At 40.0% G+C, this 144,179-nt stretch overlaps 4 protein-coding genes across 11 annotated transcripts in view; 2 read left to right on the plus strand and 2 right to left on the minus strand.

The window, feature by feature from the left end:
- The first annotated feature begins 13,514 nt into the window (after positions 1-13,514).
- Positions 13,515-67,085, plus strand: APBB1IP (amyloid beta precursor protein binding family B member 1 interacting protein). Its single transcript, XM_081932267.1, has 14 exons — positions 13,515-13,927; positions 31,058-31,129; positions 36,772-36,859; positions 37,677-37,963; positions 39,176-39,250; positions 41,362-41,521; positions 41,895-42,016; positions 45,943-46,017; positions 49,338-49,481; positions 51,222-51,332; positions 59,561-59,659; positions 60,016-60,133; positions 63,521-63,624; positions 65,715-67,085. Exons 2-14 carry the CDS (start codon positions 31,058-31,060, stop codon positions 66,291-66,293), a joined length of 2,034 nt encoding a protein of 677 aa, XP_081788393.1. The 5' UTR covers positions 13,515-13,927; the 3' UTR covers positions 66,294-67,085.
- Positions 67,086-77,317: 10,232 nt separating this feature from the next.
- Positions 77,318-119,848, minus strand: LOC309381317 (protein adenylyltransferase SelO-like). Of its 3 annotated transcripts, none has more exons than XM_081932188.1 (22): positions 119,714-119,848; positions 118,730-118,788; positions 111,987-112,042; positions 111,429-111,676; positions 109,227-109,345; positions 105,109-105,237; positions 101,064-101,128; positions 100,670-100,726; positions 97,879-97,977; positions 94,845-94,912; positions 93,272-93,359; positions 92,023-92,092; positions 91,364-91,436; positions 88,670-88,753; positions 86,705-86,834; positions 84,164-84,208; positions 83,984-84,065; positions 83,805-83,897; positions 80,510-80,589; positions 79,642-79,685; positions 78,206-78,285; positions 77,318-78,071 (listed from the first exon to the last, which is right to left on the minus strand). In XM_081932188.1, exons 4-22 carry the CDS (start codon positions 111,637-111,639, stop codon positions 77,949-77,951), a joined length of 1,740 nt encoding a protein of 579 aa, XP_081788314.1. In that variant the 5' UTR covers positions 111,640-111,676; positions 111,987-112,042; positions 118,730-118,788; positions 119,714-119,848; the 3' UTR covers positions 77,318-77,948. The 3 variants fall into 3 exon arrangements, with proteins under 3 accessions (XP_081788314.1, XP_081788313.1, XP_081788315.1); XM_081932187.1 differs by lacking the exon at positions 119,714-119,848 and adding an exon at positions 119,223-119,441; XM_081932189.1 differs by lacking the exons at positions 118,730-118,788; positions 119,714-119,848 and having other exon boundaries at positions 111,987-112,044.
- On the plus strand, positions 119,742-136,632 carry PDSS1 (decaprenyl diphosphate synthase subunit 1). 4 transcript variants are annotated; one of them, XM_081932193.1, is made up of 11 exons: positions 119,742-120,051; positions 121,872-121,936; positions 123,203-123,332; positions 123,459-123,589; positions 124,390-124,535; positions 126,038-126,145; positions 126,240-126,349; positions 131,267-131,347; positions 131,501-131,614; positions 133,674-133,754; positions 135,633-136,632. In XM_081932193.1, the coding sequence occupies exons 1-11, from the start codon at positions 119,881-119,883 to the stop codon at positions 135,771-135,773; spliced, it is 1,278 nt and encodes a 425-aa protein (XP_081788319.1). In that variant the 5' UTR covers positions 119,742-119,880; the 3' UTR covers positions 135,774-136,632. The 4 variants fall into 4 exon arrangements, with proteins under 4 accessions (XP_081788319.1, XP_081788320.1, XP_081788322.1 ...); XM_081932194.1 differs by having other exon boundaries at positions 133,835-135,775; XM_081932196.1 differs by lacking the exons at positions 121,872-121,936; positions 123,459-123,589 and having other exon boundaries at positions 119,916-120,051.
- ABI1 (abl interactor 1) overlaps positions 136,174-144,179 on the minus strand; it is a 100,598-nt gene continuing 92,592 nt past the window's right edge. For all 3 annotated transcript variants that reach the window (XM_081932192.1, XM_081932191.1, XM_081932190.1), the window contains 2 exons: positions 140,868-141,053; positions 136,174-138,622 (listed from right to left, as the gene is read on the minus strand). In XM_081932192.1, the coding sequence (XP_081788318.1) occupies positions 138,447-138,622; positions 140,868-141,053 (362 nt within the window). In that variant the 3' untranslated portion in view covers positions 136,174-138,446. The remainder of the gene's footprint in view (positions 138,623-140,867; positions 141,054-144,179) is intronic.

Below are 144,179 nucleotides of genomic sequence, written 5' to 3' on the forward strand. Positions count from 1 at the left end.
AAAATTATTTCCTCCTTAATCCTAAACCATATTTCATTGGCACTAAATTCCATTAGCCAGCTATAGTGAGAAGATATCATACTAGTATCTTCCAAAGTATCAGAGGGACATGACCACAACTGACCATTGGGGCATGGCAAGCACACTGGCCTGGCAGGAGCAGCTGTGCTCTTATTAGCTCCCATGAAGCAATCAGACCTTCCTTTCTTGCATTTCCAATCTTCCCTCATCCACCATTTTGACAAGTGTCTCTCTCCTTGATAATCTCAAAAGATTATGTCAGATAGGCACATTGATGTTTTATGAGTACTCAAGAGGGAGATCACTGAAATCAAATCCTTAGAGCAGAAGATATGAGATGAGGAGGCACAATTATATATGGCAGGGCCATATCCACACTTTTCCCTCATGGATGCTACCTTCTATCACTGCTTAGAAATCCAGCTTGTGGCCATCCTTATGGCTTACTTACATGTGAATCATGGGAGAGACGGGTGGATTGCTTGGCCTAAGATATCCTGAGCTAGTGGTACTAATTGTCAGGAGACAATTGCAGTCTGCTGTTGCTTGTCAGAATCTGTTCCAAAACCCAGCCTGCATGCCACTCTTAGATGATAGAAGATTGTACCTACAGTTTTGATTGTTTATCCCAGATGCCAAGGGTAGAGCCTGAATTACTTGTGTGCTTTTCTTTTATAATCCTCTCTTTCCTTCCTGGGGTGCCTTATGCTTATTCACAGTTAGGGACAGCTGACTACTTTGCAGTCATTTTCTCCCTCTCTGAAAGCTTTTCCCCCCTTGCTAGTCATATGGTAAATAACACACGGTGTAAGTATTTTTCCATGGAGCAGTTGAAATGTTCACTTGTCAGTAAGAGTATTGAGGGAGGTTCATGCTGAGCAGGGATGCAGAAGTGAATGCAATGAAACAGCTCATTCTCCTTTACAGAGATCTGGAGAGATAAGATGGAATAGAATTGTAAATCTTCACCTAGACTTGGAGTGCTGTCACCTGGTCAGCTTTTCATTTCCATGTATTCATTCATCAACCTTGTTCTGTAGGGGCAGACAGGAACTGAGGCAAGGCAGGTTGAAGCTAACACAACCTTTATTAACAGTATAACACGGCAAAATATAAGGCAAACCTCAACCTGGCAAACAGCAACATTTGACAGCTGACAGCCCCTTTTATACTAGAGCTGTCAGATGCTGAACCAATAGAATGGCTGCATTCTCCTGCCAGCTGGCTGCTCGCATCTCAACCAATCAGGTGTCGGCAATGATAGTCAATGGTATCGTAGCCTCAAGGACTGAACACCCCTCTCCTCCCAGTTAGCACATGCGTAGTCAGCCAAATACACCGGCTGGCATCGGCTCCGCCCAGATCGCCCTAGTTCAGGGGCGGTGGCCAAAAATGGAGCTGCTGGTGGAGAGTCCTGTGGAATATCAGGAGACTGCACAGCTGAGTCAGCGGGAAACTTGACCGCTGTGGGACTGACTGGATTCTCAGATAAGCCTGGTGACAAGAACGCATCGGTGGGGGGTGTTGCATATGGCTCTGTCTGCGCTGGAGCAGCCTCTGTCGATATTAGTTCCCGGGGCAGGATTCGGCCTGCACCAGGTGTTGGTCTGCTATGGTGGTGGCTCGCCATCTGAGCTGGTTGATGTGTCGGCGCCACATTCACCCATCACTGAGCTGGACCTTATAAGAGTAGGATCCAGTTAGTTGCGTAATTTGTCCAGGAAGCCACCTTGGTTTGGCCCCATGGTTTTGGGCATAGACTGGGTCTCCCACACTAAAGGCCCATGTGGAGTTGCTTGCGAGGGGGATTTTCTCTGCTGCATAACCGGGGTGTAGCCAGTCCAGGGTTGTCTGGAGCCGATGACCCATAAGCCGTTCTGCAGGACTTTGCTTGGTGATTGGGCACGGGGTTGTATGCTGTGCTAGGAGGTATTGGGACAGTTTGTCATGCCAATTCCCTGGCCTCAGGCGGCCCATTGCCTCCTTAGCCGACCGGACAGTTCATTCTGCCAGGCCATTTCGGCTGGGTGGAACAGGGCCATCGGGGTGTTTCGTATGCCATGCTGGCCTAAAAACATCTGGAAGGTTGCCGATGTGAACTGGGGCCCATTGTCAGTCACCACCATGTCAGGCAACCCATGGGTTGCAAATAGCCTCCCCAGAACTCTAATTATGGCCTCCGAAGTGGTGGATGGCATGAATGCCAGCTCCACCCACTTTGAGTAGGCATCTACAAGGGCCAAGAAGTTCTGCCCTAAGAACGGGCCGGCAAAATCCAAATGGACTCGTACCCATGGGTCCCAGGGCATGTCCCTTCCCTGATGGGCACAGAAGGGGGAGCTGATCTAGATTGTTGGCACTGCTGGACCACTCCCTGCGCACCCAGTCCAAAACTTGAGCCAAAATGGAGTCTATGGCAGAGAGCCTAGCAATATCCTGGATGGATACTGGCATGGCCAACTCTTCAATTAAGAGAACCAAAACTGTCGGAACAGGGTCCAAAACAGGCGCTGGCAGAGGGCAGCGACTGAGGGCATCAGAGTGCCCCAAGTTTTTTCCTGGCCTATATTGTAGCTGATAATTATACGCCGCTAGAAAGACTGTTCACCTGGACATTCTTGGAGACAAAAGCTGAGGAGTGTGGCAATCCCCCGCCAGAAAACCCAAGAGAGGTTTATGGTCGGTCACTAAGTGAAAAAAATGACCATAAATGTAATCGTGAAACCGCTTTACCCCTGCTACAGCAGCTAGGGCCTCCTTATCCAGCTGACTGTAATTTCTTTCAGCTGCTGAGAGTGTGCGCGAATAATAGGCAATTGGGGCTTCTGAGCCATTAGGTAGGATGTGACCCAGAATGGCCCCAATGCCATAAGGCGATGCATCGCACACCAAAGTTAATGGGAGGCGATCACTGTATTGCACTAATAAAGATTTGGATGTAAAGACATCCTTAACTGCCCTAAAGGTTTGGGTTTCCTTAGACTCCCAATGCCGGGGAGTCTTAGAGTCCAAGAGCCTATGAAGAGGCTCTGCCAAAGACGCCTTATGGGTAAAAAAATGGAGTAAAAATTAAGCTGCCCCAGAAAGGCTTGCAATTCAGCCTTAGAGGAGGGCATGAGGGATTTCTTAATTGCCTCCACTTTGGACGGAGTAGGGTGGATGCCTTTGGAATCAACTAGATACCCCAAAAATTCTACACTGGGGACCCCTATCCTACACTTTTCTTGCTTGAGTTTCAGCCCCGCTTGGCAGAAACGGGTCAAGACTGCTCTTAATTTATCGACGAGCTCAGCTTGATCCAAAGCGGATATAAGCACGTCGTCAAAATAGGGTACCACCCCTGGCAGCACCTGGAGCATCCACTCCATTAGGCTCTGGAAAATACCCAGGGCTACACTAACCCCAAATTGCAAGCGTTTACATTTGAAAGCTCCCCGGTGTGTTACAATGGTTTGAGCCATGGCAGTGGCTTCGTCCACCGGGAGCTGCTGATACACTTGTGCCAAGTCTAACTTGGCAAAAATGTTTCCCTGGCCCAAGGAATGGAGCAGATGTTGAACCACTGGCACTGGGTAAGGGTTGGCTTGCAACCCTTTATTAATGGTGCATTTAAAATCCCCGCAAATTCTAATACTACCATCCTGCTTAATAGGTATTACTATGGGGGTCTCCCAGGGCGAGTGTTCTACTGCTTCAAGCACTCCTTGTGCTATTAATTTATCTAGCTCTAAATCTACTTTGGGCTGAAGAGCAAAAGGCACTCTCCTGGGTTTTAGACGTATTGGCACCACCTGGGGGTCCAAGTTAAAAGAAATGAAGGTCCCATTATATTTACCAAGCTTGTTGTCAAATACGTCCGCGAACTTGCTGGCCAGCGCAGCGAAGGAATCTAGAACAACAGAGTGGATGCCGGAGACATTGAGCCCCAATGCGGAGAACCAATCAAGCCCCAGGAGGCTGGGCAGATGGCCATCTACAATAATGAGGGGAAGAGGCCCCTGGAAGTTATTGCTGGCTAGGGTGAATGAGCTGCAACTCACAATGGGTATTGGCTGCCCTTGATAGTCTCTGAAGCAAAGTGGGCACTGCCTGAGTTGAGCTTTGGTCAGGCTGGGCACTATCAGTTTGATAGTAGCCCAAGAGACCAGGGATTTGGAAGAGCCAGTGTCCACTTCCATCTTGCAGGACTCTCCCTCTATGTGCACAGTCAGATGTATTGTATGGGTAGGCTTAGTTAGGGACGCATGGCTTATGGCCCAATCAGGGTGCTGCTGGTCACCTGCAATGGCAAAGCAGCCTTCGCAGTTTTTGGGAAGTCTTTTTATGAATTGTCTAGACAAGGTGTGCTCCAGAGGTGGGTCAGCGATTGGCATGGCCGCTCTGCAGACCTTGCCTAAATGTCCTTTCCTGTCACACCGACAGCATATTGTGGCTTTGAAACTGCAGACTGACCTTGCATGGTTCCCGCCACAACTCAGGCAACCCGCCTGAGGTAAAAAATCAGCCTGGGTCCGCTTTTTCCTGATGGCCAGTTTGAGGCGGCTAATCTCTTCTTCCTCATCTGAGAAGCCTTCTTCATCGTCTTCTTCCTGATGGACAGCATGGACCCTACTGACATGGGTGGCGGGTGGCAGAAATCTCTGAATTTCTGCGGTGGATTTGTCTGACATTTCATATGCCGTGGCTTCATCCACGGCTGCCTGAAGGCTCAGCTCTTTTCGGGCCAGCAAGCGTCACTGAAGTCTGAGGTCTTTGATACTACAGACCAGCTGTTCTAACAGGGCATCATCCAGCACAGGAAAGTCACAGTGCAGGGCCACTGTTCTGAGGGAAGCCATGTAATCGCTCACAGATTCCCCTTCTCTCTGGGTCCTCTGCCTAAATGCGTAACGTCTGGCTATGCACGAGGGAGCTGGAGAGTAATGATTTTTAAGTTTCTCGAAAAGAGTCTCCCAAGGCATCAAATGGACGGATTGAGGGGCTGCTAAAGCCCTGGCTGTTCCAAACATCTCGTGGCCACATGCGCTGAAAAAATATCCTCTTTTACGGCCACTGGACAAACAGGTGGTTGTTTGCCTCCAGGAAGCACTCGAACCGCTTGAGGTAGGCATCCCATGTTTCAGTGGCCGGGCTGAATGCCATGAATGCCGGTAGATTAGCCATCCTTAGAAAGACGGAACTCGAGGAATTAGCCTTGGAGTGACTTCTCGTTGCCTGTGACTTGAGGCAGCTCTTATTAGTGACTTGGCTTTTCCTTTACCTCAGTCCTGATCCCATCCTTGTTGCCAGTGTTCTGTAGGGAGAACAAGGCAGACAGGAACTGAGGCAAGGCAGGTTGAAGCTAACACAAACTTTATTAACAGTATAAAACGGCAAAATGTAAGGCAAACCTCAACCCGGCAAACAGCAACATTTGACAGCTGACATCTCTTTTTATACTAGACTGTCATACACGGAACCAATAGAATGGCTGCATTCTCCCGCCAGCTGGCTGCTCGCGTCTCAACCAATCAGGTGTCGGCAATGATAATCAATGGCGTCGTAGCCTCGAGGACTTAACAAACCTCTTTCTAATTCCATGCTGGGATGGGGGCGAATGTCATGAAACCTTACCAGTACTTACTCTCCAAGGGAAAATATTGTAAAGCTACCTCAAGTTCAGATAAATCTATTTTAAGTAATACCACAGAATTACACAAAACCTTAATGCTTTGCTACCATCTAATGGTCATTCAGATATTTGCAGTTTATGGGGTGCTACAAAACTGGCAAACTTAAGTATGATTGCCCGAACTACTGAAAAGGAGATATGACTGAGTTGGTTGCTGACTGGACATGTATATTGCAGGAACAGTGTGTTTATTGCAATCTTTTCCTCAAAATCAAAATGACTTGTCTTCTTTTAACTGTGCTTTGAATAATTATTGACATTCAAATATTACAGTATTGACTTCAGGATTGGGTTGATTCTTTGATAGTCTAGTAAAAGTGGCAATGTCCTATGAAGGCCTTAAGGGAAATTTGATGACTTAATCCATTGCTTATGACCCACAGTTGCTGGTTTTTTGCAATCCAGATATAGTATGATAGACTAAAATCTGACTCTGCGTAGAAGTTTTCTAATTATTTTATTTAGACGTTACGCTTTATTTTATAAAATGATTATACCGCTTTTCTGTTTTGAAAACAAAGCTGATATTATCATTAACTGATATATGTAGCTTCTAAGTGGGCTATACCAGCCATCCCCAGTCTAGATTCCCTTCTGATAGATGGACTTCAAGAGCCAACTTTTTCAGGCAGCATGGCAACTACTACAATTCTGGGAGTTGGGATCCATTCTGAAAATACCCAGATTAGGTTTAGGTCATATCTCCTCCAACAGAGACTCTGCAGGCTTTAACATCTGAATTTGGCTCAAACATGAATAATCCCTGAAGGGCGCTATGAGCAATAATAGTTCAGCCTGTTTCAGAAGATTGGAAACCTTTAGGCTGGAACAAGTCAGTTCTGAGAAATTAATTCCAGGAAAGGCTAGCTTATGATATCCTTGATAAGTTTGCTCAAATAGGGCAGTCTATTACATTACAGGCCAATTTATACGTTGATGACTGATTGGATAGTGCTTTGCCACAGGAAATATATTGAATCATGGTCTATGAAAATTCTCCATTGTTAGCATTCAGTCTCCAGAAAAGTTCATACAGTTGAGAGAATTCCAGCTACCCTAGTTAATCAATAGAAATTGAAATTTTTTCTAGTGCTTTAAGCTAGCACCTTTCTCTAAGACCACCATAATTGATTGTGGAGCCAGAAATAACTAAACTTGTGTCTCTTTTCCTAAAACTTACTTGAAGCTGCTTTTATCCTGGTTCATGAGATGGCCATAATGATAGTTAAACTGAAGAAAAAACTATTTTTTGTCAGTATCTCTTCTTCCTGATAAACGTGATGATCTGATTAACCTGTCATGATTCAAAGTTCAAATTTCTGGCAGCTGGATGCTGTTCTTTTTGTTTTGTTGTGAAGATTACTTATGCATATATCTACTCAATATGCTATTATCTCCTCTTCCAGACTTTAAAAACTAACTATGTAACCTCTTTTACCTTTGAAAGTATATCGGGACAAAAAGTTTGAAGTTACTGAAAGAAGCTCCTTTTAATGCTTCTAATGAATTTATCAACTCACTGATAAAGTCCACAAAAATGTTTACCATGTATTTCTGCTTTACTTTTGTCCAAAAGCCGCTGCAGTTGCATATCTGACACCCAGCTGAGGCAGGGATGGAGAAGGGAATGGGAGTGATTTTAGATCTTAAATTAATAGCATCTCCTAATACCCTCTACTTTTGTGCATAATTCTTTTAGCTACTTTTTGTTTACTTGAAGCCATATTGCAGTGGTGGGTTGCAGGCGGTATGCCCCGGTACAGGTGTACCGGAGCATGACCGGAGCACCGGATACCGCTCTGGTACGGGCTCCAGGGGGCCCACCCGCCCGAGCTCCTTACTCGTCTTTTAAGTCTTAGGCGCTTTTGCACATGCGCATGGCACATAGAGCACCTGTGCAATGGTCCTCTGAGCAGCTGGAGCATCACAGAGGGTCACGAAGGCGATGAGATGCATGAGGCATTGCACGTATGCACCTGCGCGCTGTGCATGTCCATGTGGATGCAGCCAGGCCCGTTCCAACCATACCGGTTGGAACAGGATCTGGAACGCACCACTGCCATATTGATGCTGCCTTTCTTCTTCATATTGAATATATTTATAAGAGATTAGAAATTCAGGTTCCATAATTAGATATGTACTTTCATTTTTGGAAAAAAAATACAAAATATAAAACAACTCACAAAAATAGTTGAAGACATTCAAGTTTTTAGCAAGGATTGAGGAGATTAAAATATAGCTCGTGATATGTTTGTACCAACTTGGAGACGGATTGAGGAGAACCAGAGGTAGGTTCGTACCGGTTCAAACCAGTGCGGCCAAACCAGTAGTAACTTGGTGGCCTGGGTCACTGGAACCGGCAGTGACCCAGGCCTGCCATGCCCCCAAACCAGTTCTCTCATTTTTCTTGCCATCTTGTTTTTGCCTTCTGTACATGCGCAGAGCAATTTTTGTTGTACTGCGCATGTGCACAGTAACATGTCCCTGAGCAAACTGGCAGTAACATCAGTCGGACACCCCCCCTCCGAGAGGAACATCTATAAATAACCCAAGAGCTTGCATATTCTAACTGTAGAAATTGCATTACAGTAGATTGTACCAATATTCCCCCAACCCCCAAACTGTTGGCGAAAATAATTGTCTGTTATTCTTCAATTAATCTTTTGCAATCAAATTGTTACGGTCAAAACTGCTCCCATAATTTCACAGGTCACTTACTAAAGAGAAAATAGTAGAGATGGTCAGTCAAGGAAGAATATGCTGAACAAACATTAGTACAGGGGTGTCAAGGCCAGCAGGCCAGATCTGGCCCACGGGCTGCTTAGATCAGGCCCACAGGGCCCCCTGGAAACAGTGAAGGATTAGCTCACAGTGCCTCTGCCAGCGAAAACAGGCACTTCCCAAGCTCCCTTTTCCCTGGCAGAGGGTTATAGGAGGCCATCCCAGCCAAAAACAGAGATTGTGAGCTCGTTTTCGGTGGCAGAGCACTCAGGCCACCACAGATGCCCCTGACACAAGTGATGTCAAGCTGGCCATGCCCCCTGGACATGCTCCCCCCTCCCCTCTGAGGTCAAACACAACCCTGATGCGGCCCTCAGTAAAATTGAGTTTGACATCCCTTTACTAGGAGAATATCCTAGGAAATATGTTTTTCCAGTGCTGGACACTGGTTCTTAGGCTAACCTTGGCTCAAGAGAATTCAGTTTGAGTTAAAGCTCAACTATAGAATACATGATATTCAAAGGATGTCCTTTAAGAATGTGTTTCCGCTAAGCAGTGGGTAACCACAACTAGTCGTGTATATCTGAGGTGTGATGTTTCTAAAAGATGACCTAATTATTTTACAAGCCTCGAGACAAAGTTCAAAAGAAATCCATTCATTTATTTGAATCAACATTTTGGCATGTTCTTCTGCGGAGCCAAAACTGACTTCTGCTTAATTGTGTTTGAATTTTACCGCTGTATCCCCACCCTTCTGTCTGTGTCACAAATCACATCCACCAACAAGGTGCTGTGGCAGGCTATGAACATGCGCATTTCACACGCCAGCTGTAGGAATATGAGATCTGACTCTGGCCAAAGGTATGCATGGAATTCTCCTTCCTTTTCCTATGTCAACAATAGTAGTCATGGAAACACTTTATAAGTTGACATTAGTTTTCAAGCAAACTTGATACTTCTTTCTTTAAAAAATAGCTATTTCTTCAGATGGCATTAAACATTTAACAACAATGTTCTAGTGTGGGGTACTAGAAACTAATATATGTATAGTGCTAGCCCACAAGAACGCTGTAAATGAAGTACATATGAAAATCACATGTTAAGATTCCCAGGTCTGATGTTTTCTTGTTGTTATTCTTTTGGTTCTATCTGGACATTCATGTTCTTTTTTATATTATCTATTATTTTAAAATGTATAAGATAGGCAGCCATGTGTTTTTTCAAAATAAAATAATCAAGAAATAACAAAAAAATTCAAAGCTGCCCAGACTCCTTTTGAAGTGGGAGCCTCACAACCAATCAATTTCTTCTCCTTTTCAACATGAAAGTATTTGATGCTTTTTTACATTTTTATTCATCTATATCAGGGGTGTCAAACTCATGGTCCCACATTGTCGTCACAGGACGTCTCATGACTCCCCCCCCCCCCCGCTAAAACAGGTGGGTGTGGCTAGCATGTGACGGATCCGGCCCATGGGCTGCAAGTTTGACATCCCAATCTATATTAATGAAAATTCTATTTGGGCAGAAAATTATAAAATTTACCATATCCTTGTGGATTTATATAATAATGTTACTGGGGAAAGGCCAACTGTTATATGCTAAAATGCTAAACAGGCATAAAATTATTTTTTTACTCAAAAGAAAAACAGAATTGATAGGGGAGGGGGGGAAACAGACACCTACAGATGTATAATATGCAGACATATTTTAAAACCTACCACCCTTTAGAAGTATTGGATTGCAACTCATATCACCAACTAACACAAGACAGTAAAGTGGAGACATTTATTTATTCAATTATCATTATTCATTGCAATCCATATCACAAAATGTGACTTTGAGTGAAACAAAATAATAGTAATAATAAATAAGACTACGGTATATAAACAATTAACAATAAAATATTAAAATTATGATTAAATGCAAGAAGAGAATGACAAATATTAATAGCAATAGAGCCATTTCAGCAACTCATTGCCTTGGGATCACCAGGCCTCATGACATAACAGTATTTTGAAGGATTTACAAAAATTAACAGGGATGGAGCCAGCTTCACCTTAGTGGATGGTCTTCCACAGGTTAGGCACCATGGCAAAAAAGATTTGTGAGTTAGAAGGACACATAGGTTTTCACTGAGGCTGTGAAGGGCAGTGCAGTCCCATCCAGCATCAAAAATGGCATATTCCCACATACAGTAGGCTGAAAAATCTTGCCAGGCTCAGGTGAATCCTGTTGTTCTGTGTCCAGACTATCATAGATTCCAGGCACTAGAGTGAGGTTAATAGCATTGCTTAATTTTCCAGAGACAGAAATATATATCTGGGTATGGTATGGTATCAGTGGTGGGTTGCAGGCAGTACGCCCTGGTACAGGCGTACCAGAGCCTGCCCGGAGCACCGGATACCATTCCGGTACAGTGCTACGGACCACCCACCCGCAAAGCTTCTTACCGGTCTTTTAAGTCTTCAGCGCTTCCACGCACACGCACGGTGCGTACAGCGCCTGCATGACACTCCACTGAGCAGCTGGAGTGTTGCGGAGGCTTTCAGGGGTGCTAAGACACATGAGTGTATGCTGCGCACATCCATGTGGACACTGCCGGGCCTGTTCCATCCGTACTGGATCCGGAACCCACCACTGCATGGTATGGTATGGTAAGGTAAGGTAATGCAATCCATTGTATTATTGTATTATTTATTTATTTTTAATTTTATTTATTAGCTAACTTTTATTATTTTTACACATAACTCAAGGCTGTGAACATATCCAACATAACATAAAAATCTTTGAGGTGACTTGAGCTGAGAAAGATTGACCGGCCCAAAGTCACACAGTTGATTTCCATGGCCTCCTAGTCTCTTGCTTTCTAGCCCGGTGTCTAACCCACTACACCAAACTGGTAGTCTGATGGTATCTCAGACCATGATGTCTGATTAATTCACCCAGCAACTTCAGTGAGATGTTGAATAGAAGCAAGGAGAGCACTGAATCTTACAGCACCTCACATAATAGGGGCTAAGACTTTAGTATTGACCCCACAGGAAAGAGGCAAACCAGCACAATACAGTACTGCCCACCTTTAATCTCTGAAACTGATTCAGAAGAATACTAAAGTTGATGGTACCAAAGCCTACTGAGAGGTCAAGCAGAGAAAGGTAGGATGCATAATCTCCATCCTGCTCCTGCTAGATACCATATAAAAGTGATCAAAGCCTTTTCCATTCCATATCAAAGCTTGAATCCTAATTTTTTGGGGTGTGTGTGTGGCGTCCAGGTAATCTGTTTAATCTGATGCTATTATGTGATCCCCCTTTTCAATCACCTTCCCCAGATAGGGAAGGTTATATACCAGATGAAAGTTGTTCAGTATGGTGGGATCCAGTGATAGTTTTTTGAAGAAAGTGTGAACCAAGGCCGCCTTGATGAAGCAACCACAACTCAAAAAAGCACTCAAAGAAGAATTCACCACTGCTACAACCCCTCACAAGACACCCCTGGGGCATTTTTATAAGTCAAGAGGGGCATGGATGAATGATAGAAAAATAGTTCCATGGGATACCTGAAATGGAGATATAAGGTATATCTTCAGAGGTATATATAAAACAATAATAGTATCTACGTGCAAGATTTATGACAATTGAAGCAACTGTGGCATTAATAAGATAATTATCACCTTATGAATCTAATAAATGCCATTTCATACACATATCAAAACTTATTTCTACTATTGAAGGATTGTTAAGCTTAGTTTTGCTGTGAAATATATTGTGGGATGGCTTAATAAGCCACATTCTGATCCATATTGACCATTCTGAATAATAAATAAGCAATAAGACAACATATTCATTCTATGTCTTTGGGATGCAGCAAACAAAAAAAAAAGTTGGTTTATTCCTTGTATTTACTAATGTCTTATTGTAATAGTAAATACTGGATTGTCCCAGTTTGATTAGTCTTGATATTTTAGGTTTAACCAAAAGTTGCATATACACATTGTATACAGATACTGAAGATTCAGTATTGTGACGGGATCATGCATAATTGAACACAATTATGTCAGGACTCTACAAAGCTCTAAATGCAGTCCAACGTATCCCTTAAGGCCTTCCACAATGCATTTGCCATCACTTCTGCAACTGGATAATTTCTGGTCGTCATCTTCAGTTTTTTCTTCTACTTTTCCCAGCATTATAGATTTTCAGGAAAGCTAAATTTTCACATATGTCCAAAATGTGACAATTTGAACCTGTTCATTAGTGCCTGGAGTTGTTCTAGGATCCATTTGGTTTTTATCCAAAGTGTTCTCATGAGTCTTGTCCAACACCAAAGTTCAAAAGTGTCAATATTCTCGTATGCTGCTTCTTCAAAATCCAACTTTTGCTTCCATAGAGTACCACAGGGAATACCATTCTTACACAATTCTGATCTAGTCACATCACAGCATCTGAATATCTTTTCCAAAGCATCTACTCTACCAAGATGCTAACCTGTGTTGTAATTATTGCTAGTTCCTGATTGATTCTAAAAAGGAGTAGGTACTCACTTTAATATCTTGCCAATTTGAAGTATAGTTGCATGCTTGATCTTCCTTATATTTAGTTGTAGCTGCATTTTTCATGGTATTCCTTTTCATTACTGGAAGATCAGCTGCTTTTTCAATTGTTGAAGTAGCGTCTAACTAGGTTATTTGGCTGTAAAAGGACATCAAGTGTATATACTCTTTGTACTGAGATGTATTAAGCAAAAAAGAAATCTGATTTTTATTATTTTATTAGCTTAATGGTGCACAAAAGGTCAGCATTAGACAATTAACTCTAGGGTGAGGTAAAGCTTGTACTTTTTGTTCAGAGACACATTAGAATGTCGCTGGCATTCAGGGTCTGAAGTAAACTACACATTTGAAAAGGCCATGGGAAGGAAATGAATGGCAAAAATTAAACCCTGTGGCTTCGCTGGTCTTAGGTTGGAATAAGTGAGGAAAACACTGCTCCTTAAAGAGCTGAGGACAATTAAAAGCTGTTTTGTCTCTAGGCTGGGAAGCCAAGGTCACGGAGAATACCATATTGCCCCGGCCCAGCTGTGGGAAGGTGCAACTAGGAAACGCCCTTTTAGCTTGACTGCAATCAAACGGAGCTTCTCGCTCCGAGAGATCAAATCTCGCTAAAGCAAAAAAAAGAGAGGCAAAGCAAAACAGGGGAGGGCGAAAAGTTTCTTCAAGGGCATTCTAGGAAACGCCTGTTGTTTTATCTCTGCCCACCCAGTCATCTTCGAGCACCCGCCACTCCCGCCCCATCGGCAGCCTGTATTCTCCGCTCGGTGTTAACTTCCTCTCTGGGAGCAGCGAGCCGAGCGGTCGGGCGTGGAAAGGAGCGCTCTGTCGCTGGGGCAGTAAGCCAGTCGCGGCCGAGCGCGCGCTCTCCACCCTTTGCCCATCGGCTTCGCCTCGGTTGCGCGGGTATTCCCTAGCGCTTGAATCCCCTGGAAGTTGGTGCCGCAGCAAAATCCGGCAAGGTAGGCTTTGGAAGAAGAACTGCTGGAGTTTGGGCCAGCAAAACAAAATAATAATAATAATAGTAATAATTAGGTCTGGCTCGGCTTTTATCTCCTCGTGGCGGGCGATGTTTGCCATAAGTGCCCCGAATAGAAGGAAGGGGAGAAAAGAATGCCTCTTTTGCTTGCAAAATTCGGTTCCCTTTCTTTTCCTGGCTGGGTAAAGTAGGTGGGGGAGAGGGGACCCATTAAGTGCAAAATGTATTTCTGTAACGAAAAACCTTCACAAGGGCAACTTGTAATGCCTCTTTTCGGGAATTCAGCCCAAGTTTGAACTAAAAGTAGAACTTGGCTCGGGAATTACTTGGTCAGTTTTGGAATGATTAAACAGCCGCAGCAACGCCACACTCGTTCCTGTTGCTGAGGCGAAGTAAAGATGGAGTAACTAGGTTTTGAGTTTTGTGAAAAGACTGGCGCAGTAAGCTCCTAGTTTCATTCATTTTAAGCATTAGCTTTTTGTACCAATTCCAGTTTAGTAAATCTCGGAGTTTTGCTAATAATCCCACAGACCTCTATTTTATACACTTTGACAAATACTCCATAGGATAGTACTTCTTCCTCGCCCCACACGTTTATGTTGTCTATATAAACATTCATCCTGATGTTCCTAAAAACCCCTCTCTCTATAATTAGTGTATTGCAGTTACTCCTGATAGTAACTGCAATACACTAATTAGATAGGATAGCAGTATTGTAATTAATTGAAAATGCAGTGTGAAAGGGTTGATATGATCTCTGAAGATATTTTGATGGAAGGTATTTCAGAAGGAGATGCAGCTCCTGAACATGAACAGAGCACCTTCACCTCAAGGAAGGTCACTGCTGGTTTTTTTTTTTAATAGTCATCTGGTGTAAAGAATGTGGCTTCCAGGTGGATCAGTTCTCACAACTCTTAGTTATTAAACTCTGCCTCAGGATCTTAGAAGATATGTGGCTGTGAAAATGGGGGAGGGAAGAAGTGTGAAAGCATGGCAGTTTCGTCACCAGTTCTCTTCTGGTGTTGATCTCTGATACCTATTTGCTCACTTCTCTATATGGCGGTTTTGTCAATTCTGCAAAACTTCCTGCCACAAAAAGTATACACAAGGTTATGTTGGCTGAACAGCAACTCTCTTGCAACACAGAGGAACTGCAGCACGAACTTTTAACAGCCACTGAGTCTTTTAAAGTTACAGCAAAATAATTTTGATTCTGATTTTTTTTTCAATTTAAGAATGGCTTGTAATGTATTATAATGTTGTATTTAATAATGTTTCTATCCCATTGTAAAAGACTCTGAACTTCTCTGACTAGGAGAAAGAGCAGTATAGAAATCAAGTATCTTTCTCTTTCCCTGTATCTGTGCATGTAAAAGAAAACAGGTCATAAAATATAACTGGGGATAAGGGAAATGTTTTCACCCTCTTCAGTTGAACGTTACTTTTGAAACATAGGTACATACACACATATATATCTATAGTAGCCAAACTCTACAGTGATAAACATAATGAATCAGACATTTTATCTTCTGTTTAAAAAAATTTGCATTTGCAGTTTCATACATACTTGAAGCACAGATTTTATTGGTTTTAAGAGTTACCGCTGTCAGCTAGGTACACCAGACAGGAAACATGACCAATGAGCTAATTGTAAGGCTGAGCAGATTTTTGCAAATCTAAAAGTGCAAATCTGCCGCCATCTTTTACTACCTGATAAATTTGGGAGGTTCCTTTCTGAATTTCTTTCTCTGCCCATTATTCAGTTATGGGCTCCCCCTCCCCACTCCTTCCCCCATATTCCAAGGTCATTCCTGCCTAACCCTAAAACATTCTTTTGCCCCAATACAGCTAGTTAAGCCTCAGTAAGAGGCCAGCTCTCTCTGAGATTGGCAGCTAAGTAGGTCTGGGCCTAGTTATGATTTGTATGGGTGGCTTCCAGGCTAGATTGAGAAATCTCCCAGGAGAAGCAGTGGCAAACTATTTCTGCAACATCATCAAGAAAACTATGGAGATGTCAGAAACAGCTTGTCCTTACACTTTGGTAAATTCATTACAGAGCCTACATTGCGTATTTCTAGTTAGCTGGTTAATATTATCCTAGAATGAAAAAAGGAATTGGTTTTTTTAAAAAAGTAAATATTAACAGAGGCTGTGTTGTATATTTCCAAGTTAGTCAGCAGCTAATATTATCTTGGAGGAGAAAGGAAGAAGTTAGATTCCATTTCCGTTCCCTGATTAACTGCTGTAACATCAAGGGCCTTTTGGAGCTGAGCAACTCTCAGATACGGAGAGCATGCTAAAATATATCTAGACACATGCAGCAATTTCACAATGCTAACTTTAGCACATATAGGAGTTTATCCAGAAAAGTTTATTTTCATTCTGAACTGCTTATGAACCCACATAAGTAGCATTCTTGAACCTAAGCAGTTTTATAATGGCTGTTAAAGCCCAGCTTGATCTGTTAGGGCAGCGGTGTCAAACTTTACTTCATTGAGGGCCGTATCAAGGTTGTGTTTGATCTCAGAGGGCTGGGGTGGGCATGGCCAGCTCAACGTCACTTGTGTCGGGGGGGGCGTTTTCTGCTAGCGAAAACGGGCTCCCAAGCTGTGTTTGCAGCTGCCACGGCCTCCTGCAACACTCTGCCAACGAAAACAAAGCTCGGGAGGGCTGCATGCGGCCCTCCCGAGCTCCATTTTTACTGACAGAAGCACTGAAGGCTAATCCTTGGCTGTTTCCACCAGCCTGATCTAAGTGCCCTGTGGGCCAGATCCGGCCCCCAGGCCTTGAGTTTGACACCCCTGTGTTAGGGAAACTGAAAATACAGGTGGTCCTTAACAAATAACAACAAGAGTTGGAAGGGACCTTGGATGTCTATTTGAACCTCTATTTTGGAGGTCTTCTAGTCCAAACCCCTGCTCCTTGACTTACAACCATTGGTTTAGTTACAAAGGCATTTTAAAAAATGACTTACCGCCATTCTGTTAGCATCCCCACAGTAACACGATCAAGGTTTGGGTGCTTGGCAACCGACATGTATTTTACAATTGTTGCAGAGTCATATGATCACCATTTGTAACCTTCCCAGGCATTTCCTTGACAAGGAAATGCCATGGGAGACACCAGATTCAGTTAATGATCGCATGATTCACTTAAGTGCAATAATTCAATTAACTGTAGCAAAAAAAGGTCATAAAATCAAGCACAACTCACTTAACAACCATCTTGTTTAGCAATGGAAATTCTGGTCCCAATTAGGGTCATAAGATTTGTATAACCTAGGTCAGTGATAGCTAACCTTTTTGTCGTCACGTGTCGAAAGTGTGCGAAGCAGCGTGTGCGCATGGCTGCACCCATAATGCAAAGCACACATGACACCCTCCCGTGCCCTGCCCCCCTGCACATGCACACATACGACACCCTCAGGCCTCGTTTTGGACCTAGTAGACCTCCCTGCAGCCTCCTGGGACCAAAATTGGACTGCGGGCACCCCACCGTAGCCCACCCACCGTGCATGCATGCAACCCCCCCTCAACCTCCGCACATGCATGGCAGAGACCTGAAAATCATCTGACTGGGGGGGAGGCATGCGTGTATGCACAGGGAAGCTGAGCTGGGGCAACAGCTCGTGCCATCAGAGAGGGCTCTGCATGCCACAGGTTCGCCATCATGGACCTAGGAAGGGGTATCTGCTTCTCCCACCCTTCTCCCCAAATCTCCTAAAAATTTATATTCTGTTTTCCAGGACCTCTGAGGGTTGTTTTCAGGGTGTGGTCAAACAGCTTAAGATGGCAGCTGCAGTAGCATCTTCAAAAGTCCACATATTTCCACATAAAAAACAGCTTTGGTCACAACATCATGACTGTCATACTTTTTGTGATCATATTCTGCATACCCCTCCGATGACCTCTTTTGTTCTGGCCGCACATGAAGTAGTTTGATATGGGGATCCCAATGGGTCATTCGTTTGTTATATAGACCAAGGTACCTGTCTCTCACCCCTTATATAAGCAAAAATCAAATAGGATGTGAGCCAGATCTTCTACCTCTTCCACTCCGCAAATGCAGAGACGCTCATTGTAGGATATAGAATGGAATCTCCCATATCTGACCATTGTGTCAAGCTGTTCGAATGTCGCTCGCGTAAATATCTCCCTAAGATGTTTTGGCAGTTGTAACTTCAAATTGCTGTCTACTTGAAAAGTATGTTTGTATTTGCTCAGCCATTTCAAGTTACCCACTTTACTAAGGATAGCTATATCATTTTGTGCTTCTATATCCTTAATTCTTTGGGCAGCTCTTTTTGGGAATTGTTCTCCTGTTACGCAAGAGATGGGAAGGGCACAGCTTACAAAATTTGTTAGTTTAGCGATCCTGGAGATTTGATTGTAATTTTATTTGTTCTAGTAGACATAATTTGGGGAGTCTTATCAGTCTCCATTGACTTTGCACTAGTATGCTCTAATTTTGGAGAGTGCATGAATTGTATGAATTCCCAATTTAGCTCTAACTGTGCCGCTGATGATCTTGGATCTACACCCAAAATACATCTCAAATGCTGGGACTTAGCAATAGGGTTTTTACTAGCCTCTGGAAGGTCAAGAGGGTGGCATGGTAGCAATAAGCATCAGACATATTTAATTAAGAGTACCAAACATTCTTTGAGCACACTCCTTTATTTAACTTATTTTAGAAGCTTTGCTAAATGAAGCTTTTAAAATAACCTTTATATCCACAGAGCATAGTTGCTAATATTATATTTTTATATTTAATTCATTTTAGTTCTACCTTCTGCCAAAAAGCTCAGGGTGACACCGATCACACTGTTTGTAGTCCTAGGATCCCTGGACCAAAAACCTCTCAGAAATCTTCAAAATCAAAATTATTATGTTGAAAAATAATACATTAAAATTTCATCACATAATCTTAAGGAGCAGTAGTCACAGCAAACGCATCAATTTTAATTTTTAATCTAGTAATTATCAATATATATATAATAAAAGGTCTTCGGGGACTGTCTGTACTAACAAGGGGCCCTGAGAGAAAAAAGTTTAAAAGCACTGATAAAGATCATTGGAACATATTTCTCCATAGATATGCAAAAAATCATATTCCCATTTATTTTTCTAACAAATGAGGAACACATGCAAGCTTTGTGACTGAATGGAGATAAGAATTCAATTTCTGATATTGTAATTAGCATCTGGCCAATCTTAGCTGATCTAAAAAACCCTAAACATTATTACTTGAATGGAAAGCCATAGATCATGGGTGTCAAACTCAAGGCTTATAAATGCAATACAATAGTAGAGTTGGAAGGGACCTTGGAGGTCTTCTAGTCCAACCCCCTGCCTAGGCAGGAAACCCTATACCGTTTCAGACAAATAACTATCCAACATCTTCTTAAAGACTTCCAGTGTTGGGGCATTCACAACTTCTGGAGGCAAGCTGTTCCACTGATTAATTGTTCTCACTGTCAGGAAATTTCTCCTCACTTCTAAGTTGCTTCTCTCCTTGATTAGTTTCCACCCATTGCTTCTTGTTCTACCCTCAGGTGCCTCGGAGAATAGTTTGACTCCCTCTTCTTTGTGGCAACCCCTGAGATATTGGAACAATGCTGTCATGTCTCCCCTAGTCCTTCTTTCTCTTAAGCTAAACATACCCAGTTCCTGCCTGCAGGCCGGCCTGCAGGGTGCTTGAATCTGACACGTGTGGCTGGCCTGGAAGTATCAAAAGACCGGGCTGCGGTGCCTCTACTGGCCAAAATGGGACATGTGTGGGAGGGGCTCTACGACCCATTTTTGGCCGCCTCAGCCTCCAGTACTCTGCTGGCCAAAAACAGGCTGTGTGGAGTAGGCCGTCACACAGCCTGTTTTTGCCCGGCAAAGTGCTGCTGGAGGCCAGGGAGGCCAAAAACACAACCCTGTTTTGACTGGCAGGGTGCTGCAGGAGGTGTCCGGCCTGTGGAGAAGAACTAAAATGCTACTCCAGCTCTCAAAGAAATCCAGTTTGATACCTTTGGCATAGATGATCCAAGAACAATTGAAAGTATTCACGAGGAAGGAAACTTAGTCCACATCAATATTGGTGCCAAGAAAGCTAATTATTGAATTGTTTTTATCTTCTTATAAATTAACACCACAATGCTCTGGGTAAGTAAAATCCTTGAAATAAATGCTCAGTTTAGGATAATTGAATAAAATATTTGAAAAACTTACAGTATTTAGATTTAACGACAGGAGGTCATCCAACTTACCATCATTTGTTTAGTAATGGTTCAAAATTACAACAGCACTGAAAAATGTGACTTATGACCATTTTTCCACATTTACGACCATTGTAGACTTTCTATGGTCACATGATAAAAATTTGGATGCTTGGCAACAGGCATGTATTTATGACGGTCCCTGAGTCATTTGATCACTTTTTGCGACCTTCAGAAGAGCAAAGTCAATGGGGAAGATAGATTCACTTAACAACCTTGCTACTAACTTAACTGCAATGATTCACTTAATTGTGGCAAAAAAGTCATGAAATGGGGGACAAAACTCAATTAAGAATTGCCTTGTTTAGCACGCAAACCTTGGTCTCAGTTGTCATAATTCAAGGACTTGCAGCCACATCCCAGAATCCCCAAGTATTAAAATGTTAATATTCAGCAGCAAAATAGCAATTTTAGGAAATAAAATTGACATAGTAAACTTACAATAAGCTTAATGGACTGCTTGAAAATGCATCACTGCCATACCTGCTGCACTTCTTGGAATAAAAGAAGGAAGACGGTAAGAACAAATTAGTTTAATTGGAAAAAAAAGTTCCCCAATCCCTTCTTCTTCGTTTTATGTGCTTGGTCTCCATTGTAAAATTCATTTTTTAAATTTGTCTTATCCCACACTTGGAAATACCCTAGGATAGTGATGGTGAACCATTTTTGGCTGCCGTTCCAAAAGCGGGGGGAGCATGGGGTTCGTGCATGCACGTGCCACACCAATAATGCTATGCACGCGACACCACCACACACACACTTTTGGCATAGGTTTTTTCACCCTCCCCAGGCTCCAGAGGCTTTCTAGGAGCCTGGGGAGGGCGAAAACAGCCTCCGCCGCCCCTTCAGGACATCCTCCAGAGACCTCAGGAGCTTCCCTGAAGGCTCCGGAGGGCAAAAAACAACCTCAAAAGAAGGCCGAAGTCAGCTGGTGCATGCTGGCTAGCTGATAGGGCAACGCCCTGCGTACCCTAACAAATAGCTCCGTGTGCCATAGGTTTGCCATCACGGCCCTAGGACTATACTAGTAGCAAAATCACACGTATTCGCTATATGTGTGCTTTTAGAGGATTAGCTTTTGTGAGTCTGCAGCCTGCATTGTATTTCTAGTCCAGGCATATCATACTTGAGATCTGGCCCTCAGGGCCGCCCTGGAAGAGGCCCGCGGTGCCTCTGACTGTAAAAACGGAGCTCTGTTTTCACTTGGAGAGGGCTGCAGGAGGCCATCGTAGTCAAAAACAGAGTCCAAGAGGGTTGCATGCAGCCCTCACGAGCTCAGTTTTCGCTTGCAGATTGTCAGCAAAACAAACTACTAGCAAAAGTGCCATTTAATCACACGATGTTGAGCTGGCCACACCCATCTTAGTCCCCCTTGCCCTCCCTCTAAGGTCAACCCTGAGGCCGCTCTCGATGAAATTGAGTTTGACACCCCTATTCTAGGCAGTAAGAAGACATTCAGAAGATAAATAATTTGATTAATGCCATTGACTTTGCTTGTTAACAGGTCGTAAAAGGGGATCACATGAACCTTGGGACACAGCAATGGTCATAAGTATCAACCAGCTGCCAAGCATCTGAATTTTGATCACATGTTCATAAGGATGCTGCAAAGGTCATAAATGTGAAAAATTATCAAATGTCAACTTTTGTCAGTGCCGTTGTAACTGAATAGTCACTAAAGTGTTATAAGTTGAGGACTACCTGCATTAAGGTGGTTCTATTTATAACAAAAGTACTCTCCAACTCTAGTGATTCTTCTTGGATGCAAATCATTTTGTCTTGGAGGATACTTAAATCAGACTGAAAATGTACTCTGGCATTTGGTTAAAAGGATGCTGTTACATCTGCTGTTCTTCCTCTTGAAAAATGTCAGCATACAAAGGCTGAATTGCAAGATTAATTCGTTTTCATTTCACAGGGGAGGAAAACTGTCCTTTTTGTTGAAAATTCTGATGGAGGAACTGATGAAAGAACAATTAACTAAGAATATTCCATAATAGCCTTTTATCAAATATCAAATTTAAATTCAAGATGTTGGTCATGTCTATAACAGTCAAGGAAAACCAGGCAATTTACACTTTAACTATCTTTCTGACTATAAGAACAGATCTGAACTTGTTAACATACAGTGGAGGGAGGATGATATGAATATCTATAAATCCAATCTGCGTGAAGAGTATGTGTTGATTTGATACCAGAAAACACAACTGATAGCCCATCAGTTTAAGGATAAGATTTTACAATGCGGTTTATGAGATAAGAAACAACATAGTGAATGTCAGAAAAAGCTTTGTTTCTGTTTTTTTCTTCTTTTGCATTGCTTCCCAATTCATGCAGTAACATTCTAGAATTGGAAACCTTGGTCTCCTGGATTCAAGTTATATATAATATTTTCCAATATTCCAATATTTCAGGGGTTGCCACAAAGAAAAGGGAGTCAAGCTATTTTCCAAAGCACCTTGGCGTAGAACAAGCAATGGGTGGAAACTAATCAAGGAGGGAAGCAACCTAAGACTAAGGAGAAATTTCCTGACAGTTAGAACAATTGATCAATGGAACAACTTGCCTCCAGAAGTTGTGAATGCTCCAACTAGAAGTTTTTAAGAAGATGTTGGATAACCATTTGTCTGAAATAGTGTAGGGTCTCCTGCCTGAGCAGGGTGTTGGACTAGAAGACCTCCAAGGTCCCTTCCAATTCTGTTATTCTATGACTTGAGTTAGTGAAAGACAGACAAACTGTATTTTCACATATTATTTCACATGTATAGTATAGCTCTAAATTCTTTCAAAATATAATTATTGAGGTGGGAGTAATTGCTAGGCACTGTGCTGTTGTACATCTTTCTTTAATTTGGCACCTAGATTGTATCTGACAAGAATTCACAGGTAACATGGCTTTTCAGAATTTAGTACACACATGAAGTTTACCGTTGCTGGAAAATTGCTGAAATGTGACTGCATAATGTGTGCCCGGTTTATATTGTAGTAGCTCTCTGCTATCCAACAAGAAAAGTTTTTTTAAAAAATCAATCCAATCAAAAGTGCCTCTGTGTGCTAAATTAGTGTTTTTGAACCTCAGTAATTTAAAGATGTGTGGGATTCAACTCCCAGAACTCCCCTGCCAGTAATACTATATTTACTAAAGAAGGTTGTTAAAACTGTTGGTACCTCAACACATTCAGCAAGGAGAACAATGCTTGCATGATGTATTTTTCTTAAGTCTAAGCAGAGGAGAGAGTATAAGATATGAATCAAATATCAGAACAAAGACCAAACTTAAATTTGTAGAACTATTAAAGGCAATGATTACCTTTCATGAAATGCTATCATGATTCAAGCAGAAGTAGCAACCTCACATCAGTGCAAAGAGATAGTCATTCCTTATAATCCAGAATCTGGACTCAACCCTGAATCCAACAAATAAAACTCTTCACCAACAATGATTTATTTTCTCACATGAGAAAAGAATGACTGAATGCTGTTGAAAGGATCTCAAGATTTTTTGAAAGTCTCTTAAACCAATTATCTAGGCAATGTGCATCATTTTTCCAGAATATGGAATATGATATTCATATCCAGAACTAATCTGTCAGTCCAGCCACCTAATAACAAAACTTTGCTTGTATCAATGAAATTCAGACCTCGGTGTGCACATGTATTACTTCTCCTGTGGGAGCTGCATTGGTTGCCTGTTTGCTTCCGCGTACACTTCAAGGTACTAGTTGTCACCTTTAAAGCCCTTCTTAGGCTCAGGACTAGGTTATCTGAGGGATGGTCCCTTGCCGGTCACAGCTACCTGACGCACTAGAGCGGGGAAGGAAGGAATGTTGCGGGTCCCATTCCTTAAGGAGATACACCATGTGGGACCCAGAAGGACATTCTCCATGGTAGCTCCCTCTCTCTGGAACATCATTCCCCCAGAGAGTAGAATGACCCCCACTCTCTTTTGAAAGGCGCTGAACACCTGGTTCTGCCAGTGGGCCTGGGGAACTCAGAGCAGGATGGAGCCCATTAAATAGCTGATGTGATGTGTTGTCGCTGGGGTGAGGGTTTTTTGGGGGGGAAAAACCAAGACACAGAACAGGACAATGGCATCGCCCGTCTCCCTTACATCAAAGGTACCACAGATAAAATCAGCAAAATTCTCCACAAGCACAATATCAAGACAGCCTTCACCACTGACCAACATCTTAAGAAACCCCAAAGACAAAATCCAGCTAGAAAACCAAGGAGTCTACGAAATACCATGCAAAATCTGCCCAGCAACATATATAGGACAAACAAACAGGAGAATAAATGCACGCATCACAGAACACAAGAACGCAGTAAGAAAAAAAGAAAAAACTTCCTCCCTTTTCCAGCACCTTAAAGCTACAGGACATGAAATCAACTTTGAAGGAGCCAGGTTAATCTCCCAAACAGAACACCTCAACAAGAGAATAATTATGGAAGCCATCGAAATAGAGAAACACCTCCACAACATGAATAAACGTGATGATACCTCCCGCCTACCAGACATCTGGAAACCAGCCCTAGTCAACAAACGAACACCACCCACAACTCAGGCTGTTACAATACAAAACAACAATGCACACACAGCCAGCACCAATCAGCACCAATGTACCAATCATGATACAACCACACAACCAATCATTCTACTTACTGAAACAAAGCCAGCACCCCATCCCCTCCCACCAAGATTTTCAGAAAGACGGCAGCTCCGATCGCATTTTAAGCCCAAGCCTGAAGATGGCAAGTGAGATCTTGCCGAAATGTTGCCAAGACAATCTCAATCCTACACGGGAAAAGACCCGAATACAACAAAACCAGCATATATATAGTGGCAATATAATTTTTTTAGTAAATAAATAAATTAAACCAGCCTCTTCAAACACAGCTACTGGCATCTCTCATAAATTTCCTGCTATTTTTTTTTTGTTATCATTTTTATTCAGCATTTTTAAATAATAAACATGAAACAAGGAGGTATATGTATGAAACAATAGGCCGTAGAATGGAAAAGTATAAATTAGAAAAAAGAATACCGATAGCGGAAAGCTGTAAAAGTGTGATTTTAATGTTTAAAAATGCTGAAATCTCCTGCTATTTGGCTGCACCCAGGGGCCATTGTTAATATTTCAGATGTTCAGATCATTGTTTGTAACTTTCACTGTTGTTCGTTTATGACATTCAGAAATTTGTGAGCCATGCTAGAATGTTGCAAACTTTATCTGCATATATGTATTCATAGCTGAAGGTTTTCTTTCCAACAGAGAATAGTTAATTCTGCTATCTTACTTATTCTAAGACTTCGTTATTTTTGTTATTTGATTGACAATATGTTAAAAAGCTGTTGGCCAGGAAAAATTAATTAGAAACATCAATGATAGGGTGCTGAATAAATAGTGACCATTTTATCAATTAGGGTTTTTTTTTGTTTTTTTTTGCTGCATGCAACATTTCTGTTATCATGTCATTATTGTGCTAATTTGAAGCTCCACTGATTTCCAAGGAATTTAATTCAAACGAAGTAGGCTAGAATTCTTCATAATTTTTTGTTTCTTGTTAAACAATCTCCAAGAATAAAACACATTGAAACAGAAAAAAGACCCCAAACTGTCTATTCTTTTGAAAAACATCAAATTATTAACGATGACAATTTTAAAAATATTTGCTATGAACTTTTCTGTACTGACAGCATGTATGCCTGCAGGCTTCAAAATAACCAATTAATGTCCCCAGCTCTCTACAATGGCTTTAGTTTTATGCATTCTCATTTTTCAAGCAGTTGTACCTATTATGGAAATTACATGTCAGGAAATAAATTATGATTGTATTGTTTGATTCTGCAATAAAAATAATAATTCGAATCTCCAATAGGGAGTAGGGAAAGAGAACAAATATAGAGAAGTTTTTAGTGTGCTGCATTTTATCATTAATAATGCCTGGGCCTGTCTCTAAAAACAATCTAGGAAGCTCAGTTGTTCCAAATTCAAGTGATTCAGCTATTGCTTCAGTCACTACAAGTTAGAAAGCTCTATATCAGTGATGGCTAACCTTTTTGCCATTGCATGCCAAAAGCGGGGGGAAGGTGCGAGGGGTCGTGCGTGTGCGAGCCCTCCCACATGCACATGATACCCCCCGGCATGTGTGCACGACCCCCTCCATGTCCCGCTTTTGGCACGCGATGGCACAATGAACCCATTTTTTACCCTCCCCAGGCTCCAGAGGCTTTCTAGGAGCCGGGAGGGTGAAAACGGCCTTCCCTGCCCCCTCAGGCCCTCTGGAGGCCAAAAAACCTCATTTTCTAACTTCCAGGTTGCCTGTAGGGCCGTTTTTCCCCCTCCGGAGATTTCAAGGAAGCCTTCTGAAGCCTCCGGAGAGCGAAAAATAGCCCAACATGCAAACCAGAAGTTTGGGAACAGACTTCTCTCTCCTGAAGCCTCCAGAGAGAGAAAAATGGCCAAAAATGAAGGCTGAAATCAGCTGGCAGGGAACTCCTTGCGTCCCCTAAGAAATGGCTACTCATGCACGCATGCCATAGGTTCGCCATCACAGCGCTATGTGGATGACTTCCTCTCCACTGGCAGAATGGTATGCACTGATGTTTCCACCCATCCTCTACAAATCTTGAGAAAGGATGGTTATGAAGAACCCAATGTCTCATAGGCCAAAGTCTAAATTGAAGAAGCAAGGCATGATAGGTTTTCACCTTGCAACTCAAGACCCAAGCAGTTGAAGGAAGAGCTTGGATATGTAGAGAAATCAGGAATCAATGCCTGTTATAGAAACACAACATCAAGCTCAGTCAGATGATGGAGACCCTGAGCAGGAAAAATGCCATAGCCTTCACAGGAAGAGAAAGATCAAGGGAGTATAGAGGCATTTTGAGAGGCTTCTCATTTGACAGCATCATGAGTCAGGAAAACAGGCATGATTGAATCACTACAATAAAGAAGAATTGGGAATCAGACTTCTATTGGCAGATGGTTTTCCATCCTTGGACCTGACTTCCTTAACATGGGTTACTTCTGATTTCCTAGTTAATCCTCAGACTGGTATGAGACTCCCTTCAAATTGGATGATTAGATTTTGGACTTATCGACATGAAATGAGACTACATTCAAATCGGATGATTAGATTTTGGGTTTATCTACATGGACTTTTGACTTCTGAAATAAGCTTGTTTGCTCTACCTGGGCTTTCCAATTCTTGCACTGGAGGGAGAGAGTGACACAGAAACCTCTGATCCACATCTCACCGCCTATTATTGTAACTGCTGGCACAGGATGCCTGGAAACAGTCCTCAATGGTGGCCCTTACATTGAATAGCTCACCTTCCCAGTTTCATTTATCTCCTGATTTTCTGGCTTTCCATTAAGCTGTGAAAAATTGTTCTAGAAATCACAGAACAGGCTGATTGCTGCCTTGAGAAAGCTTTTGTTGGGAAATGTGACATATAGATTCGTAATAGAGCAAAAGATATCCGAATCAAATGGATTGTACATAAGATCATTAATGCTCCTGCTGAATAGACTTTTTTCCCTTTGGATTTTTGACTCCTCAGATTTTGAAGGCATGTCTAAAGACTTTCTAGCTCAATGTTTCTCAAAATTATTTGCCAGCCCTATGTTGAAAAATAGGACAATATCATTAAACGTTTATGAATAGTGACAATGAATGCATACGTTTTAATTTCTAGTCCAGCAAATATTGATAAATATAAAGCACTTTTGGGGTCCTCCATAATTTTTAAAAGTGGGAAATGCTCTGGACAAAAAGAAAAGAGACACTGTTCTAGCCCAAGTATCTCTACGTATTGCTGATAGTGTTTTTTGTGCCCTATGAAATGATAAAGTGGCTGATTGCTTTAGCCAGATTCCTGACACTTCAGAAGAATAGTATGAATCATAGTAGCAGTAATGCATTTAGCTCTCGTGGATTCTTAGCCCTAATTCAGTTAACACATTCAACCATAATATAGTTTGTTTGGTTTGGGCTGGTACATTGTGTAAAACCAGCTAATTGTCATTCATTCCACAAACTAACATTTCATGGCCTTTCACAATGCACGAACAAGATATTCGACATTACTACGTCAGCTTCACAATGTTGTCTTCCCGAGATAGTCTTTATCAGCTGGGTCTTTCAAAGTCTGATGATTCTACATTTCAGAATTTCATGCTAGCCTATAGGGGTTGGCTTCTGGAAATTGCAAATGTTTGTTGGGTTCCAGGTTTGGGAAGGATATTCTATTCTCATTAGTATTAAGAAAACTGAATATTGTGATTTTACTTTTTTAACTGGGAGAGCTGTTTATCAATTCTGTAAAGCTACTCAACTCTATGATGACTCTGGTGATGTGCAAAATTAAAAACAGATTTAAACAAACATAAAGCAGAAATTATGAATATTTGAAATGGGCAAACAAACATTTTATCTAATATAATCACTTTTCCCCAATGAGTCCACTACCCGCTAACTTCCTATTACATTTGATCCTTGGTTTTGTGGCCTGGAAGGGAGGGATTGTGGTTTAGTTTATTTGATTAACACATTCAGGGAACCAATAAACAAATTTAACAAAGAAATATGCACTCCCCAAAAAGGCAGTAAATGTACTTTGTTTAGTTTAAGCCCGTGATGGCAAACCTATGGCATGCGAGCCCAAAGTGGTATGCAAAGCCATGTCGCCTGGCATGCATGGCCTTGCCTCTTTGTTTTCTGGGTTTCTGGCATGCATGCACGCCCCAAAATCAGCTGTCCTTGTGCAGATGGAAGTGCTGAAAACTGATGTGCACATGCACGTCATCCAGCTGATCATCAGGTGCGCATGTGTGCTAGAACCTGGAAGTTCGGCTTTTCCGGAGTGTGGCAACGACGAGTGTGCGCGCATGTGACGTTTCCGCACGTCAGGTTTGCCATCACTGGTATAAGCATTTGACAAATCCACAAACGATAAACATTTTTAAGAAACATTTCCTTCCTTCCTTCCTATATAATAATAACTATAACTATATATTACTATATATAATAAAAATTATTGAAAAATAAAAAAAAATATTCAATGAAATAACAGACATAATATAAAACAATATTGTTAATTTTGGATCCGATCAGTAACTTATGCTATCAGAACTAATTTTATGACACAAGTCATAATAACAAGAGATAATGATGGAGAGAAGGCTCTTCTCTTCCATAGAGAGGGAAAACTAATCAGTTTAATGATGTGTTTAATCCTTAATTTCTTTCATAAACTGACTCAGTTCCATATACAGCTAGTAGAAAGGTTATAAACGGTGCAGTCTTTCATCACAATCAATCTTCATCTTCATTCTGGTTGGACTATGCTTTCTTGGTTGCTATTCGGAAGCATTTCCTATGTGTTTCTTGCCTATTAGAAGTTAACCCTGCATGTTTCCAGTAAGATACATTAGTTTAGAAACAATTGTTCCATAAACTAAACCCTTGCAAATTGCATTTCTTAATTTGCATATTTTGCTGGGAAATTATACAGTTAGCCCTAGATTGAAAATAGAATCTCTTTGTAGTTGAAGTGCTCCCATTCCTTTCTTTATTGCAGTATTTCTTATTTCCTTGATAAAAATGAAACAAGATGCTTTGTTTAGCATTCTACATTATGTAGAGTTCGGTGTTTTTTTTAATGAAGGAATTACTGAAATATATCAGAAAATAAAGAAAGGCACTTCATGCAGCAGCTGCTTTGTGTAATTTTTTTTCTTGTGGCTTCAGTTAGGGACATAATTAGACCGTGTGGGCATCAAGGAATAAAATATCTGTGATGGAACCCCCATTGATAGGAGAGGCCAGGCTACAGCAATTGAGGGGAGCAGTAGAAGAGGAAGGTAATTTCCTTAGTTCTTTCCCTTTTCACCAGATGCCTGGAAAAGTCATCCCTCACCTCCTCACTCATTCAAGGTATTCCTGTGCTCTCCCCCATTCATATTTCCATTCAATGCCCATGCAGCGTCTGTGCCCCTTTCACCTCAGTGCCTAAAGCCGCCTTCTCTTAGGTATCTGAGCTAAGAACATCTGGATGATTGTGAAGTGGCAGCCAAGAAATATGCACTGTTTTTTCATACAGCAGGCATTCTTCACTCCAATGTCCTTGGAGAATTGATAGAACAATGTGGGAAATTTCTGGAGGCCTCTGTTTTACTGAAAACAAAAACTATTCACTTCGTAAAATAGGACATGATATGATCAATGGTTCGTATTGGAATGGTGCTGCTTGATAACAATAATCCCAAGAGCTTTTCGTTCTAAATAAAAATGAAACTGTTTACAAGTAGTCCTCAATTTACATTCCTAATTAAGCCTAAAATTGAGCTTGCAGCCATAGGTTGGGGCCTCACATGACCAGATTTGAAGTTACAACCATTTTTATGAGGGTCATTAAGCAAATGCTGCAGTTGCTAAGCAAATCCATTTTCTCTGTGGGTGTTTTTGTTTTTGTCAAACCCTGGAAGTATAATGCGAGAAACTGCAAACAGCTCTGGGGAGGAGGGATCATCTTAAGTTTGAATGATTACTAAGCAGATAGTTTTACATCCAAGAGTACCTTGAAAAAGAGTGGAAACCAATGGCAAGTCATTTTTATATTGATGGCAAGAAAATTAAATATTTTGTCTATAAAGTCAACAATCACATTTTATTAACATGAGGATTATCAATTACGTTTACTGCAGTGAAAATGGGGGGGGAAAGTTTTCTTTGAGATTCCATGCTAAAGACATCCATTTTTCCCACTATAGAACAGTTTACAAACTCTTTGTAGACCATAAAATATGATACTGAAACCCATTTCACATTTTTGTGTTTCAGATGGAGGAAGCCTGTGAAGACATAGATCAAATGTTCAGTGACTTATTGGGAGAAATGGATTTGCTAACACAGGTAAGTATGCCTGTGGGAAATAGGACAAATAATCCTATTTTTCTCCTCTTCAGTGTTCTGCTTTTTATATTTATTAAATTGTAAATGTTATTTTCTTTACAGGGAACTTTTTCCCTGTATGAGGCTTTTAAATTGATGGAGTAAATTAATGCAATACAATGCAATCGGTGGGATTCAAAAAATTTTACTACTGGTTCTGTGGGCATGGCATGGCTTGGTGGATGCGGCAGGGAAAGGATACTGCAAAATCCACATTCCCTCCCCACATCACTGACCTGTTTTCCAGCTCTGTTCTCCTGTCCAGGGCAACAGAAGAAGACTCCGCCGATCAGCTGGGACTCGGGAGGCAACAAAGATCGTGGGTGGGGCCAGCCAGAGGTGGTATTTGCCAGTTCTCCGAACTACTCAGAATTTCCACTACCGGTTCGCCAGTGCCGGCTGAATACCACCTTTGACTGCAATCAAAACATCAAAGTTTCTCTAGTTTGCACATTCAACAGCATCTAAATATAAAGGGGGGGAAAAAACTTGCACCCTCCTACCCACTGCATTTATTTTAGGCTGAAATTGGGGTTTGTACATGTATTGATTTTACATTTCTCTCCCAAGTTAGTTAATTAATCCCGATAACATGGCAGGTAGCAGTGATACTGGATATATGTACATCAGTGTTTCTCAAGTTTGGCAACTTTAAGGTATGTGGGCCTGGCTGGGAATTCTGGGAGTTGAAGTCCATGTAATCTTAAAAGTTGCCAAGGTTTAGAAACAATGATCTCCTGGTGCTGTCCAGCTACAGTGCATTCAGACCAGTAGTGGGATTCACTTACATTCCTACCGGTTCGCAAATGTGATCCCCCACAAGCTCTCACTTTGCTCACATGTGCTGTGTCTGCGCATACGCAGTGCTCGCACATTATGTCGGGGCAGGTAGGCAAAGCCTCCCGCAGCTGCCGCTACAGGTTCCCTGGAACTGGAGAGAACCAGCTGAATACCAACTCTGATTCAGACTCCCTTCACTTTTGTCAATTTTGTTGTGCTGCAGCTTGATTTTATAGTTGTTGAAATTCATTTTTTTGTTATTAATATACAACTTAGTACCCTATAATGCAGTGGTTCTCAACCTGTGGGTCGGGACCTCTTTGGGGGTCGAACAACCCTTTCACAGGGGTCATCTAAAACCATCGGAAAACAAATATTTTCGATGGTCTTAGGAACCAAGGCACCAGTTTTATGGTTCGGGGTCACCACAACATGAAGAACTGTATTAAAGAGTCGCAGCATTGGGAAGGTTGAGAACCATTGCTATAATGAGAAAGTAAAAACAGAATTTTAGAAATGTCTGTAAATTTATTAAAATTGATGTTCTGACGCTTATGATGATGAGGAGAAGAAAGACAAGCCAGGGACTTAACAGAATAGCAGAGCTGGCTATCTTTAACAGAATGGGGTTGTTGGCTTCAACACTGCTAAAATTGCTCCCTCCAGGACTACGATGCCTGGAAGCCAGAGGTGGGTTCCTACGGGTTCAGACCGGTTCGGTCAAATAGGTAGTAATTTGGCGGCCTGGGTCGCTGAAACCAGCAGCAACCTGGGCACCATCTTTATTTTCGGTTCTGCGTATGCACAGAACAATTTTCATTGCAGAAATGTATTTCCCCTCCCCCTTTTAATATTTTGTGCATGCACAGACATTTTTAGGTGCAAATGTGCATGCGTGCGGAACAAAGATTTTTGCACACCGAACTGGTAGAAATACCAGCAGCAACCCACCCCTGCTGGAAGCCCTGGTTCTACTTCTCCCTTCTCTCCTTCAGAAGCTGTGTCAATCAGGACCATAATATATTCTTTTATAGATTGTGGAAGAATTAAGGAAGATATTTTGGAAAAATGTCAAGTCTGGAGTTGATATAATATGCTCCTCCTCAGGAAGGACCTTCTCTATTTACCTTTAGTCATTTGTACTGCTGGTGAAAACATATTGGTCCTTTTGCACCTCACAAGATTTTTCTTGATTTATTTCTATCTAGTCTTGTTCCTTGTTTTTCCTTTCCTCCTCCGGACACCTCTGCTTTCCTCTTGCACAATTTTCATTATGTTTTTGTCTTCTTTTTTGCTGCTTCTGTTTGATGGAGAGCAGCAAAGCTTTTATGTGAGAAAGTGGTTTGCTTGTACCTATGTTAAAATTATGGTTGAAAAATTATTGATTAATTCCTGCTATAAATGGGAGGATTTATTTTACAGCCAAATGTTACTCTGTTTCCCTAAAAATGCCTCCTCGGATAATAAGCCCAATGAGGTTTTTGAGCTCATGCGCTAAAATAAGCCTTCCCCAAAAAATAAGTCTCCCAAAAAATATTGCAACACAGCAGTAGCCATGAGGTGATCACACTTGCCACCTCCTGCACCTCAAAAATAATAAGACCTCCCTGAAAATTATTTTGGGGGCCAAAAGAAAATAAGACCCGGTCTTATTTTCGGGAAAATACGTCTATCCCTCCCTCCCTCTCTCTCCCTCCCTCCCGTTCGTTGTTGGCTAGTAGACATATGCATGCACACTGGCTTCTTCCTTTTTTTTGCAGTGTGACTTCTGATAAGTATAAGGCACTTAGCCTATGCACGAAACTTGCACATGTTTTAGGGTAATGGAAAAGTAGGAAATTTGGATTAGTTGGAATTCACAATTTTAAAATGGCAAGATGGGAAATGGCATTAGACAAGAGTTTTGATCTGTTTGGGATTTTTTCCTGTCTTTAGTCTTCCTTTTTGATGCCTTAAATTTCAGATCACCTTTCCAATAAATCTAAAGCAGTGATCAACAGTTCATAAAAATGCCATCAAATCCTTTTTAATAAGATTGCTCTCTCATAAATACAAGGGAAACAGCTATAATGTCGTTGTCAGAGTAGGCTTTTGCCTCAGTTCCCCTTTTGTTCTATTTCTTTATTTGCATATTATTTTGTCTTTTAAGGCATCCTTCTCTATTTTCCCCAGTGTGTCTGCTATTTTCTTTCACAGAGTGGAGCAATTGTATATTTTTATCTTCTCAACAAAGCTTCCTCCATATTTGGAATACTTTCTACTTCTTGTTTTATATCTAACTTGCAAATAAGAAGTAAACTGCAGTACAATCCAAAATATACCTAGGAATTTGTGCTGGTTATCTATCTCCTTGGAACTGCTCCCCCATTTTCCACTGCTGTTCCTACCTTTCTCCTGTTCTTCCATTTTCCACCCTGCCCTGATTTGCGGAAGCAAATGATTAGAGCATTCTTTTTGGTCAACGCTCCTGATAAGGAAATATTTTGTCAGTACTGGGATTGATTAATTTACTGTGAGTGGAAGACTCCCATAGGCAAGCTTTTATTCTAATAGTTGGTTTTTTAAAATGTTCAGAACGAAAATAGATCTATGAAAACGTGATTGATTCTTGAAGGACATGAAGAACAATAAAAAAAAACCTGACAATGTTGAAAAATCTCATTTCATATCAGTGCTGGGAGAGGTTGCATTAGAATCCTTCTCCAAGTTTCAGGTTCTCCCTATGAATATTAGCATTGTTGGATATTTTGCTAGGATTGTGCAATGAAATAAATTCATGTGCAGGCACAGCATAGGGAAGTAGTTTTCCAAAGAAGTAGTTGTTACAGCATGGTACTACTTCTGCTATCTTACAAGGCTCTTGTAAGATGAATAGTAAGACATTTCAAGTTGGACAGTGGGTGAATTAGCATAATATGCTTATTTGTAGTTCACCTCACTGGGGTTTACTCAATTCAACCCATTTTCTGTATCTTAGTACACATTTAACCTAACTGAGCCTCCAGCTAGCTGACATTTTGTACAAATCCAACCAAAAGGAAGTAGTTTTTCATGTAGCACATGATTAAACTATGAAATTCATTATCCAAAAATGTAAATATAATTATCAACTGGGATAGTTATAGGAGAGGTGTACTAAGAGAAGAGATTATTATACTTTGGACACATTATGCAAAAACCTAGCTCTCTGGAGAAGGGTCTAATGATGGGAGAAGAAGAGGACAACTGACAGCAAGACTCAACTACAACGCACCATTGGTAGTACTGAAGAACGAGGTTAGGGATAGATCATCATAGAGAAAATATATATGGTTGCTAGTAGTTGAAAATAACTTGATGGCCCATTAAGCTCAGTTAACTTTAACAATGAATCTTGATCATCAGGTTTCCTCAGGGAGTGATCAAAAAGTCAAGTTGATGGTTAGGATTGTATGGTTGAAGACCCATCTATTTTTTTTAAGTGTAAGTGGCAAATACAGCATGATTATAAGAAAAGGCTCAACATTTTGTGAGATAAAAATTATTGGAATTTGAAAGCAATGTACTGATTGCCCAGAATTTAAACGTTGGCATTGACTTATAATAAAATTAAATAAATGAATTAACAGGATAACAAGTTATATTTTTTATGGTTTATTAAGTCAGTGTTCTTGTGTTAAAATAGTTCTATGCACTCTGCCCCAAATTAAGGGATTACTGAATCAGAAAAAGGGATTAATATAATGTAAATGTAATAAAATTTCAGATTTGTTGAGACGTTACCCAGAATCACTGAGAATGTGCATTCTGGGAATTATAACACCAGCATATCTAGAAAATACCAATACTAGCTGTTGGAAAAGAAAAGTGACACTTTTATATATGGTTGGGAGTTTCTTAGGAGTATCTGTTTGTCCACTTTGAGAATAGAATAGACCAATAATGGCGAACCTGCGCGGAAACATCGCATGCATATGTACTTGTCAGGGATACACTCTGGAAAAGCCAAACTTCCAGGTTCTAGCATGCATGCACACCTGACGATCAGCTGGCCGTCATGCATGTGCAGGCCATTTTTCGGCACTGCCGCATGCGCAAAGGGATTACATTCTGGAAAAGCCAAACTTCCAGGTTCTGGTACGCATGCATGCCCAGTGATCAGCTGGCTGGTGCGCATGTGCAGGCTGGTTTGCGGCACTGCCGTGCGAGCAAACAGATTGCACTCCGGAAAAGCTGAACTTCTGGGTTCTGGCGCATACGCACCCAACAATCAGCTGGACAGTGCGCATTAACAGGCCAGTTTTCAGCACTGCCGCATGTGCAAAAGACAGCTGATAGTCATGCGTGCCAGAAACCCGGAAGACAAATAGGGAAGGGACGTGTGCCGGACAACATGGCTTCGGGTGTCAAAGGTTCGCCATCACGGGAATAGACAGTCTTCTGGTATCGTTTTTCTTAAATTCCTATGTGCTCCCATTGCTCTGTGTAATGTTTCTGTAATAAACATTGTTCTTTTGAAGAAAGGAATTCTAGGGGATTATTATTAGCCAAGTTTCATGTGCTAATTTTTTATCTTCAAATGTGTTTATGTTGTTCATCATACAGACTACCAAAAAAAAAATTGTTCAAAAACTATTTTTCTTATAATATGCACTTACCGGTATGTATGATATGCGTGTGTGATAATTGTAGTTGAAGAAAATATACTGGAGAAAAAGATTGTAGGTTTCATAATTCTAAAGCAAAACATTTCCTATAGAGAAAAAAAGGCAATAGAAATACAAATATGCTTCCCATTATAGATTATAAAGGCTTTCAAATTTTAAAACTTTTTTTTAAATCAGAGCTTAGAAGTGGAAGCCATGCCTATTCCTCACCAAAAATCAACTGATGCTGAATTTAATTTTGCAGTTGGCTTTAAAGATTTAAATGGTAAGTACTAAAAAAAATCCATTGTGCATACTTTCTTATATAGATTGGAAGTATAAGAAGCATAAAATTACACTGTTTTGGTTCTTTTACAAAAGTATTTGTTAATTGACCTGTCTGTGTGTAGGTGTATGTCTGTTGCATCCAATGAATTCTATCTAGTCTTCAAAAGATAAAATATAGGTGGCTGACATTATAAAAATTAAAGTTTCAGAATGTTTCCCCAAATGTTCTATTGATTTGATTAGAACATTCATTCACTATAAAAAGATATAAAATGGAGCTGAAGAATAATAGAAGCTTTTTCAATATATTAGCAAGCTTTCCAAGATTTATAATCAGGCAAAATGCTAGGCGAGGGAAGGGAAGAAAAAAATGTGTCCTATTTTTGAGCCATCTCGGTACCAAATTATTTTCTAAAATGTAAGGTAATGTTAAACTGCATAGAACTACCTCGTACCTTGCCAGTTATCAAACCTTAATAAATCCTTCATTTTGAATATATTTTCCAGCCTAATCATTACTGCTTCCATTAAGAATAATAATTCATGTTGGGAACTGTAAAGCGGTAGACAATCCATCAGAAAAGCAACTAATAGGGATGCCTTCTTATGAGAGCAAGTTACCCTACCATATTTTCAAATGTGATAAATCACTTAATGAAAGGATATTTCTTCATTTTAGAAGAATCCTAAGAACCGTTGAGTCTATATGTGTTGCTTGTAGCTGCCTTGAAGACCATCTAATGATGTTTATGGAAGCACTGTTCCTTAATAACATTGAAGAAGATCTCTGATATGTTTGTCTTTTTTTGTAACAGAGTCCTTGACTACATTGGAAGATACTGATTTAGATACTTTAATGGCTGATCTTATAGCAGACATCAGTGAAGTAGAAAAGACCACATTACAAGAACCGAAGCATTCCTCTTACAATGAGCAAGATGCCATAATGCAGCCATCTGCAAAGGCTGCTCCTATTTGTGGAACTCAATCATTGCTAAATAATATTCCTCCACCTGATGAGGACACATTACCAGCCCCTCCTGCAGAAATGCTAATGCCACTGCCACCACCTCCAGCCATTCCTCTGAAACCACTCACTCAGGTCAGCAACCAGAAAATCCCTAAATAAGTTTTTATCTTAATATTCTCAAACTATTTGCACCCCAATATAAACTAGAGTATCAAAATGTCAGTTTCTGATGCATTAGAACAGAGATCTTCAGACATGGCAACTTTACAACTTGTGGACTTCAACAAGTTGTTCTCAGTTGTTCCCAGTTCTGCTGGCTGGAGTCTTCTGGGAGTTGAAGTCCACAAGTCTTAAAGTTGCCAAGTTTGGGGACCTCTGCATTAGAAGAACATCTAACTGTTGTAATGTTCGTTCTGGAAGATTATTAATCTTAGTACAATTTTGGAAGTTTTGTTAGTCAAAAAGGTTGAGGAAAGAATGTCATGTTTGTGGATTTTAGGCTCCTAGAGGTAAGGCAGGATATAAATCTTAACAAATAATTCAGGCTGAGGAAACTCTATTATGTGGAAACGGCCAGTGATTATTCTATGGAAGATTCTATGGAAGATGGAAGCTTTATTCTCTATGATTGCTGAAGACTATAATGAGTATGGTCAGTATACTGATATTTCCATTTACATTTTTTATCCTGAAGAGGCAAGATGTTTCCTGAATTAGTTGTCATGTTAAGCTGAGGAGAAAATAACCTGTTCAAATCTACAAGATGCTGCAGTTATAATTGCAGAAAATGGTAGGATGATGAGTGAAAGATGAAGAATGAATTCATGGAGACCTAATTTAAAAAGCGTCTTATCATAGTCATGGCTATTACCCACAATTTTATTTTTAGAAATTAGCCTTCTACAAGTATAACTGAAGTGATGATGTAACCATCATGAGGTGAATCACAACTATCCATCCATTGGGTGAGAAGAGAAAGGAATTAAAGCTTGTTTGTTGGACAAAAATTGGATTTAGCATCTTTTGTTTTAGCAAAGCAATAAAAACAGGGAAAATATACTGGCTATAAGATACAGTACAGTGATTGATAAAAGGAAAACGAGCAACACATTTAAGAACAACTCTCAAAAAATATTCAGATGAGGAGACTGTACTCTTGAAAGAAGGTGTGGGAGGGAAATCTTAATTTTTGGTCATTTTTAAATAGGATAATATGTTATTCCATACCTTTTTGGATAAACATTTACAAAATGCTGTAAAAAAACTTTTTTGGGGAAAAAATATGAAATGATGATGGACAAGCATATTATATAAGATCTTTACAATTTTATTTCCACCTTCTAGGAAGCACAAGAACAAGCAAAAGCTGACAAGATTAAACTAGCATTAGAAAAGCTAAAGGAAGCCAAGATTAAAAAGGTAGGATTTATATGGTTGTTATTCACTACCATTTCTTTAAATACCATGTTTCAGGCACAGGAATGGTGTTCTCTTTAAAGAAAGTTAAACCAAATTATGAATTCATCCAAACTGTTACTTTTAGATTTGTAACAGAAATAAGCGATTAAATGCCTTGTCATATTATATCATAAAGGATATTTAAATGCTGTGGTCATCTTTTTGACCATACCAGGAATACTTTTATGGTTTTATGATGTCCCCCTATAATTTTGGAGGTCTGAATGTGTTTCCCTCCTTCTCACTTTATCTTCATGCGAATTTGGATTTTTTTCAAATTAACTTCTTAGAATGGGCTCAAGTCCTACTTATCTGACCATCACCTAACCAGGTAGCCAGTTTTTTCCTATTCTTCAAGGCCATTCCCTATGCCCTTTAGATCTGCTTATCCAAAATCAGGAGCTCATGCCTAGCAAAAAATACTCCACCATACTGCTGAAGGAAAAAATGTAAAAGGTGTCAAACTCAAGGCTTGTGGCCCAGAATTGGCCCATGGGGTGCTTAGATCTGGCCCATGGGACCACCCTGGAAACAGAGAACAACTGGGCCATGGTGCCTCTGCCAGCGAAAATATAGCTCACAAAGGCCTCACGAACTTCATTTTTGCTTGGAGAGGATTTCAGGAAGCCATCACAGCCAAAAACGGAGTTTGGGAGCCCATTTTCGCTGCCCCTCCCTCCGAGGTCACCCTGTTGAGACCCTCAATGAAATCGAGTTTGACACCCCTGTTGTACACCATTGTAGGTATAGAAAATAAGCTATCAGTACTTCAAGTCATTAAGGCTAAACCAGCGATAAATAGGAGGATGCATTTATAAATATACCCTTACGTGGGTTTTCGAGATTCAATTGGTTGGCCACCATGAAAACATACTAATTTGCATATTGTTGGTCTTCAATCTGATCCAGCAAAACTCTTTATTTTATTTCTACTGGGAAGAAAGACCCTTTCCATTATCCCAGTTAATGGTTGGGAGATGGCATTCAACCCTTTCAGCCAATTTTGCCCCTGACTAAGACTCCCATCTAGATCTTATGTCCAATAAAGTGGGTACAGGTAGGGGGATGATGATATAAGTTGCTAACAGGCTGACGTATGTAGGAATGGTATAATTTCTTAAATTGCCGTAATTTTTAAAGTGCGCACATAAAATAAGCAGAGCAAATGCTTGTTCTTTCTTGATTTCCTTCTTCTGATTCTGAGATCATTATATTATTGATGCTTTAAAATGAGTCTTCAACAAGGAATTGTTATTCTATGTTCTGATTCCCAAATAGTCCTGATTCTTCTTGTCCTTATATGTCTGCTGTTATCTACCAATGGAGCTGCTTCTTCTGAGCATTCTTTTTTTTCATTTATGATGTTCATCAGATCATCCAATAAGAACAGGACCTTCCTAGTACTTAAAACAAGGAATAACAAGGCAACATCCTTGCAACTACTATCAGGACAAAAGAAAGACTTATTTGTGTCTCTCTGTATTTTTGCAAGTACAAATCTCAAAATTTACACACAGAGCAAGATTTTCGATAAAATGCTTTATAGTGATAGTTCATAATAAAAACAATGCTGAACTTTCCATTTTCAGTATGTCCAAATTATGATCACAGTTGCATTAAATTATTATTTCTTAGGGGGGGGGGGAATCCCATGGCATTAAAAAAATTCTCTGTTTTTTGTGTCTCTGGTTGGAGCCCCTTAAAATCAAAGAGAAATGTTAGAAATGACTAAATTGCATTCAATATAATAAGAGTCAAGGCCAAATAATTTCATTTGGATGCAAAGCCAGGTTTTACATGCTGGTTCTGGTGAACATATTGTCCAAAACCAAGTTCACAATTCATTTAAAAATCTTATTTAAGCAAAAACACACGTTAAGACAGGGGAGAACAAATGTGATGTGGTGATGAATGAGAGATGCATTATATTTCTCAATCCAATTTGTGATATTACAGGATGCATTTGAATCTGCAATAATCTTCAATTTTTATCACTCATGGCAGACTTTTGAGTATTCTGGCCTTTTCTTCCAGGCTGAAATTAAATGACTGATCTATTATTTTCTCCCCAGCTTGTTGTCAAGGTGCACATGAATGATAACAGCACAAAGTCTCTAATGGTGGATGAACGACAAGTGACACGTGATGTCTTAGACAATCTCTTTGAAAAAACCCACTGTGACTGCAATATAAACTGGTGCCTTTATGAAATATATCCTGAGCTACAAATTGGTAATTTTCAGATCATCGGGCTATATCTGCTGATATTTGTATGGTTTTTCCCCAAAAGCGGTGTCTGCAGCCACCCAGCCTGTGTCTGCATTACATGAGAAGTGTGCTGTTCTAAAGCTGTGAATTGGCTGGTGTATGTTTTTGTATTCATGCATATGTGACAGAGAGAGAAAAAACTGGCTAATCAGACAGATGCTTACTTTATGCAAAAAAGGTCCTTTATCCGCTAAAATTATCAATACTTTTAGGAAGCTTCTGTGTTTTGATGAAATCAATCTTGTTTCTGCTAAATCTAACAAAAAATATAAAGGCCTAAATATTAAGGTGGACAGTTTTAAATTGTATTTCTCTCTCCCCTTCCTTCCTTCTCTAGAAAGATTTTTTGAAGATCATGAAAATGTCGTTGAAGTCCTATCCCATTGGACTCGAGACAGTGAAAATAAAATACTGTTCTTGGAGAAAAATGAAAAATATGCTGTATTTAAAAACCCTCAGGTAAAGTAATATGACAGAGACCAAGGAGCAGCAGGCTTGAGTAGATAAAGACTAGAGCAAGTTTTGAGAAGCTAAATCTTTATCAAAACCATCTGTCAATCAGAGCAATTTTGTATATCATTTAGTTATTTATGAAGAGAGGGTATACCATAAATTCATTTATCATTTTAAAATGTCATGATACTGCAATTTAAGAGTGTCTGCTATAGCTACACCAGTGGAGGGCAGAATATAGATATGGATTTATTCACTTCTGCAATATAGAGATAATTTAATCAATAAAAGGTACAAATTCCTTATCCACATTCTTAATAATTCACACATTGCCTGCCTATGATTAAAAATAATACATATTTGATAACAAAGAACAGTTGTAGTGATAAAACCCCACAGATGTTTTGTGTGATCCTGGAAACAAATTATTCAAGACATAAATAATTGTGTAGAAAATCCCTGTCTTCCATTGAACATTCAAGTGTTCTCCAAAATGTTTGTTGTTCATTGTGATTCATCTCCTTCTAGAAGTAAATTTATTTTGGGTTGGTGAGGGAGGAAACCAAATGTGAATCAGAAAAATCATATTTTGGAAGTTGTATTTCTAATAAATGATTAACCACTCTTTTGAACAATTATATCACTGCCTTTTCAGGATTAAAAACAAAGAACCTATTGGGTCCACTATTGATTTGGCTTAGGTCATGTAATGCTACTGGTTATGTTGATTTTAAGGAACAATTCCAAAACAAGAAAAGTTGAGCAGAAATTTTCAAAGAAATATAAAATTGCCTTGCCTGGTTATCAAAACACTACCTATTTTGGCTCCTAAACTTATTTTCTAGAATAACCACAATGGGTGTTGATGTAGCTGTAACATCTATGCTTTCTAGAATTCCTGCCTTTGTTGGGTTGAAACAAAGGGTGAAATGCTACCGGCTCAGGCCACCCGAAATGCTACCAATTAGCCTGAACCGGTAGTAAAAAAATTATAGAAATCATGCAGCATAACTGATTGTCACACAGCTGATCATCGGAACTTTTTAAAAACTTTTTTTTAGCATTTTTTAGTACTGATTCGGGTGAACTGGTAGTTTCAACAATCAGCTGTATAACTATCAGCTGTGCCGCGTGATTTACATTTGCTAGAATGCTAGAAATCCTGCAAATCTAAATTGCGCGACACCGCTGTTCTCCCCCCCCCCCCCCGTTCTACTTACTTTTGCAGATTCAGAAAAGGCTTCTTAATCCTTTTTCAGTGCTGCGTGGTAGCGCCTACAAAGCAATCGGGTAGCAGACTTCAAAACATTTCATCCCTGGTTGAAACCCTATAGCCATCACTGTATTGAGTATGCTATTGACATGACTGTGTTTTGGGCATTCAGCAACTGGCCTGTATTTATAGCTGTTCCGTGCATTACATACTCTGATCCTACGATTCATGATGAAGTATATATCAGTTTAGCCTAAAACTGATATATACTTCTAGTTTTTGCCAAATATGCCCCGTAGTGAACAACAAATTCTCTTAATGACTGCCATTAAATTAGGTTGTTTGGTGTGGATAACCCTCTTTACAACACCACGGCTTACGACCGTAATGGGCGGGCTCCATTATGGTTGTAAGTCGAGGGAAATCTGTACATAGGGTTTATTTATTTATTTATGAAAGAGAAAGATTATTTCTTTCAAATAACTTTAAAATAAGAAGGGCATTTTAGATTTGGTGAAAATTCAGTAATGAAGGCAGACAACTTAATTTGTTTGTATCCTTTTTGGAAGGATGTTGCCTTCTATTCAGAGTCATTGTCCTTTTAGTTAAGTATTGTACATTTCTCTATCCGTATTTTTGTAATTGGTTTTCTCAGAGCAATCATATTAAGAGGTTGTGTTTCATGGAACTACTGCAGTGATTCAATAAGTGGAAGGTCAAAAGCTTTTTACCAAAAGCTTGCACTTCAAACAAATGTACATATTCCCAAATATCTTAATGGCGATAAATGAACCAATACAAATTACTTTTTAAGGTTATGACTGATTTTCAAGATAGCAAAATAAACCTGCTTTTTTGTTGGCATAATTGGAGTGTCTCAGTTCATGGAGCTTTACCTTAGGTTTATCCTTAGGTTTACTTTTGATTTATCCTAAACAGGATATATGCCGCGGGGAGATCTGGGGGAGTAGATACTCCTAAGTCTGAGGTGTGTTTTGTTTAGTGGGAAAGACATCATTTAGTGCAAGCCTCTGTGCCAGTGCAGTGCAGTGCAATGAGCCAGAGAATCTACTCCTTTTTCAGTTAATTAGCTGGATGTTGTATCCATAATAAGGAAGAGGCCAGGTGCAGTCATTCAACAGTGAAAATACAGATAATGACTATCCAGCTGCTTCATTCATTGCCTACCAGCTTTCCTGTGTACTGATGGATGAAGGGTGGCCTGGAAGAAATATTTTTAGTCCTATGGTGCTCTATTTTCTAAAAAAGAAAGAAATGAACAAGAAACACTTTCTGGGCTATTTTAATATTTGCATTGGGCCAGCTTGATTTTTCCTTCCATGTTTGTTAAATGTGGGACATGAGGAAAAACTGAGCAAAAAAGAATCTTTAGGTTTGTAGGATTGCAAGTTTCAGGTGCCCACCTCATTCTACAAGCAAGGTTCTTATCTTATTTCAACCGCTCGTGATAGTGTTGAGTTTGCTCAGTGGGCAAATAACAGCAAGAAGGTTGGACTTGTCTGTACAAAATACAAAAAAACCCACCCCAGCATTAGTAGACTTCCTAGTTGTAATGGCATATCTTTACTGTGCAAGCCTCATTGTAACTAATCTGGACTTCATAGAAAGAGATCCTCATACTATTAAATGAGTTTCTTTAGACTTTTAATTTTCTTGAATTTAGGAAGACTTTTCCTAGGAAATGCAGTAAACATTGGATTCTCAAATGTTATTTGAATAGAATAAAAGAGTTGCAAGGGACCTTAGAGGTCTTCTAGTCCAATCACCTGCTTAGGCAGGAAACCCTACACCTCTTTAGACAAATGGTTATGCAACATTGTCTTTAAAACTTCCAGTGTTGGGGCATTCACAACTTCTGGAGGCAAGCTGTTCCACTGATTAATTGTTCTAACTGTCAGGAAATTTCTCCTCAGTTCTAAGTTGCTTCTCTCCTTGATTAGTTTCCACCCATTGCTTCTTGTTCTACCCTCAGGTGCCTTGGAGAATAACTTGACTCCCTCTTCTTTGTGGCAGCTCCTGAGATATTGGAACACTTCTATCATGCCTCCCCTAGTCGTTCTTTTCATTAAACTAGACATACCCAGTGTCCTGCAACTTATCCATCACTAGTGCCCCAATTTAAAAGAGCCACAAGCCTCTTTCAGAAATGAATGTTTCCATTACTATTGGTAGCTAGATCCATTGAGACAGGAATTGGAATACTTAAAACTGCCTTTTTTCTATTGTTGATTTTCTCATCTGATGTGTGCCCCAGAGCATAAGAAAGGAGACAGTCCTGTTACAATGATTGAAGATAGTATTTCTCAATCCTAGCAAGTATAAGACATGTGGACTTCAACTTCTCAAATTCTCTTAAGATAATGGCTGGGGAATTTGGAGAGCTAAAGTCCACATGGATAAACACAGATCTAGGACAAGCAAAGTCTAGACCAGTTTAGTTAGAGGGGCCTTTGCTGGACTAGACAAAATCTCTATTATGCCTACCTTGGATGATAACTCTATTTTTTGCTGTGTACTTAGAGCTTTTTATTTGAATGAAAACTTGTTGTTTTCAAACTTCACTAAAATATGCAGCTGATGGGAAAGATAGCGTAAATGCAGTTTGAACTAATATCATCCTGTCTCAATCACATTCACGAGGCTTACTCAAGTAATAACTGGATATTTCATTGGTTCATTTGTCTTTTTTTTTTATTAGAATTTCTACTTGTCAAACAAAGGAAAAAATGAAGCCAAGGAAATGAATGAGAAAAGCAAAGAAGCATTATTGGAGGTAAATCAATGTTAACGAATGGCGCATTTGATTGTAAAACAACTTCTTAAGTTTTTTCTCGTTCCTGAAATAGAACTGAAATATTTCGGTTCTGCATTTGATGCAATACAAAAACAGGAAGTTCAGACTTCAGAGTTGTATTTTAAAATTCTAAAAAATTAAGTATCTTCATCATGTGTAACATGAGGAAACTAATTCTGACAATTTGGGTCCAGTTAGAATTGATTCACAGGACCATGGAAACCGGTCTTGACAGTTGTGTGAATTTAGGAAACAAATGGATTCTACGGCAGATCCATGGCAAAGGGCTGACGAGAGATACCTCAGCCACAGAAGGAATAGGAACAAAAGACATTTTGGAAGTGTCTCCCTAGTTCTCTGGGAAATAAAGACAAAAAGAGAGAAGATGTGATTTCATAACTTGCAGTGATTTGTTATTGTAACCTTGCAATACAAGTAGAATAGAATAACAGAGTTGGAAGGGACCTTGGAGGTCTTCTAGTCCAACCCCCTGCCTTGGCAGGAAAGCCTATACCACTTCAGACAAATGGCTATCTAACATCATCTTAAAAACTTCCAGTGCTGGAGCATTCACAACTTCTGGGTCCAAGTTGTTCCACTGATTAATTGTTCTAACTGTCAGGAAACTTCTCCTCAGTTCCAAGTTGCTTCTCTCTTTGAAATAGAGTTAGTATTCATGATTTTGGTTTCCTGCCTTCTTCTTCTTCTTGTGCCATATCCGTCATCAGACGTTGGCGATCATGTTGGCAATCCTATTTTTGTCAACAGCTGCATGAAAAAGTGCTGCTGAGTTTTGTCCAAACCAGTCCCTTAGGTTTTGAAGCCAAAATGTTCTTCTTCTGCCTGGACCTCTCTTGCCTTCAATCTTTCCCTGGAGGATTAAGTAAAGGATGCTATATTTTTCTGGGTGTCGCATCACATGTCCAAAATATTCTAACTTTTGCTTTTTAATGGCTTTGATGATTTCCCTTTGCTTTCCCAGGTGGCTTATCCCCTCCTCATTTGTGATTTTGTCAGCCCAGCTTATACATAACAGCCATCTGTAAATCCACATTTCAAATGCTTCTAGTTTCTCCAAGTGGTTGTCTGTCAGAGACCAGCTCTCCACTCTGTAGAGCAGGATAGAAAAGATGTAACGTCTGACAAGCCTGATTTTCAGACTTCGGCTTATGTCGTGACTGCAGAAGATCTTTTTCATTTTGAAGAATGCTGTTCAAGCTTTCTCTATCCTTGTCTTTACTTCACTGATCATGTCCCAGCTTTCATGTAAATTAAAACCGAGGTACATGATCCTAGGTTTCCTGCCTAGACTACCTTAAAGGAGTAACAGGCATATTCAAAGACATGAAAATTTGCCATCTCATTCCAAATATATAACGAAGACCCAGGCCTTCCTAAAGGGCTGGGTTTTTTGTGCTTGGCTTCACCAAATTAAAGGGGAACATTAGCTAATTACTGCGAGGCTGTACAAAATAATTATTTACCCTCTCACATATTTAAAGCAGGCTAACAGATCGAAATGCTCAACTTTACAGGCATATACATTTAATAAATAAATAAATATTCACTAACTCTGTTTAAAAGCTATCTATTAAATTTAACATTTATTGCCTCATTATAAGCTGTCTGTCTGTCAGTGTTTTAAATATGAGAGTGCTGTGAAAAGTTCCATGTACTCAAAAGCCCAAAGGAGTCCTTTCCAAGTTTGAGCTTGGGAGGTGGTAAGTGCATCTACTTGCCCTGCCAAAATGCATGGAGCACATATCTGTTTTTTATACTTGGGTCTGTGCTTTGTGTTAGGAAAATTTCTTCTTATTCCAGTTGTTTGCCCACCTGGTGATTGGCTGCTTTTGGACTCTGCACTCTACGCTATAGAAGCCTTGTTTGTCTTATAGAACAATGGTGCCCTCCAGTTGTTTCAGATTGTACCTACCATACTAGAAATTATTATCAGAACTGATGAGGGTTGGTTCAAAACAGAGAGGGCACTAGCTTTCAGGTCATTTCAGAAGGACCAGCACCAGAAGGTCCTTGGTATCTCTGTGTAAGTTTGGAAAATATTCCTGGAGGAAATATAGGCAATAATTTGGCAAATTAACTTGTATAGACTTTAATAGATGGTCTCTTTAAGCCTTCAGGATTTAGTCACGGTGATCTAGACCCATGATGGCAAACCTATGGCATGCATTCCCCACACGGCTCTGAGGCATGCAATCTATTGTCCCAGCTCAGCCCTACCCGGCATGCGCACGCGCCTCCCACTGGCCAGCTGATTTTTGGGTCTCTGTCACGTATGAATGAGAGTGTGGCGTATGCAGGAGACTTGGGGGGCGCGCACGTATGCATGGGTGGCAATGCCCCTCCATGGCGCGTTTTTACTCCCAGGAGGCTGAAGAGAAGCTATTAGGTCGAAAACGAGGCACAGGGCAGATCACGCGGGGGAGCAGAGGGTGCATGCACATGCATGGGGGAGCGTGGGGACAGTTGTGTGCGCGTGCACAGAGGGACGCACGTGAGGGGTCACACATGCATTGCATTATGGGTGAAGGCGTGCTGCATGCACGCGCTTTCAGCACACAACAACAAAAAGGTTAGACAATTTATGATCTAGACAATTTATTTCCTGATGTTTTGCCAGCAACAGAGGCTGGTATCTTCAGAGGCAAGGTGGTCACCAAACCCTGAAGTCCAAGCCAGCACAATTTTGCAATTATTCCTGAAGGAAATTTGGGAGAGCTGCCTGTTGTGTTCCTCGACTTACGACCGGGGAATCCCTGTCTGACAGCTAGCAACAGCCAAGCCGCGTCTGATTGGCCAAGACGCAGCTTGGCTGAAGAGCAGGCTGTTTCTCTTTCCCTATTGGTTCCCCTGCTTGACAGCTCCGTATAAATAGCTGTCAAGCAGGGGAACAGCGCTTCTCTCCTGTATTGCTGTTTCTGCTTGTTGCAATAAATCGTTTGCTGTTTACCTCAGCTGTGTCCAGCCTCGTCTTTCGCCCACCATTCAATACTGCCCTGATCAGTGTAAACCTTATCAGGGTTATCTTACAACTATGCCCCCTAAAGTTCTTTTCTCAAATTCAGGCACTGGTCAACGCCTGTTCAAGAGTTCAAGGAAGTTGTTCGCGTGTTTAGGGAATCAAGCATCACCCTGTTTTTGATGGTGGTGAATGAAGGAAAGTTCAAAGCTGATGGGTTGAGTGGAGACTCAGGCTTTTGGAAGCAAAACTGAACAAGCCATGTTGTAAGACGCTTGGCCTGTTCACTTCTGCTCTATCTCACCACTTTTTCCCTCTGCAGGAAAGCTTCTGTGGTACGTCTGTTATTGTGCCAGAGGTTGAAGGTGCCCTTTATTTAAAGGAAGATGGAAAGAAGTCCTGGAAGAGGCGCTATTTTCTTCTACGAGCTTCGGGCATTTATTATGTCCCCAAAGGGAAGACCAAGGTCAGGCATGTCAAAGAAAGGTTTTGAAGCATTAAAACAATTTGTAAAAGAGAAGGCAAAAAAGCCTCCGGGTAACTGTTGAGGAGGTGCCCCTGGGAGCTGCTGTTTGGGCTAATATGGAGAATGGGTGGCAGAATTCCTTTTAATACTCATTCCTTTTATAAACTACTCTTTTGTTTTTCAATAATAATGAATTGCATTCTTAAACATTTCATCATGAAAAGAAATGATATCTCTGAACTTCAGTTGGTCATCCACTGCAAAATAATGCCATCGTTTTTGCTTAATTTTAAAGAAATAGAATGAAACGGAATAGCTTTGCGTGTCAAAATGCAGACAAGAAAGCTGCCATTGTTTGGGCAAGGCCAAGGAGAGAATTAGCCCAGGAGCTGCTTCTGTTTAGCTCCTCCTCTTTTCTAGAAATCCTTCCAGAAAGCATTCTGGAATCCACTTACACAGATGCCTATTTTTCCTGAGTGCGTCATGTGACATATTGGGACTTCCCCCCCCTTCACTAAACCGGGCAGGGGCGGGGCCAGCACATGACGCATTTGGCCCACGGGCTGCGAGTTTGACACCCTTGGCCTAAATCATATAGTGGCATGTGTGTCCACAGCCCGGGATCAATCACGTCAAAATGGCTGCCATAACCATGATTCCCCCCCTCCCCCCCTATGGCTACATCTTGAGTTTTTCTGTTTTCCCCGTGGATACCCCTGCAGTTTTTAATTTGAAAGTGCTAAGTCAGAAGGATTCTTGGTGTTTTTTAAAAGGTATCTGCAGAGGGAAGAACCCTTTCTCAGCTTTTCTTGTGAATTAAGTTCTGAAAAGCTCCTAGTATTTAAAAAAAAGCAACTACAGTAGTCTTTGGCTTATAACAGTTCACTTAGCGACCGTTTAAAGTTACTATGGCTTTGACGTATGAACAGCTTTCACACTTACGACCATTGCAGGATCTTCATGGTCACGTGTTCAAAATTCAGGCACTTGGCATCTGACTCACATTTATGACGATTGTCCCGAGGTCATAGGATCCCCTTTTGTGACAAGCAGTGTCAATGGGGAAGCCAGATTCGCTTAATAACCGGAACAATTGCAGATATTCACTTAACAACGCTGGAAAGAAAGGTCGCAAAATCGAGCAAAACTCACTTAACAAATGTCTCACTGAACAATAGAAATGTTGGGTTCAATTGTGGTTGTAAGTTGAGGGCTACTTGTATTTGTACATGAGCCAGGAAGACTTTTTAGGCACTGTTCTATTTCCATTCAGATTGGTACTTCATCCACAGATCCTTCACTAGGAAACCTTGTTGCCATGGCAACCCATTAAGAACAGCCAATGTGCATTTTGTGATAGTAGAAACTTTGGCAGGAGTGCAAATTGGCACAGAATGACAGATGAAGTTTTCACCTATATACAAATAAACTTTCAGCATGAATTACTTAAAAGTCTCTTCCTCCTCCTGCCCCCATGAATTCTAGGCACCTTTATGAAACAGAATTGTAATATTTTTTTGTGGATTTATTTTTGCAAATGGTAGGTGAATCATTTGCTTCAAGTCCTCAGAAGAATAATGCTAGACATCTTTCCCATTGCTCCTAACTTAAAATGTGTTACAAAAGTTGCATTGCCATTAATTCTCAGATCAATAATTATCCAACATGGAAGTGGTGGCCTTCTTTTGAATAAATAGATAATTATTCTAATAACTAAAGTTTGTGTTTTTAATTTTTTAGACATCCCGAGACTTGGCTTGTTTCATACAGTTTGAGAACCTAAATGTTTATTATGGTATTCAATACAAAATGAAGTATAAGTCTCCTACTGATTATTGTTTTGTCCTAAAGGTATGTATTACAGAATATGCACTCTTAAGTTACTATATTGTGTACTGAGTTACATATGTTGATCATGTGTTCCTAGAATGTGTACTCAAAAATAATCCTTTCTGAGTTTAATAAGGTATAAGGGGTAACTGGAGAGAATAGTCAAAAAAGATTGCAGCTATAATAGTACAATCAAAGCTCCAGCCATTTTTAATGTGTAACACACACTAATAAAAAGCAAAGTTGTATAGACATCCTTGATAAGGGCTTTATATTATCTTATAATAAGAATGCAATGTTTAATTTTTCAGAAGAAAACTTTTTCAGTAGCCACATAAGGGTTTGATAAGGAGATTACATTATAATTTTAAGAAATGGGTTTGTGTTAAGACCACTGCTCGCTCATTCATAAATTATCTATTGTCAGGTTTGTGGATGATGCTAAGTTTTATGCAGGGTAGTGAAATACAAAAAGTAATTCATTTTCCAGATTGAATGAATGAACCATATTTTGGCATGCCATTCAAGCATGGTGGAGCAAATAATCTGCTTTAGGGTTGAGATGGACAGTTCAGTGGAAGTGTTATCCATGTGTGGCAGCTGTGAAAAAGTAGATTCCATGTCAGGGTTCATTAGGAAAGGAATGAAAATGGCAGGAGAACCAATTATTCAAGAACCAGTGGGTTCCTCTTCACTGAGTGCATTCACACACGAATTACATGGCCATTTAGAGGGGATATTTTAATTTGGATTCCTGCACTCATTGGGGCTTTGAGCTACAAAGAGTAAATGGTCCCTTCTAGTTCTGTGAGTCCATGGAAAGGATAACCCTTGGAAGAAAAGGTTCACATTGGACATTTTAGACTTTTAAATTGGGGGGGGGGGAGTGAGTAAGAGACAATGTGGTAGGAGTTATAAAACTTTATATGTATTGAGAAAAGGCAAGTATTTTCTCCCTCTCTCTTGCTCACCATATTTAAACCAAATATTACAAAATAATTCTGGGTAACAGTAATAAGCCAACGGAGCTACATCTTACATACTTAGTTACACAACAGCGGTTACTTCCCTAAGATGTGCTTAATAACCAATCACTTCGATAGTGTCAAAGTTATTTGAAAGCAATAACTCATGCATGGAAGAGAAAATCATAATAGTTACATGCTCTTTAGGTAACCTATAAGAAATGTAAGCCCTGAGCTATGTAAATTTGATTTTACGGAAGGGGATATATGAATGTAGCTGATACATGCAAACATTTGCTTACAAAAAGTGCTGCTGAAACAGAATCATCTAGGACAGTGTTTCTCAATGTCATGGTGTGGAATCCTGGGAATTGAAGTCCATCTTAAAAGTTGTTGAAGTTGATAACACTGAGCATCCCTTATGCTCATCAGCAGCCATATTTTCTATCATGGTTTCAAATTTTTAGTTTTAATCTTTAATCTAGAGCAGTGTTTCTCAATCTTGGCGACTTTAAGTCCCGTGGACTTCAACTCCCAGAATTCCCCAGCTGGCTGGGGGATTCTGGGAGTTGAAGTCCACGGGACTTAAAGTCGCCAAGATTGAGAAACACTGCTCTAGAGGGATGTTTAATCTACAGGCCGTTTGCCTGAGATCTTATCATGAACTTCCCAGTTTTAAGATTGTAAAGAGAGAATCCTTTTAAGTATTTTGCTGTTTTAGGGGCTGCTTGGTACAGATACATGGGAAAGGGCCTTTTTTATTTTAATTGTCAAACATGTACATGTAGATAACAGATATAAGTATAAACATGGACATGAGCAAGGAAATGAGTACAAATAAATGGGGAAAGTAAGACAGGGACAGTAGGCACGGTGGTGCACTTATGCACGCCCCCTTTACGGACCTCTTAGAAATGGGGTGAGGTCCACAGTAGACAGTTTAGGGTTGAAGCTGTGGGGGTTTTAGGATGTAACAACGGAGTCGGGTAGAGCATTCCAGGCATTGACTGCTCTGTTGTTGAAGTTGTATTTTCTGCAATCGAGTTTGGAGTGGATTACCTTGAGTTTGTATCTATTGCTTGCCCGTGTATTATTGAGGTTGAAGCTGAAGTAGTCATTGACAGGTAGGCCGTTGTAGCAGGTGATTTTGTGTACTATGCTTAAGTCCGACCACAGACAGCATAGTTCCAGGTTGTCCAAGCCCAAAGTTTCAGTCCTGGTGGCATAAGGTAGTCTATTATGAGTAGAGGAGTGGAGTACTCTTTTCATAAACTACATCTGGAGCCACTCGATTATATTAACGTCCAATATACAGTGTGGATTCCAGGTAGACGAGCTATATTCAAGAATTGGTCTGGCAAAAGTTTTGTATGCCTTGAGTTTGCAGTACAAAGTTACCGGAGAAGCTTCGCAAGATTAGGTTAACAACTCTTAGTGCCTTTTTAGCAATACTGTTACAGTGAGCTCTGGGGCTTAGATCATTTGAGATGAGTACTCATCTCAATATTTAATTTAATGTCATTAAATCCCAGGACATGATCCCTCTGAGGCTGTAATTGTTCCCTACTCCCTCCTTTCCGAAAGGGCATTAAAAGACATCTTTTTGATTTGATCTTCAGAGTTGTTTAAGTAATTTTCCCTTTGGTTTTCAGAAATTATATTCATCTTTTGATAATATTATGGTTTGCTTCATTCCCTATCTTGGGAGTTATCAGGAAGGTGCTAAAATGCTTTGAGTAAGGAAAGCTACTGTATTTTTCAGACTATAAGATGCACCACGATTTTGAAGAGGTAAATTTTAAAAAAAAGTTTTTGCACTTTGCAGCCTTCCCAAACCCACTGCACGCCTCGTTTTTTTGTTTTTGTTTTTAAAAGGAGGGGCATGCATAGCTTTGGGGGGCTTATAGAGTGCTCCTGGGGGTGCAAAAATGAGCCATTTTTCACAAAAATGGGCCATTTCCCCCCCAAAAAATAAAGGGGGATGCAGAGCTTTGGGAGGCTTGTAGAGTGATCCTGGGTGCTGGGGGGGGAGAAGCAAAATGCAGCCCTCCCCAGTCCTCAGGAGCAATTTGCAAGGCTCCCAAACCCTCTGCACATCCATTTTTACAAAGGGGGCTGGGTTTCAGTAGGCCAAAAATGCTGTGTTCAGTGTATAAGATGCACCCAGATTTTCACCCTCTTTTTTGAGGGAAAAAAGTGCATCTTATACTTCGAAAAATACGGTATCTTTTCCATATTGTGGGTAGCCAAAAGACAGGGGTCAGCCTGATGAAATGCTCGATCCTGCCAGCTATTTAAGAGTGTCAGATCTGTTGAATTAAAAAAATATAAATTTTGTTGCAATATAAAAACATGTTTTCAGCCATCATCATTTTATTGGTGTTAATTAATAACCAATTCTGGTTTGCCATCCTGGTTTAAATCAGAAAAGACTGCTCAAAATTTTGTCAACAGCATTTGCTTTTAGTCAAATTCAGGTTCCGGACACTATGTTATGTAGCATTTCTTCAGAAAATTTGAAAAGCCAACAACATTGCTCCTGATTATTATTATTGTTTTTTAAAAAAAAAAAAAAACCTTCACAGCTGGTGGTAGTAAGGTAATCTATATGTAAATTGGCTCTTTTAGTCAGTCTGTTGTGTCTTGGATACCAGGAGAATTTAATTATGCTTTATTGGCACAAGTTTTGCTTGAGTAACCTGAGAGTAATGGTGCATAATGTGGAATTAATCTAGGGTGAAAGAATTGGTACCCTGGGAGCAAACTGGCACAATAGCATCCTCTTATCCCATTTCCATTGCTTAGTGCTTCTCTTCAGAGCCCATGCATTTCGTCTTCCTAATTCTTTCAGATTTTGCTCTCTCTCAAATTGGGTTGCTGTATCCTTTAACAACAGTGTGGGTAGCAACACTGTTGTTTACTAATAGCATTTGCGGCTTTCCCTGAAATAAAATGGAAAAGATCATTCATCTGAATCTGGAATTTGTTTTGGTGGCTCCCTTGCCTGACTTCTTTAAAATAGCATAATAAAAAGGTAGCCATGCTGGAGTTTGGTTGAGTTGAGTTGAATAGAATAGAATAGAATAGAATGCCCCTGCTTAGGCAGGAAACCCTACACCACTTCAGACAAATGGTTATCCAACATCTTCTTAAAGACTTCCAGTGTTGGGGTATTTACAACTTCTGGAGGCAAGCTGTTCCACTGATTAATTGTTCTAACTGTCAGGAAGTTTCTCCTCAGTTCTAAGTTGCTTCTCTCCTTGATTAGTTTCCACCCATTGCTTCTTGTTCTACCCTCAGGTGCCTTGCAAAATAGTTTGACTCCCTCTTCTTTGTGGCAACCCCTGAGATATTGGAACACTATCATGTCTCCCCTAGTCCTTCTTTCTATTAAACTAGACATACCCAGTTCCTGCAACCGTTCTTCATATGTTTTAGTCTCCAGTCCCCTAATCATCTTTGTTGCTCTTCTCTGCACTCTTTCTAGAGTCTCCACATCTTTTTTACATCGTGGCGACCAAAACTGAATGCAGTATTCCAAGTGTGGCCTTACAAAGGCATTATAAAGTGATATTAACATTTCACGTGATCTTGATTCTATCCCTGTTTATGTAGCCTAGAACTGGGTTGGCTTTTTTGGCAGCTGCTGCACACTGCTGGCTCATATTTAAATGGTTGTCCACTAGGACTCCATGATCCTTCTCACAGTTGCTACTACTGAGCAAGATATCATCTATACTGTACCTGTGCATTCCATTTTTGTTGCCTAAATGTAGAACCTTACTCTTTTCACCATTGAATTTCATTTTGTTAGATAGTGCCCAAACAGAGTGTCCAAACTGTGTGTGCGGCGTGCATGCCCAAACTGAAAGGTGCGCAAATGTGCACGAATGTGCGTATGCATGAACATGCGTGAACACATGCATGCCCAAATGTGTGCAAATGCACGCATGTGTGCATGTGCACACACACATGCATGGACATGCGTGCATGTGCATCAGAGACTGAAGACCAGTTGGCCGGCGGGAGGCTGGGCATCCCAACACCGGCAGCGCAGCAAGAGGCAAGGTCTTTTTCTTTCATGAGCTTCTGTTTCATCATTTGCAGGGAAACAGAAGCTCACGAAAGAAACACCACAGAGATCTGACCTGGGGAGACAGTACACGTGCCAGCAGAGAAGATTCTGTGTGCAACCTCTGGCACTCGTGCCATAGGTTTGCCATCACGGTGTTAAGACAATGGTGATTAAAAATCAGTCCGATAGCACTTGTCAAACAAATAGATTTTATTAAAATGCTTTTTAAAATTCATTTAATCTTTAAAAGGTACTTCCAGCCACTTTCTGGTCTTTCTAAAATAGTGTGATAAGGAAAAGGGTCTGACATGTTTAGAGATCCCAGCATCTTCAAACATGGTGTTAGAAACATAATAGTGGTGTTTGGATTATACAGCTGACCCATTCTCGTGTTTTCTCGTGCATGCACAGAAAGCGGTGTGCGTGTGCAGAGGAAGCACGTACTTACATTTGCAAAGTGATAGGGAAGGTAAATGAATCCCTCCTCTGAGTCAACCTATTCTCCAAAGCACCAGAAGGCAAGACAAAAAGCAGTGGTTAGAAACTAATCAAGAAGAGAAACAACTTAGAATGAAGGAGAAAATTCCTGATAGTGAGAAAATTAATCAGAAGAATGGTTTCCTTCCAGAAATTGTGGGTCCTCCAACATTGGAGATTTTTAAAGTAGATATTGAACAGGTATTAGTGTGAAATGGTACAGAATCTCTGCTTGGGGAGTGTTGGACTAAAAAACCTCCAAGGTCTGTTCCAACTTTGGTATTCTGTTACTCTGTTAAGGTGACCAGGAAGGGAGTCACTTCCTGGTACTTCCTTTTTTTTAATCCCAATGGTGAGGTCATTCTGATTAAGATTAAATCAGACCTATCTACGACCTATCCGCTCTCACAGAGAGGGACTCCTCCAGGTGCCATCCGCCAAGCAGTGCCAGCGGGTGACGCCTAGGAGTAGAGCCTTCTCTGTGATGGGCCCAACCCTCTGGAATGACCTCCCCCCCCCTGATATTAGAACTACTAACGACCTCCGCTCCTTCCGACAGAAGCTTAAGACCCACCTGTTCCAATTAGCTGGCTTAGCCGATTTATAGCTCCATCTTCCACCTCCTGGCAAATATTTTATTGTGGAATTTTTAAGGGAATTTTAATTTTATTTGTATTTTAGCTAAATATTGTACAGTATATTTTCTACCTCCTCCGTCTACATCTATGTCTATGTTTATGTATATCTATATGGTTTTAACAATGACTGTACACCGCCCTGAGTCCTGTTTAGGAAAAGGCGCGGTCTAGAAATAAAAGATTATTATTATTATTATTATTATTATTATTATTATTATTATTATTATTATTATTATTATTATTATTATTATTATTATTATTATTATTAAATTCTGATTAAATTGACATAATCACAGAGAAACTGCCTACATCACCTGTTTTTTTTCCATATTTCTCCTCCCACCCTGGAGACTTTTAGTCTTTCTTGCAGTCAGGAAAAAAAAACCAACCCTAAAATGAGTTCCCAGTATTTATTCCTTATCTTAATGAGTTTTCAGAAAGGTGGTAAATTTGGTGCTATAACCAAGAAGCTTTTACTTAAAAAAAAAACTTCTGAGATGGTATTTGCCCACTATTTTGGGTAGCTGCCCAAGATTTTGTCCAGTGTACCATGCCACCCCACTTATGACAAACTATGATTTAAGATATTTTATATACAGTTCCATTTTGAATGTCTGAAATAGTTCTCCCTTCCTATCATGTCACAAATTAAAAGTATTTTGAAGGTGAAATGCACAAAATGAATTTATTGGAGCATTTGGCTCTGTAGCCCTGTGCCATGTTGAATTGTGGTATGTGAGAATCAAATATTACTCTCAAGTTTATTTAACAAAATCAAGTCAGACCTTGCCGCGCAAGACTTTTTTTTCTGAGAGAAAGAAAATTCTTCTTGAGGAGATGGTTTGAGTGATAGAAAAAGAATAGTTTATCTTTATTTTTTTAAAAAAAAAAATTGAGAAAATCTAGAATAATATTATTCAGAAAATGAAATATAAAAAAATAAACATTATTTTAAAATGCGTAATCTTCTGCTTGCATGTTTCTGTATATATTTCTGCAAGTTCATTTCATGATGAATTGATTCTACTCCACAAGAGATTATGCCCAATAAATATGTTGGCCTTTAAGATGCAATAAAACTATTTTTTATTGCGATAGAGATGAGAACAGCAAAAGTAAACATTTAAAAATAGAAAAGTATCTGATGCCATCTGCTGGATTTACCATGTCATTGCAAAACTATTAGCTATTTTTGTAAGACACACTAGCTACAGATTATTTAGTCAGTAGATTGGACCAGTGTTGGTACATCAGTGTCAGAAGAAAATTTACAGACTCTTTTGCATTGTTGATACTTGTCAATAATCACATAGAATTAATTTGACATGTAAATTAATCCTGGGAGTTTGATTGATGAAACCTAGTATCTTACTCATGGTGTTGAATAAATGTGATGCGTTGTCCTCAGATCCTAAGGTGATGAAAATGTAAAATGAGAGCAAAAATATTAGCAGAAAAGGATGGGAAATTATTTGCTTTTGGAAAATGCACATAGTAAATTTGTCTTCCTGTTTTAATTGCTTCCAGATCACAGTTAATAACTTTCCAAGTATTATGTTTAACTTCAGAATTCTGAAGTGCTTACAATTACTTTTAGCTAAATAATATTCTAAGCTGTTTCAAGTCAAATTTCCTTTGAATAGAGCATAAATATTTATAATCTGTGATGTTCTGAAAATGGCTTTGTGTGATTTATTTACAAATGCACATCCAATTAGTTTCCTGTTAATTTGACATTTCATTATTTAAAGCACATTTATCCCAATTCCTTTGTAATCAGTTAAAAATAAAGATAGCCCTTGCTTGAAAATTTGCAGTCTAAAATGACTATGAGAAAAAAGAAGAGATGGAAAGTGAAGAATTTTTTAAAGGTTTGACTATATTTTTAGATACCAATTACAATCACGTAACTCCCATTAATCTTTTGGAAGGACTGGTGAAAAATATTGCTTTCTTCTCAGTGGTTTGTGGTTTGAAGTAGCCAAGATATAGTGATAGAAGAAGAAACCTTGTTGGAAAGTTGGTTTGTCTACTTGGGTTATTTCAGCAGATTTTTAATGATTAAAAAAATACTATTGCTATTATTATTTATAGCATCCTCAAATACAGAAGGAATCACAGTACATCAAATACCTATGCTGTGATGACAAGCAGGCTCTACATCATTGGGTAACTGGTATCAGAATTGCAAAGGTAAGAAAAAAAAGAGATATTTCTCAGTAATAAAGGAGAAAGTAAATGGAATGATGAAAATCAAAAATGCATTACCCTCTTGTGAGTGATAAAACTCTAGTAAATAAACGTAGCCATAGAGTATGTAGAACAGAATTTGTATTGGGAAAATAAATTACTTTGTCAAACAAATAATAGGCTTTCAACCTATTAGTTTACAGTCCTGTTTAGTAGTTCATCGTTTTTATGGAAGGGATTTGAAATGAACCACTGAAGAAGGATTTCTGTTAAGAATTGATGGAACAAGCAGAGAAATGCATGTTCATTTTTTTTTATGATGGGAAATCTGTCAGATGTTTGTGGTGCTTATTTTTCAGTATGGAAAGGCCTTGTATGATAACTACATTGGTGCAGTACAAAAGGCTGAGTTAGCTTCACGTCTGGCAAAGCCAGGAAATACTAAATCCATAGCTTCTGGGGAATCATCTTCAAAAGGTATCCAAATTATTTATTTTTTTTAAAGAAATTATTGTGAGGTTTATAAGCTCAGCTTTTTTTCCCCCTACCATCTTGCCAATCGCTGTCATTGTCTTAACATGTTCAATAAAAGCTCATTTTAGGACGTGAAGTTTTAGTAACTGAAGACATTACAATCTGCAGCAGGACAGTAAAGTCATTTATAACTACTGGATGTAAACCTGAGAAATTTACCCAAGTCATCAGTGCTCATTTTATTAATAGTAATAGAGAATAACAATTCTGCAGTTCCAAAGTTTAGAGGGGGCCAAAATGGTAAAAGAGAAAAGTTCATTCAGTAACAATCGATGGATCTCTCCTGCAGGAGCAGATTCCACGGGATGGTTGCAGGACTTATAAATATGTTTCAGTGTAAGCTTTTGCCTCACACTGTCAAACTTTACATTTTGCACATACAGAAATGTTACTTCTCCATCCTAAAATATCCCGACAGGCCCACTAATTTGTTTCTTGGTTTCTTTGTAAATGACTGATCCATTTAGAGTTACGTTTGGCAGTTCGAATCTCACCAGGTTCAAGGTTGACTCAGCCTTCCATCCTTTCAAGGTGGATAAAATGAGGACCCAAATTACTGGGGGCAACACGCTGGTTCTGTAAACTGCTTAGAGAGGGCTATAAAAGCACCGAGAAGCGGTATATAAGTCTTAAGTGCTATTGCTAATGGGAAATGGCCTTTATTTGTCCCCATAACACGATCTCAATTAGCTTGCTAAGGTGTCGTTCTTGTTAAGTCCTAATCACCACAGTTCAGGCCAGATTTGCACTGTCGTGATCCATTGCCAGGGCAGCCACTCACCGTTTTCTGAGTACCGCACTGGTTGTTGTCATTCTCCATCATCTATCTTATCCTTTACTAAGGTATCCCTGCAGCCATGTTTAGAAGCTCTGCTGTTTTCTGTCCTGAATCACTTTAAGCCCTTTTGAGCAGTTCATCTACCAGGCTTTATTCCAGTCTAGGATATCCTCAGCTTTGATTAGCTATAATACTTGGTAGCCAAGGTGGCACAGTGGTTAGAGTGCAGTACTGCAGGTTACGTCAGCTGATTGCTAGCTGCAGTTCAGCAGATCAAATCTCACCAGGCTCAAGGCCTTCCATCCTGCCGAGGTGAGTAAAATGAGGACTCAGATTGTCGGGGGCAATATGCTGACTCTGTAAACCGCTTAGAGAGGGCTGTAAAAGCACTATGAAGCGGTATATAAGTGCAATTGCTATCCTATTCCCTTCCAATGACAGATCACTACCCTCTAAGGCTACTTCGTGCTGGGCTGCTATATCCTCTACTAGTCAGCTTGGTTATATTTTTCTTCTAGTTGATCTAACAGTGACCATAAAGACTAATTGTCCTGCCACTTTCATTACCTCTTATGCCAGAACACACTTGCTATACCTTTACATTTCTCAGTGGCCATTTTTAGAAGTTTTTTCCCAGTCCAGAAGAAGCACGTTTTGTTTTATTTCGTACCTCGTGGCTTCTCTCCTTCACTGGTTTCCTTTCTCTTTTTAAAAACTATAGGCACAGAATATATATTGAAGGAGTTCTACTTCTTTTGTTCAGTGAGTCTGATTCTTCATTGCTACAGAATTTCTATCCACTTGTAGCAGAATTTAGGAACGAAGGAACAACTGTTCCTTGTGTTCACTGTAGCACCCAGAGCAGTGATGCTACAACTAGAATGCCAAAAAAAATCCCATGTTAAAGGTCTGGAGAGGAAGAAATAATCCCTAAAATTTTGTGTTGGCAACTGCTAAAGTTCCCTGCATAGGAAGAAGATCAAATAATCAAGTGCTATGATAGCCATGTTGAACTTGATGGACCTTCTTTCTAGGGTCCTCTTTTGCTGTCACTTTTATATATTTCATTACCTCAGGTGTATTGCCAGAGCACTACAATCCAGAGTAGGATAGCTAAATTGGTTTCAGGCACAGCCAAAAGCAGCATACACTGTTTCCCTGAAAATAAGACCTCCCCGGATAATAAGCCCAATTGGGCTTTTGAATGCATGAACTAAAATAAGCCCTTTCCTGAAAATATTGCAACACAGCAGCAGCCATTAGGTGACCACGCTCGCCGCCTCCTGCACCTCAAAAATAATAAGACCTTCCCGAAAATAAGGCCAAGCACTTATTTTGGGTGTCAAAAGAAAATAAGACCCTGTCTTATTTTCAGGAAAACATGGTAGAAAAGAATGTGAAACTGCCTTCAGCATCAGTCAAAACTTTCTACATCATATTTCTTTTAAAGCAACTATATTTTGCTCTCCCATTTATTACACTGAGTTGATATTCCAGTGCAAGAACTGCTTTTTTCAAAAGATTCAGTTTTCAGATATTCTTGACTAAACGGGTGAATAATAGATCATTCTCCTAACCTACTAAGCTCTTAAAAATTGTACACATGGTAGTTAAAAACAGAAGTACATCTGTTTTCATTTGGTCCAGAGTTTGTCATAAGGATGACTTGATGTCCATGCTCCTTTTGGAAAGTATGAATAATATTCATCCGCCATCACCAATTTATAAGCTATTTTAGTGAGATGGAAAGAGTAGCATATTCTCTTCACAGCAGGGTTTCAGTAGAAGTCTGAACAAGGGTTGATTGTCCAAAATAATGCAAAAAATCAAATCTGTATAGCAGTATGGAGTTTAAGTGCTGGCCCTTTTTCTCTGTTCCTTCCAAGTTAACAGATACCATATTTTTCGGAGTATAAGACGCACATTTTTCCCTCAAAAAAGAGGCTGAAAATCTGGGTGCATTTTATACACTGAATACAGCATATTTTTTTGCCTCCTGAAACCCCGCCCCCTTCACCAAAATGGCTGTCCATAGCTTGTAGGAGGCTTTCAGAGAGCTCTTGGGGGCTGGGGAGGGCAGAAATGAACCAAAAAATTGACAATTTTTTTGCTCAATTCCCCCCCTCCAGCCCCCAGGAACACTCTATAAGCTTCCTAATGCCCTTTTTGTTGACAAAAAATGGCCCATTTTCACAAAAAAGGACCGTTTTTTTTTGCTCGTCCTTAACCCCCAAGAACACTCTACAAGCCGCCTAAGGGCTATTCATGCCATTTAAAAACGGTCCATTTTTGGGAGGTTTGCAGAGTGCAAAAACTTTTTTTTTAATTTGCCTCTTCAAAACCTTGGTGTGTCTTATAACCCGGTGCGTCTTATACTCCGAAAAATACGGTACTTAATGGCCTAGAAAAGTATTTGAAGTATGTTTACAACATGATTCTCCCTGGGTTTGCTGGTTTCCTGTCTTGCCAACCTCAATTCTTATTGTTGTTTTTTGTTTAAATCTAATTATTTTTAGTATCAAACCTCTTTTTTCTTCTTTGTTGTATTATAGGTAGCTCTCATGCCAATGGACAAATCCCCCAAAACATAACCCTTAATACAGAAAACACTGCAGAAACTGGAAAATCTGCTGTGATACCAAAGATACAAATTAATGTAAGTATGCAAGAACTGAAGTCCTTCCTACCTTTTTGGAAGAAACGGTCTCCCAAAACTAATTGATCTTTTTTTTTTTTTTGGCTAAGAAGAAGTTCTCTTCCTTGCCAGAAATGGGAAATTAATGCTGGAAACTGGCAAAAAAAAAATAGCAAATTGTGGTCACGTGATTGGAATGTTGTAAACGGCCATTTGCCAAACACTCCAAGACAATCACATGTCCACAGGGATGAGTGTGGGTGTTGAAGCTTTGGAAACATATTGTAAGCGGCTTTTGGAGGGTTCATCTTAACTTCAAACAGTTATTAAGCAACTGGTTGTAAGTTAAGGACTACCTGTACCTTGCCTGAATTTTAGTTCAGACTGTTTTGTCCCTTCTAGTCCAAAATTGCCCTTGGCAGTGGCTAAGGGCACCTACTCCATCTATTGTCCAGTCCAGAGTATAAATATATACCGTATTTTTCGGAGTATAAGACGCACCTTCGTTTTTGGGGAGGAAAATAAGAAAAAAAATTCTGCCTCTGCCTACCATCGGTATTCATCTGGCTAGCATCCTTAGTAAACAGCCTGGTCAGCTTCAGCACATTAGCCTGATTCAACATGAGTAGCTGAGATTGGCCACCCAGAATCCCCCCAATCAGCTATTCCCATAGGTGAACTTTAGCAACAGGTTCACTGGTTGTGAGTGCGTGCGTGCCTTGTTGGGGCTGATATACAGCTTCAAAAATTCAACTGATCGTCACAGTGCACTCCGGTGAGTACAGCAGGCCAAAGGGTGGGGGCTGGAAGGTGGGCGTGGCTACATTCAGTGTATAACACGCACACAAATTTTCACGCTCTTTGGGGGGGGGGAGTACGTCTTATACTCCGAAAAATACAGTAATTGCCATATATCAATTATTCTATATCTATTTTTTTTAAAAAACCTTAAAAGGCATCACTTATTTTAATGTCATTTTAAAAAAGCTTTTAAGCATTAGTTCAATATAAAAAATGTTAAATTTTGCTTCCAACCTCTTCTATTAAGTCTTTTTGTAAATTAATATTTCACAAGGGGAAGGGGTAGCATAAAAGCTTAGAAATTAGAATACTGTGGTTATTTGAGATACTGAATGCAAGTGAACATTAGGGATGGCTAAACCTCTCCTTACGCTTCTCCTTTATATATATTAGAATACTGTGGTTATTTGAGATACTGAATGCAAGTGAACATTAGGGATGGCTAAACCTCTCCTTACGCTTCTCCTTTATATATATTAGAATACTGTGGTTATTTGAGATACTGAATGCAAGTGAACATTAGGGATGGCTAAACCTCTCCTTACGCTTCTCCTTTATATATAAAGGAGAAGCGTAAGGAGAGGTTTAGCCATCCCTAATGTTCACTTGCATTCAGTATCTCAAATAACCACAGTATTCTAATTTCTAAGCTTTTATGCTATTTATAAATAATTTTTGGTGTCATAACTAGTTTGATTTAAAAAAAAAAACCATGTTTATTCCAAAATCATTGTATATATATTTCTGCTAACATTTGTGACAATTCCTCCTAAAATGATATATATTTGCACGTTGTTTCCATGAGGTGTGCATTTTATATAATTCTCTACCTATGCATGTGTGTTGCATTATAAAATTATAATTGCATTTAGCAATTATAATTGCAAAATTCAAATAAGCTAGATTTCAGTTCAGTATTTATTCATATGGGAAAAATTCACAGGTAAGTTAAACATTTGCCCCTGATGAATGTAAAAATATTTGATATTTGTTTTTATCAGCATTAATCATGGTGAAATCAGGGAGTATTTAAATAGTTGTTTTTCAACCTCAGCATTTGTAAGATGTGTGGACTTCAACTCCCAGAGTTCCCCAGCCAGCACACTGACTAGAGAATTTGGAAGTTGAAATCCACGTATGTTAAAGTGGTTGAATGAATGCTATAAATAATTGATTCTTGAATGATAGGCAATGTACCAGTGGGAACATCTTGACTTAATACTCTTAAATTATAAGATTATTATTCAGGAAGTCCATAATTACTTGTAATTTCTTAATCATATGCTAATCATTTTAAAATCATTTTTAAGGTTAAAAAGCAAGATGATACTTTCAATGTTGGTCAAGCATCATCCCTACCTGTACAACAGTTGAAACAGATCCGCAAACCTAGTGGTTTGCACCCTCCTCCCCCTCCTCAAAGACGGTCTTCTGCTATTACTGCTTCATTGGATTTATCCGCCATTGCCGAGAGAGAAAATCCAAATTTCCTATCAAATTATGAAGAATTTCCACCACCTCCTGAATTTATACCACTTCCTCCCAATTTGGAAGATATGCCACCGCCGCCACCACCATCTCCACCACTACCTGACTACTATGAATCTCCTCCTGATTTCACTCCTCCCCCACCGCCATTTCTTCCTACTGGCATTGGCTCTGCAGAACTACTACCCCCTCCACCACCGCCCTCCTTCTCTGCCCCTTGTCTTCCTCCTGCAACCAAAAAGAAACCACCACCACCTCCTAGAAGACAAGAAGAAGGTGCTTGTCCGGTTGTAAGACCAAAACAAAGCGGATCAATTTCAAGGGAACCTGCTTCTGGACAAGGAGATTTCATGTCTGATCTCATGAGAGCATTGCAAAAGAAAAGGAGTGAGTCCTCATGAACTAAGTAGTTTTTAACATTAGGTGATCTAAGGGAGTATATGCTAGAAAAAAAGTATGGTAGACACAGACCAAAGGTTTGGTCCCATTCTTTTTGCTTGAAGACTAAAATATTTAATCAAGCATAGGAGAAGTCCTGAAGGAGAACAGGTTCCAAAAAAATTGTTTGATTAGATCCAAAAGTTTTTTTTAAGAATCAGGGTTAATTTAAAAGCTGATTACTTTAATAAAAATCTTTTTTTTTTCAGAGTTCCCTCCATACCAGTTGTATGTGAGAATAGCCTAGATAAGGCCTTGGCAGTTTGGCCCATCTAAGCATAGGCTAAAACACTTTGCAGAAATAAGTGGTGTTAACATTGAATAACAAATTCATTTCATAGCTTGTAACTTCCCTCTTTCATTACGGGATCAAAATCTGCCCCATCTACTTTTTTGTTTCCCATTGTGGGTTTTGAGAAAAGGCAACTCACAACTTTACTATGAATGTTATAAAATATATTACAGCTGTTTCCTCAGTTTCTTTCAAAGACAAAGTGAAATTTGTTTTCAGTGATACTATCTGGCAGGCAATCTGCAGTGTTATTTATTTGGTTTAATGCAGGATAATTCCTTTGGAGATAGCTTTAACTTTTCCATTCCCAACTACAAATGTAGTGGTTATATTAAGTGATATCTAAAAATGTTTATCTCAAAGAAAGTAATTTATTTCTTCTTATATACATATATTTTATCATGTATATTTCATTTTTATTCTCCTTCACTGAAATCTTCTTAAATAAAACTTATTTCTTCAACCCAGTGTCTAAATTAATGAAAAGCATACACTTAGGAAATTAATGGCTGCATTCATGTACTATATTAAGCCATGGTCTGTTTTATGCTTTGGCTTCTATAATACTAAAACTTTTTTACAGATACATCAATTCACATTAAGTCAAAGTTATGATGGTGCTAAAAATTAAAATTTAAAGCAAATCTACAACTAAATAATAATAATAATAATAATAATAATAATAATAATAATAATAATAATAATAAATATTTATTTCTTAGCTGCACCCTCTCCCGAAGGACTCAGGGCGGCGTACAATAAAACATAGGAAATAAATATATAAACAAACATACATATAACAAAAACATATACCAAGACATATACATATACAAGGAGGAGGTGAGCTGATGAATAAAAAACAATTAAAAACACAATGTTTAAAAACCCCTAAATAATTTAATGCAATTAAAATACCCCAAATAAAAAACCCGTCAGGAGCGATATAGTTGGATCAAAGTTGAGCCAGGCCAGCTACTTGAAATAGGTGGGTCTTGAGCTTTACACGAAAGGAGCGGAGGTCAGAGGTATTCCTAATATCCGGGGGGAGGTCATTCCACAGGGCTGGGCCCGCCACAGAGAAGGCTCTACTCCTAGGCGCCGCCCCCCGGCACTGCCTGGTGGACAGCACCTGGAGGAGACCCTCTCTGTGCGAGCGGATTGGTCGCAGGGATGTAATGACCTTTGGAGTATCCCTCATTCACTTGATCCTATTATAGTCATTATATATCCCATACCCCCTCCCTCGCAGAGTAGAGAGATTGAAGAGGAAGGGTTTGCAAGATAATATGCCTGTATTTTTTGGAGTATAAGATGCTCCGGAGTATAAGACACACATTAGTTTTGGGGGAGGAAAATAAGAAAAAAAAATCTGTCTGCCTACCAGCATCGATCGCTATTCATCTGGCTATCTTCCTTAGCAAACAGCCTGGTTAGCGTCAGCACATTATCGCAGCCTGGTTCAGAACAAGCAGCTGATTGGCGGTTGGATCTGTCAGGGGAAAAAAATGCCCTGGGAAATCTGAGATCAATGGACCGTGGCTGATTCCCTTCCGCATATCTTTTGAGATATTGAGAAAAATAAAAATCTTCAAAATATTCTAATTAATAAACAAACTTTAATAATAAAATAATAAAAGTAAATGAAACAGAAATAACTAATTGGTTACATTTTGATAATGAAAGCTACGTCTGCCAAAGTTGGCTGCCGAACAAAAAGAGAAGAATTTTGGAATGTGTAACGCGTGCGCAATAAATCACTTTCAGATAACATTTTGTTTTATGACCTGCGCAATAAAGCTTTCTTAGTTTAACTCTTGAGTGTCAATTCAGGCAGTTCAGGCTTAGCAAACTTTTTAACATCGTGACACAACTTCTTTTGCTAGTCTGGGCTGACATCATCAAATCATCAATTAAGGCACATCTTCTTTCGCAGATATTCGTGTTGATTTGCGGCGAGTGGTTTGTTAAGCATGTCTGCAATCTGATCATGTGTAGAAACATATTGCAATTTAACAAAACCTTGCTTAACTAATTGCTTTGTGTTTTGATAACGAATGTCAATGTGTCTGGACCTAGAACCTGTAAAATGTGACTCAGAAATATAAACCACAGATACATTATCTTCCATCACGGTGATTGGTCGAATCGGACGTGTCCAGATATCTGTGATCAAAGCATCAAACCACGTTAGAGAATTACAAGCATCTGAAACACAAGCATATTCAGTTTCAGTAGATGAACATGAAACAAAACTCTGTTTTCTCACTTGCCAGTAAACAGGACAACCATTTAGGAACATCATGTAACCCAGAAGTGCTTTTGCGTGACTTCTTGTCGCTCGCCCAGTCGGAATCAACAAAACAAATCAACTTTGGTTGATCAGTGTGTGTTGGTTCTAGCAATAACTTCATGTGTTTAGTGTGTTTCAGGTATTTCAACAACTTCTTAATGCATGACCAATGAAATTGTGTTGCCTTACCTACGTGTCGTGATAAAAGATTAACACTAAGTGCGATGTCAGGTCTGGTCCAACTACTAATGTATAATAGTGAACCAATGACTGAACAATAAAGTGTTTGATCCTCGAACTCAGGACTTGGTTCATGTGTTAAGTTGTGAAAATCTGTTTGCATGGGTGTCTTTGTTGTGCTAGCATCTTTCATGTTGCAATGATGTAGAATGTGGTCAATTTTCTCTTCTTGTGAAAGACTAAACCCCTTCTGTGTCTTTTCAATTTGAACACCTAAATAAGTGCTAATGTGTCCTAAAGATTTTAGTGTGAAGTATCTCTGCAAACTTTTGGCAAAAATCTCACTCATTTTCTTATTTGGACCAATATAAACAATATCATCAACATAAACAAGAATTATCTCATATGCATTGTTAGATCTTTTTGTGAACACGCATTCATCAGTTTCGGACTTAATAAAGCCCATTGAATTTAGTTTGTCAGTAAGACATAAATACCACATTAAACCTGACTGTTTCAGACCATAAAGACTTTTGTTCAGGAACCAGGTATCCCCTTCTTGCTTTCGGAATCCTGGAGGGCTTCTGACGTAGATCTCTTCATCTAGGTCTGCATGTAGATAAGCTGTGTCCACATCAAATTGAAAAACTTCTAAACCAAGAATAGTTGCAGTGGTTAAAGCAATTTTTACACTTTCAGTTCTGACTGTTGGTGAGTAAGTGTTTGTGTAGTCCTCAGGATAACGTTGAGCGAAACCCTGAGCTACCAGTCTGGCTTTGTATAAAGACTCACCATTCGGTTTCTTCTTGATTCTGTAGACCCATCGGGTGCCAATGACTTTCTTGTTTGCTGGAGGTTTTGCAGGTGTGAATACATTAAGTTTCTTCAAACTGTCCATTTCATCCTGCATTGCATCATACCACTTGTCTTGTTCTGAATCAGGAAGCTGTTTGATTTGTGTGAATGTCTCAGGAGGAAGAGTAACGTTGCAAATCAAAGGTACTGGTGTTTTTGTCAGTTGCCATGAATAACGTTGTGGAGGGATTCCTTTTGTGGCCCTCTTGGAGCGTCTAGGAACATCAGTCCAGTCTTCTTCTTCGTCGCTAGCATCAGCATCCGCGGTTTGCGAAGACGGAACATCAGGTTGTGAAGAACTGGTAGAAGGAATATCTGCCTGCAAATTGTCATCAGGCTGCGTGGCATCTGGAACACCATCTCTAGGAAAATAAACTTCAGGATCATTGGAATGAATCCTGGACCAGTCAATATCTTCCTCAAAATTAGCAGATTGTGAAATGACAATCACATGTTTAGTATCAATGAATTTGTACCATTTTGAATTATCATCAATACCCATAAATCTTAGTCTCTTTGGTCCTTGAGTTATAGGAGTGTTCACCATAGCATATGAACCAAAAATGTGGAGGTTCTTGAGATCAGGCTTGTAGCCATACAGCATGTAGAAAGGAGTTTGATTGATTACACTGCTCCAAGTACGGTTGACAATGTAATTTGCATATTTGATTGCTTCACCCCAGTATGCGTTACTGAGATTGGCATCTTCTAGAAGACAACGCATCATGGTTTGTAGAACCCCTTGTCTTCTTTCTACGACTCCGTTATGAGCCGGTGTATATGGAGCAGATGTCTGATGAAGAATTCCATTCTTACGCATCCAGTCCTGGAAACGCTGAGACATGAATTCTGCACCACGGTCACTCTGGATTCTGGCGATGCGAACTTGGTATTGTGTAGAAACAAACGCTGCAAAGTCTTTAAAGATCTGAAAGGTCTCAGATTTCTCTCTCATAGGATATACAAATCCATATCTAGAATGATTATCTACAATTGTTAAAAAATACTTTCTGCCACCAAGTGTTGGTGGGAAAGGACCCACTATGTCAGTGTGTACCAAATCAAAAATGCGTGTTGACCGGCGTGTAGCGTGTTTGGGAATTGCAGCCGCCTTGGATTTAGCCTTTTTGCAAACCGCACAATCCAAAAACACCTTACACCCCTTTAGATCCAAACCTTTTGCAAACTCCGGCATCTTTCTAAGAACACGGAAACTGGCATGCCCCAATCTTCTGTGCCACTTGTGAATACACCTGGAATGCAAAGGTTTACCAGTTAGTGAATTCTCAACATTAACAGTTTCATGAGGACCCTCAGGCTTGCTCTGAGCAATCTGTTTTTGTTTTCTCTGTTTGTTGGCTTTAGGAGCCTTTGGCACAGTAACGTTTTCTCTCTCTGGGACAACTCTCTCTGGGTCTGCGTTGTGCCTTTTTGGAGTTTGCATACTTGCCTGTGCTTGCCCTTTAGGCTTTGGCTTTAAGTAATAAACACCACCAATCAGCATGGTTTCAGCAATAATATCACCATCTTTAACTAAGTAACTTGCTTTTTCGAGGTGGTGAACCTGGAACTTTAAATCTCTAGACAAGTGACTTTGACTAAGCAAATTACTGGTTGCTGAAGGTATGTAATAAACATCAGGGATGTGTGTATCGAGTTCTTCAATGTAAACAGTTCCTTTTCCCATGACCTTGCAAGTGTGGTTGGTGAAGGAATACAGTTCTCGATACTCGGGCTCTGGTTCGCCCATCTCTGTGAAAAGTTCCCTTCTGTGGGTAACGTGCACAGCTGCTCCACTATCTAAAGTCCACAAAAGACGTCTGTCGAACTTTGGATCAGGTTGTGGAACGTTGGTTATGGCCAGTGTCACAAGTGGAGCTTGTGAATCACGCCTTGGACCACGACGACCTTGTCTTCCGCCTCTACCTCTGCCTCTGGAATCTGTTCCTCTGGGCTGGTACGTGGCGGGAGCTGGAACTCGTTGGGGACAATCCCGGGTGTCATGTCCCACACGGTTGCAGGTGTAGCATTTTGGCATCCTTGGAGCGTAGCCTCTTCCTCGGAAGGGACGTCTGGCTGGAGCCTTTGATGCTGGAGGCCGTTGCAGATGTGGGGTAGCTAACCTGATAGCTTCGTCTTCCACTAAAAGTCTGCAAACGTGGTTAACTGTGCGTTGAGCAATAGGCACGTAGTTAATCTTTGCAACAGCATCTTTCCATTCATAATTCAATGAGTTAATGATGATGCTAATCATTTGGATATCATCGATTACATGGCCATTTTGTCTCAATTCACTTCTCATTCTTTTCAGTTTGGTCAAATGTCCACCAATTCGTTCACCAGGTTTCAACTTCGAACCATGGAACTCAGACATGAGCAAACATGAAGATTCAATTGAAACGGGCCTGTAGCAATCTTCCAAAATAGCCCATATTTCTTGGGCAGTTGCATCAGGTGGAAAGATACCTTGGATCTCAATTTCCATTGACATGAGTAAAGTCGTGATTGCTCTGTTTTCGAGGTCTCTTATCGCAGGTGTCCAGGGTTGACGGGGAGGATTAAAAACCATGGAATATGTGCCTTCTCTTCGAAGTAAGAGCGCAATTTCACTGACCCAGGCTTTATAATTCTCTCCTGACTCCTTTAATTTGGACTCACCAGTCAAGGGGGTGACTGTGAATACCTGCTGAGGAACAATTTGTTGCTCTGGTTGCAAATCTGGTTGTTGAACCAGGGGATGCTGGGGTTGCATCATTGGCCTTTGCGTGGCAACATCAAATTGGCTTCCTCGAATTCGCCTTTGGCTTTGCCTTTTTCCATCTAGGGAGGATTCAACGCCGCCAGGGGGTGTTGAAGACTTAACCTTTGGGGGCAAAGTTTGGGCTTCTGTAAAACTCATAGACAGATCTCTAAAAATCTGGTCCAATTGCTTCATCTTTTGCTGTAATAATTTTTCTCCGCCAGCAGATGGCAGTGCAGCTTCACTTTTTGGCTGCCTCTCCTTTCTATACGTATGCGGAAGTTCAGTTGACTCAAAGGGATCACGTGACCTCGGTGACGTGTACATGTCTCTTTGTTCTAATTGACCAATGAACTCTGTGGGGTGTGTCTTAGGCTGTTGTTTTGAAGACAAGATGGCGTCCTCAGACATTTTGGGAGTGGGGGAGCTCCTCCTACTTCGCTTTATTTCGTTAAAGCACTCTCTCACCTCCCTAGTATATTTTTCAAACAGCTTTATTTGATCAAGATAGCTTTGCATTTCTTGCTCATCATCTGGGGGGATTTCATTAAATTTGCTTTCTGCGTGGGAGGATTTTTTTTCTGCCGGCAGTTGCCGTTTAGACTTTTGCCGTTCGTTAATTGTATCTTGATAATGAGGAAGATTTACTGACCTCAGTCCGTAGATCTTGCCTTCTGTAACTCCTTCCCCCACATCTGGCTCGGCACCTGAAGAATCTTGCTCCTCTGTGTCTGAGGGAATGGATTCTTTCGAGCGCTTTCCATGTCCGTGTTTTTTTTTTTCTTTCTCTTCTTTGACATGGCTAATTAGCCTTAGTCGGTTATCTTTAGATAGCATGAAGGGAAAATACAGCCATAAATTGTAACCATCTCAGCTTGTATCATCGGACCAACTCTGCTACCAGGGAAAAAAAATGCCCTGGGAAATCTGAGATCAATGGACCGTGGCTGATTCCCTTCCGCATATCTTTTGAGATATTGAGAAAAATAAAAATCTTCAAAATATTCTAATTAATAAACAAACTTTAATAATAAAATAATAAAAGTAAATGAAACAGAAATAACTAATTGGTTACATTTTGATAATGAAAGCTACGTCTGCCAAAGTTGGCTGCCGAACAAAAAAGAGAAGAATTTTGGAATGTGTAACGCGTGCGCAATAAATCACTTTCAGATAACATTTTGTTTTATGACCTGCGCAATAAAGCTTTCTTAGTTTAACTCTTGAGTGTCAATTCAGGCAGTTCAGGCTTAGCAAACTTTTTAACATCGTGACAGGATCTGCCTCGCAGAATACCCCCAATTAGTTGTTCCCAGTTCACTGGTTGTGAGCATGCTCACATGAGCCTCTTTGGGGCTGAAACGCAGCTTCAAAAATGCAGCTATTATACTCGAGCAGCTCCGGAGAGTACAGCAGGCGCAGCACAGAACTGGTCCGATCATGCAGCAGCTGTTCCAGGCTGCCTTTTTGGTCTCTGTGCGTCATGTTTTTGAGCGGTTCCAGGCAGGTGGGATCAACGGCAGTGATCCCCACTGCCTAGAACCGCCAGAAAATGCGACATGCAGAGGCCAAAAATGCAAGGCACGGAAGCGGCGATGGTACAGCCTGGAACAGGTATAAGACACGGCATGTGGAGGCCGAAAATGGCCAAAGGGTGGGGGCCGGCGGGTGGGACTACATTCGGTATATAAGGCACACATTTTCACCCTCTGGGGGGGGGGGAGTGTGTCTTATACTCCCCAAAATACTGTAATTGTAAAAAAATGTTTTATTCAGTCTTATTGTGATGACAGACTGGGCTTGGGAACCATAATCATGCTATACGAACAGCTTACATTATATACTACCGTATATACTTGAGTATAAGCCGAATTTTTCAGCCCACTTTTTGGGCTGAAAAATCCACTTCGGCTTATACTCCAGTGAACAAAAAAAAAAAATGTGGCTCTTTAAACATTTTAATGCGGCTCTTCTGTGTGCCGGGCGCCCGCTTCCCTCCCTCCTCTCGGGCTTCGGAGGGAAGCTTCTGCATAACCCCGGCGAGTGACAAGTCTCCCAGGCTGTAATTTGCCGAGCTGTACAGGCGCGCCTGTTTTCCACGGCATGGAGCAGCGGCGAGATTCTGGGCGGCGAGCGATGATTCCGGGGGCCATCAGTGGGGGGGGCAGGGTCCCCCCTCGCGTTCCTCATCTTCCCGGATGGCCCCTGGAATCATCGCTCGCCGCGCAGAATCTCGCCGCTGCTCCACGCCGTGGAAAACAGGCGCGCGCGTACAGCTCGGCAAATTACAGCCTGGTTATGCAGAAGCTTCCCTCCGAAGCCCGAGAGGAGGGAGGGAAGCGGGCGCCCGGAGGGAAGCTTCTGCATAACCCCGGCGAGTGACAAGTCTCCCAGGCTGTAATTTGCCGAGCTGTACGCGCGCGCCTGTTTTCCACGGCGTGGAGCAGCGGCGAGATTCTGCGCGGCGAGCGATGATTCCAGGGGCCATCCGGAATTCTTTTCCCTTAGAATCAGAATGTTTGACCCTAGCTTCATCTGTATTAATATTTAGGGGAAAAGGAGAACCTTATCAAACCGTAAATCTCCTATACTGCATTAGAATGAAATGGAATGGAATGGAATGGAATAGGATAGGATAGGATAAGACAGGATAGGATAGAATAGAATAGATCAGAACAGAACAGAATTCTTTATTGGCCAAGTGTGATTGGATACATTCATAAAGAATCATAAGATAAAACGCTTAGTGATAGTCCAGGTTACTAATAAACAATCAAATTATACTAGGAAACAAATAAATAACAATAGAAGCTTCCCTCCGAAGCGTTCCGAGGGAGGGCTGTAAACTTCCCTCCGAAGTCTTGGGATGTTCTGAGGAGCCCCCCAAGGCAAAACGCCGCTGCCAGGTAGTTAAAAGTATGTCTCTGATTCGTCTCTGTCAGTCTCTCTCTGATTCCCTCTCTCTCTCCCTGTTCCTCTGTCTGTCTGTCTCACTCACACACACACACACTTTTAGCAATTTTATTGTTATCTACCTGTATTTTTATTTTTGTAATTTACCGTGAGCTGCTGCATTTCCCAGCCTCGGCTTATACTCGAGTCAATAACTTTTTCCAGTTTTTTGGGGTAAAATTAGGGGTCTCGGCTTATACTTGAGTCGGCTTATACTCAAGTATATACGGTATCTTGATATCTCCGATATCTCTGCGGAGGGGAGAAGAAATGCAAGCTATTTTTTCCCGTGCAATCACATTCCTTTTAAAAAATAAATCCGTCAGCAGTCAATTGTTCTTTTGATTTCCTTTTAAGTTCTCTAATCTCCTATACTTGCAAGTCTTGATATGTTAATCATATTTCTTTACACTGTTTCTTTTCTATAAAATGCTTAAGCCAGTAAAGTATTTTTGAGCAAAGTCTGAGTTTATATTCGCTTTATATAATGGCGCTCCTAACTTTCTGATTTTTGAAACCTACATTCACTTTAATTTTATTGTGCATTAAAAAATGTCACCCAAATCTCAGTTTGTGCTCTTACAATTCTAACTTCCTCTTATTTCTTAGCAACAACCATTCTTTCATCCAAATCAAAAGGTAGGCCAAAAAAATACAATTTAAAATCAGGCAAATCCCAATTCTCATTTCTTGGCATTTTGGAGAATTTTATATTTAACCCTTTCATAAGTCACAGTTCTTGGAAACTGAACCAGAGAAATAGAATCTGGGGACTTTACATATTCTTTAGAATAACAGAATAACCTCCCAATGAACTTGCTGTCCAATAAAAGGTTTTGTTTATATTTACAATACATATATGTCCACGATGAATTTTGGATTTTCATTTTTCAATCACATCTAAGTTTAGTAAATTCCAAAATGCAGATTCTCCTAGTTGCAACACTTGAGCTGCAATTAAAAGTTGGCCTGTGAACCACTGGTCACTGGTGGTACAAAATCAGAGCAAAAAAGACTCTGTGGTCTTTGATTTACCGGGCAAGCGGAAGGGCCAAATATATCATGTACACATACACAAATGATGTGAATTTTACAAGTTGCATTAATGATGCAATGTCATATTCTGCACGAAACATCTATATCAATGACTAAAAAAGACAAATAGGAAGGAAAGTGCTGGGGTCCTTTGGGCTTCTGGTCATAGTAATTTTAGTTATTAAATTTACAAACATCCATCTGATTCTTTGACTCTAAATCAGGGATGTCAAACTCGCAGCAACACGTGACATACCATGACTTTTTCCCCCTTTGCTAAACTGGGCGAGGGCACGGCCAGTGTGTGAAGCCTCCTGAAGCCTTCGAAGGGAGAAAAATGGCACAACCGGCAACCCAGAAGTCCGTTCCCAAACCTCCAGTTTGCATGTTGGGCCGTTTTCACCCTCCCCAGGCTTCTAGAAAGCCTCTAGAGCCTGGGATGGGTGAAAAAGTGCCATGGGCCAATCTACTGGGCCAACCGGAAGTTGAAAAATGGGCCATTTCCAAAGAGGAGGCCGTTTTCACCCTCCCCAGGCTCCAAGAAAGCCGCACGCTGATGCACAGGGCAGCGGGGGGAAGGGTCCCGTGCACATACGCAGGTAGTAGGCACGGGGGGGGGGCATAAAATTATGGGGGTGGGCACGTGTGGCAAAAAAGGTTTCCCATTACTTGTATAGCATGTGAAGAATGAGTGTGTTTTTTTTATTTTTATAGTTACAATGTACACTGAAGATGGTATTTAATTTCATTGTACTATGTGCAGTGACAATAAAGAAAACTAAACTAACTAAGACTAAAGAGATCAGGGCAAATGGAAATGGAAAAAACAGAGATAGTAACAGTGCCCACCATGACCATATAATGTACTCTGTGGGCATTAGCCACTTTGTCTTGTTGGGACATGGCCAGCATTGATTTAATATTTAGGATTTTGTAACTAAAAAAAGCCTGCAGACTTTTGGTCACATAGCTTCACATCTGTACAGACTTTGGAATGGGCATTGGGGGAAAGAGAAATACAAGCTGTTTTAATTTTGTCCAGTGCTTTTTGAAAAGGCTTAGAAATAATATTTAATTTAGCAGGCAGGAGAAGATTGCCAAAAACAAAACAAAAAATGCACCAAAGGAGATCTACAAACACTGAACTACAAACTCCATTTTAACCTAGCCTACATATAGAAATCTAGCAAAGGAGAAAAATAATTCAACAATAATACAATATAAATAAATGACGGGAAAATGTCACCATTTAATTTAATCACAAATTATTTTCATCAAGATGAACAACTGACTTTAACATCCTTAGCCCAAGCAGGGGGACGCTGTGCATAACCAGCTGTCTCAGCCAGAATCTGTGCCTGAAATGGATGTTGCAAAACTTGTTTCAAGAAGCAGACCTGAAAAACAAAAAGGAAAAACAGGTACAGCAGATTGGAAAATGCTTAAACAATACCTTTGGTCTGTTCAAGAGGAAACAACTTTAGTCTCTTGTGTATAAGGACTATATCAAGGCAGCTTTGTAAACATGTACCTCTGTAAAATCATTTATTTCCGCCTTCTGGACAGCTGATTCTGCCATCCAACTTCTAAGCACGTATCTTGGATTAACACCTGCAACCAAAAAGAAAATAAATTGCACATATAAAACATAAGTGTCTAACTTATTTGCTACATCAAAATCTACCTCATTTCCACTGCTACAATGAAAATACAGATTTCAAAGATCTGAAAGTGAAAAAAAACAAAAAGATAAAACTGAATAGCTATGGTTCACCATAATATATTTTATGCTGAACCTGTGCTAGAACAATACAAAATGCTGCCAAATATCCCAATTTTTTCCCCTAAACTGAAAACTTTAATAAAGATGGCAGCCCTTATATTGCTTCCTCCCCCAAAAATCTGATTAGAATATATTATAATGGTAGAACACTTACATTAGACAGCAACAGAAAATAATAAATTGTGATTCCTAATGCTACTTATTTATTAAATTTATATGTTACCTTTTTCACTGAAAACATGAATTTATGTTTTCATAAATTCCCCCAATGAATATTTTTTTGGAGTTAGGATTAACAATACCACTTAGTTTACACTTATTCGCTGCATTTTAATCTTTGCATCAAATTTTTTAAAAAATAGAACTGTACAACTTTACAAACTAAAACCATTCCATTCAATGTAAAAAATAAACATTTGTTTTATTTTTAATGAGATAAAGTTTGCCAGTTCTAGCTAATTTTTGTCCTAGGTTTCATTTTAGAGACAATCTTCCCCCCTAAAAGGGGGACAAAGGGAAGAGGAAAGAAAAGGATTAGAATTAGAATTAATAGAGCTGGAAAGGGTCTTGGAGGTCTTCTAGTCCAACCCACTGCTTAGGCAGGAAACCCTATACCATTTCAGACAAATGGTTATCAAACATTTTCTTAAAAACTTCCAGTGTTGGAGAATTTACAACTTCTGGAAGCACGTTGTTCCACTGGTTAATTGTTTAACTCAAGGGTGAAATTCAGCAGGTTCTGACAGGTTCTGAAGAACCGGTAGTGGAAATTTTGAGTAGTTCGGAGAACCTGCAAATCCACCTCTGGTTGGCCCCAGAGTGGGGTGGGAATGGAGATTTTGCAATATCCTTCCCCAGGAGTGGGGAGTGAATAGAGATTTTGCAGTATCCTTCCCCAGGAGTGGGGAGGGAATGGGGATTTTGCAGTATCCTTCCCCTGCCACGCCCACAGAACTAGTAGTAAGAAAATTTGAATTTCACCACTGGTTTAACTGTCAGTAGATTCCTTCTTAGTTCTAGGTTGCTTCTTCCCTTGATTAGTTTCCATCTATTGCTTCTTGTCCTGCCTTCAGGTGCCTTGGAGAATAGTTCTTTGTGGCAGTTTATATAAGTTTGGGAACCCATGATGTATAAGAAGATAAATGAACTTTTTGAATGACTGAACAAATTGTTATTATACTCACTGCTCATTCTTCTCCTCCTTTCAGAGTCTGAATCACCTATATTCCTATACAACACAAATGCAAGACATTCAGTTCGAAACTATTGTTTTATATAGATTATCTAGGCTGATTTTGAGGCAATGATTCTTAAGAACAGATACACCTTCAACCATGAGTAGCTATTGTGCATTTTGCAACATGATATTTGGAGATGTGCAAAATGAAAAATGTGGTTTGTTCCATGCATGGAATGAAGATATATTTGGGCAGACCATTCTAACTCAGTGATAACGCAGCCATATTGAATTCCAGATCATTTAGGTTAATACGGATTTTCACTAAGGCAAAGAGGAGCCTAAGGGAATAGAGGCAGCTAGCTTGTTGCACATTGCTCTTTTCTCATCTCCTCCAACTTCCTTAGACATAAACAAACCCACTCTACTTACTGCTAATCCCACTCTTCCTTTTTTTATCTCCATCCTGAAATTCTTGTTAAAACACTGTCCAGCCTGAAGATCTGTTGACTTCCATTCCTAGAATTTCCCAGACACATATCTTATAATTGCCAGGGTTGAGAAATGCTGCTCTAGGGCTATGCACAGATTAAACACATTAAGATCAAGATCTGTATTTTAATCCATGGACAGATGGTTCAATATTGACTAATCTGGGTATGGGATGCTATGTGCATAGGACGGTTAGCACATCCCTCATTAATCCTGTTCTACTTATTTAAAATTACTTTAAATGTTACTATCTAACTATTAGTAATTCAATTTAGACCGTCATAAATAACTGAAGGATTTGCATGGAAAACATCTAGGGAAATTAATGTTCCTCTTCTCTAACTTGTAATCATAATTATAGTAAATTAATCCATTATATTTACCTTTTTAATCTCAAAAGGTACATAGCAACCCAGGTTGAAAAGTTGTTGTGTTTAGCTACATCTTGCAAAGCCCAGAATTCCTGTATGAAAATATTTGAACACTTACAATACAAAACACAGGGATTCTTACATTTGTCAATGAAGCTTAATATTCCAGAATAGACCTGTATAGAACTTCAGTAACAAATATTCACTTTCAGCAACAGTTGTTAAATCAGTATTTAAAAATAAAAAAATAATAGAATACCTTGCTAGATTTGGGATTAAGATAACCAATGTTTCTGAAAAGAACTATGTGCCAAGCACACACCACTGGCCAAATATCTCTCTGCACACAAAAGACAGCAACATTTGAATGGTCAGGGTTAGGATTTTTCTTGAAATTAAAACCCACTTTCTTTAATTGGCACGGAGGACAGTGAGTTTGTTCCACTGGTCAAACAGAATTTATAAAACAATACTGACAATGCCAGGCTGCATCTCGATTGTGATGAGATGGTAGAGAAAATAACCTTTGTGGGGAAATCATTGCAACAATTTGGCTTTTCAATTAACAAGTGGATGCCAAATTATTGTTAATAGTAGGAATATGTGAGGTTGACTCTATTTTGCAATCAGGCAAATCTATAGACAATCTTAGGCACTTGGAATAAGAGCAGACAAGCGATCAGAATATCCTGGAATATTATAGGCTGATATAAAGAAACTCTAAACTCCTTAGGATTTTTCTATTATTGGGAAGCATTTACCTTCTTCTCAATGTTTGTTTTGCATTTGGAAAGGAAACTTATCAGAATCATAAATGTTCTGCTACCATGGAAACCTAGACAGATAGACATTGGAAGAGGCAGCTGTTTCAATTCTGTTCTTCTTTCTTCTAAAAACCAAACATTGGATGCATTATTTTAAAAAAACTTGATATCTAGCCAGATTGTGACATACGATCTGCAATCTTACCAGAAACCCAATTTGGTCTAGTGGTTAAGGTGTTGGCCTAGATCTCAGAAGACAGCCCAACTCTCCTCACAGGATTGCTGTTGTGGAGAAAATAGGAAGAGAACTAGTACTAAGCACCTTCGCCACTGTAGGAGATATATATCTCCCACCTTAATTATTTCTATAAATGACTCAAGGTGGCGAACGTGCTTAATACCATTTTCTCTTCCTATTTTCTCCACAACAGCAATCCTGTGAGGAAAGGCATGTGCTCGGCATTACAAGAGACGATAGAAAGGCCTGCACCGGGATTAGAGCACAAACAAGAGTATATGATATCATTAAGAAAATAAAAGAATTGAAATTGAAATGGGATGGTCACATGGCAAGAAGAACTGATGGCAGGTGGACAAAGGCAGTCATAGAATGGGTCCCAGCCTGATAAAAAGCGCCCACGGAAGAGACCTAAAACAAAATGGATCAACAATATCGGCAAGTATTTTGTGTGTGTGTATGTGTATCGTCTGTATTATCATCATCATCATCATTTTAGCAATTGTCTATCTACTGCAGGATGAAGCCTTCTTCCACATGTATCCAACCTATACAGGCCTGAGCTTTCTTTTGCCAAATGGACATGCAATACTTGCTGATGTCATCGCTCCATCTTATTTAACATCTCTTTCATTGGCATTTTTTATCAAGTGGGATCCATTCTATGACTGCCTTGGCCCACCTGTTATCAGTTCTTCTTGCTATGTGACCTTTCCACTTCATTTTTTTTACTCTCTTGATATTGTATATTTTGGTTTGTTCTCTAATCCATGTGCTGGTCTTTCTATCTTGTCTTCTAATGCCGAGTATGTATCTTTCCATGGCTCTTTGTGCCACTCTTCACTTTTGTATCGATTGTCAGGTTAGAGTCCATGTTCCCCTGGCATAGAGCATGTTAGAGCAGGTAACACACACTGATCTAAAACTCTTCAGGCATGGGGGGGGGGGGGGGTTCTTGAAAATTATACTTAGTTTGCCAAATGCCGGCCAACCACATTTAATACAAACTTCAATTTTCTTTATTGTATCACCTTCCATTGAGATATGTTGGTCAAGTTATGATGTAGTGGTCTACTATGTCCAATTCTTCTCCAGATGTATTTATTTTTTCTTTCTTTAGTGAATTTATTAAGCATAAGCTAACTTTTTTCAGGTGTATATTTAAGCCAAATGGTTCTCTTGCTTTGTATGAGTCTTTGTAGCTCTTCTGGGTATTGTGAGAAGAAAACATCATCTGCAAATCTTAGGTGATTTAAAAAGGCACCATTGATTTTTATTCCATCTTTCGCCAAGTCTAGTTTTTGGTAGGTTTGCAGAGTGCAAAAACTTTTTTTTTCCTTTTGGAAAGCTTTTTAGTTAGAGTGATTGATGAGAATTACATTGATCAAGTGCTGTGCCAGCAGAAACAAGTCTTAGGTTGTCAGCAATTTCCTTCTCAGCACATGGATAAATACACCTGGAAACATCTACCTACCTACTCTCTCTCCCTCCCTCCCTCCCTCCCTATCTACTGTATTTCTCTCTCTCTCTCTCTCTCTCCCTACCTACTCTCTCTCCCTCCCTCCCTACCTTTCTACTGTATTTCTCTCTCTCTCTCTCTCTCTACCTACCTACCTACCTACCTACTCTCTCTACCTACCTACCTACCTACTGTATTTCTCTCTCTCTATCTCTCTCTCTTTCTCTATCTACCTACCTACCTACCTACCTACCTACCTACCTACTCTCTCTCTCTCCCTACCTACCTACTGTATTTCTCTCTCTCTCTCTCTCTCTCTCTTTCTCTCTCTCTCTCTCTCTCTCTCTCTCCCTCTATCTACCTTGTTTCCCCCAAAATAAGACAGGGTCTTATTTTTTTTAACCCTTGAAATAAGTGCTTGGCCTTATTTTCGGAGAGGTCTTATCATTTTTGATGTGCAGGAGGCAGCAAGCGGGGTCACCTCATGGATGCTGCTGTGTTGTAATATTTTTATAGATGGCTTATATTTGGGGAAGGGCTTATTTTAGTGCATGAGCTGAAAAGCTGGATTGGGTTTATTATCCGGAGAGGGCTTATTTTCAAGGAAACAGGGTACCTACCTACCTACCTACTCTCTCACTCTACCTACCTACTGTATTTCTCTTTCTCTCTCCCTCTCTATCCCTCTATCTACCTACCTACTTTTTTTAAAAAAAAATGCCTCTTCAAAACCTTGGTGTGTCTTATACTCCGAAATACCAATATATACCTATACCAATTCCACTTTCACAATCCATTGTTTTAAAAGAAAACTCTTTTTTTTCCTTAACAATGATGTATCAATACCTTAGGAATGTTGAGATCTTTGAGTTTGTCTTCTGAAATCTCACTGAGTTGCCGAAAAGTCATTGTGAAATCTGCTCGTGTATCTTCCATGAGCTAAGAAATAGGATCACATTTTTGTGTCAGCCTTTACTGATAACTCAAGGTACAGGAGAAATATTTAATCAAAGGAAACAACTCACTTTTAGAAGGAAAGCAATCAAATAGTCATCATCCTCATTCTCTCCTAGCAGACCTAATTTTGTCTTGAATAGATCTATAAAACTGAAGATTAATGAAAAATAATAATATTAGCATGGCAAAACTGATATGTCACAGAAATACATGCATTTTTGCAAAAAAAAAATTCAATGCTTACATACCTTTTATAATATTGCTGAGGGTATCCTTCAAGTATTTGAGAAGCCCTATTCAGAAAAGATGCAAATGTTTCAGCAAAAAGACCCACAATTTAATAACATTTTCAGATGTTATTGTTCAGGTATTAGACAGGTGCTTTTCCTAAAAGCAACTGGACTTTCTTCCTTTTTTCTTAAAAACATTTTGCTTCTCATTCAAGATGCTTTTTCAGTTCTGACTGAAAGGGGGAGGGGGGCAATGAAAGGATTTATATTATTTGGAGTCATCTGATCATTAGCACTCAGATCATTCCTAATTTGTGCTCTGCTATATGTAAATGTGTGTAGGTTTTCTGTATACTTTGGTGTTGAGGTTTCTGCCTTTCTTAAGGCAGATAGGTTTCTGCCTATCTGCCCAGGAAAGTCAGATAGTTAACCTACCAGCAAAAGAAAAAGAACAAAAACACATCAAGGAAGCTGACCCTACCTCTGGGCCTTCATCAAATACAAAAAAAGATCCAGCAGGAACTTCTCTATAACAGACAAAGAGATCAAAAAATGGAGCAATGTTGTCATTCCATATGTTGCAGGAATATCTAAAAAGCTCAGAAGGATTTTCAACCAATATAATGTGTGCAGTGCACACTTTAAAGCCAAGAACAAATTAAGACAGCAGCTTGTCCACCCCGAGGATAAAGCATTCAGAAACAAACTTAGCAATGTTATATGTGCAGTACAGGGTAATAAGACGTGTGCAGATCTATACATTGGGGAAACAAAACAACCACTTCACAAACACTTGGCAAACACAGGAAAACAAACCGATCAGGACAATATCCCATCTGCATCCAAAAGACAAAGTCACTCTTTTGAAGAAGGCAAAGTTCACATTCTGGGCAATGAGGGTCATTGGTTTGAAAGAGGGGTCAAAGAGGCCATCTATATTAAAATTGAACCACCCTTGCTCAATAGAGGAGGGAGGAATATAAGACACCACCTAACTCTTATTTACAACACAATCCTTTCAGCAGTCCCAAGAAGATTCCACATTCATTTGCACTCTCATTCAGGTGACTCTGAGGATAAAGATAAACCTCCAAGTAGTCTTAATGATTATTGGAGAGCTAATGACTGACCCTCAGAGTGTTAACAACTAGATGACTGCACAGAATATAAATTCCTCCAAATTTCTCACAATACAAATTTGACTTATTCAGTCAAAGCTGAAGAGATTTATTGGATGAGAAATGAAATATTTTCAAGAAAAAACCCAATAAAATCTAGTTGCCTTTGGAATAGCATCCATGACCTGGATGATGGAGAATATCCACAGATATTTAGGTATTAGACATGTTACCCTGGATGATCTAATAAGATGGATAATCCTGTATTTGCAACCTGCTAACATTTGATAGCAAATGGCTGATCTTTCTTTATTCTGATCTGCATTTTTCCTTCAGTAAACATAAAAATAGATGAGTTAAGTTCTGATAGGATTAATTCCCCATATTTCATTTGGGGGGGGGGTGTCAAGGAGACAGACAATTCCAGTCATGTCTTCCACTGGTTCTATGTTGGATGGCTGATATACTGGTTTGTGTAATTTCTAATCAGTTCAGCAGAAATTCCAAGAGTAGAGAATATTTGTAGCTCATGATTCTTGCTATTCTTTAAGGCTTTACCGATAGATACACAGAGATAAACCCAGCCACATGCCATTTAAAAGATTCAACCAAAAGTCAAGAAAGGAAACAATCCATTACACATCATCTCCACCAGGCAACCTTAGACAAGCAGCTCCCCATAAACAATTTGAGAAAAAGAAATACCCCAATCAGTGAATTATTCCGGTTTGCTCGGAGGGCCGTTTTAAGCGTTCCGAAGGTTTCAGGGACGCCTCCGGACGGTCCCTGAAGCCTCCGGAGGGCCTCCGGGGGGGCAGGGGAGGCTCTTTTCGCCCTCCCCAGGCTCCTATAAAGCCTCTGGAGCCTGGGGAGGGCGAAAAATGGCTTTTAAAAATGGTGAACTCAGCTGGCCAGCGCGCACATGCGGCTGGCCAGGTGACAGGGCAGCGCCTTGCGTGCCCTGACAAATGGCTCCACGTGCCACCTGTGGCACGCGTTCCATAGGTTCACTATCACTGACTTAAATGATTCATTCCAGAGATGTGTTTGGGACAAATTTATAATAATAATGAAAGGGACTGGTGCTTCAAATGATCTCTTTCCCAGTTGTCTCTAAAAGTACAGATGATATTCAGAAAGAAAATGTCTTTCTAGGCATGTTTTTAATTTTTGACCAAACTAAAGCAAAAAGACAAAAATAAAAAAACCCATCACATTTTTTTCTTTTTCAGTCCTAACAGCAACAGTACAAAATTTTACTTTATAAAATAGTTGTTTCCATAAATCTACTGAACACTTTTATTCTTTTGCAAGCACTGTCATTGTAAAACATAATTTCAATTTTCAAAATATTATCTTGCAGGAAAATGTCTTCCTTTCAGAATGAACAGTCATCTCATCAGCTCTTTTAAATAAGAAGACATTATAAAGGATTACTTACAGTTGCTTTTGTCTTAGACTAAATAAATGGCTTAAAGCCTTAAGCAGTTTGTTCAGATTAAACATTCCAACATTTGCCTGATTTCCTATTTTATACCGTCCTTCATCATCAGATGTGTTTGGAACAAAGTCTGAAACAAAACATTATTTTTACTACAGTGGAACATTTGAAATAGTCAACCACGTTCATTCATCTTGATTCAAAATAAGAAAAATGACATAAGTAGTAAATGTCTACAGACACCTTCCAAATTTCTAGATGCAAGCATATTTATTTCGGTTAGATTAGCCCAAGGAAAATAATGCACTATTTGCCTTTAATGTAAAATTGTAATGTTATCTTTTTACCCAACTGCAAACCAAAATCAGTGTTTTAAACTATCCATTTTTTATATACACGGGTAGTCCTTGACTTATGACCACAATTGAACCCAACACTTCTGTTGCTAAGCAAGATAGTTGATAATTGAGTTTTGTACCATGTTATGACCTTTTTATTACAATTAAATTGTTAAACAAATCACTGCAATTGTTAAATGAATTATGCAGTCATTCAGAAAATCTGGCCTCCCCATTGAATCTGCTTATCTGGAGACAGTTAAGAAGGTTACAGATTGTGATTACATGACCTTAGGAGAGTTCAATAGTCATAAATACGTGACAATTCCTAAGCGCCCAACTTTTGAGCACATGACCATGATGCTGCAAAAGTCCTAAGTGTAAAAATTGGCCATAAATCATTTTTTCAGTGCCATTGTAACACTGAATGATCATTAAATGAACAACTGTAATTTGAGGACTATATATTGACCATGTTTTATTTATACAAAATAAAAGTTCATTTTGTTTTAAGATACATAGGTATTGTATTTTTCGGAGTATAAGACGCACATTTCCCCACCCAAAAAAAGAGGGTGAAAATCTGGGTGCATCTTATACACTGAATACAGGATTTATGGCCTTCCAAAACCCCGCCCACTTCTCAAAAATAGATGTGCAGAACGTTTGGGAGGCCTACAAATTGCTCCTGGGGGCTGAGGAGCGACTGAAAAAAGGGCCATTTTTTGCTCATTTTTGCTCCCCCCCCCCAACCCCAAGGAGCATTTTGCAGGCCTCTCAAACTCTCTGCATGCCCTGTTTTTCACAAAAAACGAGGCATGCAGAGGGTTTGGGAAGCCTGCAGAGTGCAAAAACTTTTTTTAAAATTTACCTCTTCAAAATCTTGGTGCATCTTATACTCCGGTGCATCTTATACTCCCAAAAATATGGTATGCATTGGAGCTTTTTCCCCAGTCTGCTTTGACACAAATTTACTAATAGCCAACTTATTTTTTATGACTATACTTCACAGAAATTATAATAATGACTAATAATAATGCACCAGTATCAGAATTTATGTGGGCTGTAAGTGCTTATGAGATATATCTGCTTTCCATCCAGGTTCACCCTACATACACTGTTTATGCTAATGAATATTTAATTTCATGGAATCAAGAGTAATAGCTTTCAACTTTTAAAGGCTCTCAAACAGGACTCAGGTGTAAAGAAAGAAAACTCAAATAAACTTGACAATGAATATACTATCTCCCATGGCCAAAACCTTGCCTTTCTCACACAACAAAGAAAATTACATCCCCTTGATAAAACCTACAACTTTAACCTCCATTTTTCTCTACAAAAACTAGCTTACTTTTCTATAGTTCGATTCATGTAATTAAGATTTTTTTTCTATACCTAACATATCAATTTAATTTTAAAATTTTAAAATACAACTCTCAAGGATCCATCAACTGGTCAATTCCAGTTCTAATCTGTGAGTCTCATACATTTCAATCTTTTAATACTTTTGGTCTCACTTAAATCTAAGAAGTCAAAAAATAAAATAAAAAACGCAGACACGGCTTAGAATTTCATGCTTCATTGTCTGGGAAATAATAAATCCTGAATTCCTTTAGGCTATACTCACCTGGGTTGTATGAATCCATGAAGCCAAAAGGACCATAATCTATGGTTATGGATAATAAACTGAAATTATCAGTATTGCATACTCCTAAAACATAAAGGAACATAGCTATCAAAACAGTACGGTAAGAAATGCTAATACAAAACTTATTCAGGAGCAATTTGGAAACTAGATCCAGCCTCTCCTTTTATAGCTACCGTATTTTTTGGAGTATAAGATGCACCGGAGTATAAGATGCACCAAGGTTTTGAAGAGGCAATTTTTTTAAAAAAGTAGGTAGGTAGATAGAGGGATAGAGAGGGAGAGAAAGAAAGAGAAATACAGTAGGTAGGCAGGTAGGTAGAGTAGTTAGGTAGGTAGATAAAGGGATAGAGAGAGAGAAATAGAGAGAGAAATACAGTAGGTAGGTATGGAGAGAGTGTGTGTAGGTAGGTAGGTAGAGGGATAGAGAGAGAGAAATAGAAAGAGAAAGAGAGAAATACAATAGATAGGTAGGGAGAGAGAGAGTAGGTAGGTAGGTAGGTAGGTAGGTAGGTAGGTAGGTAGGTAGGTAGGTAGGTAGGTAGGTAGGTAGAAGGATATATATATACATAGAGAGAAATACAGTAGGTAGGTAGGGAGAGAGAGAGTAGGGAGATAGGTAGATGTTTCCAGGTGTATTTATCCATGTGCTGGAGAAGGAAATCGCTGACAAACCTTAAACTTTTGTTTCTGCTGGCACAGCACTTGATCAATGTAATTCTCATCAGTTAAAGAGCTTTCCAAAAGAAAAAAAAGTTTTTGCACTCTGCAAACCTCTGAAAAACAGCCTGTTTTTCACAAAAACAGGCCCTTTTTTTCAAATAAAAGGCATGAATAGCCTGGGGGGGGGGCTTGCAGAGTGGTCCTGGGGGGTGGGAAGCAAAAAACGGCCCGTTTTTCACGAAAACAGGCCAGATTTTTGTCAAAACAATTGCATGCATAGCCTTATGGAGGCTTATAGAGTGCTGCTGGGGGCTGGGGGGGGGAGCAAAAAACAGCCCATTTTTTGCTCATTTCTGCCTTCCCCAGCCCCCAGGAGCTCTCTGAAAGACTCCCTAAGGGTATGTACGGCCATTTTGGTGAAGGGGGTGGGGCTTCGGGAGGCAAAAAATGCTGTATTCAATGTATAAGACGCACCCAGATTTTCAGCCTTTTTTTTGAGGAAAAAATCTTATACTCCGAAAAATACGGTAAGTAGTTTGTAAGATTAGTGTCAAAAACTGAGATTCTTTTAATTCTTTCATAAGAAATACAACTCCTCTTTCTTATTTTCGATTATACAGTTTGGAAAGAAAAGGACAAGCTAATTAGCTGCAGAGTCCTGTGTACTTACAATCAGAGATGGTATTCTGCCGGTTCCCCCCAGATCAGGTGAACCAGTAGTGGCAGCAGCGGTAGGCTCCGCCCAACCACCCAAATGTCATCACAGACACTCTGCGCATGTGCAAAAGGTTTTGCGCATGCGCAGAAGCACCGTGCGCGAGTGGAGCGAAGCTTCATGCCTGCTTACAATCTAGTAATAAGTCTGTGTTTGAAAAAGCCACAGTAGTGACAGAGGATTAGAAACCGTCCTGGAACCAAATCACAAGGAGTAATACTATTTTTGTAATGCTCCAGCTTCAACAATTTATTAACCTATGCTGTTCAACAGTTTAGAAGAGACCTAGTACTATTTTGCTACAGAATAATTTCTAGAAAAGTTATTTTTCTAAACTTTCAAGGCTTAACTTAGGGATTTTCACAGTAGAAACTTCTACCCTTCCTAAGTAGATTGAATCTGACCTGGTCTTCACTTCTGCTCATTTTAAAACACAATCACTATGAGCCAATCAGTGCTCAATTTCTTTATATCTACTGACAATAGGAAAATGGCAAAAATGTCGTAATTCATCTCAGCTATTACCACTTACGGTGTAACGAACATTGGTTCAGTTATTCCATGCAACAAGGGAAACAAAATAAATGATTAGACCTCTTCACGTGGATATTAGTCTAATACTTTCTCAAAAATAAAATAAAAAATAAAAAGCCTGAGGAATTACTGTAATAAGAAGACATGAGCAAAAGTAAACTTTAAAGAAATATCAACAAAGGCACTGAAATCTTCCGAAGTCTTCCTGAACACTGTTCTTCTTACAATTTAAAGCCCTATTCATGAAATTATAGCATGGCCATGTTGCTCCAAATCAACCTTTCCTCAATACATCTCACTATGGTTGAATGGTGCTACAGCCCTTAAATGAAAGAAAAAGAAAGAAAGTTCTAACCAAGCATACAGAACAAAATGTATTCTAGGGCTCTGTTATAGGGCTCTGAGCCCTTAAGGAAGCAGTAAAGATTTAAAGCAGTCAATCCAGATGAATTGAGTATATTAAGTTAAACTGTGAATGGTTTTGTTTTGGTTTTGTACAATGCATGAACCCAGCTATGGTTCACAATTTGTACTATACACTTTGGCTAACACAAACCACACTTTGTTTTGATGAATGAACCTGGCCCTGAATTACTATCAATATTTCAATTCCCCACACTTACCCCCTAACATTCTTTAGTAATGAACTCTGTCAGAGTATAGGTTTTGGCACACCTATCTTTATGTCCATCCATCTTTAATCAAAAGGAAAAAGGTTATGCTGTTCAGATCAAATAATTCAACCCTCCCCCTTTTAATCTCACCATGCGCGAAGCCGACTGACATCCACAAGGCAATTAAATGTGCCGTCTCAGATACTACTTGAGAGAAAAATGCCTAAAATCAAAGTTTTACATTCAGTATATAAATACAGTAGTAATATTCCAAAATATTTAAAAGTAAAAGGTAAAGATTTCCCTCGCACATATGTGCTAGTTGTTCCTGACTCTAGGGAGCAGTGCTCATATCCGTTTCAAAGTCGAAGAGCCAGCGCTGTCCAAAGACGTCTCCGTGGTCACATGGCCACTATGACTAAATGCTGAAGGTGCTGTTACCTTCCCACCAAAGTGGTCCCTATATTTCTACTTGCATTTTTACATGCTTTCGAACTGCTAGGTTGGCAGAAGCTGGGACAAATAACGGGAGCTCACTCTGTTACACAGCACTAAGGATTCAAACCGCTGAACTGCTGATCTTTCTGATTGACAAGCTCAGCATCTTAGCCACTGACCAACCCCAGTCCCAGAATATTTAGCTCATATTTACTATAAATAGGTAAAACAATAGTTGGAAATGCAATTACACTTACAAATTAGATTACAAATGATTTCAAAAATACATTATCACAATTTTTTTTTACAAATGTTTCCTCTTTGGACCGACATAAATATATATGGATTTTTTTAAAAAAAAACTTACTTACCAGATATTTATTTGAATCATTTACGTTTATTTTTGGAAAGTGTTCTTTTATGACCATATCTAGCAGCATCCTGTCCCACAAAGTAAAAGTTTCTTTTATCAAAGAAGAATTTGAAACATCACTTATGTAAATATTTAAACTAAATTCTATTTGTTGCTAAGAAGCTAAACTGAATTGAAGAAAAGCTATTGTATTGTATCTTTCAAAAAGGAATTTTAGCTCTGCTTACATGTAAGACAATATTGATTTTAATCATAGCTTACTGACAAACTAATAACAAATCAAAGTAAGACTTGCAAAAAAAAGAAATGACACTATCTACCCAAAGGAAGAAAAGAAACTCCAAAAATCTTATTATGCAGACATATAAGTAGCTCATCAGAAAAGCTGGAATCAGATTTTATATATAAATCTGTAATAGTATTTATTTATTTATATGTCATATTTCTTAATTGCCCATCTCCTTCAGATGCTCTATAATTTAAGAAAATTTAGTCAATGTCAAAGGAAAAGGTTATTGCTTCTCCTTTCAAATTAGCAACTGTTATTTCAGATATATATCCTCCAGTATTTAGAAATTCTATGCACTCATAAGGAAAATATGTCCAGCTCCAGAGATATAGAATAACAATGTATTGAAATAATGTTTTGAGAAGTTATCACTAAATAATGCTAAACACAAAGCAATATAAATAAAAAAACAAATATACATATTTCTTAAAATGTACCCTAAATTAAACTAAATTAAAATGATATTGTACTTTTTGTTGTGAGAAACAAATTCCATGATACAATTATCCTACTGTGATAAAATATCTGTTCAGAAATACCTTAATACAGAGTACGCAACGTTGCACCACCAGCACATCCCAACAACAATTAAAAATAAAGAAATATCATTTACATTGGCAAAAAATCTTGTCAGATTGTCAAAGTTTGTATGACATTTTAATAGGGAGATGGCTGCTAGGGTAGCTTGAAAAATAACAGCAATTTTCTTATTTTCCTTATTTATTATTTATGGCTGTGATGGCAAACCTGCAGCACGCGTGCCAGAGGCACCACGCAGAGCCCTCTCTGCTGGAACGCATGCTGTTGCCAGCTGCTCTTCTGGTTTTTTACTGAATGCCAATGAAGAATCTCTTTTGTACTTTCCAGATAATACAGTTTGCATTTGTTTCTATTGAACCAGCTATTCTATTGTCTGGCTACAGAAATGAAAATCTTGAATGAAGGGTTTAAGTCTAACCTTAATAAATTCAGTTCTCCAGAATGAGCTAGTATTTCCAATGATCCTATTCGAAACCATGATTTTGCAACACGTAATACAATTGCACCTGCAAATAAATATATCTACAAGTTAATGAATTTCAAAATTGTCCTTCACCTACTTCCTTATGCATCTATAACTTCTTAGCATGAAGGCTTGCTCTATGGTGTAAGAAGAACTTTACACAGTAAAATCAGAGGTGGGATTCAAAAAAAATTACTACTCATTCTGTGGGCATGGCTTGGTGTGGCATGGCTTGGTGGGCATGTCAGGGAAAGGATAATGTAAAATCCCCATTCCCTCCCCATTCCAGGGGAAGGTTACTGGAAAATCTCCATTTCCTCCCGATCAACTGAGATTCGGGAGGCAGGGAATAGATGGGAGCGGGGCCAGTCAGAGGTGGTATTTACTGGTTCACTGAACTACTCAAAATTTCCGCTACTGGTTCTCCAGAACTGGTCAGAACCTGCTGAATACCATCTCTGAGTAGAATATATAAGAGAAAGGATTCCCTTAATGCGGGGATGTCAAACTCAAGGCCTGGGGGGGCAGATCCAGCCTGCAGGGTGTTTAGATATGGCCTGCGGGGCCATCCTGGAAACAGCAAAGGACCGGCCCACAATGCCTCTGCCAGCAAAAATGGAACTCGGGGGGGAGGGGGCGGACAGCCCTCCTGAACTCCGCTTTTGCTGGCAGAGGGTTGCAGGAAGCTGTAGCAGCCGAAAACAGAGTTTGGGAGCCCATTTTTGCTGGCGGAGCGCTTGGACCTCCACAGGCAACCCCAACACGAGTGACATAGAACTGGCCACGCTCACCCTGGCCACCAAGGCCCCTCAAGGTCAAACACAACCCTGATGTGGCCCTTAATGAAATTGAGTTTGACACCCCTGCCTTAATGGATAGAAAGAGACTTCTTGAACTAAGAAATGGTTTTTCAAAACACTACTTTATCAGACTAGTAAAAGCTGAGCATTACAATGGAGAAATCTGATGTCCATTTCTGGAAGAACCAAAGGGGAAATTATCTAATTGAAAGGAATTTAGTCAAATCAGTGGCTTGCTAAGGACTATTAGTCATAATGCTGTGAGGCAATAAACTATTTCTAATTAATGACTGGAACTATTTGAAAAGTGTTTTAGGTAATACTTAGAAAAGTAGGTTTTTTTAAAAAAGAAAACCTGAAGAAAAATTGTCCAGGTACATGCAGTATTAAATGAATAAACCAAGATGCTTCAAGAGACCATAATAAAATACAAAATGCAAAAATACAAAAATACAAAAACTACAGATGACCACAGATTATGATGAGTCAAATTATGTTCATTTCAGCATATAAGAGAAAAGGGAGAAAAGTAAAGGGAAATGTTCTGCATCTGAAATGAGGCACTGTTCTTCCAGTTGCAAGATAGATTCTGAGTAGCAGATCATTTATCCACAGCCCATAATCCAGTCAAAAGCATAACCAATGCTTAGGTTCACATCAACGGATTAGAAAACAGGTGATCTGAGAAGATTTAACGATAACCTTGTAAAAGAGGGATTAAAAAATACCTCTTTCTTTCTTAATATTCCCATTGTAGAACTGATCTCTCCAAACGTTGTCATCACTTACAACTAAGCTGTGGAAACAGTGGAAATAAGGAATTAGTACAAGGCAGACTCAGAGACATTCAGAATCCTGTTGGACAGTGAATTCATACTATATCTTAAGGGGAAAAAAGAAAGATAAATAAAACAAAACACAGATTAATAAACCCAATCTCACAAACAATGGGTCTAAAAGTCTGAGGAGGACCCTTACAATTGTCAAACAAGTAGTGGTCTTAAACTCTTGGCAAGGTTATTTGTCTGAGGTTCAATTAGACTTTATACAGCCTTGCTGCAATACAGATGTAAGAGAAGCCTAGCTATGGAAGAACCTCTATACGGCCTCAGCAGAGTAAGACCTAGTAATTCTTAGATGGCAAAACCACCAGGAAATCACTTGACTCTAAGATAGACTAGAACAGTGTTGGCGAACCTTTTTGGCACCACGTGCCAAAATGGGAGTGCATTCACACATGCGCACATGCACGTGCCAGAAACTGGAAGCTGTGCAGTGCACATGCGCACGCCAGTGGGTGATCTTCCAGTTTCTGGTGCACGCATGTACACCGACCATCTGATCTTCCAGTTTTTGGCACCAGCTGGCAGGTGCGCATGCAGAAAATCAGAGGTTTATCTTCCCGGTGGGCGCATGCACACAGGGTGGATGCTCTTCCGGTTTCTGGCGCTCTCGCGTGCGTGAACACAAGGTTGCTGCTGCGCCGGAAACCCAGAAGAGCAATGGGAGACGGCTTGTGTGCCCAGAGAGATGGCTCTGCATGCCATTTCCAGCACACATGCCATAGGTTCACCATCATGGGACTAGGAAATTAAAATATGTATTGGGGAAACTTGATGAAATGTTAGGTTTATGTCATGCAAAAATGGGTCAAGAGTTCTCTGCTATTTTACAGTTTTCTGCTGCACTAAGGGGCCCAATGTCATTGCTTGGTTCTTAAAAGAACTGAAACATACAGTTCTCTAAAAAGACTTCCAATTGTGGGAATTTTTTACTTCATTTTTATTATTCTTAATTGTAATTTTTATTTATTTTTAACCTTAAATAATCTTCTATTGGGTTTGCAAATAGTTGTGGTTGGTTTAAGTTATTGTCATTATCCTGTTTTGAGATTTAGTATTTTGATGGGAAATAACATTGCACCATCAATCAGTAAAAACTGCTAACAAAACAAATTGTAAATATACTCCTGCAGCTTCCTCCTTTTCATTTCATTGGAAGTCAGAAACTGTAAGGGTAATGGTGGAAACCTTTGGGAGACTGGGGCTTATCTTTTGGGTTTTGTGTAAAAGGGAGAAGTGGGTGGGTGACAATGCAATTTATGCAGCATGGATGGCTCAAGCAGGGCAAGTGAATTTAGATTTTTTTGTTCTCATTCATGGAAGTTTGAAGAATTTATTTGTTTGTTTTGCTAGCATTAAGAAGTACCATTTTGTGTGTTCTAAAAATGGAGGAAATTGAACTGTCAATTTTCAGCAATCATGCTTCAGAAACTTGGCAATTCAAGGACAAAAAACTTCAGGGAGTCCAAGAAGAGGATTGCACCCTTCTGCTCAATACAGATAAACTATAATAAAGACAATTAAGCAATGAATCAGCGAACACCTAGAAGTAAACAAAGTAATAACCAAAAGCCAACATGGGTTTGTCAAAAACAAATCAGGCCAGAGTAATCCTATTGCATTCTTTGACAAAGAGACAAAATTAGTGGTCCAGAGGAATGTCGTCAATATAATTTACTTGGACTTCAGTAAGGCATTTGCTAAAGTAAACCTACTTTATAACCTACTACTAGATACAGTAGAAAAATGTGGGTTAGACAGCATCACCACCAGATGGATTCATAACTGGCTGACCAACCACACTCAATGTGTAATCCTCAATGGAACTGCATCTACATGGAAGGAACTATGCAGTGGAATACCCCAAGGTTCTGTTTTAGGCTTATTATTCGTCAACATCTTCATCAATGATTTGGATGAGAGGAAAAATGGGGAGCTCATGAAATTTGCAGATGACACCAAGCTGGCAGGAATAGCCAACACTCCAGAAGATAGGCTAAAGATACAGAAGGATCTTGACAAACTTGAACATTGGGCACTATCTAATAAAATGAAATTCAATGGTGAAAAAAGCAAGGTTCTACATTTAGGCAAGAAAAACAAAAGGCACAGGTACAGTATAGGTGGTACCTTGCTCAATTACTTGTGTGAGGGATCTTGGAATCCTAGTGGACAACCATTTAAATATGAGCCAGCAGTATGCAGCAGCTGCCAAAAAAGTCAACACAGTTCTAGGCTGCATAAAATACCACTTTATAATGCCTTGGTAAGGCCACACTTGGAATACTGCATTCAGTTTTGTTCACCACAATGTAAAAAAGATGTGGAGACTCTAGAAAGAGTGCAGAAAAGAGCAACAAAGATGATTAGGGGACTGGAGGCTAAAACAACGGTTGCAGGAACTGGGTATGTCTAGTTTAACAAAAAGAAGGACTAGGGGAGACATGATAGCAGTGTTCCAATATCTCAGGGGTTGCCACAAAGAAGAGGCAGTCAAACTATTCTCCAGAGCACCTGAGGGTAGAACAAGAAGCAATGGATGGAAACTAATTAAGGAGAGAAGCAACTTAGAACTGAGGAGAAATTTCCTGACAGTTAGAACAATTAATCAGTGGAACAGCTTGCCTCCAGAAGTTGTGAATGCCCCAACACTGGAAGTCTTTAAGAAGATGTTGGATAGCTATTTGTCTGAAACGGTATAGGGTTTCCTGCCTAGGCAGGGGGTTGGACTAGAAGACCTCCAAGGTCCCTTCCAACTCTGCTATTGTATTCTATTCTATTTTTTATATAAAGTTTTTTATTTTTTGTTACAAATTTTAAAACCTCTTTACAAACAAAGTGTTGTCTGGAGTTTTTCCCCTTTTTACATTCTCTCTTATACATAATTATTTTATTCCATTCTATAAACCTGATAAAATACCTAGCTGCCCTGCTTGTAGGTATTCCAAGGTAATGCATGGCCTCACTTCCCAAAAATTCTCGTATAGAAGACCGAAGCACAGCTCTGCCATCTCCTCTCCTGTAGAAAAAAAACTCCAAGAAACATAGATGATATTATTATTATTATTATTATTATTATTATTATTATTATTATTATCATCATCATCATCATCATCATCATCATTATCATCATCATCATTATTTTGACACTGGAAAAAAATACTTAGCAAATCCTTGCATAGTTAATCTGATTGGCACAGTTCACTATCTGTGGCTATTGCACTTGTCTAAATATTGTTGACAGCTGAAATAAATTAAATATGTACTAACATATTTAAATATGATTTATTGTAGAGAAGCAAAGATTGTTTTGTTGAGAGGGGCATACAATTCTTCTTAAAAATATGGATCAACCAAGAAACAGAATAGAAATAAAGGTAACATTGGAATTTATATTGGGCTGAATCTAACACTGCTTCATATTCTTTCAGATGGGAATTTTCTAACATTTAGATGCCAAGGATTGGACATGTGGCTTTTGACATGTAAAGTATGTGCTCAATCAGTGAATGACAAACATAACATGCCAAACCAAGAAACCTATTTTTTTCTGATACAATGCTAGAAAGGGCCGTTTTTGGTGGCAATGCTTCACTAGAAAGCAGAACTAAGAAATCACACTACTAAAAATCCTTTAGTGAGCATTGCACATAATTTAGTTCACATCACAAACTGTAAATAGAAACACATAATAATATTGATACAACATTGGAGTTGTCAAACCCGCGGCCCGCAGGCCAGATGCGTCACACACTGGCCATGCCCTTGCCCAGTTTAGCAAAGGGGGGGGGGAGTCGTGATACATCACTTGACGATGCCATGAAGATGCGAGTTTGACATCCCTGTACTAAATATTCATTGTGACACTCTATGGAGGCAAAAAGTGGACTCTGAAGAAATACTTTTGGACTCTAGGATTGGAGAAGACTCCTGAGAATGCTGTGAACAGTCAAGAAAACGAACAAATGGATCATCAAACAAATCAACCCAGATTTCTTGTTCAAGGCACAAACAATGAGGCTCAAATTATCCCACTTCAGACATATTACATGGTGTGAGACCTAACTCTGTGGCAAAGATTACAGATAATCCTCAACGTACGATCACAATTGAGCCCAAATTTGCTAAATGAGAAAATTGAGTTTTGCCCCATTTTATAACTTTTCTTTCCATATTTGTTAAATGCATCACTACAGCTGTTAAGTTAGTAACATAGTTGTTAAATGAATCTGGCATCCCCATTGACTTTGCTTGTCAGAAGGTTGCAAAAGGGATCATGTGATTCCAGGACTATGTAATTATCCAATATGAACCCCCTGAATGTAAATCACAAGACCTTAGGGAAGCTAAGATGGTCATAAATATGAATAAATATGAAAAATGGTCATAAGTCACATTTTTCAGTACCGTTGTAACTTCAAACAGTCAGTAAATGAACTGTTGTAAGTAGAAGACTACCTGTATAATGCTGGGAAAGGTGGTAGGAAAGAAAAGGAGACAGCCAAGAGCAAAGTGGTTGGACTCACTTATATTGGGGCATTACTGGAGGAGCTGGGGGAACAGATTAGAGACAGATCATTATGGACAATATCTATGTGGTGGCTAAGAGTCATCAATGACTTGATGCCACTTAATTAATCAATCAATCAAATACTACATAATTTATATTTGTGGGGGTTTTGGAATAGAGGTTTATCCCATTCATGTCAGGGATCCACCTTGGCATTTCTATATTAAAATATCTCATGGTTATTTTAATCTTCATCTTTTTATATGTGGTTATAAAAAAATAGTATACAATTCTATAGTATTTTATAATCCCAAACTCTGAAAAAAGGAAAGATTCATCTACAAACAGATTGGTTTTCTGGGTGGTCCTTAATGATAAGTTATTGAAGTGAAAAGTTTTTTAATGTAAAGAATAGATCTAAAAACTGGGTGTGTTTAGTCTAAAGGAAAAAGGCGGAGGATAGACATGATAAAGGTAAAAAGTTCCGCACATATGTGCTAGTCGTTCCCGACTCTAGGGGGCTCATCTCCATTTCAAAGCCAAAGAGCCACTGCTGTCCGAAGACATCTCTGTGGTCATGTGGCCCGCATGACTCAACGCCAAAGGTACACGGAACGCTTTTACCTTCCCACCAAATGTGGCTCCTATTTTTTTCTACTTGCATTTTTACATGCTTTCGAACAACTAGGTTGGCAGAAGCTGGGACAAGTAACAGGAGCTCACTCCGTTATGTGGCGCAAGAGATTCGAACCATCGAACTGTCGACCTTTCTGATCGACATGCTCAGCATCTTAGCCACTGCGCCCCTCTAAGGTCATTCTTTAATCTTACTAGCAAAGTGATAGATGAAAGAATTTTTATTTATTTATTTGAAAATTCGCCTAAAAGACTTCAAAATCTCAAAAAGAAAAAGATGCACATTTATGCTTTTATGAAGGTAAAACATGAACTAAAAGGTGGAAGCTTTGCCAGGGGAGATTCAACCTTGAGATAAGGAGGCATTTCTGGACCCTGAAAAATATAAACGGAATGGCTTGCCTCCTTGAGTAATAAGTGCTCCCTGGCCAAGTTTGGATAGCCATTCTGTAAGATACTTTGGAACTACAGATTCTTCCAATCCTCGGATTCTATGACGCATTATTGAAATTAATCCAAAACATATCAGGAACTGAAAGAATATTACACCAAAGATATAACACACCTGGAATATGGTGTCCTCCCTGAACCTTTGAGCTGCAGTTCCCAACTGGATCCAAATCTACAGAAAGAAGATTAGCATCAGCAACGAGAACAACTGATGCAGCACAGAATGGAACAACTTGTGTCAAAGTATCATTAATACAAATCTTGTCTGTACAATGAAGCCTCAACCCTAACCTGTAACATAGGGGAAATAACCTCTATGTATACAATAACTTGCTTGTATTTTGTACTACAAGGATTAACAAAATAATACATCTGAAATACTAGTTTACATACTTACATACCAAGCCTGGTTAATATTGTTGTTGGTTATCATCATTTTAGTTTCTGAGATATCAATAGCAACCAAATACTGAATAGAGACAGACTTTTTAAGACGAGACATGCAGTACCTGTTTGTATAAATGCCGATCAAGTGGGCTCTTCCATCACCCAGCTGTCCTGCCCAGCTACCAAACTAACATGAAGAAGTTGAGATAAAAATATGAAACAATTATTCGCTATTCAGAAATGGAGCCGTAACTGGGATTCAACGTGTTTGAATAAACAATATCTTCTGTATATTTTACTAGTAATTGCAATAGGCACAAGAACAGCTTGGTACAATGCTCCTGTCAGCCCTGAAGCCATTTTGGGAGCATCTTCCAGGCTGCCACAGCAAGGCTGTGTAGAGCTGTGGAACATGGGGGAGGGGGGGGGAGATAGAGATAGTTGGGAGATATGTAGCTAAAGTAGCATTCTTTCCCAAGGATGTTCTACTAGGGAGCCAAGGACATTCTACTAGGTGTTGGAGGGGAGTGGACAAAAGCCAGCCAGAGTTGGGACTGTGACCTAATTGGATCATGTGATGGACGTGTGACTTGGGAGCAAGAACTTTGGGTTTTCATTTGGGTGGGGAAAACCCTTGGTCCTTCAGGGTCGGGTTTACACCAGCTGTGCCTGTATGACATTCTAAATAAAATTATGCTTTGAGGAAACTCTAGGTCTCAAGAGTTTTGATTGCTTTGGATTTGTCATTGGGAACCCTGACGGCTACTAGCACAGTTCTATGCTATTGACTGTGAAGGTGGAAATTGGTCTTTATGTTATATTTGCATCAGAGGAACTGGAACTCAGCAAAATAAGTTCTCCTTAACTGGTTTTAGGATTTGTATAGAAAACAGATCACATTTCAGGTTCCTGTTTATATAGAACTGAACATTCAAAAGGGTTCACAAATTTTTAAGCACCATTGTAGGTTGCTTAACAATTTAATAGACTTTTAATAGACTTATTGAAAACAATTATATCCATAAGATATAGAAACTGCGGTTCATTAAAAATGTTGGGTGTTTTTCTTTGGAATTGACTGGAAATTAAAATTCTTGGCACAGGACTGTAACACACTCGTGTTCTAAATCATTTAACCTCAGACTATGAAGCTAAACATGTTCTTTATCTACAATTTGAATTGACTAAGTTATATGGGAGGAGATAGTATCAGTAATTAAAATAAAGTTATTGTACTCCTCTGCTTTAGGAACCAACCTTTGAAGAAAGTATTTTGGACTAGGCCAAATATACCCATTTTGTCATCAACTAAAAATATAAAGGCATATAAAGGTTTGGAACTATGAGAAGCTATTCTGCTTTTCAACTAGTATACAGATGTCAGCTGCCTGGTAGGAATCACTACGGAGGAACAACAGCATTATGGCTCAAAATAAAAGGGAGCTATGATTTGCATTCCATTCAGCAGCAGTGGAAAGAAGAGAAATGATGAAAGGATATACCATATTTTTCGGAGTATAAGGTGCTCCGAAATATAAGATGCACCTAACTTTTGGGGAGGAAAACAAGAAAAAAAAATCTGCCTCTGCCTCCCAGCAATTTGCCTCCTTGCAGCAAACAGCAAACAGCCCGTTTCAGTTTCAGCTTCAGCACAGCCTGATTAGCACAAGCAGCTGATTGTAGGTTGGATCGGCATCCCGACAATGAGCTGTTTTAGGCTGCAGGGATTGCTATAGCCCCATGATGGCGAACCTATGGCACGCGTGCCACAGGTGATACACGGAGCCATTTCTTAGGGCACACGAGGTGTTGCCCTGTCAACTCCAGTGCGCATGCACACTAGCCAGCTGACTTTGGCTTCGTTTTTGGCCTTTTTCGCCCTCCGGAGCCTCCCGAGGGCAAAAAACAACCCAACACACAAACCAAAAGTTCAGGAATGGACTTCCAGTTTGCATGTTGGTTAGTGCTTTGCAACAGCCATGGGGTTGGAGGGAGTTTGCTCAGGAGTGACACCGGCGGGGTCAGAGGAAGGCGTAGCCCAAGCTCTCTGGGACGGGTAAGCAATTGTGGGGAGGAGAAGGGGAGATAGAAGAGAGAGAGCTGGACAGGAGCCACAGGAGGGGTAAAGCGGCAGCCGAGGAGGCGAGGAGATCCTGACTTGCACGCAGGAGCGAGGGCGCCTTTAGGCTTGCAGCTTTCTCAGTGCCGTTGCAAACCACAGTGGCCCCGATGCCCAGCACCTTCCATCCACAGCAGCTGCACCCTGCTGCCTTTTAAGGCAACAGAGGCAACTGCTTTTCTTGGTGGGGTGGCTTGTGAACCCCCCCCCCTGCCAGGCCAAGAGAAGCTGACCTGCGAGGGTGCCGTTTCTCACCATCATTTGCGGGGCTAAAAAGCTGCATGAAACAGTCTCTCCCACCCTAACCCTAACCCTAACCCTAACCCTGTCTCTTTAATTCACGCCTCTTTGTCTCCCCCTGAAATGACCTCATCCTCAGTAGAAAGCAATTGGGAAAGGCATGTGTGTGTTTCAGGGTGGGGAAATTAAGGTAAGAAGGAAGAACAGAGGCTTCTCGGCTCGCTCTCACCTCCCGGATAGCAGAAGTTCCTGTGTTGGGATGCCCTGCCTTTTCCTCCCTGAACTGGTGCTGGAGGTTGGGAATCTGATGTCTGTCTGGAGACTGATGAGCCCAGGAGCAGCGCACCCATGAAGTCCAGCTAGGCGGAGGCACACAGAGTCCGGGAGGTGAGAGCAAGCCAAAATGCCTCCGTTCTTCCTCCTCATCTTATTCTCTCTCCCCACCCCACCCCATCTCTCTCTCTCTCTCTCTCTCTCTCTCACACACACACACACACACACACACACACACACACCCTTTCCCAATTGCTTTGTCCCCCTCTGGCCCTTTAGGCAAAGAGGTGCGATTTAAAGAGACAGGTGAGCTGGGGGGGGGGGGAGCCGCAATAGCCCCGGCACATATTCCTCCTCGGAATAGGGAGACCGCCGGCGCTACCAGGTGCCTCTCGGTGCAGGTGAGCTGCGGTTGGCTGGGCGGGAGAGTCATGAGGCTTAAGGCCAGGACCGCATGAGCATAGCTGCCCCACCAAGAGTAGCGGTTGCCTCCGTTGCCTCTGAAGACGCAGGGAGCAGCAGGTCCTGCGGGTGTGAGTGGAAGGTGCTGGAAGCCTCCGGAGGGCCTCTGGGGGAGCGGGGGGGGGACGTTTTTACCCTCCCCAGGCTCCTAGAAATCCTCTGGAGCCTGGGAAGGGTGAATAAAACGGGACCATCACGCACCGAAAGTAGGGGGGAGGGCGGGGTCACACGCGCATGTGTGGGGGTGGTAGTTGCATGCACATGCACATGGGGGTCTGCACACATAGGATTATGGGTGTGGCACACAAGCCCACGACCCCCCTGCCCGTCCCCCCGCTTTTGGCACGTGATGCCAAAAAGGTTCGCCATCACTGCTGTAGCCTATTGCCGCCTCCACGCACCCCATTTTCGGCCTCCACATCCTGTTTCCAGCCTCCGCACACCCCGGCTTCACCCTCCGCGTTTTCCACACATTCCAGGTGGCGGGGATCAGAATGGGTGGAGAATGGGACGCACAAAGGCCAAAAATGGGATGCAGAGTCTGAAAATTGGACATACGGAGGCAGCAATAGGCTACGGCAATCCCTGCAGCCTAAAACAGGAGGCCGATCCAACAACAATCAGCTGCTTGTGCTAATCAGGCTATGCTGAAGCTGAAACTGAAACAGGCTGTTTGTAGCAAATTGCTGGGAAGCAGAGGTCAAAGAGTGGGGGCCAGCCGGTGGGCAAAGCTACATTTGGTATATAAGACCCACCCAAATTTTCACCTTCTTTTTTGAGGGGGTGCATCTTATACTCCAATAGATACGGTAAGTGTGAGAAAGTATATTATGCCTGTTGCAATGCCTGAAGTTGAAAATGTTGTTTACCAATAAAATACAGGACGATAATATTGAAAGAAAGTAAAAATAAAAAGAACACGACTAGCCAACATTATTCCCATCTGCATGCTTTACCATTTCGATTATTTGACTGATTCACTGATTTACAAAAGAATTACAAGTAAATGACTGACCACTGAATAGCACTGCCATTTAATGTTGATAACATGTGGTTAAAAAAACAAGTAGTACCTGATGGCCACCATATCTGTGGGTTAGCGGCAGAGACCCCAAGATTATTTTTGAACCACTGACAAGCTGCAAAAAATCATCTGAGCTTGAGACAGACATGTCTAAGTCCAGAATTTCTTCCAGGACTTCCTAAAACAGAAAAAGTATATCAATCCATGAAAATTATTAAGGTGTAAAAAAAAAAGGTTTCACGTTAGCTATGTACGTCATAGAAATCCATACTTTAGTGATGTACTCCTACTTGTTCGCCACACATCCTATTTTCCAGACTATTAAAATTTATTGTTTTCAAGTGAGATAAATTTGCTGCCAAACCTCCGAGTAGTCAGAATTGAAGAAAAGGTGCAGAATTACAGCCTTCCTACTTCTATTTCCAGGAAATGTTAGTAGTTTGGGGTTATTATATTCGGTGAGACTCCAGATCAGGCACAGCTATAAATATCTTATTCTTTTAGAAGCAGCCCATATTCAGGAAAGAGTAGAAAGATCAGGGATTTGACACTGATAAGCTGCTTTAATGTAGATAAGAAGTCATATATTATATGCAGAAGAGCAACCTGCTGCAGAATACAGAAATCAAGCTACATATCTAGGTCAACGTCAAGGTTTAAAGCCTCTTCTTCCTGTCTTTTTAAGTCAATAGATTCTTAATTATTATTTTCTGGGCTTGAATTTAGAATGGATTTGTTAAATATATACCAGTAGTTTTCTCTGATGAGAGCAGTATTTGTTCCTTCATTCCCCACACATTTAGACAATAAAAGGGGATTTATTTATACAATTCCACTTAGTCAGTTGAATTCAGTATAAAGTAAATTTAGTGACCTTGGACAATTCGCTTTAATTAGGTAATTGCCGAGTACTATAACATAAAAAAGGAACGTGGTGGCTCAGTGGCTAAGACGCTGAGCTTGTCGATCAGAAAGGTTGGAAGTTCGATGGTTCGAATCCCTAACTCTGTGTAACAGAGCGAGCTCCCATTACTTGTCCCAGCTTCTGCCAACCTACCAGTTTGAAAGCATATAAAAATGCAAGTAGAAAAATAGGGGCCACTTTGGCGGGAAGGTAACACTGTTCCATGCGCCTCTGTGTTTAGTCATGCTGGCCACATGACCACGGAGACGTCTTTGGGTAATGTTGGCTCTTTGGCTTTGAAATGGAGATGAGCACCACCCCCTAGTCTCAGGAACGACTAGCACATATGTGCGAGGGAAACCTTTACCTTTATAACATAAATGCTAGATATGGTTTATGAAATCGGAACTTCAATGTCAGTATAATATTGCCCAAAGATACAATTGCATCAAATAGGTTGCTTTCCTGGCTATATTAAATTTGTTACTAAACATTCATGTGTAATTCTCCCTCATATGTTAATATTGTGGTTCTAGATCCTAATTAAAGATAAAACCTAATGTGGTAACAGTGTTTGAAGAGACTGGGGAAATTTTCTCAGCTCAAGTGTTTATTTGCTCACCCTTTTGCAAGTGATTCCTTCCAATTTAAGCTTTGGATCCAAGTTTCTAATTAGTATTACACCTTGGCAATATCCACTGTTAATGGCAAAGCTGTTTCTAACAATAATGATAAACAATCTTTTGGTGCTGATTACTTATGTTCAAAATGACAGGGCTGATGAAACACGAACCATAGTTGACTTAAAAACCAGAAAGGGACAGGAAGTAACACCTGTTTGACAATGAAGCTCTAGGATAGGGTTTTCAAATTGGAATTTATAACTCTAACAGGGTTCTGCAAGAATTTGGTGGTGTTTCAGGAGAGCTTAAAAGGGAAACAAATTCATTTGAATGCAGTCAATTTCCTGTTACTAAAGCTTTGCTCTTGTTCGTGCATTCTGGATTTTTTTAATAAGTTCCATGACCCCAAAAAGTCTAATAGAATTAGTACTAGGTTTTGGTATTATTAATTAAAGCAGTATTTTTCAAAGTTGGCAACTTTAAGATATACAAACTTCAACTACTGGCTGTGGAATTCTGGGTGTTGAAGTCCACATTTATTAAAATTACCAGATTTGAAAAACACTATTTTAAGAGTTAGATCATTTAATGTATAACCTATTATGGCAGTCTTGCAATATCTAAGGACCATGCTTAATATCCTATTTCCCCGAAAATAAGAGGTTCCCAGATAATAGGCCCAACTGGGCTTTTGAGCACATGTGCTAAAATAAGCCCTCCCTCCAAAATAAGCCCTCCCCAAATATGTTTAAATGCTTGTGCAGCTCCCCCAGCCATTTCCTGAGAGGAAAGAGGGAACATGCCCCACCTGCCATCTATGCGGAATGGCCTCATAGAGGCCGCTCCCGCAAACCTTAGCTACCACACCCCTTCTCTTACTGGTGGCCGCAAAAAGAGCAGCAGCCCAGCAACGCTAGGGCCGGCAAGAGTGTGCCGGAAACAGAGACAGAACCTCCAGCACTCTCTGGATCAGCTGATCCTCAGGCGGAGGTTAAGGAGCCTCCTGCACCTCAAAAATAATAAGACCTCCTTGAAAATAAGGCCAAGCGCTTATTTCAGGGGTCGAAAGAAAATAAGACCCTGTCTTATTTTCAGGGAAACACGGTATATATTCGGACTGCATAAGCTTTTACAATAGGAAAGACGGTAATATGAAGTTGCCAAGGCCATATCACAGCAATAGCGAACCTTTTTTGGCTCACGTGCCACAAGTGGGGGGAGCGCAGGGGGGTCGTGTGCGGGCGTGCTGCACCCATAATGCAATGCGTGACCCCCCAGTGTGCATGCACGCACAACAGGCGCAACTCCGCCCATTTTTACATGCTTTTTTCACATGAAGTCATTTCCGGTTTGCTCGGAGGGTTATTTTAAGCGTTTCGAAGGCTTCAGGGAAGCCTCCGGACGGTCCCTGAAGCTTCCGGAGGGCCCCCGGGGGGGCGGGAGAGGCTCTTTTCGCTCTCCCTAGGCTTTTATAAAGCCTCTGGAGCCTGGGGAGGGCGATAAAATTGCTTTTAAAAACAGTGAACTCAGCTGGCCAGCGCGCGCTTGCACGCTGGCCAGCTGACAGGGCAGCGCCTCGCGTGCCCTGACAAATGGCTCCGGGTGCCAGCTGTGGCACGCGTGCCATAAGTTCGCCATCACTGCCATATCACATAAATTATATGATTTTCTATTTTGTTTCTTTTTATTTGGTGGCGCAAAATGAAGTTTTCTTTTGTATTTTATAAAAAATACCATTATTTATAAAAGAGATTACATCTATTCAAAGACTTACACTTTATTTTTTACTTATTTCCTGCCTCAGAATTCTGACGAAACTGTGTCAGCAGTTTTTAGCAACTTTGCATGAGACGATCCTCTGTGTCTTTGGTCTATGACTGTAATAAACGGATTGATTGATTGAGCCACTGTGGACAAAAGTAATTGTGATGTGCTAATGGGCTAACTTGACATAACGCACTTGCTATTTTCCAGTGATTTTGTATCCCTGAATATGAATTATGCAGTTGAATCATTTTTGTGTCTTGAATGACATGGAGAATCTCCACTGATACTAGATGGTAGATTGAATGAAATAAAAGAATGTAATATAACAAACATATTTATATAGGTAATATTAGGGATGGGCTGCTACGAGTTCACCTGGGTTTGGGAGAACCCTTAGCTAATGTTATGGCCGGTTCAGAGAACCCCCAAATCCCATCTCTGGCTGGCCCCTCCCACCCCACCCCTCCCCTCCCAGGAGTCTCCATGCAGCCTATTTTGGATACGAGGTAAGTGCAGGGCCCACACGGAGGCTTGAGGAGGGGAAAAACAGGCCTCCTGGAAGTTTCGGAAGGCCAGAAACGGACCTCTTTCCAGCCTCTGAAAGGCCTCTAGAGTGCGGGGGAGGCAGTTTCCACCCTCCCAGAGGCTCGAGGAAAGCCTCCACAGCCTGGGCAAGGCGAACCCCCCCCCCCGTCGCCATGGTGCAAGAGTAGGCCACGCCCAATATTACGATGCCTACCCAGCAACCAGGCAGAGAACCCGTTGCTGAAATTTTTGAAGCCCATCCCTGGGTTACACGTTCATAAGCTTCTCTTATAGACACACAGCCGCAGAGTAAAACAGCAGTTTTGTATTTAAAAAAATATTCCTGACCTCTGAAACAGCTACAAGTAGAACTCTGGATTTAAATGGCGTAGGATATCCAACAGAAAAAATACAATCTCGAACCTCACGAACATAATTCTCTTGAATATGATCAATGGGAAGTGCAGCTAGAGGGGAAAAATAAATCAATTTCACACAGAATTCCAAAAAGGTGGCAGTGTTAAGCTTTTGCAGCAAAAACTATAGATCTTTGATTGTCTGGAAATTGAGCCATGGAATTATTTTCTTTTTTGGTGTGAAATATGTTGCTGCTTATCCAAATGGCTTCTTCAATCTGAGCAAGTTAGTAAAGGGACCCCATGGATGTCCTTCAGGGTGGTTTCATTTTTTAGTTAATTTGAATAGGCTCTTTAACTAAGTAGGCAGAAAGTCGTTAAAGGTCATTGCTCCTAAATCTGTCTCTAAGGTGAGTCTTTAAGCACTCTTGCATTAGTCCCCAGGAAATCTAGATCAGAGGTTTCATCGGAGAGGTCACAGCTAAAGACCCACCTAAGAGAAGGATTTAGAGCAAACACCCTTAATGGGGTTTTGCAGATTTCTGATTGTGAACTACAAAATCCACAGTCAGCAATACTTTTATTAAACTAAGGCATACACTTCAGTATGCCTTAGTAAAATAGAACAGAATAAAATTTTTGGCCAAGTATGATTGGACACACAAGGAATTTGTCTTGGTGCATATGCTCTCAGTGTACATAAAAGAAAAGATACATTCGTGACTAATCATAGGGTACAACACTTAATGATAGTCATAGGGTACAAATAAGCAATCAAATCATACTAGGAAACAATCAATATACATCCTAAGGATACAAGCAACAAAGTTACAGTCATAAGTGGGAGGAGAAGGGTGATAGGAATGATGAGAAGATTAATAGTAGTACATACTTAGTAAATAGTTTGACAGTGTTGAAGGAATTATTTGTTTAGCAGAGTGATGGCATTTGGGGGGAAACTATTCTTGTGTCTAGTTGTCTGGTATGCAGTGCTCTGTAGTGTTATTTTGAGAGTCATTTTGAGAGTAGGAGTTGAAACAGTTTATATCCAGGATGTGAGGAGTCTGTAAATATTTTCATGGCCCTCTTTTTGACTCATGCAGTATACAGACCCTCAATGGAAGGCAGGTTGGTAATAATTGATTTTTCTGCACTTCTAACACAGATGTCCACAGAAAATCTTTTTTGGCTTACTGTAATTTTTAATGTTCAATATATTGTTTAAAATAGAACGAAGAATTAAAATGTGACACTATTACAAAATAAAACATTTTCCTCAGCATTATCTTTGGTTATAGAATTGTATTGATGCTCTACAAGGACCCAGTAGGTAATTTTAGAAAGTAAAAATAATGGATGGCAGCAACTCATTTGCTCTGAAAGGGTGAGTAAATAGAGAAAGATAGAGTGTTTGAAGAGTAATCCCATTAGTTTCTGTGTGTTTGTGACTTGTTGCTTCTACAACAGCAGTAATTTTTTTGAACAATCAAATGTCTCCATAGCAGCCATTTTGGCAAACATCCACAACAATATACCAACATTCCAAATATACGCAATAGTCCTATAAAACTCAACCATAATTTCATATCGCTCCTGACGGGTTTTTAATTTTGTAATTTTATTTAAGGGATTTTAAATTGTGATTTTAATTGTTTCCACTCATCTGTCTACCTCCTCCACGTACACGTATACGTCTTTGTTCCTGTGTATGTATGTCTATATTTGTATTTTATTTGTTTTTATTGTACGCCGCCCCGAGTCCTTCGGGAGAGGGTTGCGGCTAACAAATAAAATTTTATTATTATTTTTTTATTATTATTAACTGCTGGAATTAGTTTGGATTGTGTAAAAATAGTCAACAATATAATAAAAACATGTTTTTCATAGTTAGGAGATATTAAAGATATGCCCAATGTTATAGTAGTAGGAACATTTCTGAAAAATAGTATAAGATTTATTTAGGATTATATAATCCTAAATAAAAGGTGGCTAACAAGCCAAGCCAAATTCACGCTTAACTTTCACAGAAATAGACCAAATAAGGTAATCAGTCCTGTTGATTTTCATCTGCATAGCTTTCTCTAAGTAGCAACTACTCTGGAATAGCACTAAGGCAAATTGTTTATCCATAAAGTCCTTGTTATAAATGACTTTTTCCAACAAAAATATGTACATGTTATCAGGGGTTAAGTACCTGTGAACAATTCTGTGGAAAGTTTCCATTCATCCAAAGTAGTTAATTTCAGTTTCTTTTCACAATGACCTTGATCCAAATTTGATGCATTAATGTAATTATGGATGTGGCTAAAACTACTTGCAGCAATTGGGTCAATGAGGTAACATCCAGAATGATATACCAATGATAACGATGAAAACCACCACAAAATTGCCCAGCAGCCAGACATACTAAGTCCTGCAACTTTTCTTAAATCATGCTCAATTCTGTAGGGAAACAAATGTGATTGATATTCATAATGAGACACAGCTTTATTTCTGACCCTTTACATTTATAAAAAAAACTTCCTTGCAGTTTTAGTTTCATACATATATAGGCAAATAGCAATTCCATTTTTCCTTTCATTATTTTTTTTCTCCAGCCAAGAAAAATCTGTTAAAATATTATTTTCTTTTAAAGATCATATTAGATCATAATCTTTTATGGACAAAAAAATGGAAAGATTCTGAAATAGCCACAATATAGGAATAATTGCTAAAGATGAGAGAACTAAAAGAGATGGCAAAATTAGCTTACTTGATTAGAAAAAGATCAACATTTGTCAATGACTGGAAATCCCTTATGGATTTTTTTCCTGAAAAAAATGAGAAAAAGGGCGTGAATAATGGGTTTGAAGATTAAAAATGTAGCTTATGGAAGAAGGAATTAAGATGTAACTTTAGAGAGAGAGGATAAAATAAAGAAGCATTTATAACTGTCAAAAAGATGGGAAACTGCTTCTTTATAATCTTTTTCCCCTTTTCCCCTTTTCTTTCTTAATTATCATACTCAATTGTTTGGATTTTCTTGATTATTTTTTAGTATTTGTATTATTTTTATCTTGTAAAAAAAATTATTGAATGAAAATTATTTTTTAAAAAAGATCAGTCCATTAGGGACCTCAATTAATCAGTTCAATCAGAATAGAGCTTGGAAGGATCTTCAAGTTCTTCTAGTCCAAACCCCTGCTCAAGCTGAAGATCCCATACCATTTCAGACAAGTGACTGACCAGTGTCTTCTTAAAAGCCTCCAGTGATGAAGAACTTCTGAAGGCAAGCTGTTTCATTGATTTAGTTGTCCTCACTATTAGGAAGTTTCTATTTAGTTCTAGGTTGCTTCTCTCCTTGATTAGTTTCCATTGTTTCTTGTCTTGCCTTCTGGTGTTTCGGAAAATATGCCACCTCCTCTCTGTGGCAATTTCTCAAATACTAGAATACTGCTATCATGTTGCCCCCTAGTCCTTCTTTTCCCTAGACTAGCGAAACCCAAATCCAGCAACCATTCGTCATATGTTTTGTCTCCAGGCCTCTAATCATCTTAGTTGTTCTTCTTTGAACTTTTTCCAACGTCACATCATCTTTTTTGTAATGTGGTGACCAAAACTGGATGCAGTATTCTAGATTTGGCCTTACTAAGTCTTTATAAAGCAGTACTTTTGATTTTGATTTTGATTCTATGCCTCTGTTTATACAACTAAGGATTGCATTAGCTTTTTTGGCTGCTGCCGCACACTGCTGAGTCATGTTTAAGTGATCATCCACTAGGATTCCAAGATAAAATTAAATTTTATCTAAATCAGATATAGGCAATCCACAAACTGTATAGGAGTACTAATCTCTTTTTATGGCTCTCAAAGTATTTCAAGATAATGCCACTGCAATTTGGTAGCAAAATTACGGATTTCTGGTACTGCAGTTTTTTTTTCCTTTTGTGCTACAATAGAGAAATTAAGTTATCAGGAAGATTAATATTTCTATTACATGCCTTTATTTCCTTCCTGTTCAATCCATTATTCTTGTTAAATTAATTATTCCATTTTTATTATATCCTTTCAAAAAGCACTGTTTACCAAATACCTCATTTCTTAACAAACACTCTTTCAGCGACTGTTCAATCTTTCGATGATGGGGAATGAATGTTACTTACAACCAGTCTTTAATGTTCTGGCCATTACAATATAGTATACTATAGCTATTACTGTCATTGTACATCACGTATACAACGAAATTGGTTATATATACATATCCTCATGGATACATGAATGCAGGCTTTGCAACCATAACTATAGGCTTCTGATAAGCAACACAAATGGCAATCATGTGCTTAACGATGGTATGGGATTTGCTTAATAGCAACCAAATATGCCGAAACTTCTGTCATTAAGCAGTGCAATGACATGATAATGTGCTTTATGACCACATCACTTAATGAAAGATGGTGATTGAGAAAGATCTCAATCACCATTGTTAACCAACAAATGCAGATCAGACAGGTCTGTTTTCTCTCAAAGAAGTCAAATAATCATGATCATGGGATGACCATGGATTTTTAAAAGTCAATGGTTGAATCAAGTAGTTGTGCAAACAGTTACATTTTCTCCACCAGTGGCAATCTTTCCTGATATTATTTTCAGTGGCCGGATCACATTTTGGCTATATCTACCACTGAATAGCATTCTGATTTATCAATTCAAGCAGATTAGCACTGTTTCCTGGCATAAAGATCATGTGGGGCAGTTTTGTAAACAAACAAAAAACAAAAAACCTGTGCTCGTATTCTGGATTCCTTTCAAGATGCTGATTTTTACCTTGAGTCTGCTTCACTATGAAACAAAAGATAGCCTTTGGTTAATGATCGTGATTGAGACAGAGATTTATGTCACTGAGTGATACAGTTATAATGCCCAACATCATGTGGCGCTAGTTTCCAGCACCAATTATTTGAATGTGATAGGACAAAGAGGATGAGAAATATTAGAATTATTATCATACAAATCCTAACCCCCAAAGTTAAATATCCCTAGGATATTGAAGAATTCCAAAGCCAATGATAATGAAAATGAAGAACAAGCCCAAATGTAATAACACAGCAATTTCCTAGATAGGATATTCCATCAGTGGTCAAGGAGTCTCAAGGTTTTATCCTATACAAAGCCAAATTGTAATAGTCCCAGATTACTCAGCAGCACATAGTAGATCTGAGTTTACATTATCATTGGCTTGTTGATATGACTGAGACCAGCCAATGATTGTTTAATCCAGTGGTGAGATTCAAAATTTTTTACTACTGGTTCTGTGGGCTTGGTGGGCGTGGCATGGCATGGCTTGGCTTGGTGGGCATCGCAGGGGAAGGATACTGTAAAATCTCCATTCCCACCCCACTCCAGGGGAAGGTTATTGTAAAATCCCCATTTCCTCCCGATCAGCTGCGACTCGGAAGGTAGGGAATAGATGGGGGCGGGGCCAGTCAGAGGTGGTATTTACCGGTTCTCTGAACTACTCAAAATTTCCACTACCGGTTCTCCAGAATGGGTCAGAACCTCCTGAATACCACCTCTGGTTTATTCCTAGGAAAATTATTTTATTTACCTTTTTTATACACGATAGCAACTCTTTTCAACCAACATTGCAATTATACATAAGTTACTAGACAAGTGGCATGTAGAATATTGCATCTGGTTCTAGGTACCACATTTTGGAAAGAAAATTGACAATCCAAAGATCAATCAAGGTGACATGGAAGGAGAAATCTTTAAGAAATAGTCAGAGGTGCTGAGAAGTTTAAGAGAAGATTGGACATGTTTTATGTTTTCAAGAATCCGGACTATAATGTTGATGGGATCAAACACTATAGGACACAGGACAAGAAACATTGGATTTAAAGGAAATGATTTCAGTTATATAATGGGAAAATGCCTTAATAGGACTGCGAGCAGAAAGCCAGTAGAACTGATGAATGATGATAAGACTTGTTTAAGTAAAGGCTGGATTGCTATCTATTGGAGATGATGTAATAATAGATTCCTGTTCTTAGGCAAAGGACTGGACTAGATGAACTTTCAAGGCCACTTCCAGACTTTACATTCTATGATTAATTTAAACCAATTTTGTTTTGGTTTGTTTTATTAATGTTATATAGATCTATCTGCTGTAGTTTCTACATCAGTACTTAGAAAGGGAACCAGTACGTACTGCTTTGCAGATACCAAGCACCATAATGTGCAGAGTGATGATGCAAACTTATGTGCCTAAGGCAGAGGTGTCAAACTGGATTTCATTGAGGGCCAAATCAGCATTGTAGTTTTCCGCTATGGTCCAGCCAGCGGGGGGAGGGGGGGAATGGGGTGGATGCCTTCTGCACCACTTCCTCGGCGCCCTCCCGCCATGCCCCGTTTTGGCCAGCAGAGTGCTGCAGGAGGCCATCCAGGCCAAAAGTGGGGCACAGGGGGGCTGCCAGAGGCACTGTGGGCCGGTCCTTTGCTATTTCCAGGCTTTAAGCACCTCGCAGGCCGGATCCGGCCTTGAGTTTGACACCTTTGGCCTAAGGCAATATGTGCCCAAGGTCATGATATTCTGCACACACACACATCTTTGTTCTAAGCAGTGTGAGTAGGATTTTGAACCATTTCATTGTTTTAACTATGTTAAGACTATTTTAGATATATCTACAATAGGTTTTAAGGGTTCAGAGTAATGACAAACTGCAGATGCTGCAGGTTTCTGAAAATTGTAGTGGGAATAGGCTGCCCAGGCCAAATGAGGCTTCAGGTTGGTCATACATGGCTAATAGTGTTGTATAAATAGCTATGGTTTTATTTAGCAGATCATATCTTCAGCCAACTGACTTTTCAAACTATGTGTGAAAATGAACACTGACAGCTCCACTGTCTGAAGCTGATTTATCTCTTTAGAATGCAGTGCTAAATTATGGCTTAGCCGTGAATGAGCTTCAGATTCTTCAAGCGCTCTCAACCTTTTCCTCCAAAGCTTCTTCAAGGATTGAAAGTTTTAGGATATCATTTAGCATTATATTGACATTTAAACAGCTATTGCATCAGTTTTTCTGTTCTGTTATATGCTAAAAAGGCCTGATTTAGCACATTCTGAGATGTTATGGTATCATCCAATTTATTTTATTCATTGAATTAAAACTTGACGCACATATCCTCACTTAATGACTACTCATTCAGCAACTTGTTTGAAATTACGATGGTGTTGAACAAAGCGACGTACAACCGGTTCTTGAAATTCCGGCCATCATAACACCCTCCCATCAGATGAACAAAATTTGGGTCCACCTTACCTACTATTGTGCATCTCCCACTCCCAGCTGACTCCCACTCCCTTCATTGTCATCTTCACTGCCATTTCTTTGCATCATCCCAGTCACACATGGAGCCTCATGGAAATCTCATGCAGGACGATGTGTGAGAGCTACAGGTGAGCAGGTGTGTATCACACAATACTTTACAGCAGTGATGGCAAATCTTTTTTGGCTGGCATGCCATAAGTGGGGGGAGTGCAGGGGAGTCGTGTGCGGGCGTGCCGCACCCATAATGCAATGTGCGACCCCCCAATGTGCATGCGCGCACTACAGGCGCGACCCGCCCATTTTTACATCCTTTTTTTGCCCTCCCCAGGCTCCAGAGGCTTTATAGGAGTCTGGGAAGGGCGAAAACAGCCTCCCCCCCCCCAAATGCCCTCCGGAGGCTTCAGGGACCTTCAGGAGGCTTCCCTGAAGCCTTCGGAGCAGTCAAAACGCCCCTCCGAGCAAATCGGAAGTGACTTCTGGTTTGCTCGGAGGGGCATTTTAAGCATTCCAAAGGCTTCAGGGAAGCCTCCGGACGGTCCCTGAAGCCTCCGGAGCATTCAAAACGACCCTCTGAGCAAACTGGAAGTCCGTTCCCAAACTTCTGGTTTGCCCGTAGGGCCGGTTTTTTACGCTCCGGAGGCTTCACAGAAGCTCATGAAGTCTCCGGAGGGCGGGCGGGGAGGCTGTTTTCGCCCTCCCCAGGCTCCTATAAAGCCCCTGGAGCCTGGGGAGGGTGAAAAATGGCTTTAAAAAAGGGTGAATTCAGCTGGCCAGCGCGCCCATGCCGACAAATGGCTCACGTGCCCTGACAGGTGGCACGCGTGCCATAGGTTCGCCATCACTGCTTTACAGGATACTGCTGGCCAAGTCTTCTTTGTGTCTGTGCTAGCCAAGTCCTTTTTTTTTTTTTTTTTTTGCAAAAGACAGATCCGGCTGGCACATGAAAGAAACCTGATGTGAAAATGGTGCACAGTGTAATGGGCATCAGATAGCAAATAGGGCTGAACAATGGGGGTAACTAACTGTGGTAGGTGGCCAAAAGGACAGAGTTGTGGGAGAGATCATAAATTCATTCAACAACAGTAACTGGGACTGCTGGAACTGCCATTGCTAACCAATGCAACCAAGTAACATTTAACTCAACGGCTGCTTTGCTTAGAGATAGAGGGCCATTCCCAATTAGGATTATTAAATGAAGACCTGTTGTACCTTCATCCAGAAGCTAGAGTTATTATGAATGTATCCAGAGGTGGATTGCTACCGGATGTCACCAGTTCAGGCGAACCGGTAGTGCAAATTGCAACTGAATCGCCAAACTGTTAGGGATGGCAGGCTCACCACGCCCCCGAACCAGTTTCCTGGTCGCCCATGCTGTTGCCAGCATGTTTCTTAGTTATTTTATAATGTTCTGCACATGTGCAGAGCAATTTATAGGCCTAACTGCACATGTGCAAGCAATGTGTGGTGGGGGCACGAGTGAAGTGAGCAGTGTGCGTGCAAATCCCGCGTGAAGAGAATTGGCAGTAATGCCAGCAGCAACACACTCCTGAATGTATGTATCTATCAAGTTATATAGTGGCAATTGTTTAAATCAAACAATCTTCAGAAATATAAATTTTATAACTTGCATTTTACTTGTTGAATTATGAATATGATTGAATGGTTAGTTTGTGCTCAACCATTAAATTTCTTAAGGATCCCACCAATACAAGTACAATCTTCTGAACTATTGGCCTTTTTGTTAAAGAATTGTATGGAAATAAGTGATAATTTGTTCTGATATGCTAATGGTATTATGACTAGGTTTGATCATTATACAATGTCATTATCAAAGCTTATTGAGGTAGACAGCAATATGGAACATTTTCTGATTATTTTGTTAACTGGAACAAATGTATTCTAGCAATGTACTAACATGAACTAACCAGATAATTTGATCTAGATGTTCAAATAACCATAGGGGTACTTGTATTGGTGGGATCCTTAAGAAATTTAATGGTTGAGCACAAACCAACCATTCAATCATATTCATAATTCAAAAAGTAAAATGCAAGTTATAAAATTTATATTTCTGAATATTAGAATTGAGAACTGGAATATCCCATTTTCAAGAATGAATGAGTTTAAAATTTAAAAATGAACTTAATTCTTTTCAAAATAGTTTAATGCAAATGGAAAAAAAAACTTACCTGATTTTAAGGAATGGATCCAGGTATGAATTTGTTAATTATCTTTGAAAAATATGTTCTAGAAATGAGAAAATGAAACAACATATTTCTGTGTGGTCTACATGTAATGATAACTTTGAATTAATTTTAGATTTCTATCAATAATTATTACATGGATCTTTTCTCTCCCTTTTCTATGAATTTCCCCCTCCCTCTTAGCAATGTTTATCATCCTAATATATCCATGTTTTTCCCTTCCTGAATAAGCAGCATTTATCTTTTTTCCCTCCTTTTGGCATACTTTTTGGAGTTCACGGTTAACACATATACTTCCCTCTCAAGATCTCGTCTGAACTGCAGATTTTAAATGATTAAACATTTGACCTAATTTTTACACCTCGCTTCATCCATCTCCTTCCTTTTCTTTTCATCAGCAGATGTAAGATTTTCAGGCTGTTCAAAAGCTTTAACATTATCCTTTCTCTTTTTTATTGGCTATTATAAATGCACTACCTGCCAGCTATTGTATGGGTGTAGGGCCATGATGACAAACCTATGGCATATGTGGCACGCAGAGCTCTTTCTGTGGTCACGCGCGCCGTTGCAAACCGCTCTTCTGGTTTCCAGTGCGCACATGCGCACCGGCCAGTTGGCCTGAAATAGCCCAAAAAGCGGTCTGAAAATGGGCTAGAAAACGGACTTAAAACTGCCTGAAAATGGCCAAAACCAGCCAAAAAACAGGCATCTGCACCGGACAGATGGTCTTCAGGTTTCCGGTGCTCTGGTGTGCATGAAGACCAGCTGGCCAAAGCCAGCGCAGGGGGTAACTCGGGGCGAGTTAAATCCGGATCTAATCTCGACTCCGTCTTTTGCCGGAGAATCATGGGAGGGTTTTGATCCCCCTCTCTCCTTCTTCTTGCACCACCCAGCCACTCCCTTGCCTCCTCATAAGCCTCGCTCTCTTGAAGCGTTTCCTGGAAAGGAGCTCCGGGAGGCGGCATTACCAGACACGTTCACGTTCCCCAAGCCGGGGTTTCCGCGTCCGGGTCGCTGCTGCTGCTGCCGCTACCGCTACCACCGCAGCCGAGGCGATTGCGGGGTGGGCCTATTGCTATCTGAAAACAGCGGCAGCGACAGGCGTGGCCTCCTTGCCCGATCTGAATTAGAAGCCATGGCGCTCTGGTGTCGGCCTCGCTGCTGCTGCTGTTCCTGCGCCACTTCGTCCCGGACGGCGAGACTCTTGAGCAGCTTGCGAAGCTGCAGCTTGGAGAGCATCGGCGGCGGCGGCGGCGCTAACAAGCAGCCTGGCGATGAACTGGCGGCGCCGGCGCTGAAGACGGCCGTAAGTAGTGATGCACTTGGGGCGAATGGAGGTCAGGAAGGGAATGAATGGGTGCAGCGATTGTTGGTCCCGGCGGAGAAGCCGATTCCGGGGAGAGCTCCGGGTGAAGGAGGAAAGGGGTTGCGCCAGGACGCGCGCGGAGCTGGGACGGAAGGAAGCGCCTTGGGGAACCTCCAGAAGCAGCGTAGCGCTTGAAAACCAAGGCGTGGTTTACCAGCCCCGGTGCCCTGAGAATACGGGGCAACTGTAATATCCCGGTGCCCCTTGTCACTGGTGGGAATGGTATTCTTAAGAAAAAGCGAGGGGAGGAAGATCAAACGAAGAGCGGAAAGGGAAGCGTTTTCCAAGCCTGGCGCGCCGACTTAGGAAGTTAGTTACGCAAGGCCCCTTCAGCGGTGTTGGGGTGCAGCTGATGAGAGATGTCGCCTGGGGCATTTGGAGGGCACGGATGGCAGATAATGACTTAGATTAGCAGAAGGGCAAAGGAAGAAGGGTTTGCAGAGCTAATAAGCAGAGGCCAGAGAAAAGGAAAACAACAGTATTTCCTGCTGTACAAAACCTGTTACAGACTGCAGCAAGATGTGCTGATGGGGTTTGCTTGTCTTGAAGATATCTCTTAAAAGGCTTCAACATTGGAAATATTAACTGATCTCAGCTGCCTCACGCCTCTTCAATAGCTACGAATCTAACAGGGCATTATTCTCAATGGGCTATCCTGGCTGGTAAATAGGAGGCATGAATATTAGGTGTGTTTGTCACCTTGAGTTGGCCAAAGTATAAAAAAAGTGGGATAAAAAGTATTGTTGCTCCAACACATACCTAAGTTTGAGAAAACATGCTGTCTTTCAACCAGGTTCATCAATTCACAAGTTACTGGCCTGTACAAGATGTCAGAGTTGAAATAGGCATTTTTTTATTATTATTTTGTTCAGTCCATTGCATTCCATTGTAGAAACCCATTTTCACAATACTTCCAAACCAATTTCTTCAGGAGAAAGTATTGCAACAGTTCATGAGTTTAGTAATCAAAAAAGGAAGATAGATTGAAAGAAAGAAATTAAGAGATTTAAGCTAGTAATGATCTTTACAATATTTTCCAAATGAAAGAAATTTATGCTTCCCTCCTTCTATGGTTGCTAAAACCCATTGAGACAAATCCAGGGAACTTTTCTCTCCCCAGCTACGTGCCCATTTGTAAACTACTCAACATCTCTGCAGAAAAGTGGATATAAGGGGAAATATCTGTGGAGTGTGGTTTGATGTCTGAGCTTCAAAGATCCTATGCAAACAAATGGCAATAAAATCCATTGACCTCTTGGGTCTAATTTAGGACTTCTAATCTTGTTCAGTCAACTAACCTCATTCCGTCTTGTTCCCTTTCCACATGTTTGCAATGAAAAATGCCTTACCATAAAGATGACATAAAGATTTGCTCCCCCTCCTACTACTTTTTGCCTCCCTACCTGTGGCACCTACCCACCTGGTCTCATGGCCTCTATCCACAACATTCATCCACTCATCCACAATTCTTACCCACTAAATTGCTTACCTGGGACTTCCGTCTTTTCCCAAGTCGTATTCATTTGAAGTCTTCACTTAACCAATGTGGTCCTGGAGTTAGGATGACAACTGGAACTTACAGAATTATTGTCGCTAAGTGACATGCCATGTTATGTTGCACCTTACAATCACATCATTTAGCAACAGAAATTTTGATTCCAATTGCCACTATAACCTGTAGTAACTTTTGTTAATTCTATCTTAATTCTGCATAAAATATAGATAATAAATATCATTTTTTTTCTCTTCTCTTTCTGCAGAAATCTAGTTTTTTAGGGGAAAGACTGTGTCTATTTTTCCCAAAAATGTATAGTATATGTTGGCGGTAAGTTGAAAGCTTTTTACTGTATACATTATAAAAAATGTATACAGTCATACTAAAGTAGGTAACTTCAGTATCTTTTAAAGTTTGACTGTGAAGGATGCAACGAGATATTAAATTGCACGCATCATAACATTTAGTCTTTTTTCCATCTTTTGACAAATTACATTCAATATAAATCATTAAATCAATATTTAAGAACTTTTGAGAATCATAATATAAGCATGTTTTTAACATAGCAGCTGAAGCAACCAGAGCAAATTTTCTCATCTATTAAATTTCAAATTAAATAAAAATTAGAATAGCCAAAATCACATAGGAAATTGTATGAAATGTGATCCTTCTGCTGAAGTTTTTGCAAAATAGTGAGGAAGATAAAATCTTGTGAAACTTGGTGATCACTTGCAGTTTTGGCTATTATATACATGATATACACTTATGTATATGATATACACTTAATGTATATGTATATATCATATAAGGTACTGGTGCATCACCAAACATAAGAAATGTAGTGGAAACAGTGACAATAATTTCATATATTATATAACATGTAGCTTGGTGCTGGATTTTTTTGTTCTCCTGTTTTAGAGGAAGGAAAATAATTGCAGAATGGAATACTTGGTGGGGTTTTTTCCATTTGTTTAATTCAATACAAAATGACAACTTTTGCTTTATTCTCCATATGCATGCCCACACAAAGGTACAATATTTATTTTATTTATGTATCAGATTTAGAAACCATCTATGTCCCTCACAGAGATAATACATTTGAATAAAATGCTTAAACTTTTTTTCCTGGGGTTTTTCATAATTTCATAGATCCTAAACAGCTAGTCTTTTTCCATGATGTAGCTGCAGCAAGATGAGACTCAGAAACTAATAATTGTACTGGATGGGTCTCTAACCTGTTAAAACTTAGTTAAAACTTGGGCAGAGAGAGAGAGAAAGAAAAAGAGATCCATTGTGAATAGTAGAATTGCAAAATAACTGCTTCTAAAGGTATCTTAGCTGCTTAATGCAAACACAAGATCCACCCAAAATCTCCAAACTTAATGATTTTAGAAAACCTACTTCTTCCTTCTCAGAATTGATTGACTGAATGTTTTTTTTTAACTTTGTAGATAAGCTTGAAGAACTATTTCTTTTTCCGTATTTTTTTTTAAATTCAATTAGGATAGTAACAATAGTCTTATTTTTCTGGGCAGAAATGACCAAATTGCCTCAGTTACAGGGATTATGTTAATATTTTCTTTCTTCCCCAAAAAGGTTTGCTAGGTTTCAACATACAACAGTGCAAACTCATTGCTTTGGTAAAGCAGTCACCGATGAGCAACATAAAGATCCTTTTAAACTTGGAGGGAAAGACTTGAAATATCTGTATGAAGATATTAAAAAGGTAAATATGATTTTGGTGAGCTACGATAAGAAGCTCTAATAGATCATTCTTTAGATGGGACTTTATTGTCATAAAGCAAGTCTAGATTAGCAGATATATAGACAGGCTTTGTTTGGCTTTTTGCAGGAATTACGGGTTTCTACTTCAGAACTTAAAGAAATGTGTGACTACTACTTTGATGGTAAAGGGAAGGCCTTTCGACCAATTATTGTGGCACTAATGGCCAGAGCTTGCAATTTTCATCATAACAATTCTGGGTAAACATCTAATTTTTATTTTTGAATTGTTGCAGTTAAGGTTTGTTCCCATACAAAAGCAAGTAGTGAGAAGATTTAGCAGATATTCAACCTTCTTGTATTTAGTGGATGTCTCTTATTTAGAATAATTTCTCACCATGTGCGTTCCCTACACTACTGACTTACAGTATTTATTTTTCAAATTAAATTCTATACTTTTACATTAAATATGAAAGATTAATTTCATTATAAACTTCAGCTAAACTCGAAACATTAATCATGTGTTAGTTTTTATTAAACACTTTTACCTTTAAAAACAGAAAGAAAAACACAACAAAAAGAAAGAAAAAAACGAGACAAACATAACAATATAAAGTAGTTATACAGCCTTCTGTATCGGCATTCATGTTTAGCCTTTGTAGTTCTCCATTCTCCAGTGCCTTCCTATCGATTTTAACTTCTCTAAGAATGTAATAACAGTAGTACTAAAATTTTAATAATATTAATTGTTCATATCACAATTATATTTACATTATAGTCAATATTTTAAGTTTGCTAGTAATTAGTAACTTTGGTTAATTTTTATTCAATACTAGTTTAGGGAAAAAACCGCAAATTTTTATTTGAAGCATTAATCATGAATACCATTTCATTATTAGCAAGTCAACTGATAGAAGATTAGCAAGCTGGAACATGCCTATTTTCAAAATTTTTGAATCTGACTTGATATCTGCTGTCTTTTTCTGTATTGTTCAAGCTATTCTAAAACAGGGTTGACATGCTACATTTTTTCTTATCCTCTTCCCACGTTTCAATCTTAGAGAAGTGAAGGCAAACCAGCGCTCCGTAGCATTAATTGCAGAAATGATCCATACTGCTACGCTAGTTCATGATGATGTAATTGATGATGCTAATTCACGAAGAGGAAAAGTTACTGTTAATCAAATCTGGGGGGAAAGGAAGGCAAGTATTTTTTCGTAGCTATACAAAGCATTGTTGGAATGTTACTTGATTTATCTGCATGACACCAAATGGAGCAATGGAGTACAAGAAAGATTAATATACCCTGCTTTTCGGAGTATAAGACGCACCTAGCTTTTGGGGAAGAAAACAAAGGGAAAATATTTGCCTCTGCCTCCCAGCAATTTGCCTCCTTGCAGCAAACAGCAAACAGTACAGATGATACACGCTGTTCGTGATGTTACATTTCAGACTATACTTGTACAGATACTGTTAAGATTGATGTGGCTTTCTGGAAGTATACATTATTCTCTGGTAATTAAAATAGGATACAATAGCACTGGGCCTCTTCAGATCAAGCATTTATTTTAAAAAGCTTCTTCATTTTGTTAAGTTGTCTAAAACAATAATAAAGCAGTCTTTAAAAAACAATTCTAATAATTTGAACATTCGATGGGCATTTATAGTTATTGACTTAGGTTCTTGCAACAAACAGCCGGTTTCACTTTCAATTTCAGTTTCAGCACAGGCTTCCCGATGATCAGCTGTTTCAGGCTGCAGGGATTGCCATGGCCTATGCCACCTCCGCAAGCTCCTTTTTTCCTGTTTGCTGCAAGGAGGTAAATTGCTGGGAGGCAGAGGCCAAAGAGTTGGGGCTGATGGGTGAGCTACATTCGGTGTATAAGACGCACACAAGTTTTCGCCCTCTTTTAGGGGATAAAAATGCATCTTATACTCTGAAAAATAAAGTATATGTCCAAGGAAGAGCCCAGAGAAAAATCAACAATCAGTGAAACACCTAAAGTATCCAAGGATTGTTGATAAGTCCAGAAGCAGTTTACCACCTTCTCTAACCAGGGGCTTGGAAAGGAGCAAGATCACAATGGCTTGATTTAACGGTTTAGGTTTAGGACGAAAGTGAAATAATTGAAAGTAGATATTATTTTTTGTTTTTTAAAAAAGAAAACTCTAGTTCTTTCTAGATGCACAACAGTTGCAATTAAGCTTTGTATATGTGGGTGAAACTCCCAGAAACATATAATATATAAGGGTATTCAGGTTTGTTAGCTATGAGCAGATAATAGCTGTTGTTATAATAATTTAATGTAAATAAATAACTTGGTAGAAGTTAAGAGCGGAGCCTCACCCTGCTCTTGAATTTTCGCAAGAGAAAGGAATTAGGTGAAGGTTCTTTGGGTATAAAACAGTGTTTTTCAACTTTAGCAACTTTAAGATATATGGGCTTCAACTCCTATAATTCCTTTCCAATCTGTCATTATCATTCTAGCTTACAGTTTATGAAAAGAAAATATTTATATAAGTGAAGAAAAAAAATATAAAATGTGTACAATTCTTTGTAATTGCATTTCTGATGTTGCCTTCAGATTTATTTGTTGGCAGGTTCCCTGACTACTGTACAAGAATTTTTTTTTAAATGGTATGCAAACTGTAAAGTGAATAATGGTGCCAGCTAGAGTATTTTAAAATCAATTATTCTTTTTCAGGCAGTCTTAGCTGGTGATTTCATCCTTTCTACAGCATCTTTAGTTTTAGCACGTATTGGGAACACAACTGTCCTTTCTCTAATAACGCAAGTGATTGAAGATCTGGTGCGTGGTAAGGCTTTTTAGCAACATAACTAGAAATAACTGAATTTCCATTTCCTTGGCAATTAGTTGCTAAGACCGTTGATCTTTTTTACCTCTTACAGGTGAATTTCTCCAGCTGGGTTCCAAAGAAAATGAAAATGAGAGATTTTCTCACTACCTCGAAAAAACTTTTAAGAAGACTGCAAGTCTTATAGCACACAGCTGTAAAGCAGTATGTACGTTCCATCTTTTCTGTTAATTTATCTTAATGTGTGGAGGAGAGACAGATTAGGAATTGGAAGACTGAACCATTTTTTCAACAAGCCTATGAATATAACAAGGGCTTTGACAAAATGGCTGCAGTGGTATCTTTGGTTCGTTTTCCAGAGAGAGAAATAAGAGAGAAAATAACTTAACCAGTACATAAAACCTAATGAAAAAGTGGGAGCTTCATTCAAAAAAAAAAAAAAACAGTTATGATGAACTTAGTTTTCTGCGTCACCAGTTTCAGAAAAGGCATTGAGCTTTTGGGAATAACTTGATTGAGCAAATAATGGTTTTACAGTCGTGATGCTATCAAGGTGTTTCTTAGCATTTCAGTAAATGGAGTTCTTTGAACTTTCTTTGATTCACCTTTTGCTGCATTATATCAGGTGATTCTAAGAAGACAGGAGAAATACTAAACAGATATTCCCAACCTTTTTTTAATGCATATCACAATAAAAAAGGAGCCCGTTAAATAAGCCATGGTTTAACAATGCAGTGTTTTCAGGAAGTGTATTGTGTGTGCCTCCCCAGATAGTGTCTGCAGAATTCCAAAATCACACAGAATTATGTTTTGCTTAGAATCTCGTAAGAGTTCCCACCTGAATTCTTATCACTTACTGGATGAGAAAGTATCAGAAATCTGATGATTTCTTGAAATTTTGGCCATTTAAAAAATATATGTTGGCAACCAAACCAAACACCTCACATAGCATCTTAAAAAAATTACAGATTACACTAAACCTAGCCTACAATTAGAGACCATAGATGGGCAAACTAATAGCTGGAGGGTCAATTCTATCTTGATCATATGCATTCTTAATCTAGAATTAGATATAAGGCTGTTCCAGATGAAAAATCAGTATTAGATTAGCGTAGAAGTTGGACCCTAGATCCTTAGACTACTAGTATGCTTGGAAAGTGAGGTCCTGGTAGAAGGCACCATTTTTTTCTCGCATGCTTCGGAAGGATCTGGCCAGAGCGATTCATGTCTTAGTGAATTCTGGATAGGGTTTATCTTGAAAAATAGAGCAAGTGCAAATATTTTTAGTAGTATATTTCATAGAGTGGATCACACAATTTTGTAAGAAGATACTACATTATTTACAATCATAGTTTAAAAGTGCTGGTTTAAAGCCAAAAGGTTTGGCACCTTAAATAAATTAGTAAAGTTAATAAAAACGGTAGTTAATTATGGGTCCCTCAACATTTGTTATAGTGCTTCTCTTTATGTTACAATGAAATTTGATGATGACTGTAAAACTAACAAAACATTTTGCAATCACAATCTTATATGTGTTAGCTTCTCTGCAGTTATATATGTGCAATTATATTAAATACTTAAAAGTGAATCAATTTTTGGATATAAAGGTAACTCTGTCTATTTGTTTATCTATCTCTCTATCTCTGTGACTATCTTGTCTGTCTGTCTGTCTGTCTGTCTGTCTGTCTATCTATCTATCTATCTATCTATCTTTCATTTCATTTTTCATTTATTAGCACTTATATACCGCCCCCTCTCCCGAAAGGGACTCGGGGCGGTGTACAGTCCATATTAAAAAACACCAAATAAAATACATGTATGCATAGGAGGAGGATAAAATAGGCCAAAACTGTACAGCTAATAAATAAACAATATAAGAATTTAAAATATCATACAATTTATGCACTATCCCTCTAAAAACCCGTAAAAAGTATATGCCAGGGGGGCAGACGTTGTAAATTATGCCAAACCAGCCAGTCGGAACAGGTGTGTCTTCAGTTTCTGTCGGAAGGAGCGGAGGTCAGTAGTGGTTCTAATGTCGGGGGGGAGGTCATTCCAGAGGGTTGGGCCCATCACAGAGAAGGCCCTACTCCTCGGTGTCGCCCGTTGGCATTGCCTCGTGGACGGCACCAGGAGAAGGCCCTCCCTGTGAGAGCGGATTGGCCGCAGGGATGTGTGCGGGAGGATGCGATCCCGCAGGTAACTAGGCCCTATGCCATGGAGCGCTTTAAAGATGGTAATCAGAACCTTGAACCGCACCCGAAAGACCACAGGTAGCCAGTGCAGCTCGCGCAGGAGAGGTGTTACGTGGGAGTACCTAGTACTCCCCATGACTACCCGCGCGGCTGCGTTCTGGACTAGCTGCAGTCTTCGGGCGCGACCCAAGGGAAGCCCCATGTAGAGAGCGTTACAGTAGTCCAGGCGAGACGTCACCAGCGCATGAGTGACTGTGCGTAGGGCATCGCGGTCCAGAAGGGGGCGCAATTGGCGCACCAGGCGAACCTGGTGGAACGCCCCCCTTGCCACGGCTGCCACATGGTCATCCATTGACAGCCGGGCATCTAGGAGGACGCCCAAATTGCGCGCCCGTTCCACAGGGGGCAATTGCTCGCCCCCTATGGCCAGTGATGGAATTAACTGGCTGAACCGAGGTGCTGGTAGCCACAGCCACTCAGTCTTGGAGGGGTTGAGTTTGAGTCTGTTGTCCCCCATCCAGACCCCGACGGCTTCCAAACACCGGGACATCACTTCGACAGCCTCGTTGGGGTGGCTTGGGGTTGAAATGTACAGCTGCGTATCATCAGCGTACAGATGGTACTCAACCTCAAAGCCACGGATGATCTCACCCAGCGGCTTCACATATGCGTTGAACAAAAGGGGCGAGAGGACCGACCCCTGCGGCACCCCACAAGAGAGTGGCCTCGGGGTCGACCTCTGCCCCCCAGTCAACACATATTGCATCCGGCCGGAGAGGTAGGAGCCGAACCACCGTAAAACGGTGCCTCCGACTCCCATCCCCTCCAGCCGGCGCAATAGGATACCATGGTCGATGGTATCAAAAGCCGCTGAGAGATCTAATAGGACCAGGATAGAGGAACAACCTCTATCTCTGGCCCTCCAGAGATCATCCACCAACGCGACCAAGGCTGTCTCGGTGCTGTGCCCGGGTCGGAAGCCGGACTGGCGTGGGTCTAGATATACGGATTCGTCGAGGTGCCGTGGAAATTGCTGCGCCACCGCATTCTCAACAACCTTCGCTAAAAAGGGAAGGTTGGAGACTGGACGATAATTAGCTAGCTCCATTGGGTCAAGTGAAGGCCTCTTGAGCAGGGGCTTCACCACCGCCTCTTTCAAGGCAGCCGGTAAGAAGCCCTCACCCAACGAGGCGTTCACCAGGCCCAGAAGCCAGCTTCGCGTCACCTCCCAGGATGCCAGTACCAACCAGGAGGGGCACGGGTCCATTGAACATGTGGTGGGTCGTAGCCGTCCCCGTAACCCGTCTAAATCCTCGGGGGCAACAGAGTCAAACTCCTCCCAGAGTGGACTCACAAGACTCACTGATGTCGGCTCGTCCGGACCACTGGGGGGGGCCCATCCGCTCCGGATCTGAGCGACTTTGTCTTGCAGATATTCTCCAAACTCCTCTGCTCTTCCCTGCAAGGGCGCCTCCCGCGTCTCCTGCAACAGGAGAGAGCGGGTCACCCTAAACAGGGCGGCAGGGCGGTTATCCGCAGACGCAATGAGAGCGGCACAATGCCTACGTTTGGCCGCTTTCAATGCCACAAGGTAAGTCCGTAAAAAGGCTCTTACCTGTGTCCGGTCAGATTCGGAGCGTGAGGACCTCCACCTGCTCTCTAGACGTCTCCTATGGCGCTTCATCACCCTGAGCTCCTCGGTATACCAAGGGGCCCGGGTGGCTCGCTGCCGCAGGAGAGGTCGCAGAGGCGCGACCCGGTCTAAGGCCCCCGCCGTCGCCCTATTCCAGGCGTCGACTAGGTCCTCCGACCGAGCGCGGGTTAGGGCTACAGGTAACGGCCCAAGCTCCGCCTGGAACCTATCCGGTTCCATCAAGTGCTTGGGGCGGTACCAGCTTGAACATACTGGTTCCGCCTCCTCGCGGTGGAGGGTAGCGCCAGGGAAGTCGAGCCGGAGATATGAGTGATCTGACCATGACAGGGGCATAATCTCTAAATCCCCTATTCCCAGATCACTCGTCCACTGTTCAGATACAAAGATAAGGTCCAGTGTGTGGCCGCCTTCATGTGTGGGGCCCTGAATTAGTTGGGTCAGGCCCATGGCTGTCATGGAAGCCATGAACTCCCGAGCCACCTCAGACGCTGCTCCCGTCGACGGCAGGTTGAAATCCCCCATAACCAAGAGTCTGGGAATCTCAACCGCCGTCTCCGAGACCAGCTCGAGGAGCTCGGGCAGGGCCGCTGACGTATAGCGAGGAGCCAAGTATACAATCAGCAGACCCCACTGCCTCCCTGGGCCCCATTTCATACCCAGCGACTCACACCCGGGTATCTGAGGAACAGTGAACTCCCTCGGCTCTAGACGGTCCCGTATAACTACCGCCACCCCACCACCCTTACCGAGGGCCCGAGGCTGATGGAATGCACGGAAACCCGGTGGGCACATTTCCACGAGGGGTAAACCACCCTCGTGGCCCAACCAGGTTTCCGTTATCCCTGCAAGGTCTAGCTCCCCCTCCGAGATCAACTCGTTAATGAGGGGGGCCTTGTTGGTCACAGACCTTGCATTGCAGAGCATCAGCCTAAGGCCCTGGCTCTGTAGTTCCCGACCACCTAGGCTGCGGGGGTTGGTACAAGCGACCGGGCGTAGCCAGCAGCCACGGTCTCTATCTATCTATCTATCTATCTATCTATCATCTATTTATATCCCCAAAACTCTTCAGACTTTTGGAAGACCCTGCTTTTAATGCTGTCTTGTTGCTATTGGTCTTTCCCACAGCTTTAATTTTTTTAAAACTCTTTATATATAAAGATGGACTGGACAGAATGTAGCTATTGATGTCTGTTTCTCTGTTGTTAGTGGATGAATTATTCACATATGAATAGTGGGAAATAACCAATGATTCTGTTCTTTTTTCCTTTTCAGGTTTCTGTATTAGGCTGTCCTGATCCAAAAGTTCATGAAATTGCATATCTATATGGAAAAAACCTTGGGATAGCATTTCAGGTAGCGTATAAAGAATGATGACAAGAGTTTTTAATCAGTCAAATAAAATGCTAAAAAGGGAGAGGTTTGGAGCATTTATACATGTATGCTTCACTTAGATCATTGCAAGGTTATCTTGTAAACTTTGTATTGTATATTCTTCATTTACTGTAGCTGGTAGATGATGTGCTGGATTTTACATCATGTTCTGAACAGCTAGGAAAGCCTACATCAGCGGACCTTAAACTAGGAATAGCTACTGGACCCGTCTTATTTGCTTGTCAGCAGGTATGAACAACAGAGACTGTACTTTCTTCCCAAGATATTACATTTTATTTATGCTAAAATTTAGAAGTATTGTTGTGTATGCATGCTTTGAAGGGGAAAAAAAGGAAGATGCTTAAAGGAAGGAAAGGTAGCCTCCACAGATGCTTTTCAGATCAGAAGCAATAAAAGATACTACCCTTAATTGGTTTCTTATTATCCTAAATCAAATTAGCAACACGGTTAAGTTTATTGACAGGATCATTACAAGTTCATGGTAGAAACCTGTCTGAGTTTGAGTATTCCAAGGTTTTACATAGTTGGAAGTTGCATTTAACCTTCATATTAACTGGCAATAGGGCTTCGATTCAACTGTATCTGATTCTTGAAGGCTGCCTGGACAGATCCCTGTAAGTTTTTTACCAACATTTTTCAGAAGTGGTTTGCCATTGCCCCCTTTCTAGGGCTGAGAGACAGTGAGTGAGTGGCCTAAGGTGGGATTAGAACTCCTGGTCTCCCCATTTCTAGCCTGTTCCTTTAACCACTTTGTAAACTGGTTCTCAATTTGTGGTTTATCCATGCTTTTTAAAAACAAACTTCATTGGCTTGTTGAATATAACACACTAACAATGCGATGGCTCAGTGGTTAAAAACTGGAAATTTGACAGCCCAAGTTGGAGACTCAAGCACTGTGAAGTGAATCAGAATAGAGCTGGAAAGGACCTTGGAGGTCTTCTAGTCCAGCCTCTCTGCTCAAGCCGGAGTTCCTTTACCATTTCAGACAAGTGACTGCCCAGTCATATCTTAAAAACCTCCAGTGATGAAGCCCTATAACTTCTGAAAGCAAGCTGTTCCACTGGCCAATTGTCCCCACTGCCAGGAAGTTTCTCCTCAATTCCAGGTCACTTCTCTCCTTATTAGTTTTCATCCAGTGTTTCTTGTCCTGCCCTCTGGTGCTTTGGAAAATAAGTTGACCCCCACCTCTTCTTTGTGGCAACCTCTCAAATACTGAAATACTGCTATCATGACCCTTCAGTCCTTATTTTCTCCAGGCTGCTTCAAATCCTGCAACCGTTTTTCATGTTTTAGTCTCCAGTCCTGTTACTAGCCTCAGTTTCTTATCACCTAGCAGTCTGAAAGCATGCAAATGCAAATAGGCACCACTTCAGTGGGACAGTTACAGCCTTCCATGCACTTTGGCATAGTCATGCTGGCCATATGATATAGAAATGGACAATTCTGATTTCCTTGGCTAAGAAACAGAGATGAGCAATGCTCTCTAGAGTCAGACAGGACTGGAAAGAGGAAAGCTTTACTTTTATAAAACACACTAAGCCAAAGTCAGTCAAACGCTAGATGTGAAGTCAGTTTTTTGAAGTGAAGTTTTGCTAAATCATTCAATCCATTTTCTGCACCCCATACGAAAATTCACAAACTAATATAAAAGTGATGCTCTTTCTTTTCAGTTGAGCCTGATAACTTATTGAATTCAAGGGATTGCAAAGATTTGAGTACAGTAATTTTTTTATTGTAATCAATAGGGAAGGATAATAAAGCTTGTAAGTCCTGGCCAAATTACACTGTTGAAAAAGAAAATTCTAATGTTTGGGCCAATTTGTCACACATCTATACACACTAACTCATATAGAATCCAGCACTGTAGTTGGAGTTGTTTTGTTTTTTCAAATGACAATTTCTTTCCTAAATATATCGTGATCCATTCTGGGAAATGAATTAAAGTGAAACAGACATTTTCAGATCATCAACTCAGTTTCACTTGGTTTGAGCACTGTCAGATAGCATAACTTCTTGCCTTCATTTGAGAGTCCCCAGTATGACTAGCACTGATAATGTTATCTAGTTAGGCTAATGAAAATCTGCAAGAAAACAAGCAAGCTCAGAGAGCACCCAGGACCCCTTAGTCCCCAGTTACTTCCGCGAGGTTGCTTCCGATAGAATTGTGGATCGTGAGAAAAACATCCAGCAAGCTACAAGAAGACCCTTACGTAGCTGTGCCTGGATTTGGAATGCATCAGTAGGCAAACTGCCAAGGATGGGGCAATCATACTTTTCTATTTTCTAGTTCCCAGAAATTAATGCCATGATAATGAGGCGATTCACTTACCCAGGCGATGTCAAACGTGCCCAGGAATTTGTATTACAGGTAAGACAAAACCTTCATTAAAAGTAGCAGTAGCTAAAGAAAATTTGGTATACTCTTTATGATTTCACTCTTCCTTGCAGACCAAACATCAAATCATACAATGTTGATTGAAATACATCTGGTCCTCGCTTAACAACCACTGTTGGGACCTGCAACACTATTGCTAAGCGAGACATCAAATGACCACGATGCTTACAATCTCATTTCCACTGTGGTCATTAAGCGAGACATCACGTGACATGACTTGCGGTTTTACTATCAGCTTCTCTGTTTGATTCTGCTTACCCGAAATGCAAGGACTGATTGTAATTATTTTTTCAGTATTGTCATAACTTCAAAAAATAACTAAACAGGGCAGTTGTTAAGCAAGGACTACCTCTTTATAGTTTTTAGGGAAAACACACCATGCTAGCATTGACATCCTGTATGTCTGATTCTTTTATTCTATGATTAAAGTTACAACATCTGTAATAAATCCATGTACATGCTACAGCAATTATATATTAGCACAGATTAAATATTTTAATAAGACAATGCTATTTTGAAAGAAAATATATTCATGAGTTTTTTGCATAGAACTGTTCAAATGTTCATATCTTCATGGTCAAGATATTCCTGTATAGAATCCAAATGTTCACGGAGAGTCATTGTAGTGTAGTAATTAAGGATGGGACTAGAAAATAGGCCCAAATTCAATACCATCTTCAGCTATGAAAATGCATAGAACTTTGAGCCAAGTCATTTTGTTTTAGCCCTGACTTATTCAAAGGATTGTTGTATGGCAGGGGTGTCAAACTGATGGCCTGCAGTCCAAATGCATCACATCCAGGCCACGCCCACCCCAGCTCCACGAATGGGGGAAATGTGATATATCACGTGATGGTAATGTGATGCTGCGAGTTTGACACTCTTGTTATATGGGATAAAGGAAAGGGAGATACATACATCTCCCATATACTGTATTTTTTGCACTCTTAAGACGTATCCGACCATAGGATGTACATTAGTTTTAGAGGAGGAAAAGGGGGGGGGGGGTAGCTGCTGAGCATCTGATTGGTGGTTGGATCGATCTCCTGGAACACCGCCGATCACTGCCATTGAGTGACGGTGATGGGTGGTGGCAATCCCTGCTACCTAGAACATCTGATTGGCAGTATTCTGGAAAGCCAAGCCAATCACCGATCACCTGCTCGACAGCGAAGACTCCAGTGTTCCCCGGTGGCAGTGAATGGTGACAGCAGTGACAGGCACCAACCCCCTTGCCACAATATTCGGTCTATAAGACACACGGACATTTCCACCCACTTTTTTGGGGGGAGGGGAGAAATACATCTTATAGTGCAAAAAATACAGTAAGTTGTCTTTAGCTCCTGCGGGGATGTACATCTAGTACAGTGCTTTTCAAACCTGGCAACTTTTAAGATGTGTGCACTTCAACTCCCAGAATTCCTCAGCCTCCAAACTGCTGAAGAATTCTAGGAATTGAAGTCCGCACATCTTAAATTTGCCAAGTTTGAAAAAAACACTGATCTAACAGAAGATCATACTGAAAATGGATCAGGTAAGTATTGTCTTGGTAATTCATGCAAGATTCTCTCAGCAGACTGCCAATTTTTATATTTGGCGAGTTGGGCATATCAGGTGTTGTTTAAGACTAAAGGAACATTTTCGTAAATCATGGCATCCATGGAGGTATAAAGCACATTGGAGATAGGGAACTTTTCAAAGTAACTTAAATCTACATTTAAGTTGTATGGATCTATAAAATGCAGTTCTAAAAAAAGAGTCAGCTAAACTCTCACATAACCAATTGCAGAATGAGGAAGCAGCAGCTTTGTGCGGTTCACTAACTCCTTTAATATTTTGGTCTTTTCTTAGAGTGGTGGCATACAGCAAACAAACTACCTCGCACAGCGTTATTGCCATGAGGCAGTGAAGGAGATTAGCAAGCTTCGACCATCTCCAGAAAGAGATGCTCTTATGCAGCTGGCAGAGATTGTCTTGTCTCGGGACAAATAATCCTCTTCTTCTTACTGGTGATTCTGGCAGCTATTTTACCAGACTGTGCCTAAATTGTTTCAGAACATCTTGGCTTGCTTCTGGTGGAGTTCCCATTTTTTTAAAAAAAGTTTTCCTAGTTAAGTAACTAGGCTTATAAAATGCTTTTATTGAAGAAAGCCTTATGCAACAGTGAAACACAATCAGTCTGTTAAATTGATAGCAGCACGTGGTACCTATGTTTTTAATGAAGAGGTTTCTTGTTTTATGTGGGCATTTGTTTGCACTGTTAACTATTGATGCTGAAGGCCACAAACAATAAAATACAATCAGTGTATTAAATTATTTCTGCAGTTCCTCATGTGTGCTGGGAGTATAACCAACTCCTCGAATAATTAGATTGCCTGTTAGAATTTCAAAGTACCCAGAAAATTAAAGAATGGTTTATTATAAAAGACTGTACATACTTGTTATAATTAAAACAGGTTATATACAAATCAAGAAGTGTTCCAATTTATAAAGGGAATACAAATATGTTTCATGGGTTGCTGTTTGACGTTCAGAAATAACATGTTAACAATCAGGAAAAGGCAAATAAAGCAGTTAGGTTCATTTAAGGAACAACAAGGCAAGGGATCTTTCAATATTGAATGTTGATAGATAATAATATTGTTCTTGTATTTAGTACACTTTCTTTTTCGTTCTCTAATGCCCATTAGGACAGTGATTGAGCCCAAATAAAATTTTACTATACAAAGCAACAAATCCCTTTATGATTTAACTTGGGTACTATCCAAAACTAGAAATGTGACCTGACTTTGTGCTCAAACTGGAGATGTTCTACTCCTAAAAGCCATTTGGATGGCACAACAATCTTTTCCACATAAGCTGTTCTGGTTCCTTTAGTGGGATGTCTGACTAGAAACAGCACTGTTATGGAAATATATTCCTGTTAAGCCGGCAAGAGCTGTATTCCTAGATAGGCGCTACTTAAATATAGTGATGTGGTGGGGGAAATCAGAAAATTTCCCAGTGATGAAAATTTACTTTCACTCAGCAGAGCAAGAGACTTTTATAGTTTTAAACAGAAGAGTCACTTGGGATTGATTGTTTGTTCGCTCACCTTCTGCAAATTCATCTACTTTTGCAATGTGTCATTAAAGCTCCTCTCTTAAGGCAGTTCTACAGCAAAAGGCTGCTTGCTACAGGAAAAGTACCACTGCAGCAAAAATTAAAAAGTGATTAAATATTTAATTCACCTATCTTGTGGTGCATCATCATTATAATCTTCACTATCCCGTGCCACACACTGGTAGCTAAGAAGAGAAGCAGATTTCTGCTCTAAAACTGCTCCCAGATCACTGCAACCTGGTTAGTAACCTAAAAAGGAAACTAATGGGCATTTTAGCAAGCAAGAACAAACTTTGCTTTATACTTCTTCCTCTCAGTCTTTTAGTGATGTGCTTTCTGTTTTCAGTAGTTGCTACTCAAAAGTCATGGGTAGTATCCTTTACTAATGAATAAGCCAAATAATAAGTGCAATCTGATTAAATGGTAACCTGCAGATGTGTAATTTCCCTTTATTGGGATGTTAAGGACCGGCAAAAAAAAAATGACCCTGTTGATAAGGGGGAAATTTGGTAAGTCAACATGCTTCAATATTGCTTTGCAAAGCAAGGCAAGCCAACGAAAGTAATGGACAAGACCTTTGGTTCATTTATGTATTTATGAATGGAAAAGTCAATGCAATTTTACTCATTAAAAACTCGGGTACAAATTACACACACATCATAAGACCACCCATCTTTGATTCACATGGACATATTCGATAAGAGACTCAAAGGACTCACTGGAATAGACTCTTAGTGAAAGTACTCCAGTAAAAGATTACAACAAATTGGAAGCATCTTGGATTTTCAGAAGAAAGTGTAATTCAATACATAAGTTTTTTATGCATGCTTTTAAACAAATACTATATTTTGAGGATGAGCAATAGTCTAAATAAAGGTAAATGACCAGCATTATTAAACTTTTCAACCAGATTTAAAGTTAGTCTAACAGTTGTTAGTTTATCAAGCTGCTGCACTGAGAAAAGAAAACAATGGCACGATTTGAATCTTGAGTCATTAAATAGTTTATACCCTACTTCCCCAGAATATTTAGGCTGGTCGTAGAAAACAACGCATAGGTAAATAAGCATAATCAGTAATAAACAGTTCAGTTATTTGCAAAACAGAATAGTTTTTTCTTGGAATGTTCTGTTTCTCCCTCTAAAATGGACCAATCCAATCATTCTGTGGTTGTATGTTTCTGGAAGTGTATCTTCCAGAACACGAACTAGTTTGTAGAACTCTCGTTTTAGAAGCAAAAGGTGAACACCCTGATTCTCTTCCTGATCCCCCCAAAAAAGACTTCTGGAAACACAAACCTCACTAGAATGTTCAGACTGGGCCATTCTGGGGAAAATACCAAACTTCTGAGAACAAACCATTCCATTCTGCACACCCCTAAAACATTTGTTCATTTTACAAACTCCAGAAACAGATGCTTACAGATGAACATTCAATCATGCCATTTAAACAGTATGGCCTGGAAAGGATGTGCACATTTTAAGGAGCATTAAGACAAGTGTTAATTTACCCTTTGTAGATCATTATGGCATGACTGAAGGCAAAGCCTGGCCCGAAAAAAGAATTAATCTGCATAGTGCATGATTGATTCGACATAATTTCCAGGAAACAGGCCAGTCACTCTGTTGCATACACCTTCATACCAACCATCATCATTCTTCTTTATCACATAAATGATTGCTCCCTCCATAAACGATAGTTCATCGTCCTTGTCCTTTGTGTAGTCATATATGGCAACAACTAGAAAAATGGAAAGAGAGATACCAATGAATTTTGTCACAAGTTGTTCTAAAATCATTTCTAGGGTTTTCATGTCAATTCAGATTTTTCATTCTAGATTCTTATCTCTGTCTCTCCCACTCCTTCCTTCCACTGCTCTTTTTTTCCTCCTGTTTTTCCCATAAAAGTAACGCTGTGAAGTGGTTTGCGCTGGAAAAAGAGGGATTGACCCAAAGTCACCCAGCTGGGTGGGACTAGAACTCTCCACAGTTTCATAGTTCCTAGAAAATACTCCTTAACCATACATCAATTTTATCTTGCAGGAACAAATTAAGTGGGTATGAGATTTAGTCAGTACCAGACTCACTGAACAGTTGAAATACTATTTCTGCGTTCTAGTTCCCGTGTTTTCCCGAAAATAAGACCCTGTCTTATTTATTGTTTTGCCAATAAAAAGGCACCATGTTTATTTTCGTCGGTCTGTGTGTGTGTGTCACCTCACTTGCGCATGTTGTCCCCAGCCTCTTTTTCACTGTCAGAGGCCTTCAGGAAGTTCTTCTGCGGCTGGCAAGGCTTTCCTGAAGGCCTCTGCAACTGATAACACAGCTCCGGATCAATCGATCCAGAGCTCTATTATCAATTGCAGAGGCCTTCAGGAAAGCAGGCTACAGAAGAAATGGGCCGGCAAGGCAGATGTTGGGGTGTGCGAGGCCTGGCTGCAACTGTAGTAGGGCAGCTTCACCCCGCTATCCCCAATCTAGCTTAATTTTTACCCATGCACCCTGGAGTGGGCGGGGTCTTAATTAGGGCTTATTTTGGGATAGGGTTTATATTGGGCACACGTGCAAAAAAATCAAGCTATGACTTATTTTTGGGATAGGACGTATTTTGGGAGAAGCAGGGTAATAAAACTCACACTCTGCAAGCATGGTATCCCATATCTAATCCTTAACATTTCAAATAAAATGACCCTTAAGTGCTGGCTCAAACATCCAAGCCTTATGGTGGTTTCTGCATTCTGAATGAGATAAACTAAGTAGGTAAAAGGAAGTTTCATGCTTCCTCAAATTTATCCCTGTATTAGGAAGATAAAGTCCAATCACCACCGCCCACAAAATTTGGCATGCTACCAATTCAATTCTCATTATTGTTATGGACATACAATCCTTCAATTGCTGGGACATTACTTTACTTTCTTTGGTTATTTACCTCAAACCACAAATGATATTAGGTGAAAATTACCAGTAGCCAAAAATGTGAGTGAGCAGTGTATGATTTATTTGAAAAAACTAATATTTGTTACAAGAAGAGTGCAGATATATTGCTTCCATTACATATCAATTCAGAAGTAGGATACCTTACATATTATTTTATTACTTTGCAAAAACAAGGCAATTCTAATTTGAGGGTTCTGGTAAATTTTCAGATGCAAAGTATGTGGAGAATAGTTGAGCTAACTAAATGAAGCTATACATTTTTTTAAAAAAACATGATTTAACAAGTCACAAAGTCTGAATTCACATATCATGCTAAATAAGCCTTCCCAAAGTGGCACGCTCTTTAAGTATTAGGACTTCAACTCCCAGACTCAGCTGGGCAGAGGAATTTTGAGAATTGTAATCCCATCACATTTAAAAAGCACCATGTTGGGAAGGCTGTGCTGAATTGAAAATAAAACATTTAATGATTTTAATACAAAGTATGCAGCAGCTAGCAATAGAGGAACATGTCAACTATCAATGATATTTCTATTTGTGGATACATTCCTATCTTAGCACCACTTCTGCTAGAGAGGAAGAGTGTTCAGATACCAAAGGTGGAGACAGGTTAATCATAGGAAAACTTTATACCACTGGTTACACAACTGGTGGAAATAAAGCGGAAAATCAAGGATAGAATCTAATACAGGTTTATATTTACAATACGTATATTTGATTTCTAACTCATGAAATACATGGTTTCTATCAATATTAGTCAATATATGATGCAATCCAACAACAACTGGAGGGCCATAGACAGCTCACTTAGTGTTTCAGTACAACCAAGATCTTAAATGTGTAACCTTCAGAAACAATTCAATAGATCTGGTTAGTATTAATTTCCTAATCTGCACAATTTTGAGAGGAAGGAGTATTGCGACTCTTTTAAAAAAGGATTTATGTCAATTCATCCATTTGGTGGTGTCATCTGAATGGGGTACACGTGGCTTAAATCTCCCTAAGGAATCTGGAAATGGGTGTTTAGCACCAATCTATTCATCCTTTACCTTTCTCAATATAAGTTTTAGGTGCCCAGGCTGGATCACCATCAGCATAAGGATCATTGTACTGCACTACAGCAGCCTCCTCATCCTCATAATCCACTGGTGGTGGTGGTGGAGGTGGTGGGGAGTCATCAAACATAGGCATCTCATCTGGAGGTGGTGGTGGAGGTGGAGTTGGACTGTCAGCAACTGGCGAATCAGTGAAAGAAGAATATTTGGTCAGATTTAGTTCAAATAGAAGTAAATCCATGATCAGAGGTCCATACCTATTACAGAAACTAGTTACATGCACTAACAGTATCATGCATAGATTAGAGATGAATGCTTTATATGTTAAAATGCTATGACATACAACTTTGCAAGTTATTGGCAGCCACAGAACTATAGATGCTAACTTCAAAGCAGATACTCCAGAGGCATAAGCTGATTACTAGCAGAAGTGAGATGTAGACCATCACTTTAATGATTCTCAAGGCATTCATTGCTTCACGTTCAAGAGGCTGGTTTAGCCATTGCTGAATGCTGTAAGCCAAATGTCTTATTTTGTCAGTTTATGTTTGCCTTAGATGAACAAATATCCAGATGCAGAGGCACTGCAAAGAACATCACTTCTAATGCAAGCAAAGTCTCCTTTTGATGCTGATGGGAGGAAAGAAGGCCAATTTTTAATCTGCATCACAAACATTCCTGTCTTGCAAGGACAGGAGAATCTGCCTCGTGCTAACCTACACTATCCAGAGAATTTCATCAGCCTTTATCATCTAAACCCCTAACATGTCCCCATTTGCAGCATCCTCAGTAACATCCTAAAATGTAGTAGGTGATAAGGCATATTCAAAAGAGGCTAGTTAAAATCTTAAAATCTCATTCATTAACTGTCCCACACACAAATCCTGTAACCTATCACATGCAGTGATAAATCCCAGAGGAGAAAAATAATTGCTATGACTTTTGCTTAAAAGAGCATCATTCAGTAATAGTAAAGCTTTTTGAATACCACTAGATGCAAATGGTATCTAAAGTTATCATTAGCACAAAAAAACCTCAGTGTAACTGGAAAAATGTATCATTTTGACTGAAGTATGTCCAAATGTTAATACTGGGGCACATCTTTCAAAATACTTAAGGTCCCCATACTTTTATGCTAATTTTCAGCTCCATCATTTAAGTGTAAATGGAGGAGAAACATAATCAACAAGTCAGATTTCACATCCACTCAGTGATAAAGTGATAAAAATAAAGGTAAAGTTTCCCCTCGCACATAGGTGCTAGTCGTTCCCGACTTTAGGGGGCAGTGGTTATCTCTGTTTCAAAGCCGAAGAGCCAGCACTGTCCAAAGACATCTCCATGGTCATGTGTCCAGCATGACTAAATGCCGAAGGTGCACGGAATGCTGTTACCTTCTCACTAAAGTGGTCCCTATTTTTCTACTTGCATTTTTACATGCTTTCGAACTGCTAGGTTGGCAGAAGCTGGGACAAGTAATGGGACCTCACTCCGTTAAGCGGCACTAGGGATTCAAATCGCCGAACTGCCGACCTTTCTGATTGACAAGCTCAGTTCTTAGCCACTGAGCCACCATGTCCCTTTTTTATGTTATAATATTCTATAATTACCTAATTAAAGTGAATTGTCCAAGGCCACCGCGTCCCTTATTCAGTGATAAACCCACTTGCATATTTTTAAATTTGTCTTATGTTGTCCTTAAATTTTTTTTAAAAAAATATGCAAATATGGGGTCATCACTGAAAGGAAGTGAAATCTTGACTTGATAGGTTTAGCCAAAAAGCATAAACTTTGGATCAATGCAGTTCAAATCTCTCCTTGAACATTATCAAGGGTTATTTTTCACAATAAGTTACACATGGGAGACGCTCACATTTGCCCTTAGATTAAACCGGACAACAACTTTCCAGCATTGATATCTCTCTCTTTCTCACCTATCTCTTAAGAAAGCCTAGCAACTAAAGAGCCTGTAAAAAACAATGTTGCTAAAGTATCATCATGTTAGTGAGTTTAGTTTTAAATTTTAAAAATACAAATAGTGGCTCAGGCTAAGAATCAATGTTCTTCCGAAAAAAACATTGTGCATATCTAACATGCACGCGGATATATATAAGCCCCTCCTACTCATGTCAGCAGAAAGGGCCTACTTCAGATACCGTTGGGTAAATAACTCCAAGTATCTAAATCCAGAAGAAGACCGTTCTCTGCTGCAACACTGACCCTTTGGAACCTCCTACCTTCTAGCTAAGCTCTGTCTCCACCGTCTACCTTCCATGGACACCTGAAGACCTACCTCTGTCAGTTGGCCAGGGGATCAAATGGGAGAATCCACACTGGATGTGGCTGCTGGATTGATGGCAGACTCCACTTCCTTCCCCCTCCCCTTTGCGCTCTGCTTTCTATCCATCCATCTTTCATACTGATATTTTCTCATAGTGTTCTTTTTCATAGTTTATTTTACCATTCTATTACTTTACGTTTGTTCTATGTACACTCGTTCTTTTTCTTCTTTTTGATTATTGTAAGCAGCCTAGAGTAGTGGCAAATAAATTTAATCATCAGTCAATAATAAAATAAATGTAGTGTAGGTTTACTGACATGTGGCTAATTGCTTTCTAAATCAGACTTTTGGAATCTACTGGTGGTGGATGAGAAATGATACTACGAACAGTGAAGTTGGTTTTCCATCCTTCCTTTCTCTTGGAGTTGTTTTTGAAGTAATGACTACGTATCAAGGGTTTAAGACCTTTTCAGTTACAACCCTTTTTTGTTGAATATCTATTGTAATTGATCTGCCTTTTTATTGTAGTAGGACCTAAAATTCTTGATTTGGAGTGTAGACTTTGATCATTGGAATGTGTCTCATTATCATCTGTCAAGCATACTTATTCATTTGGATGTATGAAATGCTTTGTTCTCTCCTTTTGTCTACACTTCTTTCTGGGAGGCATCATAGTGGGTTATAGTGCTGACCTCCTACATCTGCTTCAAGTCGGCTACATAATATTTATTGCAAAAGGATGAGGCGTCATGATGGGAAGCCAATGCATTCAGGGTACCTGCAGTAGTGTCAGAGGCTCAGCATCTGCCCAATATGATGTATCTTAGAAAGAAACCCAGGAGGAACCATCCTTAGAAGAGAGAAGTGAGAAAAGGTGACGTTGGCAAGAGGACCTCCATTGTGGGCTGGTTGCTTGCAGTGGTGGGTATTTTTTTTTTTATGAAACAGTACAACTTCTTGAAGATGTATCAGTATGTTATTATTATTTACTACTTTAATATTTCAGACATTGCAGAGGTAACTTGCTC

The sequence above is a fragment of the Natrix helvetica genome, assembly GCF_964273705.1.
Source record: "Natrix helvetica genome assembly, chromosome: Z".
Taxonomy (NCBI): Eukaryota; Metazoa; Chordata; class Lepidosauria; order Squamata; family Natricidae; genus Natrix; species Natrix helvetica.

Coding starts and splice junctions, on each gene's coding strand:
- APBB1IP (XM_081932267.1), top strand. CDS start 31,058: ATGGAGGAAGCCTGTGAAGACATAGATCAAATGTTCAGTGACTTATTG. Junction 31,130..36,771: donor AAATGGATTTGCTAACACAG/GTAAGTATGCCT, acceptor TTTTTAAATCAG/AGCTTAGAAGTGGAAGCCAT. Junction 59,660..60,015: donor CTGGTATCAGAATTGCAAAG/GTAAGAAAAAAA, acceptor CTTATTTTTCAG/TATGGAAAGGCCTTGTATGA.
- PDSS1 (XM_081932193.1), top strand. CDS start 119,881: ATGGCGCTCTGGTGTCGGCCTCGCTGCTGCTGCTGTTCCTGCGCCACT. Junction 120,052..121,871: donor CGCCGGCGCTGAAGACGGCC/GTAAGTAGTGAT, acceptor CTCTTTCTGCAG/AAATCTAGTTTTTTAGGGGA. Junction 126,146..126,239: donor GATTGAAGATCTGGTGCGTG/GTAAGGCTTTTT, acceptor TACCTCTTACAG/GTGAATTTCTCCAGCTGGGT.
- LOC309381317 (XM_081932188.1), bottom strand. CDS start 111,639: ATGTCTGGCTGCTGGGCAATTTTGTGGTGGTTTTCATCGTTATCATTG. Junction 109,346..111,428: donor TTCCACAGAATTGTTCACAG/GTACTTAACCCC, acceptor TTTCCCCTCTAG/CTGCACTTCCCATTGATCAT. Junction 79,686..80,509: donor TACCTTTTGAGATTAAAAAG/GTAAATATAATG, acceptor TGTGTTGTATAG/GAATATAGGTGATTCAGACT.